This window comes from Rhinopithecus roxellana, chromosome 11 (assembly GCF_007565055.1).
Source record: "Rhinopithecus roxellana isolate Shanxi Qingling chromosome 11, ASM756505v1, whole genome shotgun sequence".
Taxonomy (NCBI): domain Eukaryota; kingdom Metazoa; phylum Chordata; class Mammalia; order Primates; family Cercopithecidae; genus Rhinopithecus; species Rhinopithecus roxellana.
Genome location: NC_044559.1, coordinates 100,216,779 through 100,360,957, shown reverse-complemented (window position 1 = coordinate 100,360,957; position 144,179 = coordinate 100,216,779). Strand labels below are relative to the sequence as shown.

The 144,179-nt window shown below is 36.5% G+C and overlaps 1 protein-coding gene across 2 annotated transcripts; it reads right to left on the bottom strand.

Annotated features, from left to right (window-relative positions):
• Positions 1-27,836: 27,836 nt before the first annotated feature.
• On the bottom strand, positions 27,837-132,469 carry CABCOCO1 (ciliary associated calcium binding coiled-coil 1). Of its 2 annotated transcripts, XM_010376260.2 has the most exons (8): positions 132,287-132,469; positions 122,739-122,842; positions 114,443-114,612; positions 109,014-109,158; positions 104,314-104,386; positions 33,999-34,121; positions 33,177-33,317; positions 27,837-28,234 (listed from the first exon to the last, which is right to left on the bottom strand). In XM_010376260.2, the coding sequence occupies exons 1-8, from the start codon at positions 132,359-132,361 to the stop codon at positions 28,160-28,162; spliced, it is 906 nt and encodes a 301-aa protein (XP_010374562.2). In that variant the 5' UTR covers positions 132,362-132,469; the 3' UTR covers positions 27,837-28,159. The 2 variants fall into 2 exon arrangements, with proteins under 2 accessions (XP_010374562.2, XP_030796926.1); XM_030941066.1 differs by lacking the exons at positions 27,837-28,234; positions 33,177-33,317; positions 33,999-34,121 and adding an exon at positions 92,188-93,315.
• Between the last annotated feature and the right edge of the window lie 11,710 nt (positions 132,470-144,179).

The window sequence follows — 144,179 nt, the reverse complement described above, 5'->3', positions numbered from 1 at the left end:
TTGATTATATTCTTAGAACGTGAGATGCAAACTTTTTCTTCCTTTGCCTTTAAAATTCCATGATCCTAGCTGGGTGTAGTGGCTCACACCTGTAATCCCAGCACTTTGGGAGGCCATGGTGGGTGGATCAACTGAGGTCAGGAGTTCAAGACCAGCCTGGCCAACATAATAGAACCCTGTCTTTACTAAAAATACAAAAAGTTAGCTGGGCATGGTGGCGGACACCTGTAATCCCAGCTACTTGGGAGGCTGAAGCAGGAAAGTCACTTGAACCCAGGGGGTGGAGGTTGCAGTGAGCTGAGATCACGCCATTGCACTCCAGCCTGGGCAGTAAGAGTGAAATTCCATCTCAAAAAAAAAAAAAAAAAGAAAAAGAAAAAAAAATCCCAGGATCCCTCTCTCCTGCCAAGGATGTTTTTATAACAGTGCATTGTACCCACATTCTTCGAACACTTCCATTGTTTTCCTAGAGAGCACACTCTTCCACATTGCCTGCTCCCTCTTATTAAATTTCTGATCACTGATACAAAAGACACATGACCCTTGTCTTCCCTGTCTGAAAACTATAGTTTAACCTCACACAATGAGGATAAGGAGGCCTTAGTGGGTAAATAGACATCAGAAAGCTCAAGCATGTTTTTCTCAAGTGACCCAATTATACAGAGTCAGTCATCTTTCCTTAATCACTCAGGATTTTATGAATCTACATAATAGTTTCAGTTCTTGACATGTGCCTTGGAGTTGTAGATGGCTTTAAATTTACTACTTTACCTATATTATTACATTTGATCCTTATAAAAACATTATGAGAGAGACCCAGAGGGTTCAAGTAACCTGTTTAAGATTACATTGTAAGTGGAATAAGAATAGTTTTTGCCCTTAAGAATGTTTATATTAATATACTATTTGAGTTTATACAAGTCTTTCTGTTCCTCTAAAATAGTACACGGTTTCTTAATTTGGGAGACATTGCTTGTGCTGTTTCCTTTGCTTGAACTACCTAACTTCTCTCTTTGATTAGATAAACTCTCACCCATTTTTCAAACCTCAACTTCAAGTTCATTTCCTCTAGAAGTATTCCCTGATCTCCAGAGACTGGGCTAGGATTTCTTTCTCTGTGTTCTGTAACACCCTTAAAAATATGTAAATAAATTCATCCCAGTGTCTGCCACCTAATGATAAATATTAGTTGTGATGTCATTCCCTATCCTATCTCTTATACTTTATATATCTTGCTTGCCGTTGTATCCCCAGTTACTAGCTCTGGGGAGGTGCACAATAGTTGTTGAGTGAATGAGCAATGCACAATGAGTCTTATAATTGAGGTAGTCTTGGGTCCTTGAACTGAAGAGCAAATGCTGGAGAGGGCACTGAGATTGTCTAGAGAAGCTTAGGCATTTCCAAGTCTAATCCACAGACTACCATCTGAGTGTTAGTAGCTAAAATGGTTATCTGTTGTTTGTCTGCCCAACACCCTTTTCCCTTATTTTGCCATCACTCTCTCACTTTTCCTTTGGGGACTGTCCCCTCCCATTCCTTTGATCAGTGTTGTTCAGGTGGGGATCCCAACACCTCTTGAACAGAAATAGGTCTAATAAGCATATTCCATCCCCTAGGTGCAGTGTAAAGCTTATGGATGGCATTAAACCCAAACTGGGTTGATGCACGTAACCCTTGGATTTCTGCTGAAACTCTTAGAGTAGAGGGTCTGTTTTTTTTCTTTCTAAGATTGCAAGCAACAGAACAAGCCTGAAACTATATAGGTTCTTTGGGAATTTGTGAAGACATCAGCGAATCCAACACAGAACATCCAGAGCCAGGAGATGGTGATAGAGTGAAGGCATAATGAAGACATCATTTGAGTACCTGGGGTTCAGTGGTACCCGAAGCAGGATAGAATTTCCAAGTTTATGAACTGATAGATGCCCTTTCTGTTTGCAGCTAGTTTGAGGTGCATTTTTGTCAGTCACCAATAGCTGATAGTGTTCTGACTAACTCAGTTGGAAACAAAATATCAAGATATTTTTATTACTGATATTAGTGCTTTATTAGTGACATTAGTCCCTTTGTGGATGTGCCTTATGCTTTCACTTTTTCATATATGTTTTGCATCCATGCAACTTGTCTTAAATAGTTAATCATGAACTAAGTAAGCGAGCATATTTTTGACTGACTTTTCCCAAGTCCAATGTCACGTGACAGGCTCATTGGATGTCCCCCAGTTCATATTTGAGCTGAGTACATGCTTGGGATTCTTTTTCTGGGAATGGTGATGACTTTACACAGATGCATCTTTCACCCTCTCACACTCTGCCTGTTGGGCTCCTGGGGTAAACTGTGGGAGAGTGAATTCGCTGGGATCTGGGAGGGTGACCTGTGATCTCAGAGTGATGTAAGCAAACTCCTGAGCCTGTGGAGTCAGAGCCTCAGAGCTGAACCTAACTGAGTTTTGCATCCAGATCTGGGCAGACAAGGCCTTCAGACCCTCTTTGGAGAAACTTCATTCCCCCTTAGAGAGCTGAAGAATCACAAGGAATTGCAGGCTATTTGGTTTTCATGGTTGGTGGACACTGGTCTCTAAGTGCATGGGCTTCTTTGTCCTATGAACTGAAGGATGGATGCATTCCTTTTTCCCAGAAGCCCTCTATGAAATACCAATGAAGCTCCCTATGGTGCTTGTTTACCATAATCAATAGATGAATCAATTGCTCTCTATACTTGATTCAAGGAAGTAATTAAAGCAGAGAGGCAGGAGTATCATTAATAGAAATTCAGTCCTCGCTATTTGCCAAAATCTATTTCTGGAAACTGGATCATTGAATGCATCAGTGTATAATGGATAATATATTCCCATTCAAACAGTGTTATATTTGGGAATTGTGTTCTCAAATAAGGCTACAGCTTTACATATCTCAGAGGTGACCTTTCATTGTCCTGAAATCCAAGATACAAACTGCAAAGTCTTAAGATAATGAGATTAGGATCTAATTACTATTAAATTGCAAAAATGTAAAATGACAAGTTTAAAATGGAATTATATGTTCCATACCTATTGTTTATATGAGGGCCTGTATTATCCATGAAGTATTCATATATCATTAAAAAATGTATTTGACTATCACAAAAAAATGTATTTGACTATCTCTACTATCTCAGAGAGTAGTGTTACACTCTCTGAATCTGGTAAAGACATGTAGGAGTAACATGCAAATCATCACGTATATAATAGAGTAAAATTTCAATTAAAAAGGCATAAAATTATCCATGAGGTGAAACCCATTTTTGCCGTGAACCACATTTATTATTAAGAGGTAAAATCAGCTTCTCTTCTTCAGGAGGCAGAAGTAGGCAAAGTTTAGCACTCACTTCCATGTGGCATATTAAGCAAGGATATTTTGCACTTTCTTCTCATTGTAAACATTCTTTATTTGCTCTTTTCCTGTGATGTCCTAATAATAAGATTTGGCTTTAGGCACATGGGCAGGGTGAGGACCTAAAAATCCTGAGCTAAGGCATGGGCTCCAGCTCACCCTATCAGAGAGCTCTACCTAAAGGCCTGGGACACAAGCACAGCTGACAATGAGGTATCATTTGCCTTCTTTTTGTCAGGATTTCTTTTGCATATGACTTCCCAAGAAATTTCCTAGGAACATAGGTCCCTGGGTCTTGAGGACACCATCATTTCCATTCCGTCAGTACTTTATAGGATTCTTACTGGAACCAAAAAAAGAAAAAATGTTTTCTGCTTAGCCCCAGTTAACCTGAAAATTCAATTAAACAACATTCTCCAAACATTCATTGACGATTAACTATGCACGTTCTTGGAAAGGCCAAACTGGATGAAACTGACATTTTGAGAACTATATTTTGCGCTGGAATAGAAATTGAAATAGGAATATATTTTTCCTTGTTTTGATAGCATTTTACTGATAGGAAGTTTGGGGAAGCTTGAGGGGGCAAATATTGAGCTTTTGATTTATTATCAGTGAACATTTTCTCCAAGTTGTACCCCATTGCTTCACTGACAAGTAATGTTTCACAGAATTATCTTTTTGCTTTGGAATTTTATTGCTGCTTTCTCTCTTGCTTCCCTAGAAGATTGTTGGATATATAAGGGTTACAGTCACTGAGGTTAGTGTTGTCTTCTGCATTGGAGGAATTTTCTTGACTTTATCCCAGAATTAGTGAGTATAGCCAATGACTGTGCTGATAGATCCATTCTACTTGGTGACATACTCTTGCCAGAGCAACTGGCAGATGGTCCAGTGTGGAGGATTGCACTGGAATGGGGAAGATGCTGTTAGGAGAGTGGGTCCTATTTATTTAAAGTCATAATCCTCCATTTTTCTCCTGATATTGAGCATTCCTGCTTCATAACTTTGTTCCACCACTCGAATTAGGCAGGCAGCCTTCCTCTGCCGTTTTATTTTATTTTATTTTTGAGATAGGGTCTCACTCTGTCATCCAGGCTGGAGTGCAGTGGTGCAATCTGGGCTCACTGCAGCCTCAACCTCCTGTGATGGAGTGTTCCTCCTGCCTCAGCCCCTCAAGAAGCAGGGACTACAGGCGTGTGCCACCATGCCCAGCTAACTTTTGTCTTTTTTGTAAAGATGAGGTTTTACTGTTTTGCCCAGGCTGGTCTTGAACTCCTGAGCTCAAGTGATTTGCCTGTCTCAGCCTCCCAAAGTGCTGGGATTATAGGTGCGAGCCATCGCATCTGGCCCTCCTCTGCCATTTTATATTTCCACTTGGTTGTACTTCATTTTCAAATCCAACATTTTTATTCCTGACACAGAAAACTTTGCCCAAACTACTCTTGGTTGAATGTCTGGGGATGTTATTCCATAAGTCTACAGCTTGATTCAATCTTCTGCTGAAATTATAACCAGGAAACAACAGAGTCAATGAAAGGAGACAAGAGGTGCTAACTGAGTGACAAAGGCAATCTCATTGCACTAGGGTTTTTCAGACCAGTGATAGACTGGACACAGAGCACATGCCCTGTAAGATGTGTGTGGTGTTGTTTTGTCTTTGGATTGTATTACTGTGCCTTGAATGACATTAGCTCTTGTATATCTTACGTTTCTCTCAGAACATTATTCTCAGAACATGCTACCTTATGTTCCAGGCCCAGGGTATAAGAAACCAATGAATAACACATTTGTGAGTGTCTAGAAATCCAGATATTGTTTTTTGTTTGTTTGTTTTAAAGTGTTCTTGATGGAAGGAAAAGGAAGCCTCCATTTACTTTTAAGGAAAAGATAATTTCTTTCCCCCAGTGTCCCTTGGATAGCTAATGCTATAGAGACAGGCATGGACATGTCTATGGATATAGTCGTACAAGCTCAGAATTTTACCCTTGATTTGTTGGGAATCTTTTCCTTAGAGTCCTTTCATGGATATTAATTATCAATTTTTATTTTTAAGCTGTGGATAGTTTACTCACCCTTGAGAGAAACTTTCTTATGTAAAAGTTGTTTTCCATGGTCCCGAGATGGAAAACAACAACTCTTTAATCAAAAGACTCTGAGATACTGGCACCACCTTTGTCTCTGGTTCCCAAAGAATGTTCTTGGAATCCTGACACCATAAGGAAAGTGTGGCGCAGCAAGCCTTAAGGGAGACTGTTAAAGCAAGAATCTTCTGTGCATAGCTAATACATACTTTTTCTCCACCATCTTCTTCCAAGTGGTTATCATTCCTCCTCCATGGAGATCCTGCTTTTCCTGCCCTTTCCAGCCTTTAGCTGATACAGGGAATATGGAAAACGTAGAGTGTTTCTTTAGTACTTTATAAAATCAGATCTTCTCAGGAGGCCACACCAAGGGGAATGTTGCTAAAAACAACTGGCTCTTTGGCAATGCTAATCTGCATTTTCCTAAAACACATACCCAAGAGGGAAAAAGTGCATGTGTTAAGATGAAGATGGAGAATGAAGTTATTGATCTTCTTAAAGTTCATAATGTTGGAAGGGTCATGAGAGTAACACACTCTCAAACTGAGTAATAATCTACAAAGAGTTAAAACAAAAGTTCCTCCAGCCATAGCTGCACCCAGAGAAGTGGGACAGAAGTTCTGATTAAGAACTTTGATATCCCACAGGTTGTTTGAGTCTTATATGAAATTTGGAAAGTTTCCCTGACATCAAAGGCTGTTTCTTTTGGCTAATCTATTGAGTATGTTGTACCTGTCCTCCCATGAGCCCCCCACGACTGGGAACATATGTCAGATTCTTCTTGTGCCAGTAATTTAGAGGCTCATGATAATAAAACATCCTTTTTCTAAGTAAAAAAAGAGAGGTCCTGGGGAATGTTAATGCAGCAGAGAATAGCAATGATTTACTCCTCCCTGAAAAAAATATACCAAGTCTGATAGACCCATATCAGAATATTATCTGCATAATTTGAAAATAACACATTGAAGGAAATAGGCCCAATCTCAGTATCCTGTTCACATTTACATCTGGAACAGCTGCCAGGGCCTCTCAGAGTAGATTTTGTTCAGTTCTGCAGGACCGATCTGAAACCCAGGCAGAAAATGAAAGTGAGGAAATTTACCTCTGGCATTCAAAGAAATGCTTTTGGTCAAAGTGAGTATTTCTGACCATGACTCATTTTCAAAAGAAGCATTGAATTCGCTTTGTCATCTTTGCCTGGATCGGGCTCAATCAGCCCTTTTATGATTTTTAAAATATCCTATATAGCCGGGATGGCATTTATTAGGCTTCAGCTATTCAATATTGCATTTCAATGTATAAAAGTCACTGTTCAATTGAATATTGAGTTTTCTAAGGAAGTAAACCTACAGAAAAGAAATTTGCAAGAATCTAAAATAAATGAGTTTGAGAAAGATCAAACTGCCCTATGGCTGTTTCAAAGATCAAAAGATCTCTCTTTTATAGAAATCAGGAGCAGTTTGAATAGCCTCTTTCCTCTATCGCAAAGCCCCATTTTTTCACTATCATTGATAGCTTGGGACTGCACCATAATAGTATGAAAGGCCTTGGGGAGGAGGGAGACGATTTCATTCCCAAAAAGGACGCAGGACTTTTTCGTCTGAAATAGCTGGCTTTTAATTTAATTTGATCTGGAGTCCAGTAGAGTGAGCAAATGAAAACCTGTCCTCAGCTCCTTCAGGAGGAGCAGTGGCCTTGAGGGGCATGAGAGGGTCTCCTGATAATTGTTTTTAAAGGTTGCTGTGTATCTTTGTTTCTGCCTCTAGGAGAGGCTGGATTATATGGTAGATCACCATCTTTGAGTTCATGTGTTGTGCATAACCTTAGGAAGTTACTTAATCTTTGTAGATCTCAGCTGCTTCATGTGTAAAATGGGGATAATAATATGTACCTTATTCTTGAAGTAAGCTCCTTCCAATTCAGGGCCTTTGCTAGTGCTGTTCCTTCCACTGGGCTAATTCATGCTTGGCCCCAGGACCCAGCTGGAGTAGCTTTCTTCTGGGAAGGTTACCATGGACCCTCAGACCAAGTCATGCTAACTCTTCCTCCTCCTCCATTAGACCTTGTGCTATGATTTTCCTTGTAGTACTTGCCTCAGTTATAATTGAAAACATTTTGTGTAAGTACTAATGTCATGTTTGGCTCTTTCTGTAAGGGATTAGGAAACCTAACTTATTCGTCTGTCTCATAAACTAGAACAAAAACAAAATATTTATTTAATGAATGAAATCAACAGAGACAAAGTCTACTAGCAAACGGTAGGTGATTAAGAAATGGCAATTTCCCTTGTTCCCCTACATTGTGAGATCCTGAAGCCAGGACAAGCCTCACCTCTTTACCAGAAGCCCCTAGGATGGGGTCTTGACAAAGTAGCTGATTCAGGAACATCTGTGGATGTGCAGGTGGACATTGTCAATCATCTCTCTCTACCTATTTGCCTTCTTCCTCAGTCTGTTCTCTGTCTTCTGTCTAAAAGTGCACTATCAATTTTCAGAGAGATGCTAGAACCCTTGTTCATTTTCTTATATGCCAAGTTTTCTCTGTATAGTTTCATGAAAGCTCCATAGATGAAGTTTGTAGTAAGAGGCAAGAAACTGGGTCGTGATCATGGTGTTTCTAGCCCCATTTAGAGGGTTAGGTGGAGAGGGTGAGTTGAAGTTGTCAGCCCACGGAACTTTACATGTGAGGACAGCTTTTAAACATCACCAACAACATTATCATCATCAGCAACAACTAATAACAGCTTCTTTAAATTTTAAAAAACCTTTGCCTTCTTGTCTAGGGAAAAAAAATCTCTATCAACATCATAAACCACTCGTGGTTGTCTACCATTAAAATCTTTTGCTGTGATTAAGGCCATTATTCATAATAAGTTCCTATATTAGTTACTGACTATTTATTGTGAATTAGTTTCTCAATCATTTCATCTGAGAAGATGAAGGGCCAAGTATTAAGTCACTTGGTTGCCTATGTGGGAAGGAAGCATTTCTGTCAGAATTTAGTTGTACATAACATAATTCAGTGTAGTCATTTTTAGCAGAAATGAGTTTCATACAAGGAATAAGAGCTTACAAGGATCATTAGAAAGGCTGGAGTTCTTTAGGCAGAACTTCCAGGAATCACACCTCAGAACAACGCCTCAGGACTGGCCCACGGAGGCAGCTGATGCCTCTGCCATGATCAAGTTGGTGAATAAGGAGGTCGCCTCTACAACTGCTGGCTCTGCACCTCACCACGTCTATCCAACCTGCACTTGCCTCTCAATAGCCACAGTGATAGGGTCTGGATCCTGGGGACTCTGTTATAGTTCCCACATGTCTCCACACTGTGCTGATTAGCAGAAGTAGTGGGGTGCAGCCTCAGCCTTGATGTCTGCTTCTATCATCCAGCTCTCATGAGGGAGTCTGTTTGGCTCACGCTGGGTTTCACATGGAACCTAAGCTGCAGGGGACTCTGGGAAATAAGGTCCTTGGCTTTTCTGACTCTTGAGGGCCATGCAGTAGCATTGAGGAGGGATCTTGCAATGGACCAGAGTAAATCAGTCTGCAGATTCTATTGCAGGGGTTACATAGTCGGGGCTAGGTGGGATGGGGGTGCCAGAGGAACATTTTTGAGAGAGACACAAATGGAGAGGGGACTGAAAAGAATCTTGACTGGCCTCACAACTTTGCCTAGAGCTGGTCCTGGTTATTAAAATGAGGCATTTTGGGAATGCCACAACAGGGAGACATTATTGTTTTCCTTGGGTAAGTGGTTTTGAGGTCTGTATGCAAAGTTTCTTGAGTAAATAGGCTCCTTCTTCTATGCTCCTGACATTTATGGTGGTGTGTTTTAGTTTCCTTCTGAGCAGAGACGGAAAAGTGTTCCTATGCCCTGTTCAGACACATCTACTACTGGGTAATCTTTCTTCATGCTAGTGTCCATCTTTAAAAACATCCCCATGACATTGAGTGAAAAGAGAAGCTTTAGATGCTATCCAGGAATGTCCAGCACTTTTATCTACTGTGTAAATTGCTATTTTCCTGATGAAGAGACCCAAACGAGAGCTGGAAGTCAGTTATTTTGGATGGATCATGAGAGCCCCTCTGAGTTTTGGAAGCAGGCACTATCCTGCCATCTTCTTTTTAACATTCCATCTAGCAAACACCTTAAGCTTTAATAAACATCTTCTTTAATAGTGTTGACTCCAAGCTAATAAGGCAACTAGCAAATCCAGTGAAGGTAAATTTCTCATTAACAATTTATTTAACTTTGTTGAAGAGAGTAATTCCAACTTCTGCTAATTGAGTTTGTAATAAAAACATGGATCCATTTTACTGCCACCCTCAGGACCTTAATCAAACTCAAACTCCAGGAAAGGTAAAGTCACTCTCATTAGCAGACTAAGAGGCAAAATCCAGGATGGAATGGAAGGTACCAGAACACTGTTAAATTCCAGAAACTTCAACAGGATTATAAAGCAGAGGCACAGACTGGCATTTCACAGTGTTTTGAATTTCATTTGCCAGAGGAAGAGCCCTTTTGACATGAAGCTAAAGCTGTGTGTAAGACTTTGAAGATACTGGCTTTAGTATGTGGGTGATGTGTTCAGTTTCTCCCCCTTTATTTAAGATCTCTCTGTGGAATATGGAAAAGTGTGCTGGCTAGACCTGTAAGAGGACTTGCCCTTTTTTCAGTCAATCCAAAGCCTTTTTCTCTGGCTCCAGGAGGTGGCTGTAATTTAGGAGTTTTATAAGGAAGTACTGAGGAAGACCGCCTAAAGTGATGGCCCCGTGGGCAGAGGGACATGTGGCGTGTCTGTGATCGGCCAGCGATTGAATTTGAAGGGATTTAATAATTCTTCATGAAATTCTCTGCTTTTTCTTCAGACTTTCCTCTGGAAGCCTGATTAAATGCGTATTATTTTTTCTTAAGTGATTTTACAGGTCGTTTATTTTGGATTTATGAGCATCAACATGTTTTAAAAGGTATTAGCGAGTTGTACTGCTGGATACTTGTTCTGTAAATCAGTAACTCTACTCTCTATCAGCATCAGATAATAAGAAATCCTTCAAATTATTACTTTTTTTCTTCTTATATATTCATTCAGGCAACAAATATTTTAAAACACCTACTGGGTGCCAGACATTGTGCTAGGTTCTAGAAATACTCCAGTGAAAAGATAGAAATGGCCCTTGCTCTCAGTACATTGTAAACAAAATGTTTAAGTTTGGTGTCTATATTATTGCAAAATTATAGGGAATGAATCTGAGTTAAAGTTCCATTCCCATTCAGCACTCTTTGTCTACTGAGTCAACATCTATATGGAGAGGCATGAGCAGAATATGGTTCCTCTGTGTTTTTGACATATGCTGGTATGTGGCTCCGTTTAAGATATGAAGAAAAGATAAGTGAGGGGAGAACTTCCCCTTCTCCCCTCATCACTTTCTCCCAAAGTATCTGTCCCATAGAATTTGAAATTGTTCAATTGGTCCAAGTTTTTGCCCCAAAAGTGAAAATGCCCCAAGTGCTGTCAGAGGTCCTGAAACAGCCTATTTCTGGGGGAGACATCTCAGTTCCTACATCTGCATATACAGCTTTCTCTTTGTCTGTGTCCCATTCACAGGGCTGAAGTACAAGGTGCTGGGACCAGTTGTCGGTAAAGGGAGTGTGATTCAGTGAGTTAATTACATCAGGATGGAGAAGAGAAGCAAAAAGCCCAAGCCAGGTAACTGGAACTACCTATGAAACTGGAGGGGTGTGGTGAACAAAAGCAAAAGGATCAGTCATAAGGTCAGGAGCAAGGTGAGTCAAGAGAAGTGGTTCAGAAAGTAGACTGTGAGGAACGTTGGGAGGTGGGGAGTGGGGTGACTGTGTTTTATCTCAAGCCCTGCTTCTCAGTGTAATGGGTAGGGGACTGTCAGCTGAACAGCTCTTATTAGGCCACATACATGGAGCCCACCAGAAACAGTTGGCTGTGCAGCAGCTGGAATTCTCCCCTAGGACAACTTGTTCACTTCACCCACAGCATTGGGAAACCTGGATGAAGAAGAAGGTGGGAGAAGAAAAGGAGGCCACCATTTTCTCTGCAGGAAATGGTGGTTAACTCAAAGCAGAGGAGAATTCAGCAGTGTACATGAAGCTTGAGACTTTACAAAATACTTTCCCATCCTTTTCTTTTGTCCTTCTCAGTGACCCCAGGATGAAGAAAGGTAGCTAGATGGAGGATGGTTCTTCACAGATGATGAACTTGAAACCAGCAAGAGTGAGTGAGTTTAAGGTCATATAACTATGTAGGGTCAGGGCTTGAGTGTAAATCTCCTCATTCTAGCTGTCACTCTTTCCATTACAATTTACTAGTATTCAAATGATATGTAAAAAATAAGCAAATAATGAAACACAGCATTTTGCAAGACATAAGGGTAAGATTGTAACCACATCTCTGTGATTCCCCTGGAGACTTTGGCATTTGCCCTTGGCCACCTCCTGTTTCACTCTTTTGGCCCTGATTGGGCACTGGTAAAAAGGTGTCTGTGAGTATCTACCACACCTGCCTCCCCCAATACACAGACTGGCATTCTTTCTATGGCCACAGTCTTAAGGGTAATTAAGATTGTGGAGTAACAGGAAATATTTTATTCAGTAAGATTATACTCATTTGCTTATTCAGTTGCTGAACTATCTTCCAGGAATACATCAGAAGGTTTTACCATTCTATTTGCCTGCCTTAGTTGGGAGATCTGAAGGAAATGAGTTTAATTCACCCTTCACATTTCTAATTAAAACTTTTTACATTTCAAGCTTTTTGACAGGAAAATAAAAAGAAAAATTATGTGGAAAGCAGCTTCAAGAACACATAATCCATGTGTGATTGTTTGAGAGCAAGAAGGGTTAAAAAAGGCAACAACAAAAAACCTGCTCATTTTTGCTGCTTGCTTAAGAAAAAAACAGCTCAAGCCATCTCCAAATGTAGTTTAATCCATTTTCAGACTCTATACATTATGCATCAAGATTTTGTACAAAAGAAATTTGAGAGGAGCGTTTGCATGAAACCACTTCAGTGGATTAAATTTGCAGTTCAGCACATTAGACTCAAAAAGTATACAAGACATTTTGAGAGTCCTGTCTCCTTCCTTTATATGCATAGTTCCTACTTCAGGTAAATAAGTTTTTAAGAATGAGTGGATTCCAGCAGCTGTCTTTAAGGAAAAAAATAAGAAAAGGTTTGGTCTACCTTCCACTTAGCTTCCCAATGACTGTAAATGTTTGAAGAACAGAAAGCCTAGTTGAGAAGGTGGATCTAAGCTGTTCTGTGGACCTCGAAATTCTTTTAGGCAAAGCCGCCCTATCCAAGGTGGAAAAGCTAATGTGAAAAGACATTGTCAATAGAAGGAGTTCGCACAGTGACGTCATAACTGCAAACCCCACACACCTTCAGTTCAGAGTTGAGATGCCACTTGTGTAGACCACCTGGTTGGGAAGCTCTGTCAGTCATCCAGATGTCTTCATCTAGTGGAGGCCAAATTTCACTGAGACCACATCTGGATGTTTAGTGGGCCAATGACATTTTTATTTCCTGCTGTTTAAATAATGGATTTGGGGTATCTCGGGAACATAGTTTCTATTTCCTCTTACCCCAGAGTTGCTCTGCTGCAGGAACACACTTTATGGCAATCGGGTCAAATCAGGAGCAGTCAGAGAGCCACTGGTTTCTGGGCTGTTAATGATGGGAGGTCCTAAACTGACAGACGGAGTCTGACGTCTAAACATCATGACTGTTATAAACCAGGAGGTGTCCAAACAGCCTATGGAGCACCTGAAAGTTTCTATAATAACTTGTATTATTTTTTTCAAGTGTTGAAAAGTTCCTAGCAGTGTGGCTGGTTGTCTGGGTTACAGTGTTGTGTTGACAGCTCTGGTCCTTTTCCTGGCAGCTGAGGATCTGCATAGTGACCAATGAGAGGGGAGCATTCTGCTCTGAACTTTCCATTAGGCTGATGATTCACTTTGAAATCCACACTTTATGAATGCTGTGAATTCAATGTAATGTAGCTGTTGAGGTGTCTACATTCGAATTGGATTCCATTAACTTTATGGTGTGATTAAGTGTCTGACTCATCAGGACTTGGGATTGAATTTATGTGCTTCTGAGAGCCCTTTTGTAGACTGGCAGTTTTGATGAGTGTAATTCGATGTGTGGGATTGGGAGAACAAACCTAGTTGGTACCTAAAGAGATATCACCTCAAATATAACAAGGATCTGAGAAGCCAAATTTGAGCATTGAGGTGGGTGGTCACTCTCAGATGTGCATAGAGGAGCTACTCTTCAGCATGCATATTTTTTTCTTTAAAGAACTTGATTTTTGGTGTTAGGAGGGACTTAAAGGTCTGCCGTTATATTGGCTTTCAAATTTTAAAGTACTTAACTATTAATTAGGGTGCTTCTTAAAAAAATGCCAATTTCCACATCCTGCCTTCTGATTCTGAAGGGCTGGAATGGGATGCAGGAATGGAATTATAGACCTCCCTGGGAGAAATGCTGACTTAGTTGTTTTGCATTTGGAGGAGTGACAGGCCTCATCCATGGCCTTCCTCACAGCTAGTGGTAAGAGAGTCAAGCCCAGAACTGGATCTCTACATGTTTCCTCAAGGGTCGTTCATCAGGTACTTAGTTCATGCTCATGCGAACTGACATTTACGACACGTAAATTATTGGTAGTATGAAAGTCATATGTGCCATGTTAGAAAGGAAAAGAACATGGAGTGGCAGAGAGTGGCATGTTGCAGTTTAGCAAAAATCAGTTCTGAAATCCCATTTGAAAATTTAAAGTTCTCCTTAACACATAGGGGTTAAATGGGAGATGCACAATGCTTCACATATTTGAGTCAATTTTAGGCAGTTGCTAAGATAGCAGTGTACAAAATATTTTTACTTTTGCATTTCCCTTTATAGATTTCTTTGGACTTAAATACACTGAAATTTTAATTTAAATTCTCCATGTATTTAAATTCCAGAATTGATGAAATTAAACACTTTTTCATTGTTGCTAAAAATTTGTATTTATTCTTTAATTCTTTGTGAATCATTTTTCAGATCCTTTGTGAACTTCTCTACTGAGTTGCTGGCTTTTTTTGGTATTGTTTTTAAAGAGCTGTTTTTTATTAAAGTTATTAACTCCATATCTGTCATACAATTTCCTGAAAGTGTTTTTCTGTTTTTTGTTTATTTATGGTTAATTTTCTTTTATTTGGAGCAGTTTAAACTTTTTCTACAGAAACATTAAACTCATTGCTTTTTTTTTGTTCTTTGTGATGATGTTTCATCAGAGTTATTTGTTAAAGCTCTCCCTATCACAAGATCAGGAAAATCATTACTTATACTATCTTATAGCTATTTTGTAGTTCTAATACTTGGATTTGCTTTCACTTGTTGGTATGCTTTGTAAAGTGTAACATATAAAATATAAATATATAACATATAAACATTATTCCTCAAATAGTTGTCCTAGCATCATTTCCTGTATATTACTTTCTAATTGGTTTGTAAAATACATGGTAACTACCATTTATTGTATACTTAGGTACAGTGCTAAATATATTTAATGAATTATTCATTTTAATGCATATATATTTTATTTGGTTCTTACAACAACATTCTAGGAGTTATTTTTAATTCCCTTTTACAGATGAGCAAACAGAGGCTTAGATAGCTCAAGGTGCTTGTCTAGTAAGAGGCAGAGCAGAGAGGCAACCTGAAGATAGAGTGACTCCAAAGTCCACAGACTCAGTTACCCAAATCAGTTTTACCGCAAAACACATTCTTAGTATTAAGGTCATTTTAGGGTTTTGTATTCTGTTTCATTAACTAGGTTTCTATTTTTTTCCACTAATATCATACTTTTAAGTGTTTTAGCTTTATAATGGTTTTAAAACTGAAAGCTGTCACACTTTATTACTCTTCAGCTTTTCAAATATTGAACTCTCACTGGTTCAATATTCATGTTCACCTCAGACTAACATCAGCAAATACAAAAATGCTTCCTGAGATTTTCAGTGGAGTTACTTTTAAAACTTGACATCTTTCCTATATTTAAACTTTGCATCTAGCAAAATGTCCTTTAGAAGAGTTTTATAATTTTCTTCAAACAGGTCCTTTACATCTTATTGCCACTTTAAGTATTCTGTATGTTTGTCACTCTTGTAAGAGATTTTTTCCATTATATTTTCTAACCATTGTTAATTTATAATCTATTTTTTTTTTTTTTTTTTTTTTTGAGATGGAGTCTCACTTTGTCACCCAGGCTGGAGTGCAGTGGCACGATCTCGGCTCACTGCAACCTCCACTCACTAGGTTCAAGCAATTCTCCTGCCTCAGCCTCCTGGGTAGCTGAAATTACAGGTGTGCACACCATGCCCTGTTAATTTTTGTGTTTTGGGTAGAGACGGGGTTTTGCCACGTTGGCCAGGCTGGTCGCGAACTCCTGACCTCAAGTGATCCTCCCATCTTGGCCTCCCAAAGTGTTGGGATTACAGGTGTGAGCCACCGACCGAGCCTGGCCAGATAATCTCTGTTTTAATATTTATTTTCTCATTTGTCTTTTTACTGAAATTTTTAGAATGATTTTCTCATGGGTTTTCATTGTAGATAGTCTTACAGTCTACAAACAATAACGATTTTGGCTTTGTGTTAATTATACTTTTAAGTCCTACGTGCTGTCTTATGGTAGTGGTAGAAAAATCAAAATACTATTGGTGAAAACAGCCAACCAACCAGCATATCAGTTTGCCTTCTGCACTTTCTTTCACAAGAGATTTACAAAGTACCTATTCCACACCAGACACCGTGGTCGACCTTGGGGATAGAGCAACAAACGAGATAGAAACAGTTTCTGTCCTTCTAGAGCTACAGCCTAGGCTGGAGACAGACATTAAACATGGAATGATACAATTACTTCAAATCATAACCCTTATCTCATTCTTGGTTTTAATGGGAATGCATCTGGTATTTCAATTTTTAGTCAATTTGAGATATTCTTCAAGATGTGTTCTTCTAAGACTAGTTTTCTAGTTTTTTTTTTTTTTTTTTTTTTTAATAAAGTCAGTATGTCTCTTGACTTTTAGGAAAAGATTTTTCAGTGTTGCCTCCTTTCACCTGTTTTCAACTTCATGCATTTTATAAACAATAAACCTGAAGCTTAGTTGGGGCAATGTGACAGGCCTACCATTATGAAATTGATTTCGACTGAATCCTTGCTGGAATCTATCTCTAGAATTTATCTCAGTACTGCAAGGGCAATGTGTCTATTTATCAGATGTCGTGAGCCTGTCAATGTATCTAACTTAGATTGGAAGCTTTTCCAGAACAAGACTGTTTCTGGGATGCTCTTTGGGCTTTCCTGGGTCAAAACAGTGCCTGCTGCATTCTAATGATTGCTACTTTTAATCTCCAAGCTTCCAGTGGGTTGATCTGGAGGCTGGCAAATGACACTGAAGGCTGGGATGCAGCATACACCTGTCAGAAGCAGTGGTTACTTCTTCTTATTCATAAAAAGTCAATATAGAATGCATGAAAAACACAAAAAGATTTTTTAAAAATCACCTGTAGTTTCACCACTAACAGATAACCCTCCAATTTGTTTGAATTCTTTTTCTTTGCCTATCAATGTTCCCCCACAAACACAAGTCATACTAAATGTTAGATTTCACTCTTTTATCATTTGATAATATATTATAAACAATTTCCCAAATCTGTAATTGTCTTATGATTTTGTTTGTTTTATTTCCTCCATTTAGTGCTGTGCAGTGCCCTGGTGATTCATCTGTCTATTCATTTTGAAATAGTTCTAACAAATAAAGGAGCCTATGAGGACACCTTGAATAAAGACACTTAACTAAATCTGAAATAGCCACACTTGGTTGAATGAGTGATGACCATGTCATCAAAATTTCAGCAGAAAGAAAATGGCAATAATAATTCAATATGAGGCCAGCACCCTAAGAGCTGAATAGACTTGGTTTCAAAAATTTCTAGCTATTTTTCACAGACATGTTAGAATGCAGTAGCTTTTTCTATGACAATTATTTTTAAACCACACCCACACATAGAGATAATAATTAGCACCAGTAGCATAATCTTTGAAAAAGAAGAAATTTCTATCTATTTGTTTATCTATCTACCTATTATCTATATCTAAATTTGGACATGAAGAATGAAGAGAATGTTAGGTCATTTCAAGATATGAAATATTATAAAGGAAAGATCACTTTGTGGAGTAGAAATGGCAATTACCTGCCCAATAGCTGTTCTTTTTTTTCCCCTCTCTAACAGAATCCCAGTTTTGTTCAAATATTGGCTGACTGTGTTTTTCAGGGCCATCCTCTAGTCCTGGTTAGCAAATCTTAACCCACCTAAATCTATCATGAGAATTCTACTTCACTTATCAATATCTGGTTTAGGGTTCACCATGCAACACAATTCTGGCCAAAGGGACACAGAAAATTCTCTTGGCAGGCTTTGGGAAGTTTTTCTTGTTCTTAAGAAGAGATATAAAAGAAGAAAAAATGTCTCTTAAAAAAAATTTTTTTTGAGTATTTAGTCCTTTTGAGAGTTTATTGCTGCCATTTTTGGACTATAAAGGAACAATACTGGGGACAAAAGCCAAGGTGCTGGTGAGGGCACCACAGATAGAGAAATGATCTGGGTCCTCCATGACGTCATGAAGGGTCTCTACGTCTTTTTTTTTTTTGTTATTTTTTGAGTCATTTTGAGTTGAGAATTTTGCTTACTTGCAGCCAAGACTATGCCAGCTGATTCAGGTGGTATCCATCACGAGTGGACAACTACTGACTGAGCATGTTTGCAGGAGGGAAAAACAAAGTTCTGTTTCTCTTTCCAACTCTGTGTATGATCTGACTGTGCCTTTTATTTTAACCTATGGAACTGTCTACTATCCAAGCCAGATTAATACTTCAGAAATACATACTAGTATTTAGAACTGGATATAGTTAATATCCATAACAGTCAACACATCAATATTGGCTCTGCTGAGGGACTTAGCTGGGTTCTTGGAGTAGGTATTTAGTAAATAATTTGTATTTACTAATAGTGAATTAAAGACTATATCAGCTGAAAAAATGACCTTGGCCTAAGGGGAAAATTACTAGCAAATTAATAATTTAAGGTCTTGTTTTTTACATTTCTTATTAGAGAAATCCCAAGCCAATCATAGACATTTTAAAAATTACTAGCCTCACTTGAAGGAGAAAGTAGTTAAGGTGTGGACCCTGGTAGAAAATTCCTAAGTGTGCAATTCATCATACTTGTGAAGCTCAGTCAACTATTTCATAGAATGCCAGTTTAGGAGGGACTGTGGGCTTATATAAACTAAGAAGTAATTACCTTATATAATAAAACTATAAGCAGGTCCCTAGTTAATGAATTTGCTAGTTGTTTTTCCAGTTTATAGACATTGACCCATATGAGACATATTATGTATGTATAACATAGAAAGACATATCGATTGAGTTAATTAGAACAGGCTAAATTGTTGTAAAGAAGGGACCCAAGAATGAAGTGGCTCTAAGACGTGGAAGTTTATATTTATTGCTCATCAGACAGTCTGGATGTGTGCTCCAGTTTGGTGAGTTTCTCCTGTCATGTGTTTATTCAGAAACTGAGGCTGGTAAGTGCACTGTTACCTTCAAATTCTCATTGTCCTCACTGCTATGCAGCCAGCAGAAGACGAGAGGAGAGAACATGCAGGAGGTGTTGCCTGGTCTTGAGCAAAGCCCTTAACCTAGCCAATTTCACTTCTGCCCACATTCCACTGCGTAGAACTTCATCACATGGCCATACCTAACTGCAAAGGGATCTGGGAAATGGAGTCCAGCCACATGGTTAGGGAGAATGGGAAAATGGATTTTGGTGGGCAGATTCTGACACATATGTAGGGTAATAGAAAGAACACTGGGCTGGAAAATATCCTAATTGGGGTGACCCCATCCTCCCAGGTCTCTTCTTCATTCTCCCTACTGCAGCTAGAGTAATCCTTGCATAGTGCAAAATGCCTGTCCTTCACCAACCACCTCCAAGTTTTGCTTAAAATCTTTTAGTAACTTCTGATTGTATTTAGGACAAAGACAAAACTCTTTACTCTGACTTACAAGGTTCTGCATTATCTAATCTCCACTTACCTATTCATCCTCAACTTTGAAAAATGCTCTTTCTTACTTAGAGACTTCAGCCACACAGGCCTCCTTTCATACCGTCTGCCTTCCATATTCTATTTCCACAGGGATTTGCACTTGCTGTTCCCTTCACTTGAAAACTTCCTCCTCTCCTTGCTTAATGAGTGCCCAATTCATCCTTGACATGTGACTCTCCACTAGAACCTTCCTTGATTTAGTCAAATTTCTCTATGTGAGCTCTTGCTGCAGGGTATACCCTTCTTCATAGAATGCATTATAGTTTTTTTAAAACTAATTGTTTATGTGATTGATTAAAATCTACCTCTCTCAGTAGACTATAAACTCCATGAGGCAGTGGTTTTATCTGTTTTGCTGATGTATGCTTAGCATAGCTTCTGACACACAGGAGACACCTGGTAAACATTTGTTGAATATAACCATGTTTGAATGAATGAATGATAATGTGGATGCTAATTTGGACTTTGCCATAAATTACTTGTGTTATTACAGTGTCTTTTCACTTTCCTGGCCCTCAGTTTCTTTATTGTGAAAGGGTTAAACTAGAAGATGTTTAGGACTTTTACCACCATGGTCCTACGGTAGTACTATTTTTAAATCGAATCTTGTTGGTCATGGATTTTGTTCGATCATTCAGTTATGCATATTAAGCAAATGCAACAATTCTGGCTCTGGCAAAATCAAGTGAGAACACTTTTTATTTGGAATTTTTGACTATTGCAAATTCAATGCAAACTTTAAATTTATCCTAATCCATAAAGTCCAATAACAACCCAAAAAGGGACTGGGTAGAGTTAATGAAAAATAATCATATCAATTTTTATACTAAAAAAGAAAAAAAATCTATATTTTGTTGGTCATTGTAACAGTTTAACTCAACTCCCACATGAGGTTGGAAGATGAGTACTATATTACTTTTATTCTGCTTGAATTTGGGCCTTGGTTTTGTGAAAGCTATACACGTATTGACAATGCATTAATATAAAATGTCACTGGTATAAAAACAGGGCCTAGGGGCTGGGCGCAGTGGCTCACGCCTGTAATCCCAGCACTTTGGGAGGCTGAGGCAGGCGTATCACGAGGTCAGGAGATTGAGACCATCCTGGCTAACACGGTGAAATCCCGTCTCTACTAAAAACACACAAAAAAATTAGCTGGACGTGGTGGCGGGCGCCTGTAGTCCCAGCTACTCAGGAGGCTGAGGCAGGAGAATGGAGTGAACCTGGGAAGCGGAGCTTGCAGTGAGCCGAGATCGCGCCACTGCACTCCAGCCTGGGCGACAGAGCGAGACTCCATCTCAAAAGAAAAAAGAGACAAAACAACAACAACAACAACAACAACAAAAACGGGCTACTTTTTTCCTCTTTTTGATTTTGAGATGAATATTTAATGAAAATATTAATAACCAGGCTATTTTGATCTCTTTGATTTTGGTGCTAGGATGGCAGGTGATATGATTATTACCAAGCTTGATTTCAAGTAGCTGGATAGCATTTATTTGTTTATGTATTTATTGTGTTTTCCATGTTATATAAAATAAGGACTGCTCATTTAGAGAAATCTTAGCAGAATCTAAAGAAGCCGGCCGGGCGCGGTGGCTCAAGCCTGTAATCCCAGCACTTTGGGAGGCCGAGACGGGCGGATCACGGGGTCAGGAGATCGAGACCATCCTGGCTAACACGGTGAAACCCCGTCTCTACTAAAAAATACAGAAAACTAGCCGGGCGAGGTGGCGGGCGCCTGTAGTCCCAGGTACTCGGGAGGCTGAGGCAGGAGAATGGTGTAAACCTGGGAGGCGGAGCTTGCAGTGAGCTGAGATCCGGCCACTGCACTCCAGCCTGGGCGACAGAGCGAAACTCCGTCACAAAAAAAAAAAAAAAAAAAAAAAAAAAAAAAAAAAAGAATCTAAAGAAGCCTTACCTTATTCTGAGCTGCTTGAGAGACTGGGGCCATTCTATAAATGGTTGATTTCTCCCTCTGTCTCTCTCTCTCTCTTTTTGCTTTAGAGATGGGGTCTCACTGTCGCCCAGGCTGGAATGCAGTGGTGCAATCATAGCTTAGTGCAGCCTCGAATTCCTACGCTCAAATGATCCTCCTCGAATTCCTACCCTCAGCCTCCCAAGTAGCTGGGGCTACAGGCATGTGCCACCAGGCATGAATAATTTTTAAGTTTCTTTTGTAGAGATGAGGGTCTCTCTATGTTGCCTAGGCCGGTCTTGAATTCCTGGCCTAAAGCAGTTCTCCTGCCTTGGCCTCCCAAAGTGTTGGGATTACAGGCGTGAGCCACTGTACCCAGCCTGGTTGATCTCTCTATTTAAGATCAGCTGATAGAACACATTATAATGTTGTGTCATACAACGAGTTTGGTACTAAAATAAATCAATGTTCTCTGCTTTTATAAAGTATGCATATTTTTGGAAAGTTTCAAATTCTACTATGGAACTAAGAAGGTATGAATAGGTCCAGAACGGATGAAATTTGCAATTACCTCTTTAAAATGGGATGTATTACTTTCTCTTTTTTCTGAGCATATTTTTTCTAATTTGCAAGATGACTATATTTCATTTTCCATGTGGCATTTGCAAGGGGGTATCATTTTATTAATAGTGACATCTGACTGTGGGCATTTTTTCTTCTAAATAATTTTGTTTTGACTAAGATTCTTTTAAAAAATTAATAGATTTTATTCTTTTAAAACAGTTTTAGATTTTTTAAGGATAGTTGTAGATTTGTAGAATAATTGAGCAGATAGTACAGAATTGCCCCATGGTGTCCCCACTCCAGCACTGCACACAGTTTCCTCTTAGTATTATTATTAATCTTACATTAGTATAGTACATTTGGTGCAGTTGATGAACTACTACTGACACATTTTTATTAATTGAGATTCATAGTTTATTCATATTTTTTAAGATTTCCTTTTTCTGTTCCAGAATCCCATCCAGGATACCTTATTACATTTTAGTTGTCATTCTCTTTAAGCTCCTCTTGGCTGTGGCATTTTCTCACACTTTCCTTGTTTTGATGATTTTGGCAGTTTTGAGGAGTACTGATCAGGTATAGACTGTTCCTTTATTGGAATTTGCCTGATGTTTTCTTCATGATTAGACCAGGGTTTTAGGTTTTTGGCATGACGATCACAGAGATCTTCACCATTTTCACCTCATATCAAGGGTACATGAATTAACATGATTTATTGACTGTTGATGTTGACCTTGATAACCTGGCTGAAGCAGTGTTTGTCAGGTTTCTCAACAATAAAAGCACTATTTTTTCCATAGTATATTCTTTGGAAGTCACTATGTACAGCCCATTCATCAGTGGAGTTACACTCCTCCTCCTTTGGAGTGGAGTATCCACATAATTTATTTGGAATTCTGCAAAGAAGATTTGGACCAACATTATTTTAAGTAAGTGGGTTTATATGGGTTTGAGGATGATCCTTATAAGCATTTTGTGGTTATAATTCTGCATGTTATTTTGAAAAAATAATTCACTTGTGTGTCTTCTGTCTCTAGATTATAAACGTCATGAATTCCATGGACTCCCTCAAGTCAAGGACCTTAATTGTCTTCTTTCATTGTGGTACTTAGAAAGCCCAGAGTAAATTACAAGCTAAATTAAAAGGAAGAAGCAAACACCAAAATGACCATCGAAGACATTTTCAATGAACATTCTCTGAAGCTAAAAATTATATTAACATAAAACACTTTGGCAGCTCTGACAAATAAAATATGATAAACCAATCTTCTTCACTGAAGGTACTTCTGTGAAAAGGAAAGTCATCCTGAAGGCAAAAGGAATTTTTAGTATTCTCTCTTTGGCTTGAAATTATTTTGATCTGGATGGAATTATTTTGATCTGGATTCATTTTTCTTTGGAAACTTAAATTAATAGGTATTTTGGCTGTCACAAGGGGGTCTTGACTTCTCTTATTTAACAAATGAATGTCCAGGAAACAAATGACTTTCATGTCCAGAAGAGGGACGTCTTCCAGAGGCTGAAATTTGAGATGTCAGAAGTATTTCTCCTCTACAATTGTTGGGAAAAGGAGCACATTTATTCTCTAGGGGAACTGAAACATAATGAAATGCAATCTAAGAACATGCAAACTTATTATCTACCAGGATGATTGAATGGTTCCAATCAAATGAAGGATAGAAATAGGGGCTTTATATTCAGATTTTGGAAAAATGACTCCACAGTTATATTTAGGCACAAGAGTGCCTGCAAATACCTGAAATAGTGGCAGTCTGTGGCTTGTTTATAACATAATGAATATATTTGCTCTTTGAAACTTATCATGGGATCTATGCAAAAAGTTTTCCAAATTATCCCTGCAAATGGAAGAAACATACTTTATTGTGGATGACGAGAGAAAAGCTGCTCCTAAGTGATAGGTTGGTATTATTTTTAAACTGGCTCTTCAGAGGGCAACCTTTATGCCAAAGACTACTTAGAGTAGGTGGACTCTGTCACTTTAAAAAAGTCAAACATTTTCTTTATTTCTCCCTCTCTTAGAAACTGCTGTGAAGTGTTGCTATGACATCATTAGCAGTAGGACTCTTTTTATAAGAATATTCCCTTTTCCAGGTCTCCATGGCTAGAAGTCTTGGTACCAGAGAGATGACCTTTTTAAAAACACAAATCTGATGTCACTTGCTACTTAACATTTGTCAACAATGAGTCATTGTTTTTAAGTTAAAAATAAAAATCTGTGGCCAGGCACGGTGGCTCACGCCTGTAATTCCACCACTTTGGGAGGCCAAGGCGGGCAGATCACGAGGTCAGGAGATCGGGACCATCCTGGCTAACAGGATGAAACCCTGTCTCTACTAAAAATACAAAAAATTTAGCCAGGTGTGGTGGTGGGCGCCTGTAGTCCCAGCTACTCGGGAGGCTGGGGTGGGAGAATGGCGTGAACCCGGGAGTTGGAGCTTGCAGTGAGCCGAGATCGCGCCACTGCACTCCAGCCTGGGCAACAGAGTGAGACTCCGTCTCAAAATAAATAAATAAATAAATAAAATATAATAAAAATAAAAAATAAAAATAAAAATCTGTAATGTGGTCCACAACCCCACAACAGCATTGGCTCTGGACAATTCTTCAACTTCAGCTTGTGTCCCAGGGACTTGGCACATGCCTCGTTCTGTCAAAAACATATCTTCCTTCACCTTCTCTTTGGTTAAATTTTACTTCTTGGGCCCAGCCCTGATGTTGATACCCATAGGAAGATTCTCTGACCTTTCAGATGCCACCAAGCTCCTTTGCCCTGTATTCTCCTAACTCCCTGAGCTTGTCTTTATCACAGTTACTATTAATTGCCCCCACCAAGTTATTAGGGCAGATACCATGTCTATTTGGCTCACCACTAAATGCCCAGGCACATAGAAGGTGCTCAACGAATACATCACAATGAATAGATGAATGGAAATGAGTTATATATTCTATCCTTGGATACATTTTTCAAAAACTTAATACACTCATTAGCATAAGCAAGTTTGTTCCCTTATTATAGTAATAAGGGAACAGCAACACACTTGCTTATTCTAATAATATTATCATATAGTAAGGAAAAGGAAAGGTCAGCTTTCTCTTTATTTCATGTCAACTACGAGATGGCTAGATGAAGATAAAGGTTAAGACACTTGGGTTTTGTGATCATACTGGCCCAAGTTCCAAACTTAATTCTACCACCTACAGGCAGTACGATCATGGAGAGTTACCTAAACTTTCTCTGTATTCCAGTTTCGTCATCTGTAAAGTAGGTCAGACTTGGTTTGGAAGCCCCGTCCCACCAATCATTAAATGTGTAACTTAGTTTAGGTTAATAATCCCTCTAAGCTTCAGGCTCCATAACTATAAAATGAGGCTAACTCTTAAAGACTAATAGTATCTCTCTCTCTCTCTCTCTCTCTCTCCCTCTCTCTCTCAGGGTTATTAGGAAGACTAAATGAATATCGTCTTCCTAATAACCATAATATATTTATATTATTAGCACACATTATATATGTTAAATGAATATATGTATATATTTTCTTATAAATATATGAAAAGGTGTTCAACCCATGTGGAGTAAAACAATAAAAGCAAATTAAAGCAATAGTGTGACATTATTTTCTATTGGAACATCAAAGACAAAAAATTGACTAACGTATGTTGTTGGTAAAATGTAGAGAAAGAGGTGTTCTTATACACTGTTGGTGGGCATACACATTGGTGAAATATCTTTGACAATATCTAAGAATATTGGAATGCACATACAATTGGACCTAGGAATTCTGCCTCTAGAGTTTTGTCCTACAGGTATAATCATACACATTCACAAAGATGTGTGCGCAAGGGTGGCCATGCAGCATGGCGATAACAAACTGCTGAAAACAAAAAAGTTCAGCAGGAGGACCCATCAAAAAATCATGAAATTGATAAAATGAAATATTACACGGTTACTAAAATGTACTGATAGGAAATTATCTCTCAGATATATTACTTGCTGAAAAGGAATGTAAAGAGCAATATTAAAAAAAGACCACTTATGCATGTATCCAATTGTTTGAATGGGCAAAAAATACTTTTGAAAGTTGTGGTTGCTCTTACTCCTATTATTATATCTTCAAGTTGGGTTGCCAGAGAGATCCCTGGGCTTCTCCACCATAGAAAATATAGGAGAGCAGAGTGGCAGGGTGGCTACCATGGGATGACTTCAACAGAGGGAGAGGACATGCTGCCCCACAGGTGCCAGTGGAGAGACAGAGAAGGCTTGGAATTCTGGCAGACAGCCGAATCAAGCAACTGGGGAATGGGTATTAGGGATGGGCAGCGGCATATTGAGTCCTCATAACCACTTCAAAAAAAGTATTACTTCCAATTAACAGATGAGCAAATAGAAGTTGAGTAGCCTGTCCAAGGTCACACACTCACCAGTGTGAAGCCAGTATCACACTGTGGGAGTCTCAGTCTAGAGACCACCGCTTTAGGCATGCTTACATATATTGTCTGTATATGGTGTTTAGGGATCCTAGTGCTATTTTGGTTCGGTCTTAGAGTCCTGATACTTCTGACTGATATCCTTGCTCAAATAAGCACTCTTTATTGGAAATGCAGGTCTATTCTGTGCCAACGATTGCATGTGAAGCTGTTTTTGGTGATTTCTGGAAGCTCCTTTATTCCACATTTGCAGTCTCCCGAGTTTCAGTTTGTTCTGGAGAAAACACTGCTTGATAGAATCCAGACTTCATGATCCCTCCTACTGATCTGCAGCCATCAACATTTTCATTCAGAAAGGACAGCTCAGAGAAGAAACACATCTCCAGACCTTTTAGTCTTGGAACTGCAGGAACAATAAACATTGTTTTACCTTAAAAGGTACTCTTACTTTGCTGATCAGTGTAGTTAGAAAATTACCAAATGCTGTCAGATCTGCCTGTGCCCCCAGTGAATACATTTTGGGCAGTTTCTTTGAACTGATGGAGAAAGTAGGGCTAAAGCTGATATTCAATCAAGTGTCACCCTGATCCAAGTACTGTATAACCTGGAAAATTTTTGAAGAAACTGCTCTCCATTCCAGTATACTCTGAAGTATAAGAACTTTGGAAAAGAGTTTGGTAGTAATTAATTAATTTGTCCAACTGGGGACAATCAACTGGCAAATTGATATTTTTTTCTTTTGAAATTATATTTTAATAAAGGTATTTAAAGATTTGAGATTTTAAAAAAATCATTCCACTGCAATATAATGGTTAATTTTGGGAACTCTATGAGTTTGATTTGTATTTTAGATTTTTACAATCTATATATAGGTTGGTCTTTAATAACCATTTATACATTGCTTCTTTTTATATAGGTCATGTATTCTCCTGGGAGAGTAACAAGATTAGAAATAACAAATACAGTACAGAATAAATTAAAGTGCTTCAAACTGCATTATATAATTTCAGAAAATTGGTTTCACACTGAAACGTTTAAATAAGAAAACCAAATGATTTCAGTAAAAAAAAAAAAAAAAAGAAAGAAAGAAAGAAAGAAAAACCTCGTAAATGCACTTGAATTGCTGTTGTTTAGCAAATTTTATCCTCAGTAGTGTGGTACTGGTATCTTTTCACAGTGTTCCAATAATGTGGCAGTCATTTGGGTCAAAATAGATAAAGTTATTATCGTTTTTCTTTATTTCTGGTTATTTAAAAAGTTGGCTTCATTCTCCTTGAAGATGAATAGCATTTATTAGTCAAAACGTCAAAGGGCTATCATAAAAGTAATTGTATTTTTATATATAATTCTCCAAACTCTTGTATACAAAATATTCTTATTACACTTGGTGCAATAAATTCAGAGGCTGTTATGGGATGGGAGATAGCAAAATTGGGACCAATACTTTCCTAATTACTTAGGAAAATAAAAAGTGGGGCTTGGTTTTCCTTTCACAACTAAGTGATGGAGATACGACGCTCCAGAGAGTCTATTATTCTGACTGGTTTTGTTTGTTTCTGTGAAGTTTAGCATCACTCTCCTTGTACCGAGTCCTCAGGCCTTTTTCAATTTTTCTATTCGTGCATTAAAGGCCTCTTCCTGTATTTGCAGTTTTTCGTTTATCTCGGTCTGTGAAGACAATCATAAAAAACGTGGTTATGATGGAGCTATCTTTTGCTGCACATTGTCTTTGTGGTTTTGACATACTATAGTGCCTAAAGACAGACATTATCCCTCACACACCTTCCTGTTTTGCAGACATAGCTGTGTTTCAGCCTGTAGTGATGTGATAACACTTTATCATATTTCTCTGCACATTTCCAATGTATAGCATGTCTGCTATGAACAGGAAGTGGTATTTGGACGGCCATTTTTCACATAGCCTTGTGTTGGAAGATAGGATAATTTATCTATATTTTCAGACAGACTTTACCAATAAGCACCGAATCAGAATAACTGTTTTGGGCTCAGTTATTGCAGTGCTGTGGGTCCCTCCACCCATCTGCAATGGATGTCTGTGTCTTCTGTGTAATACATTCTAAATGAGATCCCAGGAAGCTTCTGTTGCGAAAAAAAAAACACAAATAATCTTACAATTAGAACAATTCCCATAATTAAGAGTATTCATCATACATTAGAACTCTTGGAATGATGCCATTTTGTGGTATATTTTTGGTAAAAAAAAGTAAGCAATTACTCTCAGGCTTTGTGATTGCCGAGGTGGTGATAGCATTTTGCCTCTGGCAGTGATCTTCTGTGGACTCATATTGCTACCTGCACAATTCCATAAACACTTTCACATTATCTAAACATTAGTAGCCCTGGAAATGTCTTCCCTTTTTCACAAGCGATAATAAAATTAGGTAGAGATAAACCAGTGGTGGTTGACGTGGCAAAATTGGTGTTTTTGTTCTTGTTTAGGTGATTTAAAAAATGTCTACCACTGTATAAGGAGTAGCTTATACACATCTGTGTTAATAAACTCAAAGGTTACATTTCTAATAGCTGTAACATTATTTGAGGGCTTCAGGGTAACTCTACTTTGCAAACCTTTTATTATTTTAATTTAAATAGAAGACATTTTAAAAAATCAAATACTGTTTTAAGCCTAGACATAATTTTTCATATTTATTTACAAGAGTGTAACTGTAACAGATAGTTTTGAAATGTCCATGCTGCCTTATCTGATGAGATTTGATCTCATCTCACAGTAAGGTACGATATTTCTGGAAAGATCATATATGTGCCAACAATTCTGGGTTCAGAATTCTCATAAGTATCAGTCTTTTCTGATTCAAGCTTTAGTAAACCTTGGGATCAATCTCTGGCCTCTGGTTTCTTATCTTTTCCTTTCTTGGTGGTTGGGTAGAGGAGGCAAGGAGGGATGGAACCGTCCTCCAGGTCACAGAGGAACTCTTTCTTTAGGGTGTACTGACTCTAAAGAAATCATCATCTACACACGATTTTAGGTAGGGTTGAAAGGAGCACTGGTCTCGGACTGGGAAGATCTAGGTACTAGTTCAGCTATGTCGCCTTAGGTAACTCATTTCACCACCTGGATTTTAGCTCTTACCTTAAAAACTAAGTAGGGGAATAGGATTATGTTAACATCACACTCTAGTTTTTGGATTCGTAATTCCAACTTCCAATTTTGTGATATACTTCACCAATGTTATCTTTCATTGTTATGATGTCATGAAATACTTAAAAATCTGTTACTCCTGCCTCATTAAAATAAATTTATGGCATACAACATATTGGACCACATAGGGATTAAAACAGATTGAAATAATTTTACCACAATTTCAAAGGATTGGGAAGAATTGCTCCACTCAAACAACTGATTCTTCCCACTTTCAATTAATGTCCCTCTATGCCCACCAATAATCTCATTTCTTTTCAGCTAAGGATTAATGTGCTTATCATCTACCAGTTTCTGTTTCACTACCACAGAGGGATTTTACATTCACTTGGAGGCCTTTCTGGTATTTTACTGAGACAGAAATTATCAAAACAAGTGTAGGCCTTGGGAAAAGGTTCATGAAGATGCACCTAAAAGAGTGGCATACTGACAGAGGTGAATAATGTTTCAGATCTCCAGACTTTAGTGCTTAGTACTTTAGTTCAGTCACAACCAGCGGAGTTTGGATCTAAAGGCTCTGCTTCTAGTGAAGAACAGGCTGCCATTAGCCAATTTTCTTTGTCATTCTTCAGAACCTTGCTGAACAGACAAACAATCCTGCAAATACTGTGGTTGGGTCTGGTTCTACATTTTTTTTTTTTTTTAAGGAAAAAATAATAGGTTCAGTAGTCTCTCATTGACCACTTCTTTGAGATGATCTCACACTCAGCTTTTCTAACCTGGAAAATTCAAGTTGACCTAAAAACATCTAGAGTCCCAAGATGGCAAACTTCCCTCAAACTTTTTACATTATTTTACCCTATTGCTTAGACAGGGCCAACAGCCAACATGTAATGTAAGAATTTAGTGTTAGCATTCATATTTCTCTGAAATGTAGTTCTTTAAATATATTTAAGTTTGCTTCATTGGGTATAATTTTTATTACACAACTCAGGGCCAAAATAATTTCATTTTGAATGTATCTTTAAAATTAAAATACCTAAACTATACAGGCTTAAAGTGTTTGCTCTATTCAGTGTAATTTTAATTAACATCTCAGGGCCAAGATAACTTCATTCTTAATAAATCTCTAAAACCATAAAATGAGTCAATGGGAAAATAAGTGAATTAACATAAAAAACTTATGGATTTATACTACATTTTCAGAAATTTCTGTATTAGAGAAGGTAAAATATACCTGAAACCACATAGAAAAGGAGTTTTGAAAAAAACTGTACTTAAAACATGAATTATTTACTGCCAGTTTTTTTTGCAGAAATTGTAATAACAGTATGACCTTTACACAAAGCAGGAGAAAAAAAACTGTGGGAAAATTTAAAACATCTCACAAGCAGTAATTCATTAAATGTTCCTACAGCAGGTAAATGTGTTCAAATGGCATATATACACTGACCACTGACACACAGCTACCTTTGAAAAGGGATATGGCAGTTCTTAGAGCAAGGAACACTGGAAGGCAGGTTTTAGAAGTGGAAAATAACCTATACATCTATAATAGGAGGAGGAATTTAGGTAAGCAGAGAGTAATTACCCAACTTGGAATCTGACCAAGACACAAGGGTAAACACGGAAAAAGTGCCACACCACGGGAGTATTAACATCCAAAGTAGTCTGGTTGTGATATTAGAAGTTATGTGGTTTTTGTGGATAGCACTGGAATTAGAACTAGAACCCAGGTCACAGCTCCCATTCAGGGTCTTTCATTAATTGTCGACCCTGGGAACTCTGGACAAATAATTTAAGTCTTTCTGTGTCCCATTTTTCAATTTATCAGGGGAAGTGCCTGCCTCACTCACATGGAGTTTACTAGGATTACTGAGAAAAAATACATAAAGGGGTTTGCCATCTCGAACCATTGTATAAATCCACATCATCATGCTATTTCATTGAAAAATTGGCAGTAATTTGGCCCAGGCTGATATCTACAAATCCACTTACTATGGAAATGATTGTGGCACCTAGCGGATTTGCATCCCTGTTCTCTGGTCCATGTCCTCTCCGTGCTTAATTACATTTAGGTGAGCAAGCTATTGAACCTCCAGGATGGCTTCAGGCCAATGGGAAGATAACATACAGATACACAGCTATCATACAGAGTAGGGGTATAAATGCTGTAGACTGTAATACTTAAAATAATTTCAATGAATAGTTAAAAACATACTGTTCACTGCATGGAAGACAGCTTTGGTAAAGACATTTTCGAATTTTTGGGCCTGCAAACAATTCAGTTACTGTCTAGTAGTTCCTCGGCAATAATTTCAGAGCTGCAGGATTGCAAAGGAGCCCAGAGCCATGATTATACATAAACTATATTTAGATGAAATGTTATCAAATCTAAAAAGGAGATATGTTCTGAACTCAGCTTAATTCAACTGCACTCTGCCCTTCTACACAATAACCAGTTATTACATTCATGGGGTTGTTAACAATAAAGCTTTGTGTAAAACGTGTTCTTCCACTATTTCTGGTAAACACTAAACACCCCTTATTAAGCTGAGGACTTTGGCTGAGCCTGTTGGCACCAAATCATTAAATGTTCGTGTAAATAGTGCAATAACATTTGATGATTAAACAAGTAACAAGGTATGTTTATGCCAAGCTAATCTTGTGCTCTTTTTAAATTAGTTGTTAATACAGTGGGCTTTTAATATATGGTCTCATGTTCAGATGACAACTAAATCTTCTCCTGAGGTGCATTAATATTTTAAATATTCACTAGGTTGCCCTCCTGATTTACAGTCATTTCTAAAGAAATTGCAAGTGTGCCCAGAATATGCATTTTACTTATTTAATCATTTGGCCTGAAAAATTATGTGAATTCCTGTAAGTCTTTGAGTTGGGGTAGAAATGGCTGTTTGTTTTTTGAACAGAATGAGAAAGAACTAAGCATAAACCTAAGCCAGTTAATAAGTCATTGGCAGCTGCTATTCATACGGCTGCTGCCATCACTATGTTCGTGTAGTTATTGGTGTAAACTGCTTAGCCATTAACGATAGGTGAAAAGGAACAAACTGTCTGAGAGGCAGTTCAAAGATCTGAAAGTCTTTAGAAATTTGGGGAGAAGACTTAGCTAAGGATTAAGGTTTGATCTTCAGTGTTTACCATTTAGAAATGCACTCCAATTCCTTTTGCATGAGCAACATTTACAGTTTGACGAGATATAAAGCCTTTACCATGTTATTTGTTGGATTTTGTCGTTGATTTTGTTAACTGATAACATGCACCACACTAGATGCTGTTGGAAAATCTATTTTGTGATCTTACTGAATCTCTGATGACGCAACTGAGAATTACGTGAAGCTGTTAAATTGAACTTCATCATAAGCATCACTCGTGCTGGCAGTGTGGGGAGTGTTTATAGACATTAAAGTTAAGGTTGGCTAATTAACCAGTAATAAAGTAAGTGAGCATACTATCAATACTGAGTACCTGAATGCTGATTAAAATGTCATCTGTGACTTGATCCAGCACTGATTTTACATCTTCAATGGTGAACCCAACTAAAGGATCCATGTTTGAGGTGTCAGTTTCTGGCTGAGACTCCTCAGGACTTTGTTCTTGATCCAACCCCTAGAATATTGAAGGTAAACAACACTCAGATGATTTCTAGAGCATTCGGTGATTTATATGGAATGTAAAGCTTCTTGTTTTAAATTTATTTTATTTTACTTTAAGTTCCAGGATACAAGTGCAAAATATGTAGGTTTGTTACATAAGTATACGTGTACCATGGTGGTTTGCTGCACCTATCAACCTGTCATCTAGGTTTTAAGGCCCGCATGCATTAGCTATTTGTCCTGATGTTCTCCCTTCCCTTCTTTGCCCACCCTCCAACTGGCCCAGATGTGCATTGTTCCCCTCCCTGTGTCCATGTGTTCTCACTTGAACCTCAAATTTCTATTGGACACTTTTCTAGCAGAAACAATGTCAATCTGGAGGGAGATTTTGATTTGATGTTACTCTACATTTATATTCCTATTCATAAGGATTATGACAGATCAAGTCATGGTATCAACATGGTGCCTAGGGGAAAGTGAAGGTGGAGATTAGGAAGGGTGGGGTGGAAAGGATTAAAATTGCTGAACTACCATCAGCGGACTCATCTTTGAATCGACACTTCGAGGAATATTTGTATTTGGTTGGGAAAAATCAGAGACAAAGAAAATGAAGAAAACATTTAGTTCGTTTCCTCCCACCCCAAGAGAATATAATGATGAGGTAGGGTGAATGAAAAGACAAAAAGAAATATACCTTCATTTCTGTATCCAATGTTGTGGGGGGCTCTATGAATGTTGAATAAATATCAGATGACATTCCTTCTTCCAGAGGATTTGGGAAAGGGCCACATGCAGACTTGACAACCTCTATCACTTGCTGATGAGAAGAAAAAAGTTGAATTATGACACAGCCTTTGGTGAGCAACCACAGTTTCGGTCAGTTCCGTTACGTATGTACCATAGTTCCAAGTCTGTTATCTTTCAAGTGCCACCTCCTTTGAATTTTTGATGCCATTGCCCTCTTGGTTCTCTAGTGCTTTTTGAGCTCCATTTCTCAAAATTAACACTTTGTTTTCCCACTGTCTCATTCCCTTTCTATACTCTGTGGTTTATGATTTCATGTAGTATCTCCTCGATCTTAACTGTTTTGTGCTTCAGTATCCCCTTTCTCCTGACTACAAGCCCTCTGTAGGTGGAGAACCAAGTTTTAGATGCTATGTGTATCTTCTCTAGTTCTGGCAGAGGATTAGGTATTTAATACACTTAATGACATCCTGATGGGGACTGCTATGACTCGGCAGAATGTAGCTGCTGAAGTGGCCATCAAGAATTTGGTGATGCAGACAATAAGGGCTGCAAAGGTTAATATATGAAGCTGGTAGAGCAGGGAGGAGATTCGCCAAAAACACAGAGGGCAAGGCAAGACTTCACTATGAGCATTTAAGAATTCTTTACAGCAGCGTGCCACTCAGAAGGAGGCTGATGGTTGGTTAACACTGGAAATGAAGGGAAAGGAGAGTCAAGGAAGCCAACTTTGGCAGTGCCCATCTCACTCTATCTTGGGGGAGGGAAAGGGGAGATGAGGGTATTAATAACATTAAACATTTGATTCATTTAATTAGGTGTTGTTCTAATTCCATGTTTAATAAGCAGTATTTTGGTTAGAATTTGAATTCCCATCCCAGTTGATCTGTAGAGACGTGCCCACTTGAGGGTTCTCGTTTTCACCCCTACTACATGCCTCATTGTAAATTGATAAATTGTTTTACTTTATAGGAGCCTGTTATTGTGGCCCAGAGATGAAGTCACCCACAGTATGCTGACAAAGTCAGGCCCTGAGATTAGAGCTTCAAACGTAAGTTTGAAGACAAAAATTTGAAAATGTATAAATTCACCAAGTAATTGTCATCCTGTGAAGCCTGAAAAAGAAAAACCAATGAAATAAGCATGAATTCATTTTTAATGTCTCCACGAGATTTCAAATGAATTTGTATGTTACATGTCACCATTTAAATATTAATGTTTTTGATTTAGATAGGTTTTGGAATGTACTGGAAGCTAAGTTTTATTTTTGGTCTTACAAATGCTTATGTGTTTTGCATTGAATTAATATTATTAATTTTAACTTGATTTTATACAAAGTTGCTGCTTAGTGTAAATATATAGAAGCCCCAACGTGTCCTAACTTTATAGGCAAAAAGATTTGGAAACCAAGAGGTTAAATGATTGGCCTAAGGTCAAATAATTACTTCTTGACAGGGCTGGGAGTTAAACTCTGGTGTGCTGACTTCTTGTCCTTTGTGGTTTTCAGTAAACTGTAATACGTCATTAAGTTGCCATATTTGGAAATTACTGCTATTATCAAGCACTTAATTTTTATTCCGTTAGGTGACATCATTCCAGATTGTTTATCTTAAGTCAACTAAATGTTAATCAAAATAGAATATTTGGAAAACATATCAGAACGGTTCTTTTCTCTTATGCACTTCCACGAGCCATTGCATTTTTCGTAAATGGGGCATACAAGAATTTCATCTTCCCACAAAATGATTTGTACCTTTTCTCAGCACTCTTGTTTTTCATCCTTCCTTTACCTTCTATTGCTCTTTATTTTACCAAGCTAGGAAAAGGAGACAGCTAAACATATTTTAGTGGCCTCTGAAACATTATAGGTAAAATAAATAAGCTGCACATGGGAATCAGAGACAAGGGAAGATGATGAGGTATTTACTTAGTGGTATAGACTTTAATATACACTGAGGAACAGGAGTGGGGGTGGTGGGGATGAGTGAGACGGCAAAAAGAAGAGAGAAAGGAATTGAATGGAGTTTACTGAATTTACTGCAGGCACTGAGATAATCTGCAAGGTAAAAGTGTTCTTTTTAAGGCGGTAGAATTTTCTCTGGTCTACTGTCACCATATTTGTCTTGTTGCTGAGCTTGGCCATACACAGGCTAGGCCTTCCTGCTCACTTGCCCTCACCCCCCTGTGGAAGTTCTCAATAGGTTGCCTCTCCAGCCTGGTAGTAGCAGATTCTACCATCGGCCCTTTTCTACTTGTACCCATTTCCCCGTCAGATTATACACTTAAATGTAAGCAGGTATTTGTGTCCAATTCTCTCACATCCCTGTGCTCTGGACTTCTTTATAAGGCTCATCTGAATGACTCACCAACTACCCAGTTTCCTGGTCTTTGGCACCGTGTGTGTGTGTGTGTGTGTGTACTGGGCACACACTTGGAAACTTGGAACTTCCCAGCTTCCACATCATCATTTCTTTGGTGAAGTGAAACTCCCAAGAACCTGAAGTTCTGACTGAGAGTTGAGCTTTTCTTTGCCCTCATTTTTATGAGTGTAGCCCACATAACTATTAATTTGATTTAATTGGTGCACAGAAACTAGGGGGTGAGAATTTCTTCAGGGTGTTTTGCATACTATTAGTGAACCAAACCCTAGCTCTGTTTTTCTTTTTTATGAAGAATTACGCTTAGCTGTGTTTGTGAGATACTGCAAGGGAAAGAAATGTCCCAACGCTTAGCTGTGTTTGTGAAATACTGCAAGGGAAAGAAATGTCCCAATTTCAGAAGAGGGTAAATATAAAGACTTTTCATTAATAATAATAAAGTACATTGTCAAATATATGGCTTGAAATAAACATAATGCCCAGAAGCATCACAGTGATTTTTTTTTCACATTAAAAATGGTAGCCTTTTTAAAAAGCAAGTTTAAGGAAAATTAGAATCAATAATTGTGGTGAGAGCCCAGAGCCAGAAAATATGTTTAAATGAAACAGTCTGATGCAATAGTTTCTTTAAAAAATACAATTAGGCCTTTGTATTTTTTTTTTTTAACAAAACCTCATGTTTTACAACATCGCTGGTTCTGTAATAAAATCTATTTAAAAACAGAGAGACATGGTCAGCTTTATTAAGTTAGATTTTCTGAAAGAACGTTATAATTTCCTCAAGTCTATGAATAGTTGAAGCAAATTAAATAAAGCTAGTTTTATAACTATTTTTATACATTCCTGCAGAATTGTAATTGTCTCATTTTTTTTCCCTCAAAAGTCTAATATGTTACCTCTTAAATCTGGAAAAATAAAAACAGAAAAGGATCAAGAATGTTTATTAAAAAAACACTCCTATTTGGTACCCTGATTTAGCAACCTCCCTTTTTCTATATGAGAATAGCACCCATAATCTTCAGATCAGGAAACAAAGGGAAGGCCTTTAAGTGAGTTGCCTGAGGCCTAATGCTGAGATTAAAAATCAGGAGTTTCTGATTATACACATATATCCATTTGGCCAAATGATTGGTTTTGTTTGACTTTCAAATACCCCCTAAATATTACTTTGAATGTAAAGCAATAAATGTATTTCTCTTGCCATTTTTGAATGCTTGAACACAAATGGATATAATAAAAACAATCATGTTGTTCCATGTGAATGCCATTTATATTTTTTCTGATAATGAGCAGACCATTTGAACTAAGGTGAGTACATTAAAAGCTCTAATAAAGAAGAGAATAGATTTCTAAACAGAATAATGGACTGTTAAGTGAACATACAATAAATAACATCTACAGATGTGGTTGCTAGAAAATTAGTTTTGCATAACTTGCCAATATACATTTCCCCCAGATGTTATCTGTTACATGAAAATTAGGTTAGTTATATTGTTCATTACATGCACATTGCATTAGTGTTATTTAAGATGGTTTACATCTTTACTTGACTTGTGCTATGGTATTTAAAGTTGAATTGTGCTATGGTATTTGAAGAATATCAAGTAAATGGCTTTTTGGCATAATTTAATACTTGTAAGTATAAAATTTCATTGACAAACATTATGTATCTTAAAAAATCAAGGTTGTTATTTACAAGCCAAATAAAATCATAAGAAATCTTTAAAAAATTTGCATATTCAAGATGAAATGGACATCTGCCATGGGAATAAATACTAAGAATTTTGAACTCTCTTGGAACTAAGTACAGGGTCAGTTTGAATCTAAAAACATGCTTATAGGAATTAGACTCTGCTTCTAGATCTTACTGTGTCTGAGAAGTGGTATAAAGATTTTATCTGAAAATTTGGTCACTTCATGCTTTCTTTTTTCAACTTTCTGTGTTAACATTATCAATAGTATGAGCTCTGATGTAGTGTTTTACTTTAGTAATGCTTGTTTGGAGAAAGTATAGTGATTTGTGTGTAGTGTATAGTGATTCAGTGTGCCACTGAAATCTATGACTAAGGGGGTAATTATTAAATTATTAAAATCTATTATTAAATTTTTAAGATATTAAATATGCAGTTGAGATTACAACTTTCCACTATTTTGAATAGCAGAAAGCAAGATAAATCTGCTCAAGCTTTTTTGAGACACAGGCACATAGACAAAATACTGGTTTGCTTTGTAAAGACATTTGTTTGGAATTGTCAGATGATGACTTCATATGTAAATCAGAACTTACTATAAAATGTCAAAGTTTCAAAAAGTAAACTTTACTGCAAACTTTCCTGACTATTAACTAAGGGAAAAAAAGCACAGAAATTCCTGTAATGTTTTAACGATTTTCCCCACTTGAAGAAAGGCATTACTCATTTGCAAGTCTAATTAAGAAGTACTTGTGTGGTTCTGGAAATTTTTAACAAAAACTTGCAATCCATTGCCCACAATATATGGCACATAAAGTAACAACATATGAATGCCACCTGCAAAATGAAATAAACTCTAGTAATGTCATACTGAGGCCATAAATTTTAAATGAAAAGAGGAAATTCAAAAGCCAACATTATCAGAGAAACTAATTAATCCATTTTTAAAGTATTCTTCTTTTGTGATAGGGCCATTACAAACTTCTTAATATACTCTGTAAATGTAGAATATCAATTCTACTAACAAGAGTCCTCCTCCTCCTTTGCATTTTCGACTTGGAAATAAATTTGCAAATGCAGCACATTAATTTTCTTTCCTATGCTTAATATGCAGTATTTACATTTTGAAAAGGTTCAAAATGTTGCCAGGCTTCTGCAGAGTATGAATAGACATCTAATAGCAAGTTCTATTTTTATCCACAGCATACTGGTAGTTTGAACATTTATAACTTAATAGAGCTTTAAGACCATCAGATCCACACATGCTAATCACCTAAACAGTGAACGGTAACACAGTACAACAAGTTAGGACAGGAAATGAAGATTACCCATTCCAGCTGAAGCTGCAGGGAGAAATTTAAGTTGGCAGGCCACGGTAAACCAATTTGCAATCTGGCTAGGACACTCCAGTTAACACCTTGTGTCCATTTTTATTTATCTCTTGATTTGATCTTGTTTTGCTTGGGCTTCAAATAATAATTTTTTAAAAATTAGATAATTAAAGTAACTGATTCCAGAGTATTTTAGATATCTTTTGAATTTTTAAGTGTACTCCTGCTTAAGGCCAATACTACAATTTGGAAAGAAATCTGACTATTCCTATTTTAATGACCTCAGACAATAAAATCCTCTCTCATTAATCAGAAAAGGAGCATCTTCTTGTAGTGTAAATGCAACTTAAAAGGAAAAGATGTTTTGATCTGGCCGTGGTGCAAACATTTCCTGAGGGATAGAGCAGTGCTTCAGATACCCAGATATTTTCTAAAGATGCAATAATCTGGAAGATAGATCACGGAATTATAGGCTTTAGACTTGGCTCTATTCCTAACTGTGGGATGCTAAGAACAACCCTAGGCCTCAGTTTATTTATCTGTAAAAGGAGGATAATGATAATTGCTACCTGGCTACTTCATCGAATTGTTTCAAGCACAAACTAGATAATGTGGATGAAAATGCTGGGAGTTCTTCAAAGGGAAAACATTATTAAACCTCAAGGTGTATTATTATTATTACTTATAATTACTGTTATTATTGAAAGGATCATCTTTCTAATGCCATCATCGAAAGACAGACTAGAGTAGCCATATTGAGGACGCTGGTCCATGCTATTTTTATATGTAATTGTTAACATTGCCCAAGCAGCCCAATTAACTGGGAAGAATTTGTTAATGAGGACATGCCATCACTGTGTTTCCATATAGTGACAGTCTTTAAAATATCAAACATATATTCAATACCATGTTATTTGAAGAGTTCTTTGGTCCCAAACAATTTCTCTTTTGAGACCTAGATAGAATGACATAATGAGGTAGATATGTAGCATGATCAGGAGTAGGGCAAGACACCTATTTAGAAAAGGAGAGTGTTTACACCTAACTTTCCAATGAGAAAATCTGCCTCTCCCCTTCCCCCACCCAATTTATCACTCTCTTTATCTTTTGTTTTTCAGCTTCAAATATGGCCTGTGGTTGCCCTGATTGCATTCATTTTTAAAAGATTGCCTTTAACAAATTTTGTCAAAAGTAAAGAGTCAGGGCTTACAGGGCAAACTTTCAACACGTCTCTCTTGTGAAAATGAAATACTGGAGCTCTTCAACTACTAAATTCAGCATTGTACTTTTGATTCTTAGATTGACCTTACCTTGCAACTTCCTCAGGGTGAGAGATGGAAAAGTATGGTTCCATTATAAATAGTTTAAAAAATCTAATGCTTTTCAAAATATTTTTTAGAAGCCACTCAGAGTATATTTGTTTAGCTTACTAGGTTATACTCTAAAAGGCATACCCTTGAACTCAGTATAAAATATTTCAAACAATTCTAAGCATAGATTTTTGTTTGGTTTCTTCTAGAGTGTTCTATTTAAAATGGAGGTTTTTAATATTTTAAAATTTTATTTTATGGAGATTGCATTTTCATTACACAGTATGATAGCTTATATGAAGATGAAGCTATTTCAAGGCTCTCATATTATACTCTTTTTGAATAACACCTATAATTTGCAGAAATCATATGAGATAAATTATAATGGTTAGAACAGAAAGAAACTACAATGGAAGAATGCTAGGCCCTTGGTTCGAGTCTTTCTTTTTTTCATTCACTTCCTGTTATGTTGACAGTTGAAACTACCTGAATAGGAGGAGGCTGAAACTATTTGGATAAAGCTATCATATAATTTACTTAACTTCAAAGCATACTGATTGAACTGCACTTCAGTCCTGAAGTCTGCAATTGAAAGGTGGGGGCGAAACTTCTTAAAACCATATTCATTCAGAAATAAAAAAGTTTTTGGTGCTAAATTAGAATGTTTGTAAAGTGCTATGAAATCTTCAGAGAAGTCAACCTAATATTATTATTTCTGACCTCTTAAAGCCAAGATGTCTATTTTAAGTAATCTGACATTAAAAATACGCTGACAAATATAGATTTAAAAAACAACACAGGAAATTGTAAATCAGTTGGTAACCCTTAGCATCAAGGAAATAAGAGACCATGAAAATGTAGTCATTTACTTTAGTCAACCTCAGCCTTAATTTTTAACTAAAGAAAATTTGCAGAAAGCATGATGTTTACGTTTAGATATTTTATTCATAGTTTGTGTATTTCCCTTTTCTCCAGTAGGCTCATAAATTATTACCAGGAAACATGTTACAGTTCTAAATATTTCCCTTTCTGCTTAGCTCTCCCTAGCCCCTACCCTTTTTTTTTCCCCTTTTTTAAAAAAAGTCTTATTTAGTGATTCTTTAACCATATTAGGCACTTTTCTCTGGTCAGCAGGCAGGATTTTCTTGCTTTGGAGGAAACTACTGCCAATTAGTTGTATGTGCTTGGCATTCTAGAAACAGGACACTTGCAGTGAGCACCCAAGTCCTTCCTCCTAGGCAAGACAGCTTTTTATTCCATACATGGCAAATGTCATTTTTTCAGTGACCTAAAGAAGCATGTCTTCCCTTATAAAGAATGGGTCTAGGTACTCTAAGTTTCTCTGGCTTTTCATGAAATCTGAAATCTCAGAAATTAACTACAAAACTGATTTTGTGGACAAAGGTGTACATAGCAATACATGTTCTCAAAAGAGACCTCTCACCTACAATCTGTGAATCACACTAGTTTAGTTAAAAATAAACAAACTGAAATAGCAGCAGCTCTGAAAAATCTAGGTGGTATCTTTATTCCAGATTTGAATGTTCTAAAAATGTGGATTTTTTTCCCCCTTAAATGTGTAGTCAGAGTTCTGGATTGGCTCTGCTGCTCAGTCTGAGATGTGGTTTCTTTGTTTGTAAAATTAGGGAGTTGGACTAGGTCATCTCTAGTCCAGCTACAGATGTTACATCTTATGTTACTAAATTTCAAGTGGCTTTTTCTCTATTTAGACAAAACTCAAAGTTGCTTGCTTGTGTAGATCCCCAGATTCAGTATTTTTCTGTCATGATGTAGAAGAATATTTGGATTACACATTTAGTGCTTACTGGAATCACTGACAGGCTGAAGCTTGTCCATTTATTTTTCCTTAATTACCTTCCCCAAACCCGCTCCTCCTCCAATTCCTTTATCTTTTGGTGGCATCACCAGCTTCTCAGTTACTAGACTCAAAGCCTTGCAGCTGTCTTCAGCCCTCTCACTCTTCCCTAACATTAAGTCAGCCATAAAACTCATTGGGGGCACCTACTGATGCAGGTCCCACCTGCGCCCTTCTATTTTTTGAAGCCTTCAGCTCCATGTTCTTGCCTTCACAGATCTTGAGCTCCAGCTGTACTAGACTACTCACTCTTTTCCTGCTTGCCCAGTGCCTGCAGCAGAGTGGATGCTCCATAATTGTTATATGGAAAAAAAAAAAAAAAAAAAAAAAAAAAAAAAAAAAAAAAGGCAAAGCAAAGCAGAGCAAAGCAAAGCAAGGCGTGGAGGAAGCTGCGGTCTCAGCCCCGTCTTGCCTGTGCTGCTCCCTCTGCTGGGGGCGCTTTTCCCCACATCCTGCCAGCCCATCTCATCCATCTGGACTTCTCACCCAGCTCAATCACTTCTGCGAAGTTTCTCCTCACCACCCTTGTGCTCTCAGAGTTTCTTGCTTATTCCACTTCATAGTATTTGTCATATTGGCCTTGAGTGACAGCCAGGTAGAGTGATCTCTTGCCATTGTGTGGAAACAACTCAAGGACATGGGGCACATCATATTCAACTTAAGGACCCCTAGCTCAGGTCTTTGTACACAGGGGGCAGTCATTGGATGTTGAGTATTTCATCAGAGTGTCCATTCATTTAAAAATCTGCAGGGCTGCCTAGTTTGTTAGACCAGCTACAAATCACTTTAAATATTTGTCTTGAAAAATGGTAACACTTGGAGAAGCAAACCTAGTCATTGTATTGTTGCATCAGGTGCAACTGTCTGTATTTCGTATCAATGGAGCCCTAGAGTATTTGTTTGATTAGCAGAATTCCAAACAACCAAACAGATTCTCACTGATTTGACTTCATTGATAGTTCTTGTTATCATTTTTTTTTGAGACAGAGTCTTGCTCTGTCTCCCAGGCTGGAGTCCAGTGGCACGATTTCAGCTCACTGCGACCTCCACTTCCCAGGTTCAAGCAATTCTCCTCCCTCAGCCTCCCAAGTAGCTGGGATTACAGGCGCCTGCCATCACGCTAAGATAATTTTTGTATTTTTAGTAGAGACAGTGTTTCAACATGCTGGCTAGGCTGGTCTCGAACTCCTGACCTCAGGTGATCCACCTGCCTTGGCTTCCCAAAGTGCTGAGATTACAGGCATGAGCACTGAGCCTGGTCTGATAGTTATTTTTAACTGACTTATAATTAAACTGTTTTATAGACACAGTGTAGTTTAAAATCATAAAGAGTTCTTCAGAGATAACACACCCCTCACTTAGCTCCTGATGAAAGTAACATCAGGAAGTGAATTTCTAGGAGGGCTGACAAGTTGCCTGACTCTAGGGGCCATGATTCACATCGCTTTCCATGAGCTTCCTCTGGTCCCCCACTTACAATACAATGTGAAAAGTACCCACTGGAGTTGTGCAATGGGGAGGCCCTAAGGGCAGTGCTGGCCACCATTCAGGAAAATAAAGTGTGATGATGAAAAAAAAAAAAAAAAGCAGCTCTCATTTATTGAGAACTTACTCTGTGTTTGGCATTGGGCTGGTTAGAAAGCACGTTATAAATAGTATAAAAAGTCATACTGCATTTGGAGGAAAGGTTTTACTGACTTCATTTTTTTGATAAAGAGCCAAAAGCTCAAAGAAGTTAAATAACTCAGCCAATGCCCCACAACTAAAAAATGGAGAATTCTTTCAGAACTTGAACCTGGATCTATCTGACTCTGAAACCCATGCACCTAACCTTAGGGGGAAGGGGAACCCTAGTAGTTCGTTATGGATTCCAAAAAATGTTTATCTCTAGTTTATAAATGAGGAAATACAGGTTCAGAAAAGTAAAATGACATGTGTATACTGGAGCTGTGAAAGCGGGCATTCTCTGGTAAATTCAGAAAGAGAATTTGTTCACTGGCTTTACATCGTGTTGGCACGAACTACAGTGCATTGTTCCAAAATAAGTCAGTGAAAGTCAGGAATGAAGGGTTGAATAGGTTCTAAAGATGGCAAGATATAAAAAGCATTGCATGTATAAAGAAAGCTGAGAACACACTTAATTCATTTGTGTAAACAGGAAAGCATAGGGACATCAGTTTGCTTTTGGCCACTAAAACTGCATGTTCCTGCTCAAATGGCAATTTGTCCTATTTGTTATAAGTGTAATTACTGTTTTCACTGGAATCACAGTTTTCTCTAGGAACAGGCATGCAGAAAAACAACCAATAACCTAGACAGTTAAAAAATACATAGAGAAATGAGGATGGTCATGTGACCCGAGCCCCTGTGATTATTCTTCCACTGTGCGCTGTAATGTGCTTTAAATCCATTTCCATATTTTTAATTAACACTTACTTCCAAAAAAACTTTCTGGAGGCCATTTAAATCACAAATGGGGAAAAAACAAATTTACTTTATCAGAAAATTGACTATAGACTATTTTGGTGGCTTTTATTATTTTTACATACGAATGATTAAAATTAAATATAGTCCGATTGTTCACGACAGAAGGCAGTGAAATAATTTTCATGGCTGATATAATTTTAAAGTCAAACCTGGGTGAATAAGATATTAGTTCTGTTGTGGATGAGTCTCATTGTCCATCCCGTGGCTCTGATTCCTGATCAGACCCATTCATTTCATAAAAGGAATTATACAGCTGTACCAAGTAAGTCTTCTAACAGAGACCCAGGGGTGCATTGGAGTTTTCTCAACAATTGTCCCACAGGGCCTAGAGTGCTGCTTCGGCCCTATGGATTTTAGGCACCTATTTTCATGGTTTGAATAATTTATTTTCTTTGAGTGGGAAACAGAGAATGCCATCTTACTGCACAAATACTGTTTTAAAACTCGAACACCAAAAAAGCTGTATCATCTGCTAGGTCAGAACACTGCCACTGTCACCAGTCAAAGGCATAACTGCAGCTCTCTGAGGATTCATATTCATTCACAGTTCTGCAGTAAGGGTCACAGTTTCCTTGTCTAGAAAATGGCCATAACAGTGGTTACCCACTGCGTGTTTTCTTCAGAGGACTAAATCCATATGTGGAAGGTACTCACACAGTGCCTGGCATGTAGAAAAAGCTTAAAAGTGTGAGGCTTTTTGTTTTTTAAATTTCCATGTCACATATTTATGTCTACAACAATGCTAAACAAAGCTCTCTGAGGGTAGGGACTTGGTCTGTTTTGTTCCCAACTTCACTGCCTGGCAGGTAGCTAAGAAATGGTGGGAAAATAAATAAATACTTACTGAAGAATTAAATAATTGTAGGAAATAATTGTAGGAAATAATTGTAGTTTTATATGGTCAGTAAGTCACTATATATTGCGATTGTCCCCTTTATAGAGTCTCTTGATTAATAGTGCCAAATTTTAGGGTTTTGTTTTTCTCCTGTATCTCTCCCCACTTCAACCTCCCCAATACAACCTGTATATCAGGCTGCTCCTCAGCTGGGTGTCCAATCCTGCTCCTTGGCTTTTCCATATTCCTCCTGTGTTAATGGTCTTCCAAAAAGTGTCCATGCTAGATGAAGTTTTGTAGAATGAACTGATTGTGGTGATAAGACCGGAATATTAGGATGGGTATAGCCTGTTATCTGATGAGAGAATTATTCCCACCAAGAAAACCTTAGAAGGGTCCTTCTGGTTTTCACACTTGTATGAAGGCAGCCTTGATATGAAGGTTTGCTAATGAAGCCGATGAATCTGGCCCAGTATGTTAATTTACTTGATCCAGGGAACTTTCCAGTATTTATAAATTAACTCTGTACACTAGGCAACTAATATTTATATAAGAAAATCAGAAAACAGCACGTTCTGCAACATAGCACTTCAACAGATTGAAGTATCAATCGACTCTAGCAAAGCTAACATCGTTTAAGTAATCAAAAACAAGCAAGGACAATGAGCTACTGCTGTTGGGAAACTCTGCTAGAAATAAGAAACCAGGGCTAAAAACATTCAAATAATAAAGGAGCATTGCAAAACCAAGCCATAGCATTAATTGGCTTAATCTAATTATACAATCTACAATTAAGCCTTAACATATTTCAGATTGCTAGTATCATTGGAAACACCAACCCACTGATTATTGTCATTGCCCCAGGAAAAGACGAAGGTTGTACCTTTGAAAGATCTGGTGTTCAAGGTATGTTTTGAAGAACAGATAGACTATCAAAATGTTATGAAATGACACACTCTGTTTCTTTAGCTTCTGTTTGTGTTAGAAGCTTATTATTCTCATTCTACTCAACAATGCTGTGTAAATACTAAGAAATGACTGGGAAAGTAATGTTACTACACAAATTCTTTATCTAAAAAATACCAGTTTCCTTACAGTGTATTTTGCTATAATTGGTATATTTATCTACTTATTGGTAAATAATTTTATTTTGGTTTTAGACACAGAAATGCAACATTATAACTAATTTATTCTTTTGTCAGATTGATTTTTCTATTGGTAGATCATAAGACATTTTATTATTTTTACAAGAATTTTTTTAAAGCATTTGCTGTTATATCTCTGAACTCCACCATCTCACTAGCATCTGTCAGATATAATCACCTACAGAACTACCTTATAAAGATTACCTTATCAGAAAAAGTGTCATCTTGTGAGCTTAGGTGTGAGAATTGCAAACTAAAGCTGAGCTACACTAACAACTGCTGTGCTAATTTATTGTAAATTATGTTTTTTTTTTTTTTTTTTTTTTGCAGAGATAAGACATGAGAAGTGTTTCTATTTAAATTCATTTCCTATTATTTCAACATATACAAAACAGCTTTACAAAACAGAGTGAGAACAAAGAATATTCCTTAAATAGGCTCTAGTGACAGTGAAATTTATTTTCTAAGCTATTAGTACCAGTCATGTCACACCATCCTAGGTGCAGAATCAGACAGAACCATTAAGACAAAACATGGATGCTTAGAACACGAGATGGTAATTACTGATTGTCATGTGAAGAGTGATGATTTATATGATATGAACTGGAAATAATTGTGTGGCAAGCTGATATACAGCAAAGCTTTAATTCACTAGGCTGACACTATAAACTCATAATCTACAGACCAAGCACCAGCCATGATAGATTACAGCGGTTCAGAATATATAAGCATGTCTTTTTCATGAACATTCTGGAAACCATAGTTCAGATGACCCCAGTAAAAACAACTGCAAGGTTTTTAAACAAGCTGGTTCCCTAAGAAATGTAAAAATCATAATGAGTCATTATATGATGAAAGTTCAGAACTAGGTGGTAGTGAATCACATGAAGTTATCACCTTTAAATCACCAAGGAGAGCATAAATTGTGTCCTATAAAGCACCACGATTCTCGGTGCATTTTAAACAAGATGAACGTCTTATACAAACATGATTTTATTATTATATTTATTGTGATGATTATTAAAACTAGAGTAAAATTTAGTGCATATAAAAGTGAAGAGCTAATGCTGCTGACCAGAGCCAGGAAAAGCATAGGCCTATATTTTGTAGACTCCTTTGTGTGACTCAGCCAGTATATGTTGACCTATTCTGGTTTTTATGAGTACATGATAAACATGGGAATTTGTGTGATCCTTAAAAAATGCATTAGCAGATAGGGTTTGTGGAAAGAGGCCCTCAAATCCATTTTGGTTTTTAATTCGAACTAAGATTTGAACTGTAGTCTCAGAGAACCAGTTGTAGGTCAACCCAACTGTTCCATCCTCTCCTTTTTAAAGAACACTTGAGGTCTTTCAAAGAAAATGGAGTTGAAATACATTTGAGAAAAAAGTGGAAAGCCATCTTGCTGTGACCCTCTGCCAGTAAGCTTTACACTACAGCACATCACACGTTTAAAAGAAGAGTCTTGTTTTTTGCGTAAGATTTTGGTTCAATTCAATTGATCTGTGCACGTTCCATGTGCAAAACATGTCATAGGCAGGATTTCTGCCTCAAAAGAGTTAAGGTCTGAAGGTGGAGAAAGAAGGCAGGGATACAAATGCCTGTACGATTCATTGTAACACTATTTAAAAATGTCTACAGTTGGGCCACAGGGGTAGAGGACTGTTGGGTGAGTCCTTGATTTTAGCTGACAGCAAAACAATGTACCTGTTAGGGATGGGCCAAAGAGAAGAGCAAGGACAGGGAGGGGATAGTGGGGTTTGTAGGTGGACCTTGTCAACTAGCTATGCCTCATAATAGTTACCCAAAACCAGAGGAATAACTGGCATTAAGTGACCTGGAATATAAAAACATGTCAAAATAATCTTGGCTCTGGAAGAATTTGAGTATAATTGTTAACTTCTGATAAATATTACTTTGATTATAAAGAAGAACAGAAGAAATACTGTTTTTGGTCAATGGTTATTTTTACTTAAAACGTTTATAGTTAGATGGATACAAATAGACCTCTGGTCATAGATTATGAAAAACACATTTGATAGTAGATATAAAAATTCTAATATTAATAACTACTGACATTTATGTAGTCCTTTCTTCCCAAAGCTCTTGACAAACATTACTGACTGTATACACAGAGGAATAGCATTGAAATGCTGCTACCCTTTCAAAAGACTAGACATTAATTCAAGGAAAAAGTAGCAAATGAAAATATAGGTCTGCAGAATATAGTGTGCATTTGGAAATGAACTCATACCATTTCAACTTGCTTGCAAAGTGTTTGCCATATTTTATTTTTATTTTATTGAATTGCTGGTGTTATTTAAGTTAATTCTCTTACTAAGACCTCTATGGTGTTTGTCATTTTTCTTAGGTAGGGCCTAAGCTGATTTATGTTACAATAGGGCAGTAAGTACCAGGGCTGATGTCCCCTTTCTGAGGACAATAGGTCTGACTCTCTAGCACCTCCTAGTGTGAGGAGGGCTGATATGCCAGCACAACATAGGAGTGCCATGTACTGAAGGACTAGTTTTATTTCATCACAAACTGAGATTGTACGTGGTTATCTGAGAAATACGAGAAATACCACCTGGCTCAAACAAGTTTAATCATATATTAGGCCAAATGAGTTGCTGCTGAGCTGCTTGATGACTTGATTAAAATGATGCTATGTTTGTTCATTTGCTTGAACAAAGTGTAAATTACATGGTAGTAATCATTTTTAAAAGCCAGGAAACACGAAATGTTTAATGTGCACGTTTAGAGCCCTCACTACAAAATACGAACAATTTTGCTGCATTCTCAAAGTATGACTGAAATAATAGAAATATAAATTAAGGTTATTTACATTTCTTGTAATAATGTTATACTTTGGAAATTTCAATTCAATTCAGGGTTTATTTCAAATCACTTGTTTTAGATTTTAACATTCCTCCTGCCTTCTTCTATAAATCCTGTGTATCTTCAAACATTAAGTTAAGGTCTCAGCAATTATTTAAAGCTTTCATTTTTTTTTCAGAAAACAAGGAACTTTATATTTTATAAACTCTCATTTACATTATCATTTTCACCTTCACTGAACATGCACTCCAAGCCATGTACTGTACTAGGTCATGGGGATTCAGAGACAAACAACACATAGTCTCTGACTTTCAAGGAGGTCTCAGTCTATTGTGTGGGTGGTGGGGACGCTTGGTAGGAATAACATAATTTGCAGAATGAAACAATTATTAGAAGCATATGTAGAGTGTTCTAGAAATATAGAAGAAGGATAGCCAATTTATTTTTGATGGGAGGGAAGATTCAGAGAAAGCTTAAAAAGGGAGGTGGTGCTCGAGTTGAATCTCAAAGGAGAAATAGGAGTTAGCATGCAGATGGGGTTGGATAGGGAGGGAAAACACCAGACAGACAGACAGAGGAAGTGGCATGTACAAATGAATAGATACATAAGGAGAGCATTCTAGAACAAAAGATGTGTGTGACATTGGTGAAAAGCTAGGGTCAAACAGGCCTGGGTTCAGCCCCAGCTTTGGTATTTTATAACTACAAGACCTCTGGGCAAATCATCTAATCTCCTACAAGCCTTGGGTTTTCCACCCGTTAAATGGGAGAGATGACCTGCTGATTGATAGTAAACCAATTGGTAGAGCCAACTTTCTTAGAAACATATTTAAAAATGCAAAAATTAGAAAAATGGAAAGGAAAATTAAAGTGAAATTTAGTCGAGTGCTAATGCTTTAAATATTGAAATGTAAGTGTTTTAAATTTAAAATGTGATTTACAATCTTTCAGAGTAAGTCATGCCTAGAAGTAAGTATCTGTTTGTCTTTTGCTATGGCTACATTGAAAGATGGAGAAAAAAATAAAAAAGAAATCAAGGGATTTATTTTCCATATGTCCAAATAATATCCAGCTTTTTAAAAAACAAGTTTAGCAAAAGTTAAGACAATGTATTTCCCTCATCATTTGTTGAGAGGAAGCCTGCTTGATTAATGTAATTAAAGGGTTGCTTGTAACTCAAGACTCAATTAAAAAAATAAATTTGGCCTTATTACTTTACTTCCAACTGGTGGTTTTCCTAGTGTGATTTTTGAGCTAAAATCTGCGGCTGCTTTGTTCATGACACATGAATTGTTTTAGCACATCCTTTCCCCTGCTGTGCATATGATTAAGAAAACAGAGGTTAAATAGTGCAGTAAAGAATTGGGTAAATTCATTCTATTTTTGCTCACGGTGCCTTTTAGTCCCCCTCCTCCTTTTCAGGACTAGAACACAGAAACCTATTATCTTCTCCTGAAATTATTTAAGATATGTTCTTATGCTGAAAAAAATAACTTCTCTCTCAGCATTTTCTAGTACACTGATTTTGTGATGTCTGTGCTATAGATATTGTCTGTATTGGCAGGAAAACCAAATGCAAGTACATCCTACCATTTATTGAGTGCTAATGTATGCTGGGCACTGTAAAAAGAATTTTGCACACATTGTTTTATTTTTACTTTGTGATAATCCTATAAGACAGGGATAATCATTTTCATTTTTAGACGAGGAACAAGAAGCTCTGAGAGGTGATGTTACTGTTCCAAGGCCCCACAATTAGCAGGTGACAGAACTAAGGTGCTAAGTCTGGTCTATCTCATTCCAAATCTGGGCTCTTATCCACTTGTCTTTTTTTTCTTTGTAGCTTGAGTTTGAGTCAAAGGATTTGAATCTAGTTCTGGTGGAGCATCTTGCATAGAGTTGGTGTAACACATGGTAACACATGTTAAATTCAACGGAATAGAAATCTTATGTCATGAGTGTAAAAAGCAGTCAGTTCTTGCCCTCTTTGAGTTTATAGTCTAATGTGGGTGGCACTATAAAGTACAATACAGTAGGCAGCATGGAGAAAACATGACAAACTTAAGGTCCCGGGCAAATAAGCTTTTTTTCTTCCCTTAGCCCTGTCTCCTCCCCAGTTTTTCAGCTACTCAAACTAAATCCTGGAAAGCATTCTTAATTCCTCCCTTTCGCTCACTCTTTGCACCCAATTCTTCGGCAAGTCCTGTCATATATGCTCTGAAATGAAACTGAAGTAGACTTCTCTCTACCTTCCATGCCACCATTCTGTTCCATGTGACTCAGACCACAGCCATTACCTTCTACCTAGTCTCCCTGCTTCCCCACATTTGGTAAGAACCATGTACAAACAGCAGCCAGAGATTTTGTGAAGCCTGAAGCTAAATCGGGACACAAAATTAGGTATAGAAGTGAATCTGTAGAATTCACAGAAGTGGGTATACAGAATAATAAAAGAACAACAAATTACTTTTATTAAAAAGCTAACAAATTCCAAAAATAGCACAAAATTAAAAATTAAATTTAAAAATTAAGTGCTTAACCTATCTCAATAATACACTTTACCCTACTTTTTTGGACTTCAGATTCTAATCAGCTCTTCAGGTACAACAATATTAGGATATTATTTTCCTTAGAAAAAAATAGAAAAATTAGTCTTTCTTCTAGCTTGGTTAAAGGATATGTTTTTAAGTTATTAATAGTTTAGGAAAACTTCAGCCTCACAATTTATTTTTGGTAACATCCTGTAGATTTTAGCATTGATGTCCAATTTCAGAAAACATTTAGCAAGTTTTCTTCATACATTAACTACAAGATTTAAGCTTCTTTTCAGGTTATTTTATGCAGGAAACAATTTAAAATACTCTTTACTCCTTAAATAGGTGGCACTCATTAACCAAATTGTGTTGTTGCCCTCCTTGTAAAGTCATATTGTACAATTTATGCTACCTTAATCAATACAAGGTTTTTTCTTGTAAAAATGCAAGAAGCTTAAATCTATTTTTAATGCCACATTATTCACTCCTATTAATTGCGTTAGCAATTAATAATAAGCAATGTAGAAACTTATTCACTGCTTCCATTTAAAATGTATTTCTTCCTCTTATTGGATTTTTGAAATATATTGTTATTTATTTTATTTTATTATTTTATTTTTTTCTTTGAGATGGAGTCTCACTCTTGTCATCCAGGCTGGAGCACAATGGTGCGATCTTGGCTCACTGCAACCTCTGCCTCCTGGGTTCAAGCAATTCTCCTGCCTCAGCCTCCCGAGTAGCTGGGATTACAGGTGCGCACCACACCCAGCTAATTTTTGTATTTTTAGTAGAGATGGGATTTCACCATGTTGGTCAGGCTGGTCTCAAACTCCTGACCTCAAATGATCCTCCCGCCTTAGCCTCCCAAATTGTTGGGATTACAGGCATGAGTCACTGCGCCCGGCCCTCTTATTGGATTCCTACTTTAGTTATGACCTCAATTTTGGGGGGTTATGATTTACTTCTTGTAAATTAATTTACAAGAAGTTGTTAAATTAATTTCTATTGATTTCATTGCTCATTTATATTGCTCTTGTTTCACATTCCACTCTATTTTAATTTTTTTTCTCAGTTCTCCATAAATAAGTCAATTTAAAGATGACAAAAGAAGGTACTCTGAATATAATTCCAAATCTGAAGTTGTAATTTCTCACTTGTTGAACTAAAACATTCCAAAAGTCTGCCCAAATTGCAGTTAAAATGGTATATTCAAAATTTACTGAATAAAATGTTTGCATTTCATTTGCACTTTGGTTTTTATTCCAAGTCTTCAAAAATATATTTTAGAGTTCTTAAAATGTCACTTAACTCATGGCAAGACTTGAATAGCTTTTTACACAGCTGATGTTTAGATGAATATCCCGTAGGCTTGCTGCTTGCTCCATACATTTCAAACCTGGTTTCCCCTCCATTACTCACACATGTCCAGAGCCTGGCCGCAAAGGACACACAGTCACACTGCAATATGACAGGACCTGGCACCTTGCTATCATGATGTCACAGTTTATGGTATGAGAAGCTGTATCTACACAAAGATGGGTATAGATTATTATACAAGAGTTCCCTCTCCCAGTTGAGTCGATGACCTTTCTAATATACATATCCAGTCCTATCTGTTTGTTGGAAGTTTATATTTTGTCATTCTAATATCACATTAAACTTAATGTATTTAAAACTAAACTTGTATTCACATCTCTTACTATTATTATGAAAATTTGGCCTCAAATTATGTTAATGGCTATGTTAATGGCACAATTTCTCTTTTAGATCCTGTTGTTCAAATGTGTGCAAATTTTGGTTTGTCTTAACTTCTCAGGTCTTTTATATCCAAGTGATTACCAACTTCTATGTTAAATTTCCTTTATAATTTTTTTTTTTTTTTTTTTTTTGAGATGGAGTCTCGCTCTGTCACCCAGGCTGGAGTGCAGTGGTATGATATCTGCTCATTGCAACCTCCGCCTTCTGGGTTCAAGAGATTCTCCTGCCTCAGCCTCCTGAGTAGCTAGGACTACAGGCACGTGCCACCATGCCCGGCTAATTTTTTGTATTTTTAGTAGAGACGGGGTTTCACTGTGTTAGCTAGGATTGGTCTCGATCTCTTGACCTCGTGCCTCAGCCTCCCAAAGTGCTGGGATTAAAGGCCTGAGTCACTGCACCCAGCCAATATATCTTACATAAGTCCATTCCTTTCCATTACCATTGCTATATGCTAGCATTAAAAAAAATAACTTAGCAATTTCCTAATTTTCTAATTAATCTCTCTGTCCCTAATCACTTTTCATTTCAAAATGTTGTTATAACATTGCCAAGTTACTTTGCTCAAAATACTGCTGTTATACCAGTCTCATGCTTAAAACTTGCAATCTAAATTGCTGTTTATAACATTTACATGAGAACTTTTACCAAAGATATAATTTTAAAAATGAACTCAAATTTCTCAAGAATTAAAGCTACTTTCATATCTAGTAAATATTTTTAATTTGGATGAATTTGGTGGAAAGCCAGTCTAAATTTGAGAGCAGTCTGAATTATAGAATATTTCTAAATAAAACTTCACTTTCAAGTGGTAGCAATTCTCAACCTCTCAAGCAAGATTCCTAGAGAATTTATCCCTCATGCCCAAGGCATCAACTTTTGTAATGAGTTAATTTCTCTCCTATGCATCTAGAATCTTACTAACTATGCAAACATCCTTGAGAAAATTCAGAAAATAGTCATTTAATTGTTTTCTGTAGAATGTAGTTCTGTTGCAGATCCCTATTAAAAAAGACTGGTATAGTAACTGACAGAGCTAATGAAAGGTTACAAGTTGAGATTCTGGATATACCTTAATGACTTAAGAAAGAAAAAAAAACCTCACTTATAATTAGCAATGTCCATTTGCATATAAACAACAAATGCTGCCAAATTCAAACTGCTCTGCTTAAGAGAGCAAGAGCTGGTTTATAAACAGCCTCCATGTAATATTCTCTAAATTAGGAGTGTCTTTGTTCTTTTATAGACCAAACTTTACTATTAGTGCAGACCAAGTTGATATATTTGAAATTCAGTTATTTGGGTTTGATTTAATATAGTTTTTACTGTGCATAATTTGCAAGAAGGTTCAAGCCACTACAACATTTATTGTACAATTGTTAAGACAAAATGTAGACTACAATAATATTTAGTTACAATTACAAGAAAAATTTTTTTTGAGAAGACAAAATATGTTATAATAGAGGTGATTCTGGACTTATCATTAAGATGTTTTGAATTTAAATATTTAAAAATTAAAGGTGGCTAATTTTTGTTTACTAGCAATATATTTGTTTACTAGCAAAAATATATTTGTTTACCAGCAATATAAAGTAGTGATATTGGTATATTTAGATGGTATTATATTTAGCTGTTAAAGTGACAGAAAATCCAAAATTCCAGCAGCTTTGACATGATAGTATTTTATCTTGCCTTCACATGAAAATCCAGAAGTAGGCAGTACCAAGCTGTATGGTGGCTCTGCTTTTCACAAAATCTTTTGGGATCTAGGCTCCTGCTACCTTTCTGCTCCTGTAACTGGCCTCCATTCCTGTCTCTTTGGGGGAGTGGATGGTAGATGAATGTATGCTGGCAAATTATACACAGTTGCAGCAAAATTTAATTTGCTGGTTTTCAGCCATTGGTTGTGCATTAGAATCTCCACAGAGCGTTTAAAAACTAGAGATGCCAAGCCCTATCCCAGACCGATTGAATTAGAATGGTGGTGGGGGAGGTGTTGTAGTTTTTTAAAAAAAATATTTAATTTATTGTTTTTTGTATACTCTTTAATTGGTAAGCAAAGATATTTGCTCGTTTTTCCCAGATATCATTTAAAAAAATTTTTGTTTTAGGTTTGGGGGTACATGTGGAAGTTTCTTACATATATAAACATGTGCCACAGGGGTTTGTTGTACATATTATTATATCACCCATGTATTTAACTCAGTACCCAATAGTTATCTTTTCTGTTCCTCTCCCTCCTCCCACCATCCCCCTTCAAGTAGACCCCAGTGTCTGTTGTTTCCTTCTTTGTGTTCATAAATTCTTATCATTTAGCTCTCACTTATAAAGAGAACATGTGGTATTTGGTTTTCTGTTCCTGTGTTAGTTTGCTAAATATGATAGCCTTCGGCTCCGACCATGTTCCTGCAAAAGGCATGATCTTGTTCTTTTTTATGGCTGCATAATATTCCATGGTGTATATGTACCACATTTCCTTTATCCAGTCTGTCACTGATGAGCATTTAGGTTGATTCCATGTCTTTGCTATTGTGAATAGTGCTGCAGTGAAAATTCGCATGAATGTGTCTTTATGGTAGAATGCTTTATATTCCTCTAGGTATATACCCAGTAAAGGGATTGCTGGGTCAAATGGTTACCAGTTCTGCTTTTAGCTTTTTGAGAAATCACCACAATGCTTTCCACAATGATTGAACTAATTTACACTCCCAACAACAGTGTAGAGGGGTTCCCTTTTCTCTGCAACCTCACCAGCTTCTGTTATTTTTTGACTTTTTAATAATAACCATTCTGACTGGTGTGAGACGCTATCTCATTGTGGTTTTGATTTGTATTTCTCTAATAATCAGTGATATTGGGGTTTTTTTCATATGCTTGTTGGTCGCATGTATGTCTTCTTTGGAGCAATCAGGCAAGAGAAAGAAATTAAGGGCATCCAAATAGGAAGAGAGGAAGCCAAACTATTTCTGTTTGCATATTACATGATTCTTTCCTATCTATAAAACCTCATAGTCTTGGTGCAAAAGCTCCTTCAGCTGATAATCAACTTCAGCAAAGTTGCAGGATACAAAAATTACTAGTATTCCTACACACCAGCAACAACCAAACTGAGAGCGAAATCAGGAAGGTAATCCCATTCACAACAGCCACAAAAACACAATAAAATACCTAGGTAAACAGCTAATGAGGGAGGTGAAAGATCTCGACAATGAGAATTACAAAACACTGCTCAAAGAAATCAGAGAAGACACAAATAAGTGGAAAAACATCCCATGCTCATGGATAAGAAGAATCAACATCATTAAAATGGCTATAGTGCCCAAAGTAATGTACATATTTAATGCTATTCCTATCAAACTACCAATGACATTCTTCACAGAACGAGAAAAAATTATTTTGAAATTTATATGGACCCATGAAAGAGCCCAAATAGCCAAGGCAATCCTAAGCAAAAAGAACAAATCTAGAGGAATCACGTTACCCAACTTGAAACTATACTACATAGCTACAGCAACCAAAACAGCATGGTATTGATACAAAAACAGGCACGTAAACCAATGGAACAGAATAGAGAGGCCAGAAATAAGGCTGCACATCTATGACCATCCGATCTTTGATGAAGCTGACAAAAACAAGCAATGGGGAAAAGATTCCCTGTTAAATAAATGGTGCTGGGATAACTGGCTAGCTGCATGTGGAAGATTGAAGCTGGAACCCTTTCTTATACTACATATAAAAATCAACTCAAGATGGATTAAAGACATAAATGTAAAACCCAAAACTATAAGAACCCTGGAAGACAACCTAGGCAATACCATCCTGGATCTAGGAATGAGCAAAGATTTCATGACAAAGACATCAAAAACAGTCTCAACAAAAGCAAAAATTGACAAATGGGATCTAATTAAACTTGAGAGCTTCTGCAGGCAAAAGAAACTATCAGAGTAAACATACAATCTACAGAATGTGAGAACATATTTGCAAACTATACATCTGACAAATGTCTAATATTCAGCATCTATAAGGAACTTAAACAAATTTACAAGAGAAAAATAAATAACCCCATTAAAAAGTGGGCAAAGGACACGAACAGATACTTCGCAAAAGGCGGCATACTTTTGGCCAACAAGCATGTGATAAAAAGCTCAGTATCACTGATAATTAGAGAAACATAGTTTGTTTTTAAAGCACTGCAAGTGATTCAGCTACATGGTCAGGGTTCTGAGCCACATTACTTCAGAACTGCTATGGGAAGGAATTACAGGAAAGACTGAGTGAGAATTGTGAGCACCTCTTCAAACCTCTCTTTCTTCCCCTCACTTATCAGACTTGGTTACATATTCTTCTCTTCTCCAACTCTCATCAAGCCTTTGGAGCAATTTTTGCCATGGGTCATTTGACAGAAGAAATAGAGAGGTAAATGAAATTTAGAATTAAAACAAAAACATTCCTGAAATAAACTTCAGTGATAGATAAAAGCTAACATTCATCTGTAAGGTGAACTCCTTGAAAGCAAGGCCCTCATCTTTTTCAACAAGACCTCCATTGGACAACAGAAGCTCCAGAGAGGTTGGCAGGGGAATAAGCTATATTGGTACCAGACTGTAGCTCTCTGTCTAACTTTGGTTGCTCCAGGGTGGGAAACTAGGACTAAAGATGTCAGGGTTACAGCTACCTCGTCTTAGATGATTTCACCTCAATGACTTTATCTGATTTTATTGATGGAAAACTGCTCTCAGATCTGCATGGAGCCTACAAAGAGAGCAAGCCAAGTTCTCGATGATACTAAATTAGATTTCTGGAGAGGATGTGTTCTGAGCCCCACACATTCCCTTTTGACTATGAGCCCTGTGATGCTTACTTTACTTTATAAATGGCTTTTGGGGGTTCATCCTGGATCGCTTTGAGGGATATTTTCTAGCTGGCTCCCAATTTTATTCTCTTGACTTGAAACTATTCTAAAGAGGTATCTTAGATATCACCTTCACTCATTAATGGAACTTTATGTGTTCCTCGCCTTGGAAAAATCTCATTCTTCTAAATTCTCTTTTGAACACAGAACAATGAGAATGCGCAGTACTAAACATATTTTATTTAAAATTTTAAGGTTACTTTCAGGTTAGGTTGAGTTTCTCAGTTATGTTTCTTATCTAATCTGGTCCCACAAATTAAACCATTTTTACTAAAGGAAATGAACACCATCTTCCACCCTGTTCTGCATTTTCTCATCCTATTTCTGTTCTTGTTTTAAGATTTTATCCAATACTTCTAGTTTGGATGAGCTTACTTACAATCTCTTTGATCATGGCCATTCCTACAGAAAGCACTCCACTTACTTCTTTAGTTATGAACATTGCCAGTTAGCTAATGGTCTGTAATTACAGACATTTAAACTTTGAAAAACCAATGTTTTCTCCTTCCCATTTTCAGGAGACAGATTTAAAAAGATTTATGTGAAGAGACAAAAATTCATTGTATTTCTTGTTGACATAAAATGCTGCATATAACTTTCTGGTTTTTCTCTTAAGTCTTTTTAGTTTCTTTTTTCCCCCTTCCTACTTCTTGAATAAAGTCTTAATTAGGTTCTATGATTCTTAACACCTGTTTAATATCCCATTGAAGAATGAAGATGGGCTTCAGGTTTTCAGTAGTTAACAGGCATCCCTGGCAGTCACAAATTAGAAAAGCTTGGGTGGTGGAGCACTGGGCTGGGGAGGAAAAGAGGAAATGCAAAAGGAAATACCTAATCCATTGACCTGAGAATTTTGTATACATTGAAACTTAATTATAAAGGTGTACAAAGGATAAATGTGTAAAGAGGTCTCAGGGCATATATGAGTGTGCATGTGCCACATATGATAAAATTCACATTTTCATACCCTTGAAACTAAGAGGAAAAGGAGGTTTAGGGCAGAGAGAAAAAACAAATGAACCAAATTATTTTGAAATAAATAACTAATAAATAGCATTAATTTATCTTCAGAGAAAAGGTTAACTCTTTAACTGGGGGTGGGGGGTAAGCGGGGGGAAGTATCACACTTTGAAAAAGAATCACTGTTTGCACATTTTTTAATGAATATAAATGAGTGTATAGTCTAAACTTTTGTTGCTATTTTTTGTTTTGTGATTCTACAATATTATAATCTTTATGCTTTTAACAAGAAAACTCTTTTTATTACATAAATCTATAAATATCTTAGCTGAAGAATTTATCTTCCTAGTTCAGGAACTGATTATGCTCTCTCCTTTTTAATATTCAATTATTTAAGTAAAAATGGAGGTAACATCCACTAAAATAAAATAAGAAATGTAGATAAAATGACGACAAGTCTCAATTTGTATTTTGAACTGCAAATCTTCTGTACTGTGAATGTTTCTTGTATTTTAAAAGTAATTTAAAGTCTAGTTGCAAATGAAAAAAAATGACCAAACTATATTGAACTTTGGCAAATTTGAATGTGATGACTCTGTCACTTAGTTTGAAAATCATTCTCATGGGCACAAAAATGAAGTTTTAACCAAACCTCCACAGGAGGGCACTATAGTGTGACTCTGGTGTAAGTTGCAGCCACGGCAATTCATTCTGTCCTTCTCCAGCTCTTGGTTAAAAACCTTAAACAGTGAGTCCTTCTCTTGGATTAGAAAAGTCTAGATTTCAGAACTCAAGCTAGGTAGATTTCATATATGGTAAATATTTTTTCTTTGCTAAAACATGGCTATAGGTAATTTAACCTTTCTTTTCAGGCATATATTCAACATAAAATCTTATCTCAAAATACAGCAAAAAATGGCAGGATGCATGCTCTGAATGAAATAAACTATAAGTAGGTTAAAATTATATAATGCTTTAAAATAGCAGAAATAGTTTAGAACATTTGGTTAAGCAATCAAAACCAAAAGACATTACAACAGATAAATGCATTTATTACTTATAAATGATACTATGTATAAAAAGCACATATAAATGGTATTACTTAAACATGGTATATATTACTTGCAATGGTATGTCTAGCTAATTAGATGGTAGACAGTTACACAAATCTTAGTAAATGTAGAAACAGAATCAAAACATAAATACCAAAGCATTTCCAAACTGGTTCGCCTCATCCCAATAAAAGCTCTAAAAACATTCACTGTAATGCTAAAGATGGAGATTAAGGCCATAAAGATGGCCAAGATTAAGATTTAATAAGTGTTCCTCATCCTAACTTTCAGTTTCACTAGTTTATTTTCAAGTTGTTCTTCAGGAGATAACATATTTTGATATTTTACTAAAGTTTTTAAAATCAATATAAAAGTAATTGTAATCTTGGCAATTGCCATCTGTCTTTATGAGCATTGCCTTATTATTTTGAGGACTAACAGAGCCTTGCAAATCCAAGAAAGCTGTATCGAATAGACAGTTTCATTAAATTTGAAAAGTCGCAGGAGCAGTAGTTATAGATACAGATTATATGGTTCTAATAACTGTTTACATAGCAAATCTATTTCCAGTAAGGAAACTTTTCATTTTTCAGTTTTGCCAAAAGGATTTAGGTAAATCCAAGACCGGTACAAAGTTAAAGTGGGCTATATCAGCGGGGCTTAACTTTTGGGTGGTAGTTGTTGCCTTTACAGTCAACTATTGATAGATTTAATGTTCTGGGAATTTACAATTGAAACAAAGTAATGTAACCACAGTACAAATCTGACAGCTTTCTGAACCTGCATTCTAGATTAGACATTGATGGCATCATGTTTTCCTAGAAATGAAAAGTACTTGCTTAAAGCAAAGGAGTTCTCTAAATTTTTGATGGTTCACACCTGGATTGAATAATTAAATTTGTTAGTAATTAAAACGCTAGTTCATCACTCCCCTGGGGAATCCAGGCAGACTGTATTAATTTAAATATCTTTTCTTTCAGCTCATACAGATCTTTATGCCAATAAAGGATTCAAAAAGTAGATTTAAAGAAAGACTTGGGTAATCTGCTTTCACATAATAAAATTACTTTTAAATATTGTTATAAAAAACTGGCAACTTTTATACAGTCAGACAAACAACAGAACCATATACAATCAAAATTTTCTTTTGCTTTTAAATCTGGAATCTAGTTAATCAGAACATTTTAATTATGAGATTCTTCATTATTTAGAAATTTTAGAACAGGTAAATTGTAATCAAATGACTTGATATCAATCACTCAAAATAATGCAACTTCTGGCATCTATCTTAAGGGTGAAGCAATTTCTACTGGATTTTATATGATTTTGAGGTACTAAAAGATCTCCCTTTAAAAAAGAAACTTTCCCCTCCTTCCCTCCCTCCCTCCTTTCCTTTCCTTCCTTCCTTCCTTCCTTCCTTCCTTCCTTCCTTCCTTCCTTCCTTCCTTCCTTCCTTCCTTCCTTCCTTCCTTCCTTCCTTTCCTGCCTGCCTTCCTTCCTTCCTTCCTTCCTTCCTTCCTTCCTTCCTTCCTTCCTTCCTTCCTTCCTTCCTTCCTTCCTTCCTTCCTTCCTTCCTTCTTTCCTCCCTCCCTTCCTCCCTCCCTCCCTTCCATTTTTAATGTTTTTCCAGTCAGAAAACAGTGCCAATAGATTTTTCATAAAATATCGTATGTCAAAAGCAAATTTTGGTTAAGCAAAATGCTCCATACTAATCAAAATTTTGCTGCAAAATTCTGTTTAATTTCCAAGTTTGACTCCTTGAAAGTATTTTGAGGGGCAACTGTTGTATTTCTCTTAAAACGAAAAAAAAATGAGAAAGTGAAATATGAGATTTGGTAAATACTAAAAACCTCTACAATGCAAGGGAGGTAAGAGGAAGATTCTGGGTTTTATTTGGGTTTCATCTTCAGGTGAAGGACTGAAAGAACCATGCCTCCTTGGGGAGTATTATGTAACAAAACCCAGTGAAAACAAGAGCCAGAATGTGTGGAAGCAGCTTCTCCTGATAGCTCAGATGAACATTCCTAGAATTCCCACGATTTCGGGAATTCTGTTTGTTTAATTTTTTTTTGAAATAACGTCACATTTACATATAGTTAGAGAAATAATACATAGTGCTCCCATATAACTATTGAAAATAAATTGCAGACTAATGCAGCATCCCTTGTCATACTTCAATGTGCATTTCTTAAGTACAATCACACTTTCCTACATAACCAGAAAACAGCTATTAAAATTAACTTAGATCTAACATTACCATATGATCGCTCTACTGCAATAACATTTACCAGTTATCCCAATAATGTTATTTATAAGTCCAATATCCAATTTAGGAGCATGTGTTGTATTTAAATATTCCTTTAGTCTCTTTCAATTTACAAGAGTTCTCAGTGTTTCCTTATTTTTCTTGACCTTGACATTTTTAAAGAGCCTACAACAGTTACTTTTTCGGATCTTCCTCTTTGGGTTTGTCTGATGTTTCTTCATAATTTATGCATTTTTGACAGGAATATCACAGAATTCATGTTGTTTATCTCGATGCAGTATATGAGGAGGAAACAATGATAATTTGCACTATTACTTACATTATGAATGTTTATTACTTAGATAAAATGGTATCTACCAAGTTTCTCAACTGTGAAATTAATTATTCAGTACATTATATTTATTACTTAAACAATTAATAATAATTTTATGGGAAAATACCTTGGCACTCTTTAAATATTTGATTCCTTACCAAACTTATACCTACCAAGTTTAGCACTCTTTGATCATTCATTCCTAAATTGATTACTGGGATGGTTACTAAATGACAATATTCTAACTCTATTGTTTCTTTTGGATTTATTAGTTGTCATTCTACTGATGTATCTTCCTTCCTCTTCATATATCTACTTTTTTTCATTCACCGATTTATAACTGCAGTGCTTCATGGATATGTATTTTACTCAAATAGTTACAATTTGTTCCTATCATAATTTACTTGGATGTTCACATTGGCTAGTAGGAGACCCTTCAAGCTGGATCCTGTGTCTTTTGGGCAAGATCCCAATCATTCTTCTTTACTTTTTGTCATGATAACATATTCCAGCCCCATCAAATTTTTTCCTTTCCCAAACCCAAAGTCAGGCATTTCTTAAGAAGCCATGGTTTCTTTTATTGGACAATGGTATTTAGAAACCAAGAGCTGGGTGCTAAGAGTGCTCATTGTTTTGTTTTGGATGGTGTATTTTACTTTTAGTGGTGAGAATGCAACGTGAGATCTATCCCTTTAACAAAATTTTAAGTCTACAATACATCATTATTGACTGTAGGTACAATGTTGTGCAGGAGATCTCTAGAGCTTATTCATTTTACTCGACTGAAACCCTATGTCCATTAATCAGTAACTCCCCATTTTCCTCTCCCTGCTGGCCTCTATTTAAGATAACTGATATAAGTGAAATCATACAGAATTTGCCTTTCTGGAACTGGCTTATTTCACTTAGCACTATGTCCTCAAGGTTTATCCATGCTGTCCATATTGCAGAAGTGTCTTCTTTGTAAAGGCTGAATAATGTTCCATTGTATGTATACACCACATTTTAAAATCCATTATCTGTTGATGGGGATTTTGGGTTTTCCACATCTTTGCTATTGTGAATAGTACTGTGGTGAACATAGGAGTGCTAAAATCTCTTTGGGATCTTGATTTAAATTCTTTTTGATAAATATTAAGAAGTGTGATTGCTGGATCATATATGGCAGTTATATTTTTAATTTTTGAGGAACCTCCATACTGTTTTCCATAGTGGCTAGAAATTTTGCATTCCCGCCAAAAGCGTACAAGTGTACCAATTTCTCTACATCTTCACCTTGTCTTTTGTTTGTTTTTGATAATAGTCATCCTGACGAGTGATTTTAATTTGCATTTCCCTGATGACTAGTGACATCGAGCATTTTTTCCCCATATACATGTTGGCTATTTGTCCGTCTTCATTGGAGAAATGTCTTAAACTGGATTTATGATTCAATGAAAGCACAACAACAACTACTAGAAAATGAAATAGTACATCGTATATAATCATAGATAATAGTAATCAGAATCTCAAAGTAAATCATAATCCTTAAGTTTGCTCATTGCTAATAAAGTATCATTGTTCCAGCCCTCTTAGAAGACAAAGTTAGAAAAAATATTACATTATGTCTTATTATACCTATCTGTCTATTTGTCTTAAAACCCTTAGTTCACACTGATACGTCTAACACCACATGGTTTATTCTAGTCTTCCCCCTTACCACAGGTATAACTCTCTTCTACAGTCATAAAGCTCATTGTTTTTGATATATTTACTTATTTGCCCAGTTCCCCCCATATGTAACCACATTTCAAAGCCGTGCTATGAAAATCTTGACTGTAGACATGCGCTGCCATTACCCTCTCTCCAGTATCCTGGCCATGACTTCAAGAAGGAGAATGCAAATGGGATGAAGAAAGGAGGAAGAAGGAAAGGCTTAGGAAACTTGCCTCTGGCTATAGTAGTCTCCTATACTACTGTCAGTTGTGTTGACTCAAAGGTGGCCTGTGGATGGATAAGCTCCATCTAGCTAGCCTCCTTCTGGTTGTGCTGGCAGAAGCTTAGCTTGGTCAAAATTTCTGAAAATTCAAATTCTGAAGTAATCTTTTGGGATCTATTTAATATTAATTGAAACAATCAAATTGCGTATGTATGTGTATTTTAAAAACTGGTAATTCCTTGTACTCTCAAGGGTTCAATACATTTTTCACCTTTAAGGAAGTTATAAATGTGAAGAGATAATACAAATTATTATTTCTTTGTAATTGACAAGAAGAATTCTATTGAATTCACTTATGAGGACTGATATGTTTTTGCCCAGAGATCTACAGGGGCTGGGTGATATTTGGTGCTGCTTTGCAAAGACTGATAGGCCATTTGTAATGTTGGCAGGTCTGTCTCCACAATTCCGTATTTCAGGAAAGGTATTTTGTTACCAAATATCGCAGAACTGACATGTCAAGTGTTAAAGGCCTTGTACATAAACGTAGGTAAGAACTAACTTTGTGTATTTAAGGGAAAAACAAACAAAAAAGTAGAAAAACCAACAATACACAAGAAGACTTACAGATCTAGAAGAAGCTAAATAAATCAGAAAGAAAGATAAAAAAAATCAGAAAAATATAATACCCATATCTTTATATGTTTTCAAACGCATATTGAAACAAAGGTTCAAAAATGGGTTTAGTCCTTTGAAATTATAGTCTAAAAATACTGATGTGTGTAACCCACAGGTTTTAAGGATCTAGAAATAAAATTTAAAACCAATTCTGTAACAGATGCTAATGTAAATGATGCTTACAGGCATTGATAAAACACTTTGCCTTCCTTCTACTAACATATTCCATAATTATACTGTGACTTAAATAGTTTATATATAGAGGGACGAATGTGGAACAGGAGAAAAGTATTCATACATTAGCATTCAGAGTAAGTAATTCAAACATCTAATTGTTCCAGCTCAAGGCATATTTAAAAATATTATCAGTTAGGTGTTCAAAATTATTTTGGTCTATTTTGTATTGAGTCATGCTGATAATTTGCAAAATTATAAAATGTTCCCAATCAACGTAAATACATGCTACAGAAAATACAGAAAAGGAATAGAATGATAATTATCAGGAAAATATTTCTGCTTTTCTTTTATCCTAGAAACATGCAAAAATCTTTCTTTTTCCTTAACCAAGCTTCTGCTATTTGAAGAGAGTTATGGATGAAAACAGACATTTCTAGTTTTTTCTTCTTTTACAGGAGAGAAATTCTGTGTATAAGGGGTTTGATTATACATTCTTTGAACTCTAGAGCTCTTTCAGATGCATTTTAATTAACTTACAACAATTTAAATCTTTCTTCAATATTCTGAGACTATCAGTGAAAATCTTATTAATGTAAAACTATTCTTGAGATTTATGAAATGAACAATTTATACATCTTTCTTTTTGTAACTAGATAAATTTGAAATTCTTAGATAATTGAAAATTCCAGTTTTATTAGTGTAGGTATAGGGATTATGATGGATTTTTTTGATTGTAGAGTATAATTGGTTCAATTCAATAACCATTTACTGAGTACTTCCCTATGTTAAGATCTATGGTAGTCTAAAAAATAAGAAATAATCCTACCCTTCAAGAAGTTTATAATCTAATAGAAGGTAATAGCTCTAAGATCACATTTTATCTCTTATAATTGTGTGTGTGTGTGTGTGTGTGTGTGTGTGTGTGTGTGTGTGTGGCAGGGTCTTACTGTGTCGCCCAGGCTGGAGTGCAGTGGCACAATCTCGGCTCACTGCAACGTATGCCTCTCAGGCTCAAGCAATTCTTGTGCCTCAGCCTCCATAGTAGCTGGGATTACAGGTGTGCGCCACCACACTTGGTACTTTTTTTTTTTTTTTTTTTTTTTTGTAGGGACGGGGTTTTGCCATGTTGGCCAGGCTGGTCTCCAACGCCTGACCTCAGGTGATCCATCCGCCCCCAGCCTCCCAAAGTGCTGGGATTACAAGAGTGAGCCACTGCGCCTGGCCTTAGTATTATAATTTGTACAAGTGCCATAAATGAAGGCTGTAGGAGTAAAAAGGAGGTCATCCAGTTCTGGGCCATCATATATGATTCCATGAGTAATAATATTTTCTAACTATTGTGAAAGCACAAAGTAACCCCTCTTACAACATTTTCCCCACCAGATAAAGGGGCTTTATTGCTTTTTATTCATAAAAATAAACAGAATCGTTGTAAAAGAGTTCAAGCAATACAAATAGTAAAAATATTTTTAAAAAACAAAATCACTCCAAATCCCATTGTAAATAATTAAACATTTTCCCAGATATTTTGCACTGTAATCAAGTAAAAATATAGCCCACATTTTTTATATTGTGACACTTAATATTATATATGTACTTATTTTAATAAATAAGACACCATGATACAGGTATTTTGTAATTTTGTTGTCAATCTCCTGTGGAAATGCACAAGCTCATAATTTTTAATCAGTATGTAGCCTTATGTTGGATGTATGTACAAATGTGTGCTTAATCGATTTCTTATTGAGGAACACTATTTTCCAAATGTTCATGATTGTAATAAATAACACTAGAACAGAAATCTTCATGGACATATTGTTACACATATTGAATTATCTTCTTGGAACAAAGCTTTGAAATTAAAATTGCTGTGTCAAGGGGTATGCCTTCCTAAAATTTTGATTTTAAATAATTGCACTATAGTGGAGTCCCAATTTAAGATTCCACAAACAGTATGAGAGTTTCTCTCACGCAGGGATAACATACAAAGTTGCCAATCTGATACAGGAGGGACGGTGTCCTACTATCTTGTTTGTATCCCTTTTATTATTAGCAAGCCTGAATATGTTTTTCATATATCAGGGGACATTTTCTTTCTTCTTTTAGGAAATGCCTGTTCATGTTGTTTATTTTGCTGTTGTGATGTTTTCCTTTCTCTTATTGATGTATGAGATGCTGAAGATATTAACCCTTTAACCTGTGTTACAAATAATATTTCTTTTTTAAAAAAGTTCAAGCTTGTTTTTGGTGCCTGATTCAATTAAAAATATAATTTTGATGTTTTACAATTATCCATCATTGCCTTTGTGATTTATGAGACATTTTCAAAGGACTTCCCATCCAAAACTATAAACAAATTATGAATGTTCACTTATATAAAATCTACTTCTGGCATCTAATTTTTAGATATGGGAGTGTTTTCCCGTTTTCCATATTTCAATCATTAATTTGAATGCCATGTTTATCAGATATTAAGATAAAGAAAAGGCTCACAGCTATTTCTAAACTCTTTATTGTGCTACAGTGATCTGTTGGTCTTTTCTATATCCTGTATAATTGTATACAGTATAGTCAGCTTTTCTTTATTACATCATATGTTCATTTCTCCAGATGAAAGAATAATTTTGCAATATTCTCTATTCTCAGTGTACATATCCTGAATGGGGATACTCCAGTCAAAAATTTTGTTAGAAAAAAAAAAAAATTTGTTAGAGTTTTGATTGGCATCGCATTGGATTTAAACATTAAGAAAGGGCTTGAATTTGTATAATATTGAGTATTTCTATCAATGAAGAAAGTATGCTTCGTCTGTCAAGGTCTTCCTTTAATTTTTTCAGGAAAGTTTATAGTTTGATCATTTGGGTCATTCTTTTGGGATTTTCATAGCTATCTAAAACTTTTCTTACTTTTGGGAATGGACTTTTTACTCGGCTATATTTTCTAATTATATTGCTTAAACATAAAAATGCTACTGACTTTTGTGTTTTGGCTTTTAAAGCCAGCATACTGAATGCTACTTTTTTTTTTTCTCAGAATTTTCAACTGATTCTGTGGGCTTTTCCAGATAAATCGTTATACAGTTTAAAGGTCATCACAATTTTACCTTCTTTCCAGTATTAATACTTTTTTTGCCATGATCAGTTGTGTTCCCTCCAGCCTCAATTCATATGTTGAAACCTTAACCTCCAATGTTACTGCGTTTAGCGTAAGGAAGTAATCAAGGTTAAATGAGGTCCTAAGGGTGGGGTCCTGATCTGACAGAATTAGTGTCCTTATTAAAAGAGACACTAGAGAGTTGGCTCTTCCTCTTTGCCCTGAGAGGACACAGTGAGAAGGTGGCCATCTGCAAACCAAAAAGAGACCCCTCACCAAAAGCTAAGCATGCTGGCCCCTGGTCTTGGGCTTCCAGACTCCAGAACTGTGAGAAAACAAATTTCTATTGTTTCCATCACCTAGCCTGTGGTGCTTGGCTATGGCAATCTAAGCACACGAATACCCTGCCTATTTCCATCTCTTATTACATTGACTAGTAAAAGCCAGTCATGTAAATGTGAAATAATGTAGGACCTTGTCTTAGCATCATTTTTAATGGGAATGCTTCTAGTATTTCATATTTTCACTTTTGATTTGGGGACTGTATACTATAAAAATATTAAATATCCTTATATTCGTATTTTAGTAAAAGCCCCATCAGTAATGTGTGAGAATATTAAATTGTATCAAGTGTTTTTTAGTGTTTATCAAGAAGATATCAAAATTATAACAGTTTTTTCTTCTTGTCCACCAAATGATGACTTATGTCAATGAGCCATCCTTGCCGTCCTGCAATAACTCCACTTGATCATAATGTGTTATTCTTTTAAAGTGTTGCCGAATTCTACTTGCCAACATTTTAATTAGGTCATTTGTACCAATATTCAGAAGTGAATTGTTTGTAATTTGCCCTTTTAGAGTACTTTTGACAGGATTTGAATCATTATTTTTCATTTATAAAAAATGTGAGCAGCTTTTCTACTTTCTCTAGCCTTGTTAAATACGTGTCAATTATCAATTATTTGAAGGTTTAAAAATTCCCCTTTGAAGACTTCTTTGTTTTCAGTTTTTCTCCCATAGGTATTGGTTGATTAAGGCTTTCAATACAATCTAGTGTCTATTTTGATAATTTTTACTTCTCTTTCAACCACATTTCTCTGTGGTGATCTATGGCCATTGTTGCTTTCTAATTTATGTATTTTTTTGTATTGGTGCTTATCCTTTAATTTTCTTTTTAAAATTTAAACTAGCTAGTATTTTACCTAGTTTTTTTTTTTAGAAGAAGCAATTCTTGAATTTATGAGTTCTACCACTTTAAAAAATTCATTTATTTCCACTGTGATCATTAATAACTTTCTTCTGATTTCTTTGCTGTTAATGTTTTTTAATAAACTCTTGAGTAAATGCTTTATTAATTTTTGTACTGTTTCACACTAAAACAATTTTAGGGGCCTGAGTATAGCTCTGGTTATGTGTCATAGGTTTGGCAATTAATTTGTAGATTGTTATTTTTCTAACAATTTTCATTTAGATTTACTTTTTGGCTAAGAGTTGTTCCAGTAAATTTGAAAATTTGCAACAGCTGTTGTATTGTTTCTTTATACATTTGTTTTGCATTCCTAACTTTAAAGCATCATTGTCAGACAGTTCATTATGTACTATTTCTAATATAGGAATTTATTGAGGTTTATTTTGTGGACAAAATATTACATTTAAAAATTTGTGATGACTGCTTAAAATAATGTTTTCTCCTTAGGTAAAAAGAGGAAATATAGATATAGTTTGTGTGTATGTATGTGTCACATGTTAATGCCCACCAGAGACCATTCACTACAGAAGAACTAAACAAACAAGTATACAAAGTGACTCATCCAATTGACAACAAATACTTTTGGCCATCAGCCTTTTTCAGGGCTGTCACAATAGGCACATGGCTGAGCATTTTGGCCCTCTGTGGAAGATTTTTATAGATAATTCTTAGGTCAGAGCTCCCCAGTGGACTGGCTAAAATTTTGTAGTTCATTGTCTGCATAATTACGTTCAACATCTTTCTCTGTCCAATCCTGCTTCTTCCCCCTTCTCTTCACAGGTGTTGATTCCTAATAAAGATTTTGCACCCCAAATCTGTCGTAGCATTGGATAATGGGAAACCTGGCTTGTGACACTGAATTCTATGGAATGCATCACTCGTCAGTCTTCTGCTTCCAGCCGGATTTGGTGAAAGGGAGCCACAAGCAGTAAGCAAAATGGTGGGAGGAAAGAGAAGTCAGGGTATTGTTGCCCCACATCCGACTGCTTCATCATGGCTGTGGCCTATGCTGTATTCTGTGACTTCAGTTCCTTTTATGTGGCTCCTATTCCGTGATTCCATCCCTTATTAGACTCTATTACACATTGCCCTTCCCTTTCCTCTTCAGGCTGAGGAAAGGTTAGATTTGCTGCTACAAAATTACTCCCAAATATCAATGACTTACAACTATTGTTTGTGGTACATATCCATCACAGGTTGGTTGTGGTGCTTCTTCCTGATGTCTAGCTAGGGATTCACGTGATGGAGAAGCACAAACCGGCTTCAGAAGCTTCTTCCCATCTGTTTCATGACATTTCAGCTCACATTTTATTTAGGTAAATAGGCAAATCTAACTTTAAGTGGGGCAGGGAAGTATAAATCTCCCCCAGAAAAAGCAGAGGTGGGGCCGGGCGCGGTGGCTCACGCCTGCAATCTCAGCAGTTTGGGAGGCAGAGGCGGGCGGATCATGAGGTAAGGAGATCGAGACCATCCTGGCTAACACAGTGAAACCCCATCTCTACTAAAAATACAGAAAATTAGCCGGGTGTGGTGGCGGCACCTGTAGTCCCAGCTACTCAGGAGGCTGAGGCGCCATTGCACTCCAGCCTGGGTGACAGAGCGAGACTCTGTCTCAAAAAAAAAAAAAAAAAAAAAAAAAAGCAGAGGTGGGTGACCAGCAATACAATCTAACAGAAATATTATGCTTTCCTACTACTGCTTGTACATGGGTGCTTACCAGCCCATGGAGGTTCACTACTATATAAAGAGACCATTCTTTAAGTCTTTTTGAAGATGCTGTTTCATGCCCAGAATCCTGATAGATACTGTGGTATTCTCTGAAGGTTTTGTCCTCATTACCCGCCACCATATGATGTAGTGTTTCTTTCAAGAATTAGAAACATTATACCGTTTTACACTAATTAGTTGTTTGGCCTTAATTTTATGTTCAACTGAATTTAATAATCACCTGCCATTTCTCATCCTGTGACTTTCCCATTCCTGTCGTTTTTATTTGGATTAATCTGTATATTGGCTAGACTGTGACAAGTAGATATTTTTAGAAACGTTAGCTGGATATGTGGGAGATATACTTCCTCAGACTTTGTACATTTGAGATCATTTCCTATCATCTGGACATTTAAATGCCAATTTGACTAAGTTTGTAATTCGAAACTCTCTTTTCTTCCAAAATCCTGTTGACATTGTTCCACAGTTTTTTTGCATGTAAACCTGCTAACATGAATTTGTAAGTCAGTGTTTTTTTATTTTTATTTTTTACTTCTTCCTTTGTTGGTGACGCATTTTTATTGCTTGTATGCTTAAAAAGACACTGAGGTTCAACAACTTTGTAACACTACATCTCAGAGTGTGTCATTCTTTATCTTTTTCTTTTAGAACAGTGGTTCCTTTTGTTCTTCAGATCCTGTGTTTCTTCCTTGCCGAAATGTTATTTCAATGATGTCTTTGAATGATTTTTTATTCCATTCGTTCTACTGTTTCCTTCAGAGACAGCAGTCCGATGCATGTTGAATGGCTCTCTGGCAATCCTTGTTTGCAGTCCGATGCGTGCAGTCCGATGCATGTTGAATGGCTCTCTGGCAATCCTTGTTTCTATGTCTAGTCCCTCACAGTTTTTGTGTGATTTTCTTTGCTTTTTTCTTTGTCTATTTTTTCTGTTTAGATGGAATCTCACTCTGTCGCCCAGGCTGGAGGGCAGCTGTGTGATCTCAGCTCATTGAAACCTCTGACTCCTGGGTTCAAGTGATTCTCCTACTTCAGCCTCCAGAGTAGCTGGGATTACAGGCACCCGCCACCACGCCCAGCTAATTTTTTGTGTTTTTAGTAGAGATGGGGTTTTACCATGTTGGCCAGGCTGGCCTCGAACTCCTGATCTCAGGTGATCCACCCACCTTGGCCTCCCAAAGTGGTGGGATTACAGGCATGAGCCACTGTGCCTGGCCCGATGACACCACTCTTAATTAAAAGAGCACATCAGACATAACAAGATGCTGTTTTGAAAAGTCATTTCCCATCTTGCTCATCAGCAGTACAAGTGTAGACCCTATGCTAAGTATTTTCTGTGTTTTTCAAAGCTAACCAAAAAAATGTGTGTGTGTGGAGGGTGTAGGGGTGAGTATCTAGATTTTTTTTTTAATCATGTGTAACCTGTAACTATATTGTGTTCATTAACTGGAGAGGTTAAGTTAAACTAGCATATCAGTGTCTACTCTCAATATTGTCTAACTAATATTTACCTAATAATTGCTCTTTGGAGTTTATAAAGTAGGCCTAGCCTTTCTTAGTTTAAGTTGGAAATCAAACAAAGCAGTTTTGTAACCATGCCCTTATGCCATTACCTTTCCAAGAAGTCCATTATAACTTTCATAATTTGTTTTTCTAAGACTCAAGAAAGCAATAATCAAACTAAATGTTTGGTTTAAGATACAGGAAGCAGGGCCTTATTAATACCTTCCTGAAACTCTGAGGCATTCAGAAGCAAATGATATATTGGAATTATTTTATTCCATTAGTAAATGTACCCAAAAAGTGATTTATGCAGCCTAATGACTTTCTGCAAAATTAACAAGGTGTTTTCAGAGCATGTTTTTAAAATAAAAAGTAATTGATGAAAGCTTTTCATTTGACAATTTTACTGGATTTTTTATTATAAATTGGAAATCAATTTCTAAGCACCTAGAAGATATAGGTATCGGGTAGAAATGAATTACCTTTTTGTGAGAAATATGTCCCCTCAGTTTAATCATATTTATTTATATAATAGAGTGACAAGCTGTTAGATATGGTAAAATAATAGATATATTAATACTTTTCATTACATAAACTTACGGCAACTTTTCATAATGAATTGGTAAATATTTTATTTTAAACTTAATTGCTTGAACTTTTTCCAGTGATCTGTCTACTTTGTAGACAAGGACAAAGACCAAAATGGCAACTTGATTGGTTGGCTTGGCCCCTTGTAGTCCTAATCTGCCTCCTAACTCCCACTTAGGAAATTGAAACAGAAACACACATGCGTGTAAACACACCCACATCTGACCTTTGCTGTATGTTTAAATAATAATATCTTTATGGAAAATTATGCTTATGCAAAATTATTCATACCTTTTTAAAACAAACTGTGGTTGCTTTTTACAAACAATTCATAACTATTTTAATTTACACTTAGTTGATTGAGCATTGTCCAGTGAATTGACTACTTTTTGGACTGAAACAAACAGCTTTATTGGTTGTCATGACACCATAGCCCTAATCTGCCTCCTGACCCTGACTTTGGAAATTCAAACACCTACACACATCATAATGTTCATGGACACAAATACACACCCAAACGCTGACCTTTGCTTCATGTCAAAAATAATAATCTCTTTATGGAAAATCATACTGATTTTATGGAAAACAAGTAAGAAGATTTCATTCCAACTACGCTTTGGGAGGAAATTTCCTATGTTAAAACTCAGTAAAGGTCCCCCTTCGTACATTAAATACTCTCACAGTCAGGGATGAAAATGGCCTCAGGTTGTTTTTACTGTACTAAGCCTGAACCACGCCGACCAGCATCCATTCTGAGCTTGTCATAATCTACTTTACCCATTAGATTCTATTTTCCAATAATCTCAAATACATAACTCTGCTCAAGATGAGTCATCTCTTCCCTGCTATTGGGTTAAAATATTACAATCATTCTTGCCTCTATACCCTTGCTTGTGCAGTTACTAATTTTCACCTTCTCAAATCTGGAATATTCTTTGCTAACCTTTCTAAATTCTGCCCTTCTCTGAAGGCCCACCTCAATTCCCAGTGCTTCCAACAAAAGTTTATTTTGCTGTTATATTCCAAAGTGATTCCTCCCTTTCCTGACCTCTGTCTTGTTTTTAAAACTAAAGCTTTCCTGTTAATTTCCTAAATATTTAATTTTATCTTTTCAAATAGATTGCATAATTCTCTGATGTCTGGTACCATATTATACTCCTTTTCCGTTTTTCCACCATTATAAAGCATAGTACTGAACAGGCAATACTTTTTGGTTGTTAAATAAAAGTATCAGAAATTTGTTTAATTTTGTCTCATTGTAGTTGTGGATCTCTAGGTACAGCACAATTTTTAAAAACTAAGTCATTATTAGGCTTTTCTTTTCCTGGCAGTTAAAGATGTTAACATTATATTAAAAGTGAAGGTAATTTGAAGACCTCAAAGTTCCAATCGCCAGATAATTGATGTATTTATTTTCAAAAATAAGAATTCATAAAATAGTACTCCATTAAATATGGAAAGAATAGATTAAGTCATAGGAAAAGTGCCCTTTATTCCAAAGTTCTTTCCTGTGTGTGCTCTTAGAAGTCAGCTTCCCTCACCATGTAGCCAACTTATGTCAGAATTTCAGATGTTTTGGAGCTCTTCAGGTCTATAGGATATTTTTTTCTGTCTCTTTTGTCTCCTTTGTTTTGCATTCCTTGGTAATTTTTTCCTTTTCTTCGAAACCTTGCAGGATGTTAGGAGGATGAAGTCTTTAGAATTGTGCCTGACACATAGTTAAGAATTCGGTAAGTGTTCGCCATCACACTATTTTCTTTTTTTCTCCCCAACGTAAGTCGGGTAAAATACATACAACTATTATTTAGCTTCATTTTATCTATCTGTATTTAAAAATATATGATTAGTATACAGAAGAAAGTTACAAGCCAAACAATCTCAGACATACCTAGTATTCACCTATTAGAAAGTTTGGATTTTATTACAATCTTCACTTATTAAATGTTTATCAAGCATTTCATATTTGCAAAGCAGTTTGAGAGAGGTATTATTCAGAAATGAACCTTGACAATTTTCTCCAATATGAGTTTCTTATTTCAGTAACTAGAAATAAATGTTATTTAAAATGTAGAGGAGATGAGACTCATATAAATAATTCAAGATTGGAAGTTAAAAGTGCCCCAAGAAAGGTAGAGATAAAAATGAGAGTTCACAGGGGAAAATGGAAGAGCTATTTTCAGTTTAGGGGTTAATAATTCATATGAGAGAGGATTTGAAATGAACTTTGGTGATAGGGCTGGTTTTGGACAAGCATAAATTTGAGAGAGGTGGGAAGATGTGATGAATTGTGGGTGCCTGCTAATTCCCTGTCACTCCCCCCATTGAAAGGTGGGGTTTATTTCTGCTCCCCTTGCGCCCTAGCTGACTCTGTGACTGCTTTAACCAATGCAACAAGACTGAAGGGACACTGTGCCAGTTCTGGGCCTGACTTCTAAGAGGACTGGCAGCTTCTGCTTCCTCCCTGTTGCAACTCTCACTTTTAGGATATACTAAAATGTAATTTGTGTGTTCATAAGGAAGATAGTGTCAGTAATTTTCCTTTCTTACAATGAATGTCCTTGTCATGTTATGGCATTATAGGAAATAAAGAAAAAATAATAAATATTAAAAATTTATAGGAAAACTTCATATAACTTTATATCATCTTAAATATGAAGCAATTTACACTGGGAAGTTTGCTTGTGGAAAATATTTTTAAATATTATAATTTAATTCCATTTATTTTAATTCCACAAAGATACTCCTCAAGAAGAGCAACCCCAAGAAACCAAGTTAGAAAACACTCTTCAGGATATTATCTAGGAGAACTTCCCTAAACTAGCAAGGGAGGCCAACATTCAAATTCAGGAAATACAGAGAACACCACAAATATATTCCTCGAGAATAGCAGCCCCAAGACACATAATTGTGAGAGTTGCCAAGGTTGAAATGAAGGAAAAAATGTTAAGGGCAGCCAGAGAGAAAGGTGGAGTTACCCACAAAGGGAAGTCCATCAGACTAACAGCGGATCTCTTGGCAGAAACCCTACAAGCCAGAAGAGAGTGGGGGCCAATATTCAACACTCTTAAAAAAAAGAATTTTCAACCCAGAATTTCATATCCAGCCAAACTAAGCTTCATAAGTGAAGGAGAAATAAAATCCTTTACAGACAAGCAAATGCTAAGAGATTTTGTCACCACCAGGCCTGCCTTACAAGAGCTCCTGAAGGAAGCACTAAACATGGAAAGGAACAACCGGTACCAGCCACTGCAAAAACATGCCAAATTGTAAAGACCATCAGTGCTATGAAGACACTGCATCAATTAATGGGCAAAATAACCAGCTAACATCACAATGACAGGATCAAATTCACATATAACAATATTAACCTTAAATGTAAATGGGCTAAATGCCCCAATTAAAAGACCCAGACTGGCAAATTGGATAAAGAGTCAAAACCCATCAGTGTGCTGTATTCAGGAGACGCATCTCACGTGCAAAGATGCATATAGGCTAAAAGTAAAGGGATGGAGGAAGATCTACCAAGCAAATGGGAAGAAAAAAAAAAAAAAAAAAAGCAGGGCTGCAAGCCTAATCTCTGATAAAAACAGACTGTAAACCAACAAAGATTAAAAGAGACAAAGAAGACCATTACATAATGGTAAAGGGATCAATTCAACAAGAAGAGCTAACTATCCTAAATATTTATGCACCCAATACAGGAACACCTACATTCATAAAGCAAGTCCTTAGACACCTACAAAGAGACTTAGACTCCCACACAATAATAATGGGAGACTTTAACACCCCATTGTCAATATTAGACAAATCAATGAGACAGAAAGTTAACAAGGATATCCAGGACTTGAACTCAGCTCTGCACCAAGCAGACCTAATAGACATCTATAGAACTCTACACCCCAAATCAACAGAGTATACATTCTTCTCAGCACCACATCACATTTATTCTAAAATTGACCACATAATTGGAAGTAAAGCACTCCTCAGCAAATGTAAAAGAACAGAAATCACAACAAACTGTCTCTCAGACCACAGTGCAATCAAATTAGAACTTAGGATTAAGAAACTCACTCAAAAGTGCACAACTACATGGAAACTGAACAATCCGCTCCTGAATGACTACTGGGTAAGTAACAAAATGAAGGCAGAAATAAAGATGTTCTTTGAAACCAATGAGAACAAAGACACAATGTACTAGAATCTCTGGGACACATTTAAAGCAGTGTGTAGAGGGAAATTTATAGCACTAAATGCCCACAAGAGAAAGCAGGAAAGATCTAAAATCAATACCCTAACATCACAATTAAAAGAACCGGAGAAGCAAGAGCAAACAAATTCAAAATCTAGCAGAAGGCAAGAAATAACTAAGATCAGAGCAGAACTGAAAAAGATAGAGACACACACAAAAAAAACCCTTCAAAAAAATCAATGAATCCAGGAGCTGTTTTTTTTTGAAAAGATCAACAAAATTGATAGACCCCTAGCAAGACTAATAAAGAAGAAAAGAGAGAAGAATCAAATAGATGCAATAAAAAATGATAACGGGGATATCACCACCAATCCTACAGAAATACAAACTACCATCAGAGAATACTATAAACACCTCTATGCAAATAAACTAGAAAACCTACAAGAAATGGATAATTTCCTGGACACATACACCCTCCCAAGACTAAACCAGGAAGAAGTTGAATCCCTGAATAGACCAATAGCAGGCTCTGAAATTGAGGCAATAATTAATAGCCTACCCACCAAAAAAAGTCCAGGACAAGACAGATTCACAGCCAAATTCTGCCAGAGGTACAAAGAGGAGCTAATACTATTCCTTCTGAAACTATTCCAATCAATAGAAAAGGAGGGAATCCTCCCTAATTCATTTTATGAGGCCAGCAACATCCTGATACCAAAGCCTGGCAGAGACACAACAAAAAAAGAGAATATTAGACCAATATCCCTGATGAACATTGATGCAAAAATCCTCAATAAAATACTGGCAAACCAAATCCAGCAGCACATCAAAAAGCTTATCCACCATGATCAGGTTGGCTTCATCCCTGGGATGCAAGGCTGGTTCAGCATACACAAATCAATAAACATAATCCATCACATAAACAGAACCAATGACAAAAACCACATGATTATCTCAATAGATGCAGAAAAGGCATTCAACAAAATTCAACAGCCCTTCATGCTAAAAACTCTCAATAAACTAGATATTGATGGAATGTATCTCAAAATAATAACAGCTATTTATGACAAACCCACAGCCAATATCATACTGAATGGGTAAAACTGGAAGCATTCCCTTTGAAAACCAGCATAAGACAAGGATGCCCTCTCTCACCACTCCTATTCAACGTAGTGTTGGAAGTTCTGGCCAGGGCTATCAGGCAAGAGAAAGAAATAAAGGGTATTCAATTAGGAAAAGAGAAAGTCAAATTGTCCCCATTTGCAGATGACATGATTATATATTTAGAAAACCCCATCATCTCAGCCCAAAATCTACCTAAGCTGATAAGCAACTTCAGCAAAGTCTCAGGATACAAAATCAATGTGCAAAAATCAATCACAAGCATTCTTATATACGAATAACAGACAAACAGAGAGCCAAATCATGAGTGAACTCCCATTCACAATTGCTACAAAGAGAATAAAATACCTAGAAATCCAACTTACAAGGGATGTGAAGGACCTCTTCCAGGAGAACTACTAAACACTGCTTGACAAAATAAAAGAGAACACAAACAAATGGAAGAACATTCCATGCTCATGGATAGGAAGAATCAATATCGTGAAAATGGCCATATTGCCCAAGGCAATTTATAGATTCAATGCCATCCCCATCAAGCTACCGATTACTTTCTTCACAGAATTGGAAAAAGCTACTTTAAAGTTCATATGGAACCAAAGAAGAGTCTGCATTGCCAAGGCAATCCTAAGCAAAAAGAATAAAGCTGGAGACATCAAGCTACCTGACTTCAAACTATACTACAAGGCTACAGTAACCAAAAGAGCACGGTCCTGGTACCAAAACAGATATATAGACCAATGGAACAGAACAGAGGCCTCAGAAATAACACCACACATCTACAACAATCTGATCTTTGACAAACCTGACAAAAACAAGAAATGGGGAAAGGATTCCCTATTTAATAAATGATTCTGGGAAAACTGGCTAGCCATATGTAGAAAGCTGAAACTAAATCCCTTCCTTACACCTTATACAAAAATTAATTCAAGATGGATTAAAGATTTAAATGTTAGATATAAAACCATAAAAATGCTAGAAAAAATCCTAGGCAATACCATTCAGGACATAGGAATGGGCAAGGACTTCATGACTAAAATACCAAAAGCAATGGCAACAAAAGCCAAAATCGTCAAATGGGATCTAATTAAACTAAAGCGCTTCTTCAAGGCAAATGAAACTACCATCAGAGTGAACAGGAAACCTACAGAATGGGAGAAAATTTTTGCAATCTAGCTCATCTGACAAAGGGCTAATATCCAGAATCTACAAAGAACTCAAACAAATTTACAAGAAAAAAAAACAACCCCATCAAAAAGTGCGTGAAGGACATGAACAGACACTTCTCAAAAGAAGATAGTTATGCAGCAAAGAAACATATGAAAAGAAGCTCATCATCACCGGTCACTAGAGAAATGCAAATCAAAACCACAATGAGCTACCATCTCATGGCAGTTACAATGGAGATCATTAAAAAGTCAGGAAACAACAGATGCTGGAGAGGGTGTGGAGAAATAGGAGTGCTTTTACACTGTTGGTGGGAGTGTAAATTAGTTCAACCATTGTGGAAGGCAGTGTGGTGATCCTTCAAGGATCTAGAACCAGAAGTACCATTTGACCCAGCAATCCCATTACTGGGTATATAACCAAAGGATTGTAAATCATGCTACTGTAAAGACACATGCATACATATGTTTATTGCAGCACTATTCACAATAACAAAGACTTGGAACCAACACAAATGTCCATCAATGATAGACTGAATTAAGAAAATGTGGCATATATACACCATGGAATACTATGCAGCCATAAAAAGGATGAGTTCATGTCCTTTGCAGGGACAAGGATGAAGCTGGAAACCATCATTCTCAGCAAACTGTCACAAGGGCAGAAAACCAAACACTGCATATTCTCACTCATAGGTGGGAACTGAACAATGAGACCACTTGGACACAGTGCAGGGAACATCACACACCTGGACCTGTCAGGGCATAGAGGGCTGGGAGAGAGATAGCATTAGGAGAAATACCTAATGTAAATGACGAGTTGATGGGTGCAGCAAACCAACATGGCCTGTGTCTATCTATGTATCAAACCTGTATGTTGTGCACATGTACCCTAGAACTTAACGTATAATAAAAAATTAAAAAATAACAAGGTAGTATTTTTAGATATAATTTAATTCCATTTATTTGATAGAGAAGTTTTCAAATTTTATCATTTTTATGTAGTATGAAAATTTAGATACAATGTTATTCATATTATCTTTTAGTTTATGAGATCTTTAGAGACGCCTCAATTTATTACTGACATTGTGTTTTCATCTTTCTTTTTTTATTCTTAAAGTCTTACTAGAGGATTATTAATTTCATTAGCCTTTCTAAAGAATCACCTCATAGCTTTATTTTCCTGATTGTATATATTTTCTTTTTCTTTAATTGCTGCTCTTTTTATTTACTTTCTTATCCTTTCTTTCAGCTCAATTTGAGAATATTGAGTTTTATTTCTCTAACTCTCTCTGACTAAGGAGTCTTGAATCTTCTGCCAGTATCCACAAGACAGAGACAGGCTAACCTGTAAAATAGGTAAAATCTGACTCTTCACAGTTTTTGACAATAATAATACCTTATTATTCTTTTTATATTTGTAGAAATTTTAATAATGTCACCACTCTCATTCCTGATTTTGGTAATTTTGTCTTCTCTCTCTTTTCCTGCTTGGTCTTGATAAAGATTTATTAATTTAGTTGATTTTAAAATAAAAAGCTCTGTTTTTATTTTTTTTTAATTTTTTTTTGTTATTTGTTACTACTTTTCTTCAGCTTAATTTGTGTTTAAACTTCTCTTCTTTGTTAGCTTCTTAAGGTGCAAGTTGAGGTTAAAGATTTAAGACTGTTTAGTGCTATAAATTTCCCTCAAAATGCTGTTTTAGCTTTGATATTTTGTGTTTTCATTTTCAACCCATTCAAAATGCTTTTTAAATTCCTTTTTTATTTCTTCTTTTATCCATGGGTTATGGAGAACTGTGTATTTAGTCTGTACATATTTGGGATTTTCTGTTACTGACTTCTGAAACTCAATTTTGATCAGAAAGCATACTTTGTATGATTTGAATCTTTTGAAATTAATTTAGACTTGTTTTATAGTCTAGAATATGAACTAACTTGTAAATATTTTTTGTGCACTTAAAATGAATGTGTTTTCTGTTTTTTTCCTTATATAAACGTCAATGATGTCAAATTATTTGATAGTCTTGTTCAAGTTGTCTATATTTTTACTAACTTTGTCTTTATCAATCGTTAAAAGAGGGTGTTGACATTTACCATTATAAGAGTAAATGTGTCTATTTTCCTTGCAGGTCTATTGACTTTTGCTTCATATATTTTCAATCTCTGTTAAGTATATAAACATTTAGGATTGCTATGTCCTCTTGATGATTTGATGCCTTTTTCATTAGGAAGTGACCTTCTTTCTCACTGGTCTTATTCTTTGCTCTGACATCTATTGAGTCTGATACTTATGAAACCACTCCTGCTTTTTATGATTGCTGTTAACATGGTATACATATTTTCCATAATTTCCCCACTTGTAAACTGTTTATGTCCTTATTCTTGTAGGGATTATATAGTGGGTCATATAGTTGGCAATCTGATCATCTTTGCTTTTTTCTTTTCACAAGGGGTGTTATGTTTAATGTGATAATTTATATGGTTCGGCATATATTTCTTTGTAGTGTGATAAGTGATTTAGTTCGGTTTAAATCTACCATCTTCACTATTTGTTTCTATTTGTCCCATAACTCCTTTGTTCTCTTTTTCTGCCTTCTTTTGTATTGAGTATTTTCGTGTTTCATTTTATCCCTTCTGCTTGCTTTTTAGCTATAAGTTTTTGTTTGTTTTTGGTGATTGTTTTGGGGTTTATAGTATACATTTGGGTCATTTTCCCACCATGGCTTAAGAATCAGCAAATGCCCGGAGTGAAAAGCTGTCACAGAGTATCAAGTTCACTTCTGTGTACCCCCTCTTCTTCCTGTAATCTTGTCCTCTTGATCCTGGCTACTTTGACATGCTCATATTCAGAGTTTTGTTTTCTAGTCTTAGAAAACTGTCAGAAGTTCTATTGGCTTCTCTGCTTCTTAAGGACTGTCCTCCTCTTGCTTCTCAACTTCTTGCCTTGTACTTCCTAAAACTCAACAAATTCCCCTAGAGGAAGAGCAACACAAATATTGGGTTCACTTCAAAAATCTTCACTTCTCTCTAGGATTGTGGCCTCTTAAATCCTGAGTACCTTGGAAAATCTCCAATGCCTTCAAACTTACTTTTAAAAAAGTATCCACTTTTTTATGTGTTCTTGATTAGAGGATGATTTCTTACAAGATAGTCCATCAGAGCTGAAACCAGGTGGACCAGCATCATTAGTTTTTGGATGAAGCATTTTTCATATTTGAAAGATAAAATTATTTGTAAATTTTATGCTTTATTGTTAACATATTTCCATTATTTTAAAAAGTGGAATATTTTGTGTTTACAGTATATTCGGAGAATATAAGTAGCATCACAACTAACTTTAGAATTCAAACTGTGTTCAACGAAAGTTAGGGTTTCTCCAGTTAACTCTAAGAGCTCCCTAAAGAAGCTATTACAATGATGTCTCTATCATTATCTCTATATTTATGTCTCTCCACACACACACACACACACACACACACACACACACACACACACACACATTAATTCAGCATGTCAAGTCTCCGGTCACAAAACTGTATATGGAAATGAGAATCTGTGGCACAGAATAAAAAGTTTCCATCAGTGATATACACACAAAAAACTCACTGGAAAAATCATTTAAAATAATTTTAATCAGTAATCAAGCAAATTTCTTCTTGTTTTTTGGCAAATAAATGCATTATGTTTGTCAATCATTCTGCCTACATTTTGAGGTAACAAAAATTTAAATTTACAAATTATGTAAAGTGTTTATTTTTATGAAGTCACTCATGCTTTAATTCAAGTCGTTCCCCCTCTTAATTCATTTTATAGTTTTGGAATGGCAAGTAGAGCTAATGTTACCACAAACATTTCCATTAATCTGAAAAATGTGTTTTCTGAAAAGCTGCTCAGCACAAATAAGGCTATAAATAAAGCTTCTTTTGCTAAATAAGTTTAAATTAGTTACATTTCAAATAGTGATAGAGTGCTGGAACCCTATGAAAAATGAGAAATGAGGGGAAACAGCATTAAGTTGTTGTCTATATATATATATGTATATATATATATATTTTTTTTTTAAGGGGAAAAGTAAGTCAGGCCAATAGCGATTTAAATGATGTTAAAAAAGTTTTCCACTTTTTTGCCTTTTAGTTTTAGTGATTTAGTGGTTATTGGCATTTCTTTTAGTATGAAAAACGAATTTGTTTAGAGGCACTGATTTTGTGAATTTGTGTGAAGGCACTAGGCACTTACTGTGAAATTTTAACTGAGTTTTTATGGTTGTGGCATAAAGCTAATAAAACAATCCAAACATGGTAGCCATAATTTAATGAAAGGTGACTCTCTTAAACTGACTTAGTTCCAAATGTCTGGCCTTATTTTAATTTAATGGCTCTCTTTCTAAGCAATAATCTAATTTTAAGCTTTTTGTTTATTCCAAGCAAAGTCAAACAATATGTACATTTGTTAGGAATAATCTTTGGGTGACACTTGAGTTGATGTATCCTATTAAAAAGGATTTGGGGAGACTCTTTTGAGGAACCTGTCCAAACTGTTTCTTCTTATGGTTTGTAGAAATAAAAGGGATAAAATCAACTACATGTCTCTTACTCAAAATTAACCGTTGAATGTTAAATATTTTCCACATCTATTCATTTCGGATTTATTGAAATAACTTTCAGAAGTAGGACTTCTTCCAAATTCTTAGAGCATTTTAACCATAAAAGGCATAAAAATATTTTGCAATCCCATGGGCAGTAATCTGATATTTGGGAGTTTTTTTTTTTAAGAAATGAGCAGTGTATAAACTTTCCAAATTAGAAGTTTATGCGTGGTCCATAATGGACAACATTTATTTCAGTGTCTATAATGTGTTGAGTCCTTGAAATACAAATTGGACAAAAGAAAGGAAAATAAAATTTATGGAGTACTCCCTATTTTGTAGGTATTTAGACTGTTATCTAATTTATTTCACAGCATTGCTACAAGGGTAATAGGTTGCTATGGTCTGAATGTTCCCATCTCCCCAACACTGATACGTTGAAACTTAGTCCCCAATATATGGTGTTAAGAGGGATGGCCTTTGGGAAGCAATTAGGTCATGATGCCTCCTCCCTCATAAAGTATTAATACCTTTATGAACGAGGCCAAAGGGAGTTTGTTCACCCCTTCCACCAAGTGAAGATACAGTAAGAAGGCACTCCTTATAAAGCAGAGAGCAAGTCTTCTCTAGACACTAGAAATCTGCTGGTGCCTTATCTTAGATTTACCAGTCTCTAAAACTATAAGAAATAAATTCTTGTTGCTTATGAGCCATCCAGTTTATATTTGTGTTATAGCAGCCCGAATGGACAAGAGAGAGACGTCATCTCAATTTTAATGAGGAGAAACCTACCGCAAACCTGCGGTTAAATAAATTGTCCCTGACTATAAAGGCAACAAATGAAGAGGTGAAATGTAAACACCAATAGAGGGAAGGAAAGAAAGGTACACCTTAAAGTAACCACTTGCATTGCATCCTCACAATAACACATTCATGAATTCATTTAGTCACCCTCACTAGTTAGGATCTAGTGTGCGTCTGTGAAATAAGCAGTTGTGGAGCCTGACCTCAAGGCTCCAGTATAGGATGTAGTAATAGATGACAAATGCCAATGAGAGAGGCATGCCCAAGGCAAACTTACTTTGCCCTGTTAGTTGAGATGCTGTCCTATGCCAGGCCCTGTCTTGTTTATCCTCACAACAATGGGATACAGATATTAGTTCTCTTATTTTGTAGATGAAGAATCGAGCTTCATAGAGATTAAGAAAATAGTTAATGGTAATCCAAGTACTTGCGGGGGGATGCTTACCTTTCAACTAAGCTTATGTATCAGCTTCTGTTTTTACCTTGTGCAAGACTTGAAATAACTCTCCATACTTTTTTTTGTGTCAATTATACAGAGTATATTCATGTAAGCATTAGTGAGCAGTGTATATTTTCAGGAGATTTCTTTTAAAAAAGTTACTACATTACTATACGTTTTTCTCACTAATACTGAAGATTCATTTAGTGATTAAAAACCTATAAGCTTGTCATTAGAATGGTGTGTGTGGACTGTTCACTTTAGCAAGCTTTTCATCCCAAACATGGTTCAAAGCATCTCACGCCTCTGATTAGAAGTCAGCCTACTGAGAATAGCCACTACTGGGGTGGTCAGTGATGATGGAAAGCTCCCCAACAAGGGATTCCCGAATGCCTGGATAAGAGGAGTGCATCCTCTGGACATTCACAGGCATGATAAGTAGAAAATGGCTAAACAGATAGTACATTATTTCATCTCCCTGCGCTATCAAAATCCTTTCTTTTCTTTGCATCCTGCCAGGGAAGTTCTGTCACAACAACCTAATTGACTGTATGGCAAGCCTAGCAGCCTAGCAGACTCTTAATGTCACTCCTGGGTGCTGGAACCACATTCTCAAGTCCCAAATCCTGAGTGCACCCATATCAACACATTCGCCTGCCCAACTTGCTATTTGATTGTCTTCTGTTGGATATCCTTAGAGTCAATGCTGAGTCATGTGCCTCAGTGTTGCATCCCAATTTCTCCCTACACCTACTCCTGCCCAGTAAGCTTTCTGGACACCACACACATATGTGAACAACCCAATTCAGATTCTCATTTGAGGATCAGTTTCCTGAGGCCATTCCTGGTATCAATTACTATAGAGTTAGAGTTCTAAGAGAAAATAGTGCACTGAAAATGGGTCATTGAGGAGGGTTTAATAAAAGGACTTTATACAAAGGTGCAGGGTGGTTTGAGGGAACGTAACAGGGATGGCCCAGCACCCTATCTCTGTTATTATCCCTCGGGTGATTGGGAAAGAGGAAGGAACAGTTTCCAGAATGCAGGGAGAAGAGCTGCATAGACAGGACAGAAACTATAACCTGTGAAGGATGCACCCAACATGTAGTGATTCAATGCGGAGGGAGCTGGGAATGAAGCCACCTCAGCCTCACGCTTTCTCCCACCCAGGCACCCTGCTGGCACAGGTAGAAGCCCAGGAAGCAAAGGAGCCTCTGGATGGTTTCCATAACATTAGCATTCTGAGACACGTGGTAGGGGTAGAGAAAGGGGTCTGGAGAGGCAAATACAAGATATCCAAGCAGTAGGCCAGATATTTAACGTAGGACTGTTTATGTTATTTAAAATGCATTTGGGAAGCAGCTATGTTCAATTATAATTGTTTTTCCCTAGATGACTAATTATGTTGAATAGGTGACTGCATTCATTTTGTGAAAGCGGAACAATTAAATATTAAGAATTCAGCCAAAGAGTTTATCTTAAGGAACATTTCAAGTTTTGAAAAATTTACATTTATATCAGTTATGCTCATTTGCATTTAATGATCATATTATTTCAAAAACATTCATTATTTAACAAAGAATAATGAACTGCGTTCCCTTCTCTTTTCTCAATTTTGGCTGTAATTTAATACACGGTACAGTGTTGATTTTCATAAACGGCACATAAACTGAAACATATATATTTGGTTAGCAGTATTTATTATATAAAAAGAGCATCATGGGGTTCTTGGGTAGAAAGTATAAAGCAATGGAGAGGGTTGTAAAAGAATAATTGAAAATCACTTCATTACACTATTATTTATATCATCCTTTATTCTTTTAGAGTGCATGTTTGGAAGGCAGTAATTTAAACTAAGTTCTATTTTGTTTGGGTTTTAACTGTTGAAACTTCTGTAGGTAATCAATATCACATGCCGCTTAACTGAAAAATGATCTCAACAGTCTCTTTCATTCAAGGTTGTCTTTGATACTTTTGAGGATTAACTCAAAGTCTTTGCAGAGGAAGCTTGGGACAGCAGTTACTCTTGTGGAGATTAGTCATAGGCTTCATGTTTTTAAAATACAGTTGAAGAGGTGTTCACCCTCTATGGTGGTTGTAAAGATTACGTGTGTGTGATATTTAACGTGCTTAGTGCCTAGAATACAGTAAATGCTCAACTAACTCCACTTCCTTTTGCCCTACACATTTGCCTGGATAACAAGTTATGCCCAGACCTCTTCACAAAGATAACTAACTCAGAGGAGCATTCCTTGATCCACTGATTATAAGAAGCCCTCTAATATATCTCTTTAAAGTAACCTCTATTTTTCCTTTACAGTACTTGGTTTGTAATTATATGCCTGTGGGTTTACTAAATTAATGTCTGTTTCTCTTGCTAGGCTCTTAGCATTTTGAAACTGTGTTTGTTTTTCTAGCCAGTGTCACACGCTAGCAGTAAAAGTAATATTTGTACAGGAACTTACTGACTGACAGAAAGTCTCCAGAGTACTTAGAATGCTGGTAGGCATACTGCATTTGTTTGATAAATAACTTGATAATCAGGTGGCCACAGACACTGACCTGTAAAATGCATTTAGAAAAAAATGATCTTGAATCCAGAATTGTTCCTGAGAGGAAAGTACTTGCTGGGCTTTAACTGTACAGCAACTTTGATCATGTGAAATTAAAATGTATGCTTCTTCCTGTTTCAGAAGCTGAAGAAGCCAAAGAGTACATACAGTCCAATGTCTGTCTGGCTCAGGTACCAGACAAGGTTTTAGAGTTATCAGTGTTGAGTCTTGCTCACAAAAGGCTTAGCTTCAAACACTGAAGCACCTCTCTCCATAACTTCCGTCTCAATTGTTAAGAAAATATTTTTCAAATGAATAAATTTTGTTTGCACAAGTCAAAAGAATTTGAAGTTTCCTTATACTATGAACAGATATTTATTAAGCACCTATTATGTACAATGGTTTGGAAGACAAGCCATTCATGGAGGAGAACTGGTTTTTTTTTTAACCAGAAATCCAAGGGGACTTTTCTGAAATTGAAGAGCAATAACAGGAGGCTAGAGTGGGTTGTGCAAGGAGCAGCCAGACACAGGGGAGGAGAAAATGAAAAAAAAAAAAAAAAAAAGAAAAGTAAGCATTTTGGGGGTGATTGAAATATGGGGCAAAAGAGAGAGATTTCAGCTGCTGTTATGAATGGGAAATGTATTGTTACCTATTGCTATGTAACAAATTACCCCAAGCCTGGGTGCTTAAAACAGCAAATATTTAGAAATACACAATTCTGTGGGTCAGGGATCTGAGCGCAGTCTAGCTATGTGGTACTTGCTCAGGGTCTTTCATGATGTTTCAGTCAAGCTGTCAATCAGGCCTGCATTCATCTTAGGGATCAGCTAGAGGAGGATCTACTTCCAAGCTCACTCAGGCATCTGTAGGTGGGCCTTAGGCTCTCGCCTTGTGGGCCTCTCCAGATGCTGCCGAGTGTCCTTGTAGTGTAGCAACAGGCATCACCAGTGCAAGAGAGAGATCAAGAGAGGAACCAAGATGGAAGCCACAGGTTTTTTATAGCCTCATCTTGGAAGTGGTATTCTGCCATTTCTGCCATATTCTATTCACTAGAAGAAAGGCACTAAGCCCAGCCCACTTTCAGGGAGAAAGTTCTAGAACATTTGGAAGAATTTGGGCATATATTTATATATGTGTGTGTGTGTGTGTGTGTGTGTGTATGTGTGTATTGTGTGTGTGTGTGTGTATATATATATATATATTTTTTTTTTTTTTTTTTTTTTTTTTTTTAGACAGGGTTTCACCCTGTCACGCAGGCTGGAATGCAGTTGCACGATCTCGGCTCACTGCAACCTCCACCTCCCAGGTTCAAGCGATTCTCCTGATTCAGCCTCCTGAGTAGCTGGAATTACAGGTGCCTGCCACCATGCCCAGCTAATTTTTTTTTTGTATTTTTAGTAGAGATGGGGGTTTCACCACGTTGTCCAGGCTGGTCTCGAACTACTGGCCTCAAGTGTTCCATCTGCCCACCTCAGCCTCCCAAAGTGTTGGGATTACAGGCGTGAGCCACTGTGCCTGGCCTTTGCACATATTTTTAAAACTAACAGAAAACTTAGGAGAGTATCCAGGTCTCTGTGTGATGCCCTATGTATCATCTTTGGGCTGAGCTTTTAAAGAAAGCTAAAGATATATAGTAAGGAGTCACCATTTCCCTCAAGCTCCTAGGAATCAGTTGTGTGTAGGGGGCAGCAAGAGGAGTTTATGTGAGTGCATATGTGAGAGAGAGAGAGAGTGTGTGTCTGTGAGTGAGAGAGAGAGCGTGAGTGAGAGAGAGCATGAGAGAGCAGAGGCAGGCTTGAAGGCCGCCTGGCTAAAGTCAGATTACATATAAATTGATACCAAAAAGCACAGTGCCTTAGTTCAAATCAATGGTGGTCTACAGAAGGGAGGATTCAGCATGGTCTACAGAAGTCAGAAAAGTCTTCATAGAAGAAACATGAGTTGCTCCAGGTCATGAATATTAGTATGTTGTATTTATTTAATGTATTTTGCTTATTACTGAGGAAAATATCATTCAAGTCAGATTTCCACTCTTTAAATGAAGTAAAATAACTGGGTTCATTTGTGAGCTTATATTATGTCTTTTTTTCCAATCTAAAATACCTTATCTTTTTTATATGAAAGTCCCTTATTCTTTAAGTTACTGTGTATTGAATAGGAGCAAAAAAAAATTCCTAGAATAATGGATGATCTATCTCTTTGGTGTTCCCGCTGTTTAGAGTATGACATGTGTATGTGTGTGTGTGTGTGTGTGTGTGTGTGTGTGTTCGTGCGCCTCCTCACAAGCTTTGGTACATTTATATGATACTGTATGTACCAGGCATGCAAATCTTGAAATAAGGGAAAGTAGGTTGCATCTCTCATCTAAATTCTTCTTAGTCCAAAATCAGTGCTCTGGGAGCTATGAAACTCCATATTCATCAGTCAAACTTGCCACTTGTGCTGTGGTCATTAGTGGTTCAGGCAAACAGAAGAAAAAGCAACTTCCCTCTACCACATCTCCCCTTATATTATTTCCTTGATCGAGCACAGAGCTATTTTGCCACAGAGAACTTTGTTGTGTTTTTTCTCCCTCTTCACTCCTATAATGTCAATGGTGCCGATGCAGCTGCATAATTTGCATAGAAAGTTTCTCAATTCTGCCATCAGAATACCAATCAGGTGGCCTCTTTCTAAGCATGTTTATTCTTTCTTAATTGACTCTTCACTTGCATGCTTTCCTGCACAATGCATATCTGCTTGTATATTCTCAGCCATCTCTCAAACACTCACCAAGCCTAAAGAGTGGCCTCATAAGCCAACTTGAACACTATGAAAACATTAGTATGTGGCCCAATATTATAGAACTGTGATCAAAATCTTCTTTTTTAAAAAAACAATCAATAAAAATATATCACCCTAGAGTCTTGGTTGACTTACATTGACATGTAAGTCTGCATTCACCAAGATAGAGCCAGCTACATATTTATGGTAAGTGACCTTTTAGTTATAAACAACTGCATTTATCCACTCCAACTGTAAGTAATCCTACATGATTTCCAGCCCATAGAAAGGAATTCACTTTGTCATTCTGTTAGTAATTGCTACCCAGAGTAAGACTGGCTGATCATAAATTTTGGACTTTACTAATGAGAATAACATTTGGAAGTATACTCGTGGGAAGAATAGGACAAAATAGTTTAAATTGAAAGTCCTAAAAAATCCTAGAAAAATCTGGGTTTGATGGTCACATACTCATAGATCATCTAGTTCAATTTCCCTTCTAGTGCTTTAAACAACTTCAGAAAATATCATTCAACAAAAGCCATATTGCTAAACTTGAAATATATTCAATGAAGATGTAACCTATTACCTCTCAATTCATTCCGACAAACTTAAAGTGCCATCTGTCTGCCAGGACCTGTGCTGAGAGTTGGTAGTATAAAACTGAGGAAGGCCTAAGCCTCTGCCCTCCCACATTTCATCCCTTCCATTTCTAGATACTTCTATATTTAGAAAGGAATTGCATTTATTTAGTAAAAATCCTCCCTAGAAGATCCAGTGATCTTTGGTTTGCCATCTGGGAGTTATGCAGACAAGACAAATCTCTTCTTTATCTTGCTAGTCCTTTAGATTTGAAGACAGTTATTATATCCACTCTGAATCTTTTCTTTTTCAGAGGCCTCTGGTCCTGGAAAATCCAGGTTATTTTCCTTTGAAAACATTTTGATTTGAAAATGTTCACTTCAAAACGTGGGTTGCTGAACCTGATACAGTTTACTTTAGGCATGCACGTCTGGGCATCCTAAAAAAGACTGAAAAGAACACTTTAAGCCAGAAGTATGGATTATTAATGGATTCTGTGGGTTTGTAATCACAGAATGGAAACATGATTTTTCTTAGACTGCATTCATCCCCCCAAGTCCTGCCATCTATTGGCCAGATAGTTTCATAAATAGCAGAGTAAATCCCCTTAGCTAAAGCCCTTGTTTTCTAGGTCATATTGTTATCACCCTGGACATTTTTTATGACTTATATAACTCATGAATAATAACATACTCATCCTCAAGTAATAATTAAATCTTCATTTGCAATAGAACCTTTTGCTTTAGGGAAAAAGAGCACTGCCTAATCACATAAACATGAAATGCATCTGTTCAAAATAAAACAGACATTTTTATAATGTTATGCATTTTTAAAAAGTTAAATAAGCAAGGAAAAAAGAAATAATGCTGAGTAAGGAAAATAAAAGGGAACGCAGTAAAACTTTGGTAGTTTAAGCTGTTACTTTTTAAAAACGAGAACATGTATATATGCTATAATACATGCTGATTGCAAAAAATAGTTTCAGAAAATAATTTCATAAAGGTAAGTACAAAGGAAAGAGAAAGCGAAGATTATCTGGTATACCATCGACATCAAATGCTCTTCATCATTTTCTTGACAACCCAGGACTACTGCTAGTAATTTGATGTATGTCCTTCGGGACTTGTTCTCTCTCTCTCTGTGTATGTATATGTATACATATACATAAACAGATGTGGATGTAAAACTATAAACTGCAGTCACAATGGACACAATTAGCTTGTTATCAAATAACTAACACAGTGTGAATAACTTTCCATTGTAAGTACAACACTATATGAATACTCTTAATGATGACAGAATTATATAGAGGCACTATAAGAATTTTAAACTTCTTTCTAATAACAGACATTTGGCTACTCCACAGATTTTTTTCCATTATAATCAAACATATATGCACCCATATTTCTGCCCATTGTCTTATTATCTACTTGGGATAAACCCAGTGAAGGACAATCCTTGGCTCAAAAGGTAAATACAAATAAAAAAATTGATATATCTTGCCAAACCACTCTCTGAAAAGTTTACCAATGTACATTCTTCCCAGCGGTTATGAGAATGCCATTCATCACATTCTCACAAGCCAATGGTTTCATTTTAATTTTCGAGAATTTGATTTTTGTTGAATCTACGTTTCTTTGGGTACTATGAAGGCTGAAAATCTTCGCATAAGTTTATTGGCTATTTATATATTTTCTTTTGTAAATATGCTTTGTTAATTTTCCCATTAGTGTGGTAACCTTTTTCTTATTGATTATATAGAATATTAAGACTGTTACGTCTTTTCTGTCATTTATACTGGAAATTTTATTTTTAGAGTTTGATTTTTAACTTCGTTTATGATGTTTCCTTCCCCTAGAACAGAAATTATAAATTTTGATATAGTCAATAATATTAGTGGCCTCTGGTATCTTACAGTCTTGACTTACAATGGGCTATAGTTAGCCATTTCCCAAGGTGGTCCATATAAGGCAGTTTATAATAAAAAACATGACTAATATAAACATGTGTTATTCTATTACCAGCTTTTAATTTCCTGGTCATGGACTTAATGATTAATAATTTAAGAGATTGATCTAGGTTTTTCAGTCTACACACCAAAATAATATTTTCCAAATACAACTTTGTGTAATTAATCAATAAAATAAAATCTTCCTCCTTTACATTAATTGATTAGTAAACAATTATTGAACACTAGGTGAATGTATGTAACTCCTATACTCAGAAAAACAGGAGAAACAATAATATCAGTTACCCGGATCTCATGGAATTATAGATAGTAATTGGTTGCTTAAGATATCACTTTATAATTAGAAGTCAATTTCTAGGAGAGTGTATGATGACAGTATTTTTGAACAAGACATTTAATGTAGGGGAAATAACAAGTAAAAGGTAATGTAAGAGAAAGTACTTTTTATTCCTTCCTTCTTTGCTAATTTTTTTTTTCTGTAAGAAAAGTGTCTCTCAGACGAAGCTATGAGGGGATAGTAGGCATGGGTTGGTAGGAAAATGTTGGAGAACTTTTCAGGCAGCAGTAAGAACAGCCTCATACTGCGAGGCAGAGGGAAATGAGAAAGCTGTAATTATGAAAAGGCCAACCTAGCTCAATCAGAGAACTGGTCACAGAGGAGCTAAGATTGATGCTCTTGGGGCAACAGATGGGAAGACTTGGGTGACAGACTCAAGAGTTGAGATGCCATGTGATCTGTGATGGAAATCATCTTTAAATTATGCTCCTGCCATTTATCAATTATTTTGCTGGAGACAGATTCCTTGAATTTCTCTTAAAAGATTTATATTTAGAGAGGGATGATTATTTTTCTGTGCTTTGGAGAAAAATGACTGGAGTGAAGTTTGATAAATTGTATATCCAAGCATCAACCATTTTCTTTAAATGATAGATTCTAAAGTCAGTTAGTCACACATGCCAGGTAGAGCAGATAGAGTTATTTTAACACAACAATTTCTGATTGATTTTCTTTAGCAACACCCAATGTGAGTAGGTCAAACTACAAATTATGCCCTGTATGATTTTCCCTTCCAGTAGTTTGCTAATAGGATCCTCCAATGAGACAAAAGCCTTTTTCAAGATTAAAAACATCATCTGGATAAGTTTAGATTATTTTGATAGGTACATCTCAAGGGTAAACTGAAGAGAAAAGAGGTATCTTTATGGCTATGCTTCAGTTGCCTTCCTCCTTTCCAAAATATGATCTAATGTGTGATGCTGTTTTGGTCCTTTTTTTTCTTAAAAGGGTGAATGTTTACATAAGTCTCATAGTTTGTTTATTCAGGACACTATAACCTTATAGTTTAAAGAAAGAAAATAAAATTTGTGTTTTTATATGGTTATTTTCTGCCACAAAGCTAACAATGTTTAAGCATAGTGTCATTAACACCCACAATCTGTGTAGGTTTTGAAATAAGGAAGGAAAAAGTGTTTTATTTTGTTTTTGCTATAGGAATAAGTGCTCAGAACATGAAATTATATACAGTTGGCATTCACTGACTTTAGAGAGGTACATTTATTGACCTTAAGTGGTATTATTTCGGGTTATGAAAGGCTGCCAAAATGTGACTCTAGTCAAGGTAACTACTTAGGCATGTTTATGATTTTCTTTAAATATCCTTCTAAATATATCATATTTATTATAGTTAGATTCTGCTACAGAACCGCTTTTGAAAACAGGGCCTCCACCAATGACTGCACGGTCTGTACAATGCACAACTCCATTAAACACGTGGACTGCAATGTGAGTGGTTTCCCTGGAGCTGTGCAATGGGGCTTATGTGAAAAATGTCCATGCTGCAAAATAAAATCTTGAAACAGATTGAGTGAGTTGGCTTAAATGGTTACAAATAAAGCTATACTATCTATCACATTTTGTAAGTTAGAGAAATTATTAAAGCAGATTTATTCTTATGTTTTTATATCCAAACACAAATGCATATATATGTGTGTGTGTGGTGAAATGCATACATACGATATAACCTTTGAAAATAAAAACGATCTAAGATTTGATGTGTTGCCACTTTGGTGAAATTAAGCTGAATAAATATTTTTACAATATGATAAATATGCATAATTCATGATAGAAATTTTATTTTCTTGGGGAAAACTTGGGATGTTATAGCACAACACCAGATTTTTACTCTATAAATGACTTTTTAGCCAAACCTAGTTTATACTGAAAATTTAAATATGGTAGCAACACACTTGTAAAGCACTTAATATTTTATGGATTGAGAGTTCACGTATTTTTTCCCATGCAGCCTTTCATCTTGTAAAAACCCAGATGAAGTCACTCTATCAATATGTTAGTATATAAGCTTGCTTATATGCTGCACTTAATTCACAAAATGTGCCTTAGTACTATACTTCTCGGGAATGAACTAGGGAACAATTTTATTATTGTACAAAAATATGCGAAGACACTCACATTGTAAAAGCCTAACATTAAATCTGAAATATACAGAATAAAATGTCCCTTTTCACATGCTATTCCATTCCTATTTCCACCCAACTGTCCAAAGGTAAGCCATATTAATTGTTAATATAAATTCTTTTGGTTTTTATACAATCACTTACATGCATATACACGTCTATATATTTTCATTTTTATTTGCTTTTAAAAATAAATGGGAACACTATTCATATTGTTCTACTTCTATACTTTTTAAATTAAGAATATATTGTAGAGATATTAACATAACCATACATAGGAATCTACTACATTCATTCTAAAGACTTGATAGTTTTTTATAGTGTGACTGTACTTCATTTTATTTAAATGAATGTACACATGAAGTATTTATTGAGTACTTCATTTAAATAAAGTATTTCCCTTCTGATTTACCTTCTGCAATTTTTAGCTGTAATAAACCATGCTTTGATGAATATTCAGGTATGAATAGCTTTATATAATATGAGTACATATGTCTATAGAGAAGATACTTTGAATTTAGGGAAGAAAGATATTCACATTCACAAAAACTTTATAGATTTTGCCAATCTGCTCTCCACAGTGGCTTTACAAATTTAACGTTGCACTAACTAAATATAGCTATGTTTTCTTGCAGCCTCATTAACAAGATATTAATCCATCTTTTACTATTAGCCAATCTTATATTTAAGAAATACATACTTTTTGCAGGTCCTTGATAACTATTAAGGTTGGATATCTTTATATCTGTTTATTGGTAAAGTATGTTATCTGTTCATATTCTTTGCCCATGTTTCTGTTGCCTTGTTTGCCTTTTTCTTATTTTATCAAAGAAACTATTTGTGTATAAAATATTTTTGGGCTGGAATTGGTGGCTCACACCTGTAATCCCAGCACTTCAGGAGGCTGAAGCTGAAGGATCTCTTGAGGCCAGGAATTCAAGATCAGCCTGGGCAGCAAAGTGAGACCTCCATCTCAACGAAAAAAAAAAAAAAAAAAAAAAAAAAAAAACTTAGCTGGGTATGAGGGTGTATGTCTGCAGTCCCAGCTACATGGGAGGCTGAGGTGGAAGGATCACTTGAGCCCAGGAGTTCAAAGCTTCAGTGAGCTATAATCATAACACTGCATTCCAGCCTGAGGAAAAGAATGAGACCCCATCTCTAAAACGATAAAAAAAATTTTTTTTGACCTTCATATGTTAATTTGCAAATGTTTTCTCCCAGTGACTTAAAATTTTATTCACGGTATTTTTCATCACATGTTAAAAAAATTTATATAGCCAATTCCACAATTAAACTATTTTCCTTAATATTTTTCTCATATTTATTACTATAGTTTTGCATTTTAAATTTAGTACTTCAACTGATTTTATTGTTCCATCCTCCTCCTCTCTTAGCTTAGCATTATCATTTATTCAATGCTTACCCCAAGGATATAATATGCATCCTTAACTTATTAAATATTTATAAATAAGTACTTTTACTTTCCTCAAACAACAGGAGGGGGCTTAGAAAACTGACTCACTTACCTTGCTGTCAACTTATATGCTATTGTCATTGTGTATTTTAAACCTCACAAAACATTTTGTGTAACACGTTTAATATTAATTTAGATTGATCGATCTATCTATCTATCCATCCATCCTAATCTGTCCCGTTTCACTTGCTCTTCATTCCTTTCTATTTCTCTCACTTGCTGTTTGGAATCATTTTCTTTATGCCCAGAGAGCACCCATTAGTACTTCCTTTAGTGTGTTTCTGTTTGTAATAAATTTTCTAATTTTTTAATCTAAAAATCCCTCTATTAAAATCCTCATATTGTCTGTTTATATTCTTTGCCCATGTTTACGCTGCCTTGTTTGCCTTTTTCTTATTTTATCACAGAAAGTGTTTTTTCTTTGAATGAAGTTCTAGATTGACAGTTATTTTCTTAAGACGATTTGAAATTACTTTGTGGTCCTCTGGCTGTCATTGTTACTGTTGAGACGTTGGCTGTCAGTCTCATTGTTACTTCTCTGAAGGAGATATGTCTTTTGTTTTCTATGGCCGGTTTTAAGATTGTCTTCATCTTTCGTTTTTAGAAATTTTACTATAATATGCTTAGGTGGAGATTTACATGTATTTGAGGTTCAAGTAAATCCTAAATCTGTGTCCTAATGGTGTTGACTAGTTCTGGAAAATTAACTCTTCACATGTGACTTCTATATTCTCATTCTAGAATTGACTTTTGTTCTCTCATTATACCTTTTACTATATCCATACTCTCTCATCCATTTTCTGTGTTTACCATGCTTTTGCATCCCCATGCTTTATTTTAGATTTTTTTCTTTTGATTTATCTTCCAGTTTACCAATTTTTCTCTTCAGCTATGGACTAACTTGTTAAACACATCCACTTGGTTTTGAATTTTTATTGTATTTTTCTATTTCAAAACTTCCATTTAATATTGTAATCATTTTTATCTGCTAAAATTTATATATTTCATTTTCAAGAGTATTTTTTAGAATATTTCTTAAGGATAATTATTTTCAAGTACATGACCAATTACTCCATCATCTGGAACACTTGTGGTCTATTTTTGTTTTCTGTGTGATTTTTATTATGTAACAGACATTGGTTATGAAAAACTGTTGATACAATCTGGAGTGTAGCATGATTTTATTTTACAGAGGAAGTTAACAACACTATACACAGCTAACCTGAATCCACCAGAAATGGAGAAAATTTGAAATTGAAGTTCAGTCCATGGTAGTTAGGGCTGATCTCCTAAAATGTGGTCTTGTGCAGACCCAACATGCTACTTGTAAAATTTGCTATATTCTCTTCCCCCTCCAATTTTTGTTCTCCTAGCTCCATGTGTCTACCAAAGCTTCAATTCTCAGCTTTTAAGTTTCTTAGCTACCTTTTCCAAACTTGTAGATGTCTATAGGTAGAAAGCATTTGTGACTGTCAGGCTCATAATCTTTTTTGAGCTTTGCTAGCTGAGCTTTCAAACATTTAAGTCTTAAAACAATCTTGTCCAGTTTTTCCAGTTGTTCTCAGTGGAAGTATTGACCAAATTATAGTTTGCCATTAAGGAATATGTCTTCCATTATGGGAAATGAACCTCTTAATAAATTGGATTTATTTTTAAGTTTGGTATAAGGTAAAAATCTAATTTGTTTTTAACAAACATGTAGCCAATTATCCCAAGTAACTTTACATGCCAATTTACTAAATATTAATATATGCCACATACTAAAAATCCACATATGCACAGGTTTATTTCTAAATTTCATATTTAAGAAAAATGAACAATAATAATTAAGTATTAAAAAGAACTATGAGAAGGAGATGACAAGCCAGTTGATAAAGTTGTGGCCTCTTCCTCCAACTTCCAGGCCAACAGTGTGACATCTTCAAATCTCCCTTTTTCTGACTCTGACCCTCCTGCCTTCCTCTTTCTCTTACATGGAGATTACATTGATCCCACTTCAGTAATCTAGAATAATCGCTCCATCTCAAATTCATAAACTTAATCAAATCTGCAAAGTCCCTTTTACCATGGAAAGGAATACACTAACAAGTTCCAGGAATTAGTAACAGTCATCATCAACTATGTGGCCAATATTCAAATGCTCCGATGATCTCATAACTGTTTTGTGTTTGTGGTTTGGCTTGTCTATCTGTCTGTTTGAAGTAGGATCCAAATAAGATACCTACATTGAATTTGATTCAGTCATTTTTTAATCCACAGGTTCACCTTTTATGTTTTTTTTTATTTCTTTGAGATTTATTTGTTGAATATTCCATGTCTTCTGTCCTGTAGAATCTCCTATACCCTGGTTTGCTAATTGCCTTTTTGTGATATCCTTAACATATTCCTTTATCTTCCATATTTCCAGTAAATGAGAAGTTAGTGTTAGAAGACTGACTAAAAGACTATCGAGTTCAAATTGCAAGAGCAATTTATATGGGGTTTTGTATAATTTTATTAACAAGCAAGTGATGTCTGGTTTTCTTTCTTTTTGTGATGTCAGGAGCTACTCATCATCATTGCCTAGATCTATTATTTTATTAAAGGTTGACAAATGGTGATATTCTATTTCATCATTCTGTTCTCACTTATGAAATGGACACTTCTATGATTAGAGGGGATTTATGTTTTTTTCTCATCTATCCACGATTAAAGAAACTAAATTTCATCAGTGTTATCTAACTTGAATGCTTGCCTAAGAGTTAAATTTCAAACATTCATGTGTTTGTCTTGTGGCCATTATTTGGTCCCAGAGCCCTGATATCAGCATGAATAATCATATTACTGGGGCAGGCCCCTACCTCCTCCATGAAAGGGTTAGCAAACACTTCTAAAATGTACCAAGGGTTAGCAAACACTTCTAAAATGTCGTAAAATACTTTCACTAATCCTTTAAAATGCCATGAGTGGCCTAATTCTTAAAGACCCAACATCATTCTCTTAAAGATTTTTTTTTCATTGCTCTGGTCAGCCTGGGGAAAATACAAATGACAATGGAAAATAAAGCAGCCAATCCCTGTCTACTTTCTCCGTTTTATCTTTCCATAGTGTAAATGTCACCTAAATATATCCTTACAATATAGAAGAAAGGCATGATTGTGTAATTAACAAAGGAAAAGGGAGTTCTTTCTGAAATTTTTTCTTGATCACTCTAAATATCTACTTATGCTGTTACTGAAGCCACTATCATTTCCCCAAAGTTTTGCTTGAATACATGAGATAGGATTATATTCCAAACTGATAATTATTGCAAGGGCTGTCACACGATATGATGTAATTCTGAAATGGAAACGTTTTTCAGTGAAACTTTGTCAAGTGACACCTAATTTAAGCTACAGTATGAGGAGACTGCAAAGAAGTAATTTTTAGGAAAGTCAGAAGCAAAAAGGGTTCCTTGTTTTCTGGCAGTTCACTTTTAAAAGGCTGGCATTAGAGCAAGTACCCAAATGAAGAGTGAGTAATGGTGACTGAGGTGTTTATGAAGCAAGTAATTTATAAATTCCAGAATAACAATACCCAGGAAGTCAGAATAGCTGGCATGTTCCGTGTGTTTCTTAATATCAGGAAAATTACAAAGGTAATGTGAATATCCCCTTACTCACTGTTTATTTCTGATTATTGCCACTCCTGTCCCTAGTACTTCTAGGAGGCAACAAAGCCCCCTAAAGTAATTGAGGACCTACAGAAGCACTATTTTTTAATGGCATCTTTAGTCTCTTTAAAATGATTTCCTGGAATCTACAAGGAACTTAAACAAATTTACAAGAAAAAACAACCCCATCAAAAAGTGGGTGAAGGACATGAACAGACACTTCTCAAAAGAAGACATTTATGTAGCCAAGAAACATATGAAAAGAAGCTCATCATTACTGATCATTAGAGAAATGCAAATCAAAACCACAATGAGATACCATCTCGTGGCAGTTAGAATGGCGATCATTAAAAAGTCAGGAAACAACAGATGCTGGAGAGGATATGGAGAAACAGGAATGCTTTTACACTGTTGGTGGGAGTGTAAATTACTTCAACCATTGTGGAAGACAGTGTGCAATTCCTCAAGGATCTAGAACCAGAAATACTATTTGACCCAGCAATCCCATTACTGGGTATATACCCAAAGGATTATAAATCATGCTACTATAAAGACACATGCACACGCGTGTTTATTGCAGGAGTATTCACAGTAGTAAATATTTGAAACCAAGTGAAATGCCCATCAATGACAGATTGGATAAAGAAAAGGTGGCACATATACACCATAGAATACTATGTAGCCATAAAAAAAGGATGAGTTCATGTCCTTTGCAGGGACATGGATGAAGCTGGAAACCATCATTCTCAGCAAACTAACACAGGAACAGAAAACCAAACACTGCATGTTCTCACTCATAAGTGGGAGTTGAACAATGAGAACACATGGACACAGGGAGGGGAACATCACACACCAGGGCCTGTCGGGGAGTGGGGAGTAAAGGGAGGGATAGTATCAGGAGAAATACCTAATGTAGATGATGGGTTGATGGGTGCAGCAAACCACTATGGCACGTGTATAGCTATTTAACAAACCTGCACGTTCTGCCCATGTATCCCAGAACTTAAAGTATAATAAAAAATAAAATAAAACAAAATAAAGTAAAAAAAAGTTTTCCTACTCAGGATTCATTTCTAGGAATTACAAATATATGATTATAAGTAAGCCTGTTTGAAAGTGTCTCCAGATAGGCCTTTCATTGTAGAACTGCTGTCCTAGGCACTGAATTGTTTATGTAGCATTAATTGAAGGGTTACTGTATCCAACATTGTACTATATGCTGTAGCAGAAAAGCAGCAGATATCCTTGTCTTCAGGAAAATTACTGTTGAGTTGTACTGACTATATCAACCCACAGGAAACAATTAGGAAACCATATAACACAGTAAATATTGATATGCTTATTGGTGCGGCAGTAGCCCAAACTCAGCAATAAGAGATCAGTTAGCACGCAATAATAGGATTGATTACAGAGTTTGTCTAAACCTTTTGTTTGAGATTATGATGCAATTAATGTAGGTTTGATTCATTGAGGAAGTGGGACTTAAATTAGGTCTTAAACAATGAGTAGAATGAAAAAAAAGCGAAAATAGAAGGGATTTCACTGAGTTATTACATTTACTTTATATAATTATTCTTTTTGCAAATTACTAGTTTATCAGTTTTTCTGATTTTGTTTTTATGAAGACATATGTACCTTATCCAATTGAACTTTGTCAAATAATCCATAAATACACAAAGTATAAATGATTCACAATGCTTTCAATGCCAAAAGACAGCTTATTTTCCTAATTCAAAGATCTCTTTATACAATTATTCTTTTTGCAAACTACGAGTTGGTTATATTAACACTTGAATAATCTTGACAAGAAGTTGCTTTAAGCAGTTAAAGATCCAGATGCTGATCAGCATGCATTAAGTGATTCTGCTTAATTGGTTCCATCTAGATAAATTACTTACCTCAGTTCCTATCACAATTTCTTCCCTGGCAGAGAAGAACATAAACTCATATAGCTTGTAGTGTTGAAATAAGCTGAAATATAAAATAAATGTGCACTCTGATACGTTGATTTCAGGAAAAAAACCCACAATATGTAAAAACATTTATTAAAGGAAACTTCATATTGACCAAGCTAATGCTATCAAACACCAAAATAGAATTAGCACCCTCCCTTATTCCAAAAGAAATTGTCTGGAAATGCTAAGAAATTAAGAGTTTTAGTTTTTAAGGAGATGACAATATAACACAATACCTAGAATAATATCAGTAAACCCATCTGTAATGAGTGGGTAAGTTAGAAATAAGGGAGAAATTGGATGGCATCTTGACCTTTCCTAGCTTAAAAGCAAATAATGCACCATTCCTAAATAACATGAAACTTCACATTATTTGCTATGTTTTGCTGCAAACAGGAGTCATTTTCCTCTGGTACAAATAGCACTGAATTATATAATCTACCTCTATATCAATTACTTCTCACATTCTCAAACTGTTTCAATGTTAAATTCATCTCTAATAATACCTGAAAAATGAGGGCACATGAATTAAAATCCATTTAGAAAATGTCTGAGTTGTTTGCAGAATATTTGGTCACACATGAAAGGGAAACATTAATTTAAGAAAGATAATTCCTTCATGCCTGTAATCCCAGCACTTTGGGAGGCCAAGGCGGGCAGATCACAAGGTTAGGAGATTGAGACCATCCTGGCTGACACCGTGAAACCCCATCTCTACTAAAAATACAAAAAATTAGCCGGGCATGGTGGTGGGCGCCTGTAGTCCCAGCTACTCGGGAGGCTGAGGTGGGAGAGTGGCCTGAACCCAGGAGGCAGACCTTGCAGTGAGCCAAGATCGTGCCACTACACTCCAGCCTAGGCGACAGAAAAAAAAAAAGATCATTTCTTCAGTTCTTACCCTAAAGACTAGGTGGTCAGCATACAAAACCCTATAAAGAACCAAAGGATAGGAGGTCCTTAAAATAAGTATTCTAGTAAGTTTAAGGAGCAATGCATTATTAAGAGTTAAAAATTTACTGAAGGGCTGACTTCTAATATCCTGTTTGTGATAATATTTGAATTTTTCTAGTTCTCTTCCTGCTGGTTGAGAAAATTAATAGACTCATAATACACCAAAATGCTCAAGAACAAAAAATTGTCTTAGTGGTTTCTCTTTCACTCCGGTGCCTTTTGCTATTTAAGGAAATTGATTTTAATATAACTGAGAAATTAACATTTGCAAAATGTAGCTACAGAGCATGTATAATAATGGCTTCTCCTGGATGTTGTAATGGATCAAAGTTTCAATTCATTTGAAATCAATGAAGAAATCCTCAGGCAGCTGAGTCTCTCTGAGTTATATTAGCAGTTGATCTCACTAGTAACACAATCCATTAAAAAGTGATGGGTGTGCAGACTCTGTCATGGTATTTTTTGGGGAAAAAAACCTCTTGTACATTCAAATTACTCATCAATATTCAGAAAAGTAACTTAGCTTTTCACATTACTTTGATTTGTTGGCTAGAAAAATACATCAAGATTAGTGAATTTTGATAATTCAGTGACGCAAAATAAATTCAAACTCTCCCTAACTTACACTGGTTATCTAGAGAAAGCCTTAAGGTCAAAAATATTACACTGGCAACAACAGATTTTAAGTAGAAAAATTAAAGACTATAGAGTATTTTGGAAACAACTTGGCTTCCTCTCAATGAACCAGCATAAAATTTCCCTTTCTCTATCTTGTGTCACACAAATAATTTAGTTCATAGATCTTCCTTCCTGAAATTTCATAGTCTTTCAGCCTTATTCTTTTCATTGCATATAGGAATTAGGTTGTCCCATGCCAAGAAGGAAATTCACTTCTTAACACTGAAAATAAAATGCGTGATTTGGATGTGGTGGTCAAAGGTGCAGACTTGGGGGCAAGGCCAGGACTTGTCCAGATTTACCAGGAGCGATTAGGTAGTGCTGCATGGGAACAAAGTGACACTTCAACTGCGATAATGCATTTTCTTCCTCTTCTGACTGACTCAACATCCTAGATTATTTTGTCAAACATTTAGTCTTAGTTCTAAATTGAAGAGAGATGAAGTGAAAATAATTCAAGATGTCTGGCTCGATGCCTGGAAGTGCAATACCCTGTGGTTTACAGAGCGGCAGGGTTGATTTTCTTTTTTTGGGTACATGCCTCTTATATTGAGTGTACACCTGAGATTACTATCGCCTAATTCCCATAAATAGATAGAATCCACAATGACAGACGTGTACTTGGGCCATATATATGTAAATGATGTTTTATACTAAAAAGCTGCAGAAGTATTTATATTTGTATACATTATACAATACATTGTACAAATGTAAAACTAGATTTGTACAGCTAGATTTGCCAGTACTTACAGTCATGTAGGGGAGGAAATTTGGTATTAGTTTTTTTCAAATCACAGACACAGGACAGAGTGTGTTAAGGGCATCAAATGAAATTTCCATTTTATTGTCAGTTAAGTTTCATGTGCTATGGGTCATGTTCTAAAAACTGCTTTACCTAAATTGACTAGGGGTTTTAGTGGTTGGGTAAACTTAGTATCGGGTTAAATTCAAACACTTATACTTTTGATAACTGGGTTACCTTCATATTTATAAAATTGCTTTGTAGTAATCAAAATGAAAAATATATGATTTCGTTGTTATTAAACTGTTTTTTTCCTTCAACTTTTCACTGTGAGGGTACATGTGCAGGATGTGTAGGTTTAAATGGGTGCCATGGTGGTTTGCTGCAGAGATCAACCTATCACTTAGGTATTAAGCCCAGCATCTATTAGTTATTCTTCTTGATGCTGCCCCTCCTCGCAGTTCCCCCTAAACTCTCATTTGTGGACTTTTGAGGGATTCTCAACAGGTGTTGTAGAAAAGCATATTTTCTTTTACCCAACTTCAGAATCAATTCCAGATATCCTACTAACTGATATTTTATAGTTCTGTAATAGGGATATTTAAATTGCATAATTTCTTTGAAATAACAATATGAAGACTTAACAGCATCAACAATTGTTGTGATTTACTTTGACTAATTTCTTAAATACTACTTTTCGTTTTATTTTTAGTGAAGTAGTAATATCAGGGATTTATAATATGTGAAATTACCCTGGTTAGGATCTAAAGGTGATGAACATGGACATCCTCTCTTAACTTAATTGTTTTCTGAAGGACAATGTCAAGAAATATGTCAATGAACATTTGCCCAGAGAGACAAGATGAAGGGGAAAAGAGCTGCCATCCTTTACCTTCTAGAAGGGGTCATTATGGCATGGGTTTTGTGGCCCTGGTTAACTACCAGTCCCTGTGCCCATTAGAAACTTCCTGGGCTAGCTCAGTTGTAAAAATGTGTTCTGCAAGAGAAACTGGGACTGTTCAAATAGAGAAGGAAAAGAAGGATGCTAACACAATGTGCAAAGTAGAATTCCTCTTGCCCAGTGATTCTCAAACCCTGATGGGTAGAAAGACCTTGAGGAATAGGCTCTCCTCCAATTCTGGATTGCCATCGTCTCCCCCAACACAAGGACCTTGCCTTACTTTAATTGATATGAAAACTACTCCAGCTTTTACTGAGAGATACCCCTTAGGAGCTATGTTTTAATATTAAGAAACCACATTATATCAAATGCTATTACGTAAAAACCATATTATATCATATGACATTATTAATTCATGCCAGAAACCAATATATAAACTTTATCATATTAAACATGCTAGTATTTAAAAAGCTTTCTAGATTTCAGCTAGAATCCTTGCCAAGCAAATCATGAGCATGTCTAGGATATCAGTCAGCACTCTTATTTTAGCATTTTAAATTTTAAAGTTGAAAAACACTGGAGTATATAGTATAAGAGGAACAAAAATATTATGCAGAAGCTTTCGGCTTGACAAAAGATTTTAACCCACTCTTGTTTGAATATTTGCAAACTCTAAAAATGTCCCTTTAGAGAGATGCATGACTCTGCTGGAGACCTTGTGACAGATTATATAAAAAGACAAATTTCTTAGTTCACCAATGAAGAATCACTGTAATAAAAATACTTTCCTTCCATCATTTTCTAAGCAGTAGAAAGACTTAATGAGTTTAATTGGTCAATATTACAAGATATTTCAGGGGATGTAATAAATTTGAGGAAGTATATTCATAAATCTCTTCAATTTCTAATATAAAGCATTCAAAATAAATATTTAAATAGCAATGAATGTTGCTCTTCAAAATGTAGAATCAGGTAGTTGGAAAGATCAACTACCTAAAATATAGAGTCTATTGTAATTGCATCTGATTAATCTGAATCATCCTATTAATAAGTATTAATTAGAGATGCAAAGAAAAATGAAGGTCTTAATTTATTTTAATTCTAGATGAAATTATATTTATCACACACAAACCTTTTTTTCTCAGAATGCAAAGTTAGCCAAACTGTTCACTGTTCTGACTTTTAGTTATTAGATGAAATATTTGAACACCTAATTTAAAGAAGATTTAATTACCTAATTATTGGTTGGGCTAATTACAGCATAAATTCTGTAAATATCTGAATTTGCCAAAAACTGAATTACTTTTACTTAACAGACATTTTCCAGAAGATGTGAAATGAAAAATAAATGTTACTGAAAATAATCCATACCTGATTTTTAAGTAATCAATGATAGCATTGGCTTGTTTTACATCAAAGATATTCCAGTCCTCACTTTTTTGCGAATGTGTTGGTCCTATTTCAGCCATAACTTCTCCAAGCCATTTTATGCTGTCCTCTAAGGACATATGTAGTGCTGAAATAAAATCCAGAGAAATCTTAAATATTAATTTGATAGATGTTTACAGAATAAGATAATCTAAGATGTTTTTAACGTGCCAAAATTTACTTTGTTAAGTATTTGTGAGGATAAATGGCAAAACTCTTGTTTCTTCTTAATAAATTAATACATTTTATGCAAAAGAATAGCAGCTGGCTGGACACGGTGGCTCAAGTCTGTAATCCCAGCACTTTGGGAGGCCAAGGTGGGTGGATCACTTGAGCCCATGAGTTAGAGTCCAGCCAGGGCAACATGGCGAAGCCCTGTTTCTTCAAAAAAATTCAAAAATTAGCCAGGCACGGTGGCACATGCCTGTGGTCCCAGCTACTTGGGGAACTGAGTTGGGAGGATGGCTTGAACCTGGGCGGCAGAGGTTGCAGTGAACTGGGATGGTGCCACAGCACTCCAGCATGGGTGACAGAGTGAGACTCTGTCTCAGGAATAGCAGCTGACCCCGCCCAAACATTTGTAAATTACTATAATGCTACAAAATTGTCTGTAGAGTTTATGTTTCCATTTTAGGATAAAAAAAAAGAAAAAAGTTCACAATGTACTTTAAAATATTTCTTTAAAATGAAAAGGGTTTGGTTTTTCTTTTTTCTACAATCTTAGAATAAAAGCATGAAAACTGCAAAAAAAGATGTTTGACAGCTGGTGAGGAATGGAAGACTTAGATGGGAGGTTCAGTTACTAGACAGCAGAACTGAACTTAGAGCTGAAAATGTAAATGAATGGAGTCAATCAACACCAGGCTTTAGCCAATTGTTTCCATGTGTAAATCTGGGTCTGAAGATTTTCAGTGGAAGTCAGAAATATGGATTTTTATGTAAAACATCAAGTTTTTTTTTTTTTTTTCTTTTCCACAGTCACAGACTTATAACTCACGTAAGCTGTTTCTCAAATGTCTGCCCCGTGGTGCTGGTGAAAGTCGGATGAAAATGCACAGAGTGACACAACCTGGCCACCACTACCAGAAGTAAACAGCTCAGTGATTCTCGTCTATTCTCTCACAGCTACACACCAACGGAAACAAACACCCGAAACTGTCTTCTGTGGCATTTGTCCAGTTGAAAAAGAACACCTTAGACTTAATTTTTAAAGTGTCTGTAATAAAAACATAAACTTCCATTTTCTTTTCTCGTTTGGTTCCGTTATGCTCAGTGTTACTTGTGACAGATAAAATATTATTTACAACCCACACACACACTATCCACCCTTCCCCTGGAAGATGGAGTCAGGTAAGTGGACTGGCCAGATTGTCCTATGTTTGCGGAAAAGCGATGGGTATGTGGACATAAAACCGAGGATGCTGGAGGTGGAGAGTAGAAAGACACTAAAGCCAGGCTGGACTGGCCGCTTGGGGGAAGTGAATGTCAGCGGGGAGCCTGAACGTGGGATCTGGGGGAATTGTGCTGCTCGGTGTGGACCCCACCAACCAAATCTCTGTCTCTCTCTCTGAAGTCATCAGTCAACATTACACTTGTTGTAATGGAGTTGATTTGGAAGGGAGGAGGTGGAGATTAAAAGAAGTTACGAGAACATAGGCTGATTGCTGGACCAGGTATTTCTGGATTACACAGCTGCTCTTTCCCACTGGAGTGTAAGTGCTCTACCCTAAATACCAAAATTACTAATAAGGTGAAAGGAAAGTAATTTAAAATGTTAGGAAGACACTATAAACACAAACTTGTAATTTGTTTAGTATAGCTTCTTTTCTACTTACAGGAATTAGAAGCATAAAACCTATATACAACAATTAAAATCTGGTTTAATGAATTACAATTGGTTCATTTCCCATTGCCTCCCTCCAGATCATCTTTTATCTATGTCAGATACAGTGAATTATTTCTGGATAACTAGGTTTTCCTATATCATTCTAAGTGGAATTCAATGATTATTGTACATTTCTCTCTCCATGATAAACTTCTTTTGATAATAGTGTAAGTAGCTTCAGAAATGAAAAATCTGTTGGATAAAAGCAATTCATAAATGAATGGAAAATCTGAATCATTTTGTTAATAAAATGATATTAATTAGAGATGCAGAGAAAAGAGAAATTCTTAATTGATTATAATTCTAGATGAAATTATACTTATCAAACAAAAATACATTTATATGACTATTTCCTTCTGAAAATAGTTGAATCTTTAAAACTGTTTTTCTATGTCTAATGTCTTTCTGTAGATAATTGCTTTAAAAATTAGGGAAGTTATAATTTCATTTATTGAACTGAAATATTTGCTCTTTTAAAAATCACATTTAGTGATGTGATTAAAATATTAAAGATTAAACCACTCAAATAGCAAAAGCTTCTAGAAACAAAATGTATTCTTGAAAATTTAGAGTAATGAAAGAATATACCAGACTTAAAATTAATTGGAAAATGTAGGATGATACCTCATAACTGACTTTTACTGTTAGTAGTTAGGTGACCTGAGTCTCTTTTGATTTATTTATTTATTTTTGGAGACAGGGTCTTGCTGTGTTGCCCAGGCTGGAATGCAATGATGCAATCATGGGTCACTGCAGCCTCAGCCTCCTGAGCTCAAGCAATTCTCCCACTTCAGCATCCCAAGTAGCTGAGACCACAGATGTGGGCTACCATACCTGGTTAATTTTTCAGTCTTTTTTTAGACATGGGGTTTCTCTATGTTGCCCAGGCTGGTCTTGGACTCCTGGCCTCAAATGCTTCTCTTGCCTTGGCCTCCTAAAGTGCTGGGATTACAGGCATGAGTCACTACACCTGGCCTCATTTCCTTTCTGTGTAAAATGAGAATACTGCAATACCTATTTTCAAAATTATAGTGCCGTTGTGAGGATTAAATAAGAAATTCATGGCCAGTCACAGTGGCTAACGCCTGTAATCCTAGCACTTTGGGAGGCCAAAGTGGGCAGATCACCCGAGCTCAGGAGTTCGAGACCAGCCAGGCCAACATGGTGAAACCCCGTCTCTACTAAAAATACAAAAATTAGCTGAGCATGGTAGCACGTGCCTGTAATCCCAGCTACTTGGGAGGCTGAGGTAGGAGAATTGCTTGAACCCAGGAGGCAGAGGTTGCAGCCAGCAAAGATCATGCCACTGCACTCCAGCCTGGCTAGGCGACAGAGCTAGATTCCGTCTCAACAAAAAAAAGTTCATCTGGAACTCCTGGTACTATTACATGTGTATAGTGCTTTCTAGATTTAGCCCAAAGCCAGCACATTTGATGTAGTATTCAAGAGGATGGGCTCTCACTTGCTAGTGTAGACCCTGTGTGACCTTAAGGAGTCACTGAACCCCTCTGACTCTTACCAATTTCTCTCATAAGGTGGCATGTGAATTAAATAAGACAATATTTTTAAAGCAATTGGCACTGTTACTGGCACAAGTTAATCTACATAAATGTTACCTGAATTTGCCATTCCTATTGAGGGGAAAACCAATTTAGCATCATAAGAACTAAAAAATATTCTACAGTTACTTGCAAACATTCACATCATACAGAGGGGAGTCCATCTAGGCCTATGGACCTGGCTGAAGGCCCAATATCCAGTCTATCCAATACTTTACAGTGGGAATGTCAAATCTTTTAGGTTCCCTGGGCCACATTGGAAGAAGAAGAATCGCCCTGGGCCACACATAAAATGCATTAGCACTAACAATAGCTGATGAGCTTAAAAATAATCGCAAGGAAAATCCCATAATGTTTTAAGACACTTTACAAACGTGTGTTGGGCCGCATTCAAAGCCGTCCTGGGCCACATGCAGCTTGCAGGCCATGGGTTGGATAAACTTGCTCTACAGCTTATGTTCGGTCAGGTCCTAGAAAAACTAGACCTCACAATATATACTGTTAAGACAAGTCTCCAAATTCTGTGTCCCATATTTTTTAGCTTGATCCAATTTGATTCCAGATGGGTTGACTGTAGAATGCCTGGTAGATATGCAGCTCAAGTTTGAGACAAGGATCGATCACAGACTGAGCTAGCATGAAATGGAATTCCCACACTGGACAGAGTGCACCCCTGCCAGAGGCCCAGAGTGTGCTCTTTTGGGCTTTTTCTATTATGACGTTGCTGAATGGGAGTGGTGGCTATGTGCTCAGGACTCTAGTGCTACCTAGTTGAAGTGTAAACATACTTTACCTTTTTCCTTGGCACATTTGGCTAAAATTACATTCTTTCCTAATGATGACTATAACTTTGTTCAGTTTAAAAGTGTGGAGGGATTTTTTTTTTTTTTTCTGCCAGAAGGAAAAACTAGATTCCTTGCTTTTTTTCTGGTTAGGTTCTACATATATACTTTCTTTCTCATGGTTTATGAGGAGCTGGAGGGATCCTGCTCAGGTTTTAGAAATTCATTTTTACAGTAATATCAACAATATAAAGTTTCATCTAGAAAAAAATGTTATTGAGTCAGTTACAAGTTACGGGAAAAGGTTAAAAAAGAAATATCTTCTCAAATTTGGGATGTGAGGTCCATGAAAATTTTTACTTTCCTTTATCTATTTCTAGTGTATGAATACTCAGCTCAGAAGTTGCCAAAACTTAGGACTGTTCATGTTACATATTCTCTTTTAAAATTTAATTTTTGTATAAGTGATGTATTCATATTTCAAAAATACATACGAAGAAATCTTGTGAAAAGACTTCCTCCGATATCTGTTGCCCACATGCCAGGTTCTTACCACCATTCACCCCAGGGAATATCTATTATTAGTTTTTTTCTGTATCTTCCAGCATTTCTTTGTGTACACACAAATAAAAATATGGATAGATTCTTATTTTTGCCTCTTTTATAAATGAAAGCATGTAGTTCTGCACCTTGCTTTACTTAATAACTATATATTGCTTCCCATACAGTACACAGAAAGCTTCTTCATTTTTTCCTTTTTATAGCTGCCTGGTATTCTATTCTAGAGATAGCTAATCGTTACTGATAAACCTTTAATTTCAGTGTAGTTTTAAATTTACGGAAAGGTTACAAGAATATCACAGAGTCCTCAGATATTTAGAGGGTGGATGACACTGATACAACATTAAAATGAAATTAACATACCTTTGACAAATTGACTATTAAGAAAACTGTAACCTTTGTTAAGTATTACTTGAGGTTTTATAACTCAGTGGAGATATGAACTATATATTTGCTATACTCAGGAAAAACCCGTATTTTTCATTAAAGGAATTACAATAAAATCTGTAACTTTTGCTTAAGAACCTCGATTTAGATGGTAAACTGAATTTGTTTTACTTAAAAAAAGAAAAATAGTGTACTTACTTTTAAGATTTTGAAGTAACATAGCTAGTAAAGTCATAAATTTTGAATACTGAATAATAGAAAAATCCATTCCTCTAGCCCACAAAAATCCAGATACATAATAATCTAGTAGAATGGCATCCTTTAAACAAGTTTCAAGGTTTTTGAAATTCAAAAATGTTCCCAGTTTTCTGTAAAATAAAAGAAAAATCCACATATTAAGTCAGATTAGATATTGAACCATTTCTTTTCCTAAGTTTTGAAAACAGGTCTTTTTCTTTAATGAAAATTCTATAATGCCCATAATCTGAAAATATTCAGTTACATCAAACTTCATAAAACCAAAATGACATTCAAAAAAGAAAGAGAGAGAGACAGAATGAGGAGTGGGGAGCAAACTCTATTTTTGGTCTCCTGCCTCCTCTTCCTCTTTATTTTCTGATTCTCCTCATTCTTCCCCCTTCCCTTTCTTTCTTCCTTGTGTATGTATAGCAATTTTACTAGTATTTTTTTCTCTGAAATTCAATGTCTTTTTTCATTTATAAAATTAAGTTTCTTTTATTTCTGAAAATGTTCTGGAACTAAATTGTTAAATATTATGATATATATACATATATATACATATATACACATATATGTACATACACACACACACACACACACACACTTTTTTTTTTTTTTTAAGGCAGGGCCTTGCTCCATCAGTCAGGCTGAGTGCAGTTGTGTGATCTTGGCTCACTGCAACTGCTGCCTCTCCAGTCCAAGCGATTCTCCTGCCTCAGCCTCCAGAGTAACTGGAATTACAGGCGCCCACCACTGCGCCTGACTAATTTTTTTGTATTTTTAGTAGAGACAGGGTTTCACCATGTTGGCAAGGCTGGTCTCGAACTCCTGATCTCAAGTGAACTGCCCACCTTAGCCTTTCAAAGTGCTGGGATTACAGGCGTAAACCACTGCACCCAGTTCATTCTGCTATATTTTAAAAAGAATTCCAATTATGTATATTTTAGTCATTTTTTCTAGAGTTACAATTTTCTCCTCAATCTTAAAAATTTTTCAAGTCTATTTTGTTTTCATTTTGGATACTTTTCTCATTACCGTCTTCTATGTGTCTTAGTGTGTTTTTAGCAGTGTTATTTCTTCTGTGGGTGGCTTTAAATTTCCCCCCAAATTCTGCAAGATCTTTCCTTTTCTACTTTTTCTTAGAAACAAGTTTTATAATTTTTTATTTCTTTATCTCTTCCTTGAGCTTTTATATCTCTGCTGTATGCTTTTTGTAATTGCTTCATATGTTTTAAAATTCATGATAAAATAGTTGATTATATTTTTTGTCTGCTCACGGTTGTATCTTTCTGGTGTGTTTGATTTGCTATTTCTCTTTCCTGTTCCTCTTCTACTTTTTCTTGCAGTGTCCTGGAATGCATATTCTTTGTTTACACCTTATCTTTGGATGAAGTGAGTTTTTGTCTTGCATACCTACTTTTGGGAAGTACACTGGAGGTGGAGACCTGGCCAAGTTACAAACTAGTAGGCATTTTCTGTATGAAGTAATTTTGTGTCAATTATTCTAGCATTTGTTATTTTTTTTTAATTGGTAAGGAAAAAGAAAGAAAAGAATGGATAGGCTCTCTTTCTTATCACATAAACAGTCAATTTCCTGTGCTATAGAATCTGCTCCAAGCCTGCACACCCTGGTCCTGCTGTTGCAGACAAGCGTTCCTGGAATAGTACTTTAGGGTTTCTCCTCCTGGGAGATTAGTAGATAGATTGGTAGATAGATATAGATATAGATATGGATATAGATATAGATATTAGCTCATTCTAAGCTCTGTGACTATGAGCATCCTTCCTTATATTTTCTCCTGCACTTCTGGTTGATCTATAATGACAGTAGCCATCATCTTTATATTTTGTGGTTCTAACCATTAGCATTCTCTTGGTTTTGACAAAGATGAAGGTGGTATTTCCTTGTTGTTTTTATGTGATTTTGAGAGGGGTAATATGTGTGTGACAACTTTTTACTGCCGTCTTCAAAAATGGAAGTCCTTATTATTCTTAACATCAAAATAAATGATATAATCAGATTAATAAATACAGCAAGATTAAACAAGTTTGGGAACAAATAAAGCTGATGTCGATATGGGTCTATTTCTTCAACATCCATTTCATCTACATTGGTATCAGGGTAGACCTCAAACCCAAAAGCGAGTTCTGATTATTCTAAGCTAATCATGGTAATTTCACCCCTTGCCTTAATGCCATTTGGTATTTGGCATGTCTCAATAATAATTATTGTCCTATGATGGGCACACTCCTAAATTATTCTAAATAATTCATAACAGAGGATGAAGTTTCTTTTTTTTCTGTTGAATAAAAATAAAAAAGAGCAAGTAAGTGGCTTTAGTTGCTACTGCCAGTTATCTCGTAACCCTAAGAAAAATGGGTTCTAAGATTAAGCCTCATTTCTCGATGATACTATTTAGACCTTCACTCAATTAACTTAGAAGTTAATCTATCTCTGAATTTCCTGTTATGTCATATATATATACATATATGTATATATGTGAACATTGCATATTTTTAATTTTTAGGTCAATAAGGTCAGTTTTTTATATTGCATGTCACTATGCACTTTGATACATTTTTTCAGGCATTCAACTCAAATGGCAGATATAGACATCCTGATGATGGTATGATGGTGGTGGTAGGATTTTAGTCTATTAGCCAGGGATCTTTAATTTGCACTGGATATTACTTGGCAAGGTTTATTTCTCAATGTTTAATGTACAGTATCATTTACTCTTAAGTGAAAGTCAGTATGAAAACTTCCACAATAGTGAAAACTTGTGGTATTGTTATGAGATAAATAAGTAGGCCAGTGGAATATGTAGAAAGTCCAGAAACAGACCCAATACATGTGGGAGCTTGGTATATGGCAGAGGTATTATTTCAAATCAGTAGAGGAAGTATAAATTCTTCAAAAATGGTGCTGAGAGAATTGGTTATCCAAATGGAAAATAAAATAAAATACCATCCCATACAATGCATTAAAATAAAATCCAGGTAGGTTAAAGTTTTAAATGGCAATAGCAAAAATCACAAACTTTTAATAAAAAAAAATTTCTGATGTTTGGATAGGCCAAAATTTCTTAAAAGTGACACCAAAAATTACAAATCATAAAGAAAAAGACTAATAAGTTGGTGCTTGTTAAACAAACGAAACACTTCTGGAGAACCAGAGACAATCTAACTACATTGAAAAGACAAGCTGCAGACGGGGAAAAAATTGTAATGAACATAAAAGGATTAGTATTCAGTAAGGAAGGAGAAGTAGGAAGCCTTCATACATTCTTAAGTCTTATCAGTAGGAGAGAGGTCTAAATACAGTTAATAATAGATCAGAAATAGGTATTCCCAAATTGGCTTTGATGTCCTCCATTGGTTAAGAATCTAAAGTAAAGAGAAATGATCAATTAAGATCTTTCCAAAACTCCAATTATCTTTTGCAATCAATTCCTAAAATTGGGACTGCTGGATTATATTGGCCATGGTGAGATATGCTGCTAACCTTCCCTCCAGAAAGGCAGTGCCAAATAGGTCTTTCATCAAGACCACACAGAAAAGTCCACTTCTCTATACTCTAATGTAGTTTGGATTTTGTCCATTATCTACTAATCTAATAGAAAAGATTACTTTTTTCTGTTTTTTTTTTGGAGACGGAATCTCACTGTGTCACCCAGGCCAGAGTGCAGTGGCACGATCTCGGCTCACTGCAAACTCTGCCTCCCGGGTTCATGCCATTCTCCAGCTTCAGCCTCCTGAATAGCTGGGAGTACAGGGACCTGCCACCATGCCCAGCTGATTTTTTTTTTGTATCTTTAGTAGAGACGGGGTTTCACCACGTTAGCCAGGATGGTCTCGATCTCCTGACCTCGTGATCTGCCCGCCTAGGCCTCCCAAAGTGCTGGGATTACAGGCGTAAGCCACCACGCCCTGTCAAAGATTACAGTCTTACGTATTTCTTTGCTTATTTACTAGATTGGATTTCTTTTTAATGTCCTCTATTGGTTACTTTTTCGTATAAGTTTATAAAAGTTTTTTGCCTACTTAGGGATATTAACCCTTTAGATTTATGATACAAGTTTTTAAAAGCATTTTGTTATGAGCCATTTCTTAAAGCAATTTTCTTGTGATTTTATGATTTTTGTAACACTAATCTTGAAGTATTTGCACTCACTCACTTTCAATTTAAAATAGCATTACTGTAAATAGGGGTCATCTGCTTCAATTCAGTTTTATTTTGGTGAGAAAAGGAAATTCAATTACCTTTTTTCTCATGTGCTTGCCTATTTTTGTTGACAAGTTCTAGAATAACTATTTCAGTCTATTATTATCATATTGGATTTAATTTTAATTTTAAATGACCCGTACTTACTACCAGGCTTCTTATATCACAATTTCTCATTGGCAGTTTTGCTGTTTAAAATTCAAAATTTATCTTTCAGCTGGGTTATGAAGTAAATTTTTCAATAACACCACAGGAATACTGTATTTTCTGAGTTGTTCTAAATATTGCAATGTCTTGTTGCCCCTATAACTAAACATCAGACAAAATTAGTATTTTATTTTGCAATCATACTCTTTTGACTTCCTAAATTTTGGTTACTTGTTGCACCACTGATTTTTGCAGACTAACTTTGCTAAGGAAAAGTCTGAGGCCTGTTATTTTCCTCTTTAGGTGACTTGCTTTAAATTTCTCCCACAAAAAGGCAATACATGAAGTTTTATTCTACTAAAATATTAAAATATTCTACTAAAATTAAAAAGTTTACATATTTGCCAGTAAAATACTGGAAACTGTGCATTCAAACCGTAGCAGTATCTTGCTCCAAATGCCTCCCTACATAATCTTTGGAGTGAAATGACTGAGCAAAGAATGGAAATGATAAATCCTTAGCCCTGTGGTTCAAGTTAAAAGGGAAGAGACAAATGGTATTAGGGAAAGTGGTGGAGAGAGTGTCGGGGACAGCAAAAGTGAAAAAGGTCAAAGAGATTTCACCAAAATATTCTTTGGCAATATTCAAAGCTTTTATGAAGTGTAGATTATTTTTTTCTGATTGACTACGTTGAATGTATATTCTAGCTTCTTCAAATAATTGCTTTAATCTACACTTTATGTAAGTTTTCTTAAATTTGTCTTCCATGTTACTGACTTGATTTTCAGCAAGGTAAGTTCTACATTGGTTTTACTCTTAGCCTTAGTTTCTTGCCTTAGTTCTAAAAGTTACTTCTCTATATATTTTACCATGTTTTTTAGTTTTTGTTCTCTTGTTTTGTGAAGCTGATGCCCTCTTTAACTATTAGCTTCAACCTAACATTTTCTTCTGTTTCTAGCAGTTAGTTTTCCTTCTAAGTGTACTCATCATCTGCCATCTGCACACCATGTATTTTTAATTAAGTATTTGCCCTGAATATTTGCATATGTTCTTTGCTTTTTATTTTTACTTTTCAATGTTTAGCAGTGTTTGAATGACAGTAACTACTTGCCAAAGAATATTTTGGTGAAATCTCTTTGACCTTTTTCACTTTTGCTGTCCCCGACACTCTCTCCACCACTTTCCCTAATACCATTTGTCTCTTCCCTTTTAACTTGAACCACAGGGCTAAGGATTTATCATTTCCATTCTTTGCTCAGTCATTTCACTCCAAAGATTATGTAGGGAGGCATTTGGAGCAAGATACTGCTACGGTTTGAATGCACAGTTTCCAGTATTTTACTGGCAAATATGTAAACTTTTTCTCTGGGAATAAGGGGAGCTGGAACAGGAGAGAGGGGGAGAGATGGCTACAGCTGTAACATGAGAGAATGTAGGGAAAGAGAAAGATGATTCACTGTGTTTTAGGAAGTTTGGTATAGTGATGATAGGTGATATACCTATCTATTTTGTCTCACCGAGAATTTGGGTAAAAATATTACATTCTTCTTGCATGTTCTTGACAATGGGGTGCATTTTGATTCTTAAATATGACATGCAGAAATAAGCCTCAAGGCAAGAGCTAAATAGCTCATGGAGGCCCAGTTACCAAAAGGTTATTAAAGATGTCTCAGTGTTATTTTTGTGTTTATATAGTTACTTTCATTTTAGTCCTTATTCTTTTTTAAAAAGATTGAGATGGATCTATAAATAAAGTCAAGGTTACATTAAAATATTTATGATGGATAGCAGCTAAGGGATCATGAGAGATGTACCCAGACATTTAACTGCTTACAGTGAATTTCAGAAATATGTTTTAATGATACTTTAATGTTTCATTTGGTTGGCTGCTTTCATGGAGAGCAATTTTTAATTTTAAGAGGTAGGGAAATGTGTTGATGTCTTCTAACTTATTTAAATAGGCTTATAACTTTGTAGACTGTATGATTTTCACATACTTCTGTCACTTGGTGATAGGATATTTAAACTATATTTCTGTCATTTTGAAAAGCATATAACCCCCATTTACAATAATGCTATTTTAAATTGAAAGTGAGTGACAGATTGCAAATATTTCAGGATTACTATTACAAAAATCATGTAAAAAATCTCAAGAAAATTGTTTTACAAAGAAATGGCTCCTAACATAATACTGATGTTATTTATCCAAAGATGATGTCTTAAAATTTGAGGTCACTTCAGGTGATTTCTACATTAATGAGACAGTCCAAAAAGGTCAACCTGCTATTGAACCTGGCTGTTGTTACACTGCTAACTTCTGCAACACCTTCTGTATCATTTACTGTATCCTAGGCCTTACCCCCTAAAGATTAAAAATATGTTCAGAATTTAGATATTTAACAACAAAGAGAGCCTATAATTTAAAAAAATCATCACACAAAGTATGATACATAGCAAAATTTACAACATGGGAAGAAATAATTCTAAAAAGCACTTATTTGCAATATCTTTTATTTAATATTAATTGTATTTAATATATCTTTTACTTGACATTTAATATAAATACATTACGAACTGTATAAAATGTGTGCCATTTGCATTGTGCTATTTTGCCTAGTATCAAATACCTATTGTTTTGTATTGCAATGATCAATAACATTTGGGGTTACCTGGAAAAGTAATATAACATTTTATGTAAAGACATGATCAGTGGTATCATGGATCAATTCTTACATTAAGAATCAGAATTCCTAACAAACCTTAATTTCTATAAAAATGGTAAAATCATCAGGAGATACTTGCTTAAAAATCTGTGAAATTTTAAATTCACTCATGCTTGTAGAGATGCAGATAGTAAGCAGTATGGCTGATCACAGATCATCCATTTCCAGCAGAGGTTGCTAGCGCTGGAGCTGAGAGTTCGGGAAGAGCCCTGTCAGTATTATTCACCCGTTCTTGATAAACCTTCCCTTCTCGGATTTTTCTTCCAGCCAGGACATTTGTCATATTCCCTTCTCAGTAGCGAGTCATCTTTATGCTATAACATTTGTAAGATTTGTCAGTGATAACCACTGACAGAGTCATTTTCTATTTGTCCGTTATGGTCCACGACACCCTGCTTGTGTCCCAAGGACTGGCCTGCGGAGACCTGATACCAGGATGCTAGTGCATGACATCATCCCCACTCTCCACACGTGATGGCCAATTAGGCTTCCATTCTAAATTAGGGTCATTTTTTAAATGGGTGATTATGAAAAATACCTTTTAGGATATTATGTTGTTGGATATATCTGACAAAAGTTCTAAATAGATGATCTACTATAGAAATAAATGGCCTAAAGAGTGAGATGTACATATATTGTAATTACTGCCTATAAATTCCATCGTATTCACATTTTTAAGCAACATGTACTCAGAGTACTTAGTATAGCATTATTTCTGATGAAAATCACAGGCGGATGGCAAATACTCAAGATTTCCAAAAAAATAAAGTGTATTGGCCATTATCATGACAGGAAACACAACTTACTTTTCTTACAATGAGGGAGAACATCCTTTAAGTTAATGTGCATACTGACAGTTTTATGAATGAAAGAGAAAAGAAGATGGCATATGCTAGAGCTTGCTTTTATCAACAAACTTCTGCTCTTGGTAAGTATTAGTAAGCTGGTTTGCAATACATTTTCTTTATAAAGGAGACTGTTGAGTAGTGCAAAAAGTCAGTTATTTGAGAATTTTTGTGTTTCGGAGTCCAGATATATTTCAGCGCATAATATCATAATAAATATTTTGAAGAAATCTTAAATACGTAATCACAATGGTTTACAGATGCAAAACTCGAATTGTTCTTCTACATGTGATTGTAATAGGGAAGTGCTTACTCTTGAACTCCATCGATGTCCTCCGTTAACAAATCAGTGATTTGGGCAACTGAAAGAAAATCCGGAGACAGAATCTTTTCACGCTCCTGGAATTCAGTGTCTCTCTACCAAAACACAATGCAGAGTGAGTTATTGCAATCGTACATTCATATATTAAACCCAATAATATCAAAATTGGTTCTTCTTATGGTCTAGTTGCTGTCAGGACAAACATTTAAAAACAACCACCTTCGAGATGACATTTTTTCTTCTCCATATTATGCAATGGTACCTTTACCTGAAAAGTCAAACGGCTAACAGTCAATCTGTCTTTGGGGCATATGTACAACTGGGCGATGGTTCCCAATTCGACAAATATTTATTATCTGCACATTCCTCATTGAATCTAGGGCTTATGAGGAGGCAAATACAAACAAGAAAGATGTGCTAACCTCAAGAAGCTTAACATCTAGTGAGAGGAACAAGCCTAGGTGATTTTAAAAGAAGAAAAGAACACAAGTAAGCCATAATAAATGCAGCATTCAGTCTAAAAGAAAGGACAAGTATAGGCAAAAGACAAGGAAACTCTACAGAGAGGAGTTCCAGGAATAGGCTTTGGAGGGTTGGGTGTGGCCAATGCCCCATGTGAATGAACCAGCCACACCGAGGTTATGAAGATAGGATAGTTAGGAATGAGTTCTGTAAATATTAGCAATTCACAATGTTACCTAGGTTACATGAGGAGGACTAGTTGGACTTAGGTGGAAGTGGGCATTGGAAAGGTATGGTGGGCGATCTTAAATTTAATGATTCAACAAGTGAGTGTTCACAGAGTACAGGACATTGTGAAGGCATCATAGATATTTTAGACCCTGGCTGGTTGAACAATGGTAGTCTGAGAAGTTTGTTTCTGGTAACACAGCTAGTAGCGCTCAGAACCATGAAGGTTCTGAGCAGGTAAATGACAAGACAAAACTGTGCTTTAAGGAAGGGTAATCTACTGGAGGGTGAAGGAAAGACAGGAGCAGAGGAAGAGTTAAACAAAGAGGTCATTTAAACAGTGCAGGGATGAAGCATTGCACTGCTCTGGTCTCCTTGGCAGTGTGGATGAAAAGAAAGTGGTGAATGTAGTCATGTTATGGGGGCCTAAAAGAGGAGAGAAAGAATGGAGATTCTGAGTTTCTGAAATAGGTGAGTTGGAGAAAATGGTGGTGATACTAATAATACATACACCACCTTTATGTGCGTTAGACAAAGGTATCCTCTTTGGGTGGAGGAAGTGCTAAAAAGATTTGCCTAAGGCTGACACAGCCCTGTGTCCAAGTGTATTGCCTGTGAATAGAGTCTAGTTTTAGACCCCACTCACCCCTCAGCCAAGTGCTTTTGTTCAGAGCACAACCTGCATAACTGTACATGTCAACTTTTTTTTTTTTTTTTTTTTTGAGACGGAGTCTTGTTCTGTCCCCCAGGCTGGAGTGCAGTGGCCCAATCTCGGCCCACTGCAAGCTCCGCCTCCCAGGTTCACGCCATTCTCCTGTCTCAGCCTCCGGAGTAGCTGGGACTACAGGCGCCTGCCACCACGTCCGCCTAATTTTTTTGTATTTTTAGTAGAGATGGGGTTTCACCGTGTTAGCCAGGATGGTCTCGATCTCCTGAACTCATGATCCGCCCGCCTCAGCCTCCCAAAGCGTTGGGATTATAGGTGTGAGCCACCGCACTCAGCCAACCCTTTCTATATGCTAGAAATAGAGTGTTGGAAGATGATGCTAATTTTTAAATAGCAAGATGATGAGTTGATTTCAGTGGCTGAGTTTAAGGTGGAATACTAATAGCGAGAAAGAAATGTTTAGAGTTTAGTTAGAAAGGCTGGAGTCACAAAGGTCAAGTTTACAGACGTTGGTTTAGGAGTCAACTGCAACTGTGACAATGGATGAGACTGCTCAAAGCCAGGGCATGCAGAGAAGAGATGTGAAGGGGAGACGGAAGAGGAGATTGGGAAATAGAGGCAAGACAGCAGCAGCTACACAAAAATAAAAAATTATGAGACTTTGTGGGGAAAGAGGGCAAATGTTTCTCAGTTCAACAAATAGTTATTGAGTGTTCCATGCAACTGAGTTCTGATAGATAAGGGCAGCAAAAAAAAAAAAAAAAAAAAAAAAAAAAAAAAACTGCCTTGCTGTAGTTTACCAGATAACATACCAAATTCTTTTTCTTTTTCAAGAGTGGAAAAATATCAAACCTACCACTTATTGGTAATGGTAATTGGCTTAATGTTTGTAATTTAATGTTAGGTTATTGTGCTACGTTTTTATCTTTGAAAATCTAATTTAGAAATAAAATATGCTACATTATTAGCCACTTTTTTTGTAAGCTAGGGTGGGTCTAGGTCATATAATTAGGTCATATAATTAGATTATAAACTCATTAAGGAAAAAGTATTTTAGTATGCTGCATCTAGTAGGTACTCAGATACTTACAAATTGAATTAAATGCACCCAGTTTTTGTTTAGGATACTGTTTTGATCTATAATATATGGTTATATATTTGTTTAAATGATTTTGGTTATATACATTTTTATTAGTGGTAAAGTATAATTATTCCTACGGTGTCAATCCCATTAGATTGTAAATTCCTCAGGGACAGTCATTCAATCTTTCATTTCTTTTTAGAATTCCGCAGTTCTTGATATGTCAACATAGGTTGCTAACTGACTGTCTAAATTCATCTTCATCATCTGATGACATTGTTAGATACTGGAGCATGATGAAAAGCAGGACTTAGGGGAACTCCAGATCTCATGATAGTTTGACTACTGATTAATTTTATGACTCAAGGCAAGTCATTTGAACCTAAATTTGAATTCATATTAAATATCATTTTTATGTGTTTTAATACACACAAGATTACTGTCATATTAATAATGAATAAAGATATACATGAAAAGTGAATTATACAGACATTCAGATCAATTTATCTGATTTGAAAAATCTCTGGATAGGAGGAAAGTAGGCCACACAAGAACTATACGAAAGAGAACCCAATAATCTTAACCTTTTGGACAGTACTAATTCTAGCTAAGATGCCTAATATTAGAGCCTCATTCTTTTACTAAAATTTGCAGGCTTCATATAATCATCTTTTAGGGGAGTTTGCCTCTAGGTTTTTTCTTTTGTTTTAAATTATACTCCTGGACCTATTTTAAACCAGACCGCTTTCTTGTTTGTTTATACAGTGCCTTACATGAGAAGGATATCAGATGGCTAAAAATGTTTAATCTTTCAACACATACATTCTGCTTTGTAAAAATTAAAGATTTAATAGAAAATTCATAAATAAGCTAAAATATGTGCTATGTAATTGTGGCTTTCTCTGTAAAATTACATCTCCAACTAGGAAAATATGTAAGTTAAATGGCATTGTTAATTCATTTTACTCCACCACCTGGTGGATTTTAGGAGTTATTCCAAGAGCAGTAAAACTATAAGCCTGATACTATCTGCCAGATAATGTTTTTCTCTAATTTTTTCCCCTCTCTAATGTCAACTAAACTTTTCACATTTGTATATATTTTTTCTTTCTAGAATGTAAACTTTTAAGGACATCTTTATATCCATCACTGGTGGTGCTTTATATTAAAAAGATTCTTAATAAGTATTCATCAAAAGAAAGATAACAGATTTCACCAAAGATTACTAAGGAGAAGTTTCCTAGTCACAGAGGACATAGACTGGTCTGCAAATTCTAGACTTGGAAGGTGTTTTTGTTTTTGTTGTTGTTATTGTTGTTGTTGTTTTCAAGCCTGAAAGTAAATGAACCAAGGAACAGGAGCAGTGCTGTGCTAAGTCATATTGGAGCTGAAGCAAAAGGAAAAGTCAGTAATACAGATCTGGTCCTTATTGAAAAATGTAATCCACCAGGGATTTTTTGGGGGCATTAGGTTTGATGTTTTAAAGTATTGCATTAACATACGACTTATCTTGATTACTGAGTATTTTGGCACTTCTTTCAATTCTGTGCCCAAGGAGAGTGCCTCATTCACCTTACCATAGTCCTGCTATGAAGCTAAAAAGCCAGTATTTTAAAAAACAATAAAATAAAGTGAAAGAAGAATAAGTAAACGCAAGAGCTGATTCCTTAGAATAGTTAATAAAATAGGCAAATTTTTGACAAATGTGACTAAAACGTAAAATAAATTTTGTCACATTCAGGGGCAATATATTAGAAAATTTTAAGAAAGTGGGTGATTTCCTGGGAAAATGTAAGTTCTCAAAATTGATCAAGGGTAGATGACAAAATTGATCTGATCAGAGATGAACTAAACTGGAAGTCTGCTTTCTAAAAAGTCACCACGCCCAGATGGTTTTACACTTGTAGTTTTACTTATTAATCAAAGAACACATAAATTCTACGTTAGAATAATATTTACAGACTATAGAGAGTTCATTTTTAAGAGGCCAGCATAGTCTACACACAAAACCCTGAACTAACAAAAAAAGGAAATTATAAACCAAAATCACAAATCAATGCAGATGCAAAAATTATAATTAAAATACATCTTAGAAAATCTAATCTTGAAATGTACTAAAACAATTACAAGATATACCTATGACCAAATAAGATTAATTTTAGAGATTCAAGGATGGATCATCATTAACAGGTCTAATAGAATTTTTATGTCAAATTAAGTGGTACAAATTTTATGATTATTTAAATATATAATAAACATGCACTTACTAAGACTCAGCAGCAAAACTCCCAGTAAAATATGAAAAGACAAAAACGCTAAACACGAAAAAGACTGTTTGGCAAAATCATATTGCAAGCATCATATTGAATAGTGAAATCCTAAGTCCTTCTTACGAAAACAAGGAACTAAAAAAAGGTTATGGATGCTAACATTATTGTAATTCAACACACTATAGATGTTCTAGCTAATACAGTAAGAAAACTAAATATGTAACTTAAATAGCAGAAATGAGGAAATTTAAAAATCCTTATTTGAAGATTACAAGGTTGCATACCTAAGAAAGCTGACGTTGTACTAACAAAAATGTTATTGCTAATAAAAAAATTTGGCAAGATGGTTCTATATAACATAAATATATAAAAGTCAGTTTTCTCCTATATAAGAGGCTAATTAGAAACAGAAATGGTAAAATCTTGATTGAATTATACTTGGTTATAAATATAATGAGAAAGGTAGAGTATCTATATAAATTATAAAACTATCAAAAGTTCAAGAACAAGACTTGATAAAAGAGATTTATTAAAAACTTTCAAATTCAAAGAACTAAGTCCTTCCTACATTATAAATGTAATGTAATGACAATCTCAAACCCCAATGAGATTATTCTGGAACTTTACAAAATAACTTTTTAGTTCCTATGGAAGAAGACATACTTGTCAAAAAAAATAGAATGAACTTTCCAAAGTAGATTTTAAAGATGAATATAAAACGACATGATATTGACACATTAATGGACAAACATGTGAGTGGAAAAGCATAGAGGATCCAAAAATTTATTTTATATAGACATATATAAATTTTTTAAAAATAAAAATGTATGTAATAAAATATATAATTTATACTTATATATGATATGTAAAATGTATGTGCAACATATGATTATATTTATATATAATATATAAAATTTATATATAATGTAATTATATTTATATATAGTATATAAAATTATATATATAATATACACCCATATTTTTGGATTTGCTATTCTCTTCTGCTGCCTATTTTGTCCATTCATATATATGTATAATGTGATAGCAACAGTCAGTCTGTTCTCAATAGGAAGAGACAGGATAGTTTATTTAGTAAATGAAGCTGATATAATCGGTAATTCACTTCTAGAAGGAAATAAAATTAGATCCTCATTTCAAATATAAAAATATTCTAGACTTGCTAAAGACCAAATTCATAGTAAAATACAACTTTAAATATTAGAAAAATTTTGAAGATGATTTGTGCCATCTAGGCAGGAAGACAAAAGGGAGAGGAGAAGCAGAACTTCTTACATAAGACAGTAAACCCAAAGGCCGACAGTAAGAATGACAAGCCTAAGTGTTTGTCAATATCTCCATGCTGCAGCCAGAATTTGCTACAGGTTCTAAGTGTCTGAAAAATACAACTACCATGTACTCACATTTTGAGTTCCATTAGTACTGTTTTCTCAACAATATTTTAAGTGACGTTTTTGGCGTTTTCCCCATAGCCTGCATAGGTTGATCTGTACTATGTGATCACAATGTGTTCACTTACATTGAATTATTCATAACTTCAAGAAATACTTCTTGAATGACACTGATGTTGCGGGAAACGGATGCTTTTGCTGCTCAATTGAGCCCTGAGTTTTCTCTGTAATGATGGAGTGGGGTCTCTTTTCTAAAATCTTTAGGGACCACCCAATGTGCAGAGAGTTGTCTATGGCCTGCTCCAGGAGATGTTGATGATCTCCTAGACAGGTTACATCATCTTTCCCCTCAAAATTATGTAAGTGTCCTATCCTGATAAAGCCGTGAATGCATTAATTGTCACCTATTGGGTGATGTGGTCATACTGTAAGAGACACTATTCAGAAGAAGCAATTGGGAAATAATCATTTGTGTTTTCTTTTTTTTTTTTTTTTTTGAGACGGAGTCTCGCTCTGTCGCCCAGGCTGGAGTGCAGTGGCCGGATCTCAGCTCACTGCAAGCTCCGCCTCCCGGGTTTACGCCATTCTCCTGCCTCAGCCTCCCGAGTAGCTGGGACTACAGGCGCCCGCCACGTTCCCTGGCTAGTTTTTTTGTATTTTTTAGTAGAGACGGGGTTTCAATATGTTAGCCAGGATGATCTCGATCTCCTGACCTCGTGATCCGCCCGTCTCGGCCTCCCAAAGTGCTGGGATTACAGGCTTGAGTCACCGCGCCCGGCCTGTGTTTTCTTTTAGGTCTCTGATGTAAGTTGAAGTATATTCCTTGTAAGTCTACTACTTATGATTCTATTCCCTAGATATTTTTGAAGATATTAAGAAAGTCAGTATATGAACAAATTATTGATACAAGATTGATCACTGAATTCCAAGTACACATTTATAAACTCCTTTCACTTACAGGTCTATTCATAACAAACATTTATTTTCAGATTTTTGTCATTTTTTTCTGTTATGCATTCATACAGATATCTGCCAAAAGTTTAGTTTTACCATGTAAAGGGAGGCATTTCCTCCAGTATTAGTAAAGAACTCAGGATGATGAATTCAGAAAGGCTGGCAAGCAGGACTTATTCAATGTCACAGAAAAAATTAGTTCTCTGGATCTGCACCTCATATCTGCTTGTTCACAGTAACTCACAGAGTAGATTTTAATCTATGATAACCACCTTTCCTGGCATGCCACAGACAATCCATGATTTTAATTAGTCATAATTTACTGAGCACCTACTATGTGATTGGGATAATTACTTCTATTCTAGGTATTGGCCACAAACAACAAATGGGAAACATGGGACTACTGAAAGCTTATGCTTTCTTTCTGATGCACTTGGCAAGAAAGGAACTAATTCAGTACTGTTTCGCTCAGTCGACTACATGGGCTATTGGCTAAGTCATTTTGGATACAGAATTTATTAGAAATGACACCATAAGTGATTAGCTGTTGGGGGATCAACACTGTAAATAATCTGATCTGAGAAGAACCTTTCAGTATTTACCTAAAAAGTGGTGGCCTTGGGAACAGACCACAAGAAAGAATCTTGCCATCTTTTCTATCTAACATATGACACCCCTAACCAGCACAAGTGGGTGGCAGGCAGGACTTGTTTTAACGAATGACACAGCTCTGTGGATCAACTATATTCCCCATGAACTACAGGAACTCTGCTTTCATTAAAATGGAAAATGGAGTTTCCACCAAGCAGCGAATTAGTGTGTTATCTTAGTAAATGAGCACTGCTAATTGAGTCTCTGTTTCAACTTGATTTCTTCTGTTTGTTACTAAGTGATTAAGCACATCCTGAATTGCATGTCATGAGAATACCTGCCCCTCCAAGAAGCTGACAAATGTGCAAGCTGACAATCCTAAGAGGGTAGATAATCATGTAAGGCCTGTAACTAGCTCATTCATCTGACTCGACCATTATCAAATGATGTCTTTTCTCCCGTAGCATAGCACTTCTTTACATCTTTTAAAAAATTATGTAATTTTTAAAGTCCAGATTCATTAAAACCCCAAATGATCAGTCTTTTTGGAAGGGACATGATCTACATGGGTGAGCATCTGTATGTGTACACTGACAATTGTGCATTGTCTTAAGCTTGGTATTATTTAAATAACACAATTTAATTGGAAAATTTCCTGTGCTACTTTTGAAATTGTATTACTTACATTAGAGATCACAAGGGAATAATAGGCTTAGTAACCAGTTTATCACATTAAAATGTACTTTAATGTCTGCTAATTTCAAAAGGCTCATATGAGAGTCCGCATGCCTTAGCGGTCTGCATTTGATTTTGGTAGGAATCTCGGCTGGGAACAGCTTACATATCTCTGAGCAAGGCATGGAATTATTGGCTCTCTGTGTTTCCTCATTATAAAATTGTAGCTAACACTTATCTTCTGCACAAAGAATGTTGTTTAGAACAACGAATAATGAAGACAAGCAATGTTAATTAAGACATGATTATTCACCTTTAGAGCCTTGACGGAAGAAAAACAACTTCCTAGGAACAATAATAATAGACTCTGTGTGCAAAGATTTAAACATGTTTTGTTTGTAATATCTGGCACGGCAGATGTGTTCTTACAATCTCAGGATATTAAGTTTATGAGTAAAGTTACTTAAAACCCATTTATTATGGAGAGCTGGTGACGGGAGGGGCCTAAAGATCAACCTTTTGTCACACAGGAGGCCATTGGTGTCCAAGGAGATTAAATACATTCCTTAAAGTCAAGTTGATGAGCAACTAAAGCCATAACGAGAGAAGATTTTCCAGCCAGTGTCCTTTGACCTGTATTTATTTGCTTAGAAAAATGGTAAAATAATGGAAACACCAACCTTCTAATATTAATCAGTCCATCACCAGTAAACAGCTATTATTTCATGACATCTTTTGAGCAATCGCAACTGTAATCATTACAGAATTAGTAGCAATTTCAAAGAGACTGGCTCATTTAAAAATCTGAGATCACTTATTTTACTTAGAATTAAAACAAAACAAAACAAACAAACAAAAAAACACCCAAAAAACAAAAAACAAAACCTGCGGTAGAAGCGCGTGGTTATGAGGGCGTTTGGGCAAGAGCTGTCCAATGGAAGAATTCATACATTTAGACCCGCTGGCACCGTGCACGGCGCGCCGGGGACAGCTGGGGGGCGCCGGGCAGCAGAGGGTGTCCGGGACCCCAGCGCAGCTCCCAGCCCCGCCGCCCTCCTGGGCCGCTCCCCAGCCGGGGCCGGACGTGCGGTGCCTTTTCAGAGACTGGATTTGGCTCGGCCGCGGACTCCGCGGAGGGGTAATGAGCGCTCGGAGGTCTCTGGTACCGGCATTGGGACCCGGAAGGGAAAGGGGCGGCGTACCTCCGATTCGGGCGTTGTTCCCGCCGGGGTCGGCCCTGCTGGGGTCGGCCCCCAGGGAGTCGTCCCCTGCGACATCGCCGCGATCTCGGCCGGCCGAGAGAAGCGGCCCCTCGTCACCTAGGCAACTGGGGTGGGGCCGGCGCCCCTGGGCCTGGGAAGAGATCCCAGCGGAAGGCGGCGCCGGGCCCGAGCCTCCTCCCGCCCGGTACAGGGCTGGGGACCGCGCCGAGGAGCAGGAGGCCGGGAGGGAGGCCGACAGCAGCCCGCTGCGGAGGCTCTGAATCCTCTTGAAGAGACAAGAGTCGTTCCAGTATATAGTAGGAGTGAACGTGGGGAAAAGGCAATTCAAGTAGCAGTAATTTAAATGAAATGATATATGTCAAAGTACCTACTGCTAGCACATTGCAAGTTTCAACAAGTATTAAAGTAAGATATATTATTTGAACTTCAACCACTGATTGATGTTTGATACTAAGCAATCACTGTAAATTCTAAAGTATCATGGTGGTATTGTGGTCATGTTTAGAAGGAAAAATATGTCTTTATCTTTTAGAGATACATGCCTAACAATTTAGTGATGATGAAATGATGTAAAATATGTGATTTATTCCAAAATAATGAGGGAGGGGCACAGGAAATGAGTGGAGGTATAGTAGATGAATCTAGATTAGGTATGTGAATGGAAGGGGTTCCGTCAGTGTACTATTCTTTCTACTTTTGTATATATTTGAAGTGTTACACAACAAAAACATTTAAAAACAATACGAAATATCACATTGCAGCATGAGTATTCTTGACTTCTTTGGATGATCAACGCCTGCTTTGAAAATGAAATGTACTTGGCTTGTATTTACCTGCATGGAGGTTGCTATGCAGGACACTTCCTGTAAAAATCAGACATTATTTAAGTGATTCAGTTTCCTCATCTGAATGAAATAACAGTGTTGGCCTCCAAACATGACTATGAGGATTTAACAGGTTAATATATATATGAAAATGCTTACATCAGCCTTGACACCTAGTAGTGGTCTGTGTTTGATATTATTAGTGTTAGTATTAATATTGTGTTGCTCCTGACGTTAGTCCCTTGTACACAGCTGCCAGGATAATATTTCATCATGAACCTCTCCTTTATGTTAGCCCATTGTCTTTTAGACCAAATTTGACACGTTAGCTTTATATAACCTCATAACTGTGCCTTGCCTTCAAATTGTCTCATAGTTCAAAGTTTACAATTTGTACTGTCAACCTGTGTTTTCAAGTCGTCTCTAGTCTTGTATGGCCCATCTTTTCAAGTGGGTTTTACTGTTTCCCTTGATATTTTCACTACTGAAGGGGCTAGTTTAGTTCTCAGTACAAAGAATGCATGCAACAATACGTTAATGACTTGCAACCTCATTATATAGGATCCCATTATATAGGACATTAATAGGACCATGTTAAAACTTCTTCATTTGGTGAAAATATAGTCACTTTTTAGTGATTGCTAGAGTTAATACAAAAGTCACCACCTTAGAAAGTCATTACAGTGCTTAATTGTTTTCATTACTTCCTTCTGATCGCTGGTCCAAAGAAATTGAAGATAGCTGGTCACCTTCTTCAAAGTAAGGACCCTACCATATTCCTTGAATTTAGTGTTTGGTGACATGATAAAGCATTTATTTCTCTAACGTGGAGTTCCAGTGATCTCAAAGATTTGGTTTACTTTTCAGGCCTTTAATTTTGCTGCCATTTATTGGACAGTTTTTAGGTTTTCTTCTCCTGTTTTTGGTTTTGGACCCCAGAACCAGATGCAAAACTCCATTAAAGATGGAATCAATTCTAACAGTAATAGGAAGGTTACCTCAGGGAGTGGGGAATTGTTTTGTAGGAATTGCAATTTTACTTTAAAAAATTCAATGTTGTAATTTGTTAGAGAAGTCGGTTTTGAGGAGGTAATTTAATTTTATGGGACACAAATGTTTTGCTCAGTAAGAAGTAGTGTTGAAAACCCATTAGCCTGAAGGTTACTTTTAATTTGCACAAGTTGAAGCTGATTTTAGCCTCCCGTTTCTTTTGTAGATAGGTGCCAACAAGAAAGACAAATCTCAGTAGGTGATATGCTTTCTTACGTGGGAAGTCATTTAAGTCTTCCTTCCTAGGTCTCTTTTGAAGATACAGGCCTCTAACCAAAGCCTGCAAAATTCCATTTGTTATCTTAGTCTATTGCTTTAGGACTAGAAGAGAAAAGGAAGCGTATGGGTCTAGTTCACAGTTATTTTTTTAAAAGACCACTGACTTTTACCCCATCACATTGAAATGTGGGGTAGCTTGATATTACTTGATCAATTGAATTCAGGTTTCTGTTCTAAAGAAAGTTTTCCAATCGATGTGTCCATAAACCTGTGAGTAGTACAACACTTTATCAATAAAATCAGGTTCTCTTGAAGAGGGGCATTTTCATAATTTTACCAGTTTAACCAAGTATTGGATGTTTAAAATAAAGCATATTTTTAGGTATCAGGAAAACGCTTAAGAAAGGGCTAGATAATTTTATAATGGATATCGACAGTCCAGTGTGGCAATATTTGGCAATGAATACTGACAGATTTTAACTGTGTTCTTAGGGTGGGTAAACATTTCTACTCCATTCTTCATGGTTCCTGTGTCAATGGCTCATTTTATTTTTATTTTTATTTTTTTATTTTTTATAATTTAAGTTCTAGGGTACATGTGCATAACGTACAGGTTTGTTACATATGTATACTTATGCCATGTTGGTGTGCTGCACCCATCAACTCGTCAGCACCCATCAATTCATCATTTATATCATGTATAACTCCCCAGTGCAATCCCTCCCTCCTCCCCCCTCCCCATGATAGGCCCCAGTGTGTGATGTTCCCCTTCCCGAGTCCAAGTGATCTCATTGTTCAGTTCCCACCTATGAGTGAGAACATGCGGTGTTTGGTTTTCTCTTCTTGTGATAGTTTGCTAAGAATGATGGTTTCCAGCTGCATCTATGTCCCTACAAAGGATGCAAACTCATCCTTTTTTATGGCTGCATAGTATTCCATGGTGTATCTGTGCCACATTTTCTTAATCCAGTCTGTCACAGATGGACATTTGGGTTGATTCCAAGTCTTTGCTATTGTGAATAGTGCCGCAATAAACATACGTGTGCATGTGTCTTTGTAGTAGAATAATTTATAATCCTTTGGGTATATACCCAGTAGTGGGATGGCTGGGTCATATGGTACATCTAGTTCTAGATCCTTGAGGAATTGCCATACTGTTTTCCATAATGGTTGAACTAGTTTACAATCCCACCAACAGTGTAAAAGTCTTCCTATTTCTCCACATCCTCTCCAACACCTGTTGTTTCCTGACTTCTTAATGATTGCCATTCTAACTGGTGTGAGATGGTATCTCATTGTGGTTTTGATTTGCATTTCTCTGATGGCGAGTGATGATGAGCATTTTTTCATGTGTCTGTTGGCTGTATGAATATCTTCTTTTGAGAAATGTCTGTTCATATCCTTTCCCCACTTTTTGATGGGGTTGTTTGCTTTTTTCTTGTATATTTGTTTGAGTTCTTTGTAGATTCTGGATATTAGCCCTTTGTCAGATGAGTAGATTGCAAAAATTTTCTCCCATTCTGTAGGTTGCCTGTTCACTCTGATGGTAGTTTCTTTTGCTGTGCAGAAGCTCTTTAGTTTAATTAGATCCCATTTGTCAATTTTGGCTTTTGCTGCCGATGCTTTTGGTGTTTTAGACATGAAGTCCTTGGCCATGCCTATGTCCTGAATGGTATTACCTAGGTTTTCTTCTAGGGTTTTTATGGTATTAGGTCTAACATTTAAGTCTCTAATCCATCTTGAATTAATCTTCGTATACGGGGTAAGGAAAGGATCCAGTTTCAGCTTTCTACTTATGGCTAGCCAATTTTCCCAGCACCATTTATTAAATAGGGAATCCTTTCCCCAATTCTTGTTTCTCTCAGGTTTGTCAAAGATCAGATGGCTGTAGATGTGCGGTATTATTTCTGAGGACTCTGTTCTGTTCCATTGGTCTATATCTCTGTTTTGGTACCAGTACCATGCTGTTTTGGTTACTGTAGCCTTGTAGTATAGTTTGAAGTCAGGTAGCGTGACGCCTCCAGCTTTGTCCTTTTGACTTAGGATTGTCTTGGCAATGCGGGCTCTTTTTTGGTTCCATATGAACTTTAAAGCAGTTTTTTCCAATTCTGTGAAGAAACTCATTGGTAGCTTGATGGGGATGGCATTGAATCTATAAATAACCTTGGGCAGTATGGCCATTTTCACGATATTGATTCTTCCTATCCATGAGCATGGTATGTTCTTCCATTTGTTTGTGTCCTCTTTTATTTCACTGAGCAGTGGTTTGTAGTTCTCCTTGAAGAGGTCCTTGACATCCCTTGTAAGCTGGATTCCTAGGTATTTTATTCTCTTTGAAGCAATTGTGAATGGAAGTTTATTCCTGATTTGGCTCTCTGCTTGTCTGTTACTGGTGTATAAGAATGCTTGTGATTTTTGCACATTAATTTTGTATCCTGAGACTTTGCTGAAGTTGCTTATCAGCTTAAGGAGATTTTGGGCTGAGACGATGGGGTTTTCTAAATATACAATCATGTCATCTGCAAACAGGGACAATTTGACTTCTTCTTTTCCTAACTGGATACCCTTGATTTCTTTCTCTTGCCTGATTGCCCTAGCCAGCACTTCCAACACTATGTTGAATAGGAGTGGTGAGAGAGGGCATCCCTGTCTTGTGCCAGTTTTCAAAGGGAATTTTTCCAGTTTTTGCCCATTCAGTATGATATTAGCTGTGGGTTTGTCATAAATAGCTCTTATTATTTTGAGGTACGTTCCATCAATACCGAATTTATTGAGCGTTTTTAGCATGAAGGGCTGTTGAATTTTGTCAAAAGCCTTTTCTGCATCTATTGAGATAATCATGTGGTTCTTGTCTTTGGTTCTGTTTATATGCTGGATTACGTTTATTGATTTGCGAATGTTGAACCAGCCTTGCATCCCAGGGATGAAGCCCACTTGATCATGGTGGATAAGCTTTTTGATGTGCTGCTGAATCCGGTTTGCCAGTATTTTATTGAGAATTTTTGCATCGATGTTCATCAGGGATATTGGTCTAAAATTCTCTTTTTTTGTTGTGTCTCTGCCAGGCTTTGGTGTCAGGATGATGTTGGCCTCATAAAATGAGTTAGGGAGGATTCCGTCTTTTTCTATTGATTGGAATAGTTTCAGAAGGAATGGTACCAGTCCTCCTTGTACCTTTGGTAGAATTCAGCTGTGAATCCATCTGGTCCTGGACTTTTTTTGGTGGGTAGGCTATTAATTGTTGCCTCAATTTCAGAGCCTGCTATTGGTCTATTCAGGGATTCAACTTCTTCCTGGTTTAGCCTTGGGAGAGTGTAAGTGTCCAGGAAATTATCCATTTCTTCTAGATTTTCTAGTTGATTTGCGTAGAGGCATTTATAGTATTCTCTGATGGTTGTTTGTATTTCTGTGGGGTCAGTGGTGATATCCCCTTTATGATTTTTTATTTCGTCTATTTGATTCCTCTCTTTTTTCTTCTTTATTAGCCTTGCTAGTGGTCTGTCAATTTTGTTGATCTTTTCAAAAAACCAACTCCTGGATTCATTGATTTTTTGGAGAGTTTTTTGTGTCTCTATCTCCTTCAGTTCGGCTCTGATCTTAGTTATTTCTTGCCTTCTGCTAGCTTTTGAATGTGTTTGCTCTTGCCTCTCTAGTTCTTTTAAATGTGATGTTAGAGTGTCAATTTTAGATCTTTCCTGCTTTCTCTTGTGGGCATTTAGTGCTATAAATTTCCCTCTACACACTGCTTTAAATGTATCCCAGAGATTCTGGTATGTTGTATCTTTGTTCTCATTGGTTTCAAAGAACATCTTTATTTCTGCCTTCATTTTGTTATGTACCCAGTAGTCATTCAGGAGCAGGTTGTTCAGTTTCCATGTAGTTGAGCAGTTTTGATTGAGTTTCTTACTCCTGAGTTCTAGTTTGATTGCACTGTGGTCTGAGAGACAGTTTGTTATAATTTCTGTTCTTTTACATTTGCTGAGGAGTGCTTTACTTCCAATTATGTGGTCAATTTTGGAATAAGTGCGATGTGGTGCTGAGAAGAATGTATATTCTGTTGATTTGGGGTGGAGAGTTCTATAGATGTCTATTAGGTCCGCTTGGTGCAGAGATGAGTTCAATTCCTGGATATCCTTGTTAACTTTCTGTCTCGTTGATCTGTCTAATGTTGACAGTGGAGTGTTGAAGTCTCCCATTCTTATTGTATGGGAGTCTAAGTCTCTTTGTAAGTCTCTAAGGACTTGCTTTATGAATCTGGGTGCTCCTGTATTGGGTGCATATATATTTAGGAGAGTTAGCTCTTCCTGTTGAATTGATCCCTTTACCATTATGTGATGGCGTTCTTTGTCTCTTTTGATCTTTGATGGTTTAAAGTCTGTTTTATCAGAGACTAGGATTGCAACCCCGGCTTTTTTTTGTTCTCCATTTCCTTGGTAGATCTTCCTCCATCCCTTTATTTTGAGCCTATGTATGTCTCTGCATGTGAGATGGGTCTCCTGAATACAGCAGACTGATGGGTCTTGACTCTTTATCCAGTTTGCCAGTCTGTGTCTTTTAATTGGAGCATTTAGTCCATTTACATTTAAGGTTAATATTGTTATGTGTGAACTTGATCCTGCCATTATGATATTAACTGGGTATTTTGCTCGTTAGTTGATGCAGTTTCTTCCTAGCCTCGATGGTCTTTACATTTTGGCATGTTTTTGCAATGGCTGGTACCGGTTGTTCCTTTCCATGTTTAGGGCTTCCTTCAGGGTCTCTTGTAAGGCAGGCCTGGTGGTGACAAAATCTCTAAGCATTTGCTTATCTGTAAAGGATTTTATTTCTCCTTCACATATGAAACTTAGTTTGGCTGGATATGAAATTCTGGGTTTAAAATTCTTTTCTTTCAGAACGTTGAATATTGGCCCCCACTCTCTTCTGGCTTGTAGAGTTTCTGCCGAGAGATCTGCTGTTAGTCTGATGGGCTTCCCTTTGTGGGTAACCCGACCTTTCTCTCTGGCTGCCCTTAAGATTTTTTCCTTCATTTCAACTTTGGTGAATCTGGCAATTATGTGTCTTGGAGTTGCCCTTCTGGAGGAGTATCTTTGTGGCGTTCTCTGTATTTCCTGAATTTGAATGTTGGCCTGCCCTACTAGGTTGGGGAAGTTCTCCTGGATGATATCCTGAAGAGTGTTTTCCAACTTGGTTCCATTTTCCCCCTCACTTTCAGGCACCCCAATCAGACGTAGATTTGGTCTTTTTACATAATCCCATACTTCTTGCAGGCTTTGTTCATTTCTTTTTCTTCTTTTTTCTTTTGGTTTCTCTTCTCGCTTCATTTCATTCATTTGATCTTCAATCGCTGATACTCTTTCTTCCAGTTGATCGAGTCGGTTACTGAAACTTGTGCATTTGTCACGTATTTCTCGTGTCATGGTTTTCATCTCTGTCATTTCGTTTATGATCTTCTCTGCATTAATTAGTCTAGCTGTCAATTCTTCCACTCTTTTTTCAAGATTTTTAGTTTCTTTGTGCTGGGTACGTAATTCCTCCTTTAGCTCTGAGAAGTTTGATGGACTGAAGCCTTCTTCTCTCATCTCGTCAAAGTCATTCTCTGACCAGCTTTGATCCGTTGCTGGCGATGGGCTGCGCTCCTTTGCAGGGGGAGATGCACTCTTATTTTTTGAATTTCCAGCTTTTCTGCCCTGCTTCTTCTCCATCTTTGTGGTTTTATCTGTCTCTGGTCTTTGATGATGGTGACGTACTGATGGGTTTTGGTATAGGTGTCCTTCCTGTTTGATAGTTTTCCTTCTGACAGTCAGAAGGACTGTCTGTTGGTCTGTTGGAGATTGCTTGAGGTCCACTCCAGACCCTGTTTGCCTGGGTATCAGCAGCAGAGGTTGCGGAAGATAGAATATTGCTGAACAGCGAGTGTACCTGTCTGATTCTTCCTTTGGAAGTTTCCTCTCAGGGGTGTACTCTACCCTGTGAGGTGTGGGGTGTCAGACTGCCCCTAGTGGGGGATGTCTCCCAGCTAGGCTACTCAGGGGTCAGGGACCCACCTGAGCAGACAGTCTGTCCGTTCTCAGATCTCAACCTCCAGTGTTGGGAGATCCACGGCTCTCCCCAAAGCTGTCAGACAGAGTCGTTCGCGTCTGCACCGGCCCCCGCTGCTTCTCCTGTTGGTCTTCAGCTGTGCGCTGTCCCCAGAGGTGGAGTCTACAGAGACAGGCAGGCTTCCTTGAGCTGCTGTGAGCTCCACCCAGTTCGAGCTTCCCAGAGGCTTTGTTTACCTACTTAAGCCTCAGCAAAGGCGGGCGCCCCTCCCCCAGCCTTGCTGCTGCCTTGCGGATAGATTGCCGCAGACTGCTGTGTTAGCGGTGAGGGAGGCTCCGTGGGCGTGGGACCCTCCCGGCCAGGTGTGGGATATATTCTCCTCGTGTGCCTGTTTGCTTAAAGCGCCGTATTGGGGTGGGAGTTACCCGATTTTCCAGGTGTTGTGTGTCTCAGTTCCCCTGGCTAGGAAAACGGATTCCCTTCCCCCTTGCGCTTCCAGGTGAGGCGATGCCTCGCCCTGCTTCAGCTCTCACTGGTCAGGCTGCAGCAGCTGACCAGCACCGATTGTCCGGCACTCCCTAGTGAGATGACCCCAGTACCTCAGTTGAAAATGCAGAAATCACTGGTCTTCTGTGTCGCTCGCGCTGGGAGTTGGAGACTGGAGCTGTTCCTATTTGGCCATCTTGCTCCGCCGGGTCCTCTGGCTCATTTTAAATATGGTGAGGCTCTTCAACAATAAACAAAATAATGCCATTAATGAGATTAATGACATGTTAGTAGTTCAAACACTGTGATTCTTGAGGTCTTCAATCTATTAAGTGATAGATAATGATAATCTTAAGACGATCAGGCAGGAAACAATTCAGTATGCCCCTAAATGGTAATGAGAGATCTCATCATTCTAGAGATCGAATTTAGACAGCGCATTGTTTCTTGCCTTGAGATCCGTGAAACTTGATAGATGTAGAATGAAAAAAGACTGAAAGCAATTTAATTTGTAATTGCCTTCACTCTGGTTACATATTTTATTTTTAGCAAAGAAAGTATTCCAATAGTTAATTTTGAAACGTATTTAAAGTTTTCTTAACCTTTACCTAATACTTAAATCTGGTCTTCTCATTTCAACCAAGTACTATAGTCTGTTCAGGTCATATGTGAGAACACTGTGAAGTCTTACCTTAATAAAACACACTTAGAACATGATATAGTAAACATGCCATAGTATACATTCTAAGAGTGAGTGATTATTGTAGGGAGGGAAAATGATTTCCAGAAAACAGTTGGTATAATACTATTTTGAGAATATTTATGTAACACTAATACTTGTCTTCAAAACTCTGTCCTTTCCCATTTTGGGTCCATATGTTTGTCCCTCTTTCTCTAGTCATTCCCTTTACAATGGATCCTTCTGCTCTTCAGATGAAACTTAAGTCCTTTTTCCAAACCAGACAATACTATATTTTCCTACTACAGAGATCTCTTTAAGATAGTTTTGTGCCATTTTGCTTTCCTTCCTGATCAAAATATTGAAAAAGTAGTCCTTCTCTTATCATCTCTCCTTACCCATTCCAGCTCTGTAATCAGTCTCTCATCTCCTTAGCTCTCCTAAGCTGACCTCCCCAAAATTGCCACTGGTTCCTGTCTTTCTTAGTATGTGGACACTTTCACTCGCCCCTCATAGCCACTCTCTCCCCATCTCCGCTTGGTCTCGTGCCAACCTTTATGGGCCTCATCAGCTGATTTTGCCACATTCCTTGCCCTCTGACTTGTGGTTGGGTTTTGCCAATGGGAGCATCACCAGGGGTTTGGAAGGTGGAAGAGTGAGATCAGGATATTTATTCTCCCAGTCCCCTCTCTGCAGGATTACAGATTAGAAGTAGCTGAATTCCTACACCAAAAGCCCTGAAGGCCACCTTCTGTCCTTCGGCCCCCTCCACAGCTAGAGCCGTCTTGGGGTTTGGGTAACCATTCCTCCCCTCGCCCCTCCAGGCCTAGAGGTGGTAATGGCTTCCTCCTGCAGCTGTTGATTTTACTTATGGCTGCTCACCTGTTTGTGAACAGTTCCTTTAATAAGCTCTCCTCAGTTACCACATTTGTTCCGCTTCCTGATGGGACTTTGACTGATTTTAGCAAAAACTAACTCCAAAACATTTAATAAGGAAGATGTCTGGCTTGTTCAACACCGTTGTTATTGCCCACTGCTTAGTTGCTGTGCAGCGAGCAGTATTGTCTGTAAGTGATCCTGGCTACTTCTTGTGGATTTCTTGCACAATTATCTAGGTAGGGCTGCACCCCAGCCCACCCCTTTCTCCAGCTGGAGAGGCTGTACCCAATTACCCTCAGGACTGATGGCAGACAGTGGAGACTGTAACTACCTGTGGGACCTGTGTTATCTCTGTCTTGGACAGCCGGCTATCTCAGACAACTTGTATAGATTGCTGATTTCTCAAATCTTAACTTTCCAATGTCAAGCAGACTGTGTAGTATAGTCCCCCTGTTGACAAGACTCATTTAAAATTTGTGCTATAAAAAGTCAAAAGAACAGGTCCTGGGCCCTGGCAAGCCTTTCCATAGATGCTGGGGTGTGTCTGAGAAACAACAGTGCCTTCCTTTTTTGTTCTTGCTGATCCTGGCCTTGAAGCTTTGACGTTTCCCAATAAAACCTGTCCCGTGTCACAGGAGGTTGTCAATTTGGAAGCCAGGAGGATCATACCTGGCAGGGGCTACTGCTTGTGAGAATGCGTGTCGTTCACACATTCACTTGTCCCAGCACATTTAGATTCATAATCTGTATTTGCATGCAAGTCTTGTTAATTATTTCCATTTACAGATTGTTCTTTATGGCAGTATTTACATTAGTATTTTCATCACTCCTTTTATGCTTCATTGAACCACTTTTAGGTCACAGATCCATGTTTGTGAACTGGTAGTTTAATGCAAAAAACAAGTTAACAGTCCTAAGCAGGGACATACGTATTATGTGAAAATACTTCAGCTGAGAAAACACTGCACCCTATTTCCAGAATGTTAGCCAAGGTAGACTTACCCAAATTCCTAAAGCAAAGGCAGGATTTTTAAACAGATGATTTGAGCTAGCTATAAAGAATTTTTGTAAAAATCAAAATTCATCCTGCACTTGAAATTTGCAAAATATGTATGATCAAACGGTTTCACAGATTTTTTCTTTTTTCCTTCTGAAACTGCCTAAAAGTCACTGGGTGCCACTTAATTAATGACAGGGGACTCCATTGCTCTTTGAAGACATTTTTGAGGAAACCTAGGAGATTCTGGGAAGTGCCTCCACTGAACAACTATTGCCCCCTTCTCTGTACTACTTCTTACCCCCCTAACTTTGAAAAATAGCAATTCTAGTTTTACCTGTTTTACATAACACCTTCTTATAAATTTTGTTAGAAGGAAGGATGTTGAGCTTTAAGAAGTTTAAAAGCCACTAGATAATCTCTAAGGAAGCTTCATCTCTGAAAATTCTATTGTGATGTAATTTCCCAAAGAATTCATTGCCTGAGACATTCACCTTGGCAAATACAAAGCATTACTGTTATTAAACATTTCTGGTGTATTTGCACATTTATAATTCCAGGGAAATGAAATAACATGCATTATTTCATCTCATCACCAGACTTGCACTAAGAGGCATATAGTATTATTTTTGTTTTGCAGACAAGGACACTGAGGTTCAGAGGGCCAAGGTAACTGACCTAATGTCTCATGGCTAAGTA

Bases quoted from the DNA above. Each gene is read 5' to 3' on its own strand.
- CABCOCO1 (XM_010376260.2), bottom strand. From the start codon at position 132,361: ATGTCGCAGGGGACGACTCCCTGGGGGCCGACCCCAGCAGGGCCGACC. The intron at 114,613-122,738 runs GTAAGCACTTCC...TTTATTTTACAG, and splicing joins GACATCGATGGAGTTCAAGA to AAAACTGGGAACATTTTTGA. The intron at 33,318-33,998 runs GTATATTTCTTT...TCAATATTCTAG, and splicing joins CATTGGATACAGAAATGAAG to GGGTTGGATCAAGAACAAAG.